Source organism: Canis lupus, chromosome 9, assembly GCF_048164855.1.
Source record: "Canis lupus baileyi chromosome 9, mCanLup2.hap1, whole genome shotgun sequence".
NCBI classification, from domain to species: Eukaryota; Metazoa; Chordata; class Mammalia; order Carnivora; family Canidae; genus Canis; species Canis lupus.
Genome location: NC_132846.1, coordinates 33,736,696 through 33,880,874, shown reverse-complemented (window position 1 = coordinate 33,880,874; position 144,179 = coordinate 33,736,696). Strand labels below are relative to the sequence as shown.

The following is a 144,179-nucleotide window of genomic DNA, read 5'->3' as shown; positions in this document are numbered from 1 at the left end:
ATGATAAACTGACTAAATACCTATCCTTGTGAAACATAACTGGTTGGTGGGATGCCAGACGAGCAAAGAGAGCAAAGAGATGCTCATAAATGAGTGTAGCATTCTCTACATGGGAGTTGACAAGGGACTAGGAAATCCCCAGAGAAAGGACACTTGATCTTGGCTAGGGCTGAGGGGGCTTTTCAGAGAAAGCTTCCTGGAGGAAGTTGACTTTAAGCTGATTCTAAAGTGAAGGAAAAGCAAAGGACACACATGGAAAGTGTGATTGTTCTAGGTTCTACAAGACAGCAAGAGGAAAATTCTGGACTTTACAGGGATAGCCAACATGTATTGAATGCTTACTATTTGCATGGCATTCTTCCAAGCACTGTAACAAAAAACAAAAAACACAGGACAATTTTTAATCTTTGTTATGTCCACAGCTACCAAGAGAAAGAGCATCACTGGTTTGAGTCTAATGGTTTTTCTGGCATACAATCGCTACATAGGCCAGTTCTAAAGCATATTGTATTGTTCAGGACATCGTTAGGCAAATATAAACATTCTCATTTTGGGGCTTTTTCACCCTGCCCAAAACAATCTGCTTTCCATAGCTATCAACTAGCTTGTTGGTTTGTTATCAACTTAACAAGACCAAAACAACAACTATATATATATATATATATATACATATATATATATATATATATATATATTTAAGATTTTATTTATTCATAGAGACAGAGAGGGAGAGAGAGAGAGGCAGAGACACAGGCAGAGGGAGAAGCAGGCATCATACAGAGAGCCTGACGTGGGACTCGATACAGGGTCTCCAGGATCACGCCCTGGGCTGCAGGCGGCGCTAAACCCCTGCGCCACTGGGGCTGCCCAACAACCGATATTTTTACGACAAGACTCGAGAGATTTTTTTAAACAGATTGTACACAAAAACTATATATATATATATATATATATATATATATATATATATATATATATTTGGTATTTGGTTATCATCTACTAGATCAGTATTAAGATCTAGTTTTAGAGATGTATTTCTGATTCTAAGTACCTTAATCTCCATATGCATCCTATTTTGTTTTCCTTTTTAAAAATTTTTCCTAAAGAATTATGAAATTCGACAGAATGCTGTAATATTGAAAGATAACATTTAATTAATGTTAAACTCCTATGTCAATCCTGTGTCTGAAACCACTTCAGAATGCAGTATCTTTTTATAGTAAAATTATAAAAACTGGGAGATCCCTGGGTGGCTCAGCGGTTTAGCACCTGCCTTTGGCCTGGGGCATGATCCTGGAGTTGTGGGATTGAGTCCTGCATCGGGCTCCCTGCATGGAGCCTGCTTCTCCCTCTGCCTCTCTCTCTCTCTCTCTCTCTCTCTCTCTGTGTGTCTCTCATGAATAAATAAATAAATAATCTTAAAAAAGTAATAAAAACTATGGGGCACCTGAGTGGCTCAGTTGGTTAAGCTTCTGACTCTTGATTTTGGCTCGGGTCATGATCCCAGGGTCATGAAATCGAGACCTGCTTCAGGCTCTGAACTGGGCGTGGAGCCTGCTTAAGAGTCTCTCTCTACCTCACCTTCTGCCCCTCCCCACCTTACATACTCTCTCTCTAAAAAAGAAAAGAAAAAAGAAAAGAAAAGAAAAAAAAAGAAAAGAAAAGAAAAGAAAAGAAAAGAAAAGAAAAGAAAACTTGGATGAAATGAATAATTGTTTTTAAAAAGTATACAGAAAAGTACCCTTTCTACACTTGTTCCTCAGTTCCTTTCATTAAAGGCAAACAATGTTAACTGTTGTTTGCTTATCACTCTAGAGACATTTTATGCACATTCAAGCTTACTTGTATGTTTGTGAAATCACTCCCATTTAAAAAATGTGAGAGCCTACTATACATACTGCTCTCCCTTTGTTTCTAACCTAGCAATAGATCTGGCAATAGTGGTTCATGAAAAGCTTCCTCATTTTTTATGTCTTTACTAATAGTTCATGTGCCGCTTTCCTATTGATAAACACATTCTGTAACACAAACTAGAGTAGTCTGTAGGAAAAATTCCTAAAAGTGGAACTGCTGGGTCAAAGTGTATTTGTGACCTTGATTGATAGCCCAGAACAGCACTAATCTAAACGCCCCTGGCTCCTGCGGCAGGGCCTCTACTCTCCGTGGCAATGCCTATCTCTCCCCACCTTCTCACCAACGCAGCACCACGTTATTGGAGATTGGTGCTCATCTGATAGGTGAAAAAGTTGTCTCAGTAGAGTTTTACCTTGCATGTCTCTTCCTCTGAGTGTTGTTGACCAGAGGTGTGACAATTTACATTGATTTTTATCCTTCTTGGTCCCTCTGGTGATGAGAAGTGCAGAGTCAGGAATAGCTAATTGCTCACCATTTGGAGGATTACCGGGGGAATGACATAGGCACACACTCCCATGGTCGTAATGGTCAGGCCTTAAAAAAAGAGAAAAGAGTCAAAAGCAAAACATTGTTCGCTGAACAAAATGCACAAATCAAAGGCAGAGAAAGTAATTTGCAAAAGGTGAGGCCTCAGGTTGTCAAAATTATGTTTCTTTGCCTTGCTACTTAGATTTTTCTAGACTGGGGGAAAGCTCTTCAAAGAGTAGAGATCCCATCGGGATATGCTTGAGAATTAGCTGCCAGGCTGCCACCCTTAGACAAATCTTTGACAAATTCCTGCTTGGAGGATCCTGGGAAAAGACCTCACTTTCCTTTAAAAGGGTCTCAGGATCACTTTAAAGTCGGCAGTAAATCCCAAATGCTCCTAATTAGGCCTCTGTTTCGTTAATTGCTCTGGGAACTCCCTGGGAGAGGGTAGAAAGCCCTGGACCTGCAGTGGCTTGGCTCTAAGTGTGTGCGATGGCCCGTTGAGAGCAGGACCCACGTCTTTGCTCCAAGCGGCCTGGCTCCTTGCACGCTGCCCTGCGCCTCTGAGAGAGACGAGAGGGAGGGAGCCAGCTGGGCCTGGGAACAATACATTTAAGAACAGCGTGTCCAGCTATCTCCCATTTCTCCTGAAATAGGAATCTGGGAAAGGCGGCCTTTTAAGCACAGCCCTGTAAAACATTCTTTTGCAAAGCCTGCGCTAGCTTATTGGGCTTTCCTACAAATGCTGAAAGGGTACAAAGTGCCCAGCCCTTGAAAAAGAGAGTCTGAAAATGAGCTTTACCACCTCCCTTCTCATCCATACAAGCCACCTAATTTCTAACAAAGCCACCGTTCTGTAATTGTGGAAGGAAAACCAAATAGCCATTTGGAAGGCACATTGAGGTTCTAAGGCATTTTCATATATGTTCATACGCATTAGCACGTTTGCCCTACCCTTGCTTGGCAGAGTCAGAATCATGATTATTTTTGTTCTATCCAGGAGGACCCTGAAGCTCCTGGAGATTAGGAGACATGCCTGAGGGACACACAGACACAAAGAGTCTGAAGAAAAATTGAAACCCATTTTATCATGTTCCTCATTAATACTATTCTGAGGTCATAAATTTCACTCATTTAAAATATATTAATTAGTTCATTCAATAAGTATTCATTAATAGATACTATGTGTCAGCACCGGTTACGGTATTAACCATAGAGCATTGGACAAACACACAAGGTTCCTGCTGCCATGGAAGCTGACATTCTAGTGGGTGAGATACACAATAAACAAACAAAAAATATATGTCTGGTGGCGATTTAGCAGGTAATTTTTATTTTTCAAATCCTTTTCCTTGGTCAGCCCCGGTGGCTCAGCGGTTTAGTGCTGCCTTCGGCCCAGGGTGTGATCCTGGAGATCCCGATCGAGTCCCACATCGGGCTTCCTGCATGGAGCCCACTTCTCCCTTTGCCTGTGTCTCTGCCTCTCTCTGTGTGTCTCTCATGAATAAATAAATAAAATTAAAAAAAAATCCTTTTCCTTTTGAGTGTGTAAAGGGGAGATTTTAGAATTACTTTCAGACAATTGGTATAAAGTAGGACTATCCTGAGCGAAAGAGGACATCTGTTCACCTTAGCTAAGAAGAAAAAGAGCTAATCAGGTCACAGAGTGTGGTGACACAAGAGCAAGAACCAAGGGACCTGGATTCTTGATTCGTATCATCTTTGGAGCTCCCGTGTTTGCTTAGTCATCTCAGCTTCTATGGACCAGTTTGCTCCCACCATGAAATGGTCACCAGCAATCTGCCACCTGTATCATTTGGGGGAATTCAAGGAGTTCTATCTGCAAAGTACATTGTCTCTACAGAGAAGTGACATATGGTCTAGAAACCAAGGTCCCGCTCCTGTCTATTCCAGAAAGTAGCACTATGTCCTCAGCATGTTTATCCCTGTGCCGAGTTCCACTCTTCCCATCCCTCACCCTTCTACTCCTCGTTTACTGAACAACTATATGTTGTCTCAACTGGAGTGTGTTTCCCCACATTTCTAGAATGGGAGGAATAACACCTCCCCAACCGGCCTTGTCCGTTTTCGAGGATTGTAAGTCACAGCTCTTACTGCTAAAGAATCCTGTGAGATACTTGATCCAACTTGGGCTTTTTGGGGAGTCAGGAAGAGTTAAAATAGTCTTTATTCAACGTTACAAATGAAGTCAGAGGCCCAGGGTTACACAGTAGGTGAGCAAGAGAAGGCACACGCCTCTGATTGGCAGTGCCGACTTTGGTGGCTATCTCACACAGCTTCCAAAACGGGGTTTCCCTGGAAGGATGCTTTTGCTGACGTCATTTGTTTCACTCCCTTCTCCCAGAGCTTAGGGTTGCTTTGTTTTTCCAAGTTGGAAAAGACTGACGCAGTCATCGATCCTCCAATGTAAAAATCTCTAACATGTGGGAAAGATGTTTTTGTGTTCCCTTGTTACTTCCACCCATTGCTTCTCTCTCTCTTTTTTTTTTTAGTTTCTTTTTTAAAATTTAATTTAATTTTAATTCCAGTATAGTTACCATATAGTATATTAGTTTCAGGCCTAAATACAGTGATCAACACTTCTGTATATTACCCGGTGCTCATGACAAGGGTACTCCTTAATCCCCAACACCTATTTCCAGTTGCTTCTTTTTTAAACCATGAAAGCCACCCAAGTCCCATCTTCTGGCATATCTACCCTCAATTCCAAAGGCACCTGGATTTACCGCAGAATAAACGCAAAAGCAGCAAGGCATTTTCACAGCAGGAAAGGGCAACAGGCAAATGAACGTGTGACAAGGAGGTGAGTCCTCAAGTGTGTACGTGGTCTGCCCTCCGGGTTGAGGGTGGGCTTGCTGACCTGGCCTTCCCCTGAGGTCCTGTTTACCCAACAGGTTGATATTTTTCTCGGTTATTGGGAGGTGATAATGTGTTCCACATATGAAATTCATATCATTTGTGTTTGTCCTCCTTTGCCATTCTAAGGGTTGCGAGGGGCACCATTTTAAAATTAATTTGCTGGGTGTTCCGTCTATCTGTTAGGAACAGGAGGAAGCAAGCCTGGTCCGAGTATTTATCAGACACATGCCGCCCATCTGCCAGAGCTAGGTCGAGGAGGATTTGCTGTTAATCCTTCAGACCCATCTGTAGGGGGTTCAAAATGCTGACCAGGAAGCTAGACAAGATGAGGTTTATTTAATTAGAAAAACGGCTCTGGAGGTTACTGGAAATCACTCTGAAGAAGGAAGGGCTTTTGCTCGCGTCACTCCTGCAGGGGTGGGAACGGGCTGAAAGTGGGGTGAGCACAGAGACTGTTTTGTGCGGGGCTTGGGGGGTAGTATTTGTTCTTAAAGTGGTGTGGCCCTGGGGCCCCTGGGTGGCTCAGTGGTTGAGCGTCTGCCTTTGGCTCAGGTCATGATCCCGGGGTCCTGGGATCGAGTCCCCCATCGGGCTCCCCAGAGGGAGCCTGCTTCTCCCTTTGCCTCTTTCTTTGTGTCTCTCATGAATAAATAAATACAATCTTAAAAAAAAAAATGCGGTGGCCCGGACAGGGGAGAAAGCTTCCTCCGGGTCATGCCTGAGCTGGACCGAGCTTCAGCTTGCACAATTCCACAGGAAGCGCGTGGGCGGGATGCAGGGCCGAGCCCCAGAAGACCAGCATTTGGTTTGCAAGTTAGGATACAGGTGGGAAAGGGCGGAGGAGCTGGATGAGGCCAGGGCAGGGCTAGGCGGGCAGCTGAATTCCTGGCACTTAGGCTAACCTGCTAGAGGTGGAAAGCAGCTTGGGGCAAAAGCTGTTGCCTCCACTTTAGTCTTCAAAATTCACTGGAAGATTCTCGTAACTGGGGTTTATTGCCATTTGAGATCCATTTTTGAGGAAAGGGAAACAACAAAATTGCATTTAAATTTTCCCCGATGGAAAAAATGACATCCGTTCAAAACAAAATAACCAGCAATCGCGCATTTCCTTTTTAGTATGAAAATATTATTCGCATAATTGGTTTCTGCAGGGCTGCCATTTGGGACAACCGGGCAGGGGAAATTGTGTGCCTTCCCCCAGCTTCTGATTGTTATTTCATGGCAATAGAAAACATGACAATTTTCATTGAAGTGGGTCGAGATAAACGGTCCCCTCTCCGCTTAGGGCTTTTTGAAATGGTGTCCCTGTTGCTAGCCAGATTCCTGGACACTGGTCTCCCAGGGATCACATTTTTGAGGCTGAGTTTTTTAGGGTTATCATCCAGGGACCAGAAACCAAAAGCTCACCTGCGGTATGTCCAATGAAAGCAATTGTCAGCTAGAAAGAACAACACATTTATTTTAGGAATTGTCAACCAGAGGAGCATGAAGTTCTGGCCTGTCCTCTGCACACCTTCTGCTTAGCCCTGCACGGCTGCCTGGCGCCGTGGCCCAAGGACATCCATCTTTCCAATTCACCTTCTATCTTAGAATTTCCTGGGAATCCTTTCTCCTTCCACTTTGGAAACTGGCTGATGTGGGGTGCCAGGAATCCTGGGAAGGTTAGGAGGCAAATTGCCTTCAGCTGTCCAGATTCAACAACCCAAAGGTGTCCAAAGCATCCCTGGGAAGAAGGAGAGAGCAGAGCAACACTCACCACAGACGGAGTTTCAGGGAACACTCCTCCCATCCCATATGTAGAACTGTCAGATGCACACCACACCAACACCATTTTAGTATTTTGATGCGGTGGACTAACTGGCCGCTTCAGTGGAAAAGCAATCAAGTTTTGGGGGTCATGTAGAACACACAGCCTCTTAATGGCTTATAGTTCCCATTTCCCCCCATGCAACCAGTTATACTGGGATGTTAGGGGGGAAAAAAGGCAGTAAAACCCAAATGCTCTTCTGGTTATTGAAAATAAAATTTAATTCTACTATAAAAGGACCTAATGTGCCTGGAAAAAACGGGGTCCAGGACTACTGGAGGGGTGGTGGCTTCATTCTCCTGACCCGCTGGCCCAGCCCGCACCCCTCTGGGCTGGGTGGGGCCCTCCTAGGGCAGTGGGGTCAGGCTCTCCCTGATTCTGCCTTGGCAGTGTGGATCCTCTTGGCATTATTTTCCTCAGATATTAACTGGTAAGCTGGGTGGGCACCCCGGGGTCACCAAAGATTGAATTTAAACCAGAAGGGCTCTAAACCTGGGAATTTAGACCATGTTGGGCTTTAGACGGCTTGAGATCCTCTAGAAATATTAACCCTTGTGCATGCATGCTCAGGTATGGCTGTGTTTCTCAAGAGCAGGATCATAGTTTTCATCAGATTCTCCCAGCAATCCTCCAAAATTAAAGCAACAAATTTTAGTGCGAGAGGTGGTGCTCTGCACCATGCCCTTGGGAAAGAACATTTGAGAAACCCAGGTGTGGTCTTCTCCGCAGAGCCAGAGAGAGATCTTATTTTATCTGACTTCTGGGCCCTTATCACTGGGTGCCTGTATTCCCATATTTGCTTCTAAATAAGTTCTTTGTCTTCATATCTTGCCTCCTAAGAACTTTCTTTTACCCAGGTAATGGCTTCATATTTCCTGCCCTTGATTATTTCGGACTTTGCTGTTGATCTGTTGATAATACTCAAACTCTCTATTAACTGATTAGTCATTCTGGAATCAGCTTTTTTTTTTTTAAGATTTATTTATTTATTCATGAGAGACATAGAGAGAGAGAGAGGCAGAGACACAGGCAGAGGGAGAAGCAGGCTCCTCACAGGAAGCCGGATGTGGGACTCGATCCCGGATCCAGGGATCACATTCTGAACCAAAGGCAGATGCACAACCCTGAGCCACCCAGGCGCCCCATGGAATCAGCCATTTGTATTCAAATTTAGATCTTCCACTTACTGACTGTATGCCTTGGGTAAATTAGCCTTCCTAAACCTCATCTGAAAAGCCAAGATGACGATAGTACTTACCTCATAGAATGTATTGTGAGGATTAAGTACAATCATGCTTGTAAAGTACTTAGTTGAATATATTGAGAATATTCTCAGCATTAGAATAATAATTATCAATAAATCCTAAAAAAAAATTCAGGCATTCCACAGATTTTTAATGGCCACTTACGCCAGGCTCTGTGCTAATTGAAATCAACGTGACTGAATAACAGATTGAACACCTTGTTCTACTGGGCTCCTGGTCTTTCCAGTAAAAACCTGTTTCTGTGGCAAGATGCTAGAAAGTCCATCTGCAGCATTTAATTAAGATTTCTTTGCCTCTTTCCTGGCCATTCCTTCCACCAATAATAATAGTATAACACCAGCTACAAAAATGGCCACAGACACAGATGTAGTGTTACTACATGGGGGGACCGTTCTAAGAACTTTCCACATATGGACTGGCTTAATCTTCACAATATCCCTTTGAGATAGAAAGTGTTAATCTCTTCATTTTGCGGATGAGGAAATTGAGAAAGAGAGGGAACATAACGTGTCTAAGTTCACACAGCTGGTACTCAGCTGAGTCGTTTGAATCCAGCAACATGGCTCCAGAGATGGTGACCCAGACGGCAGCATACTTAAGAGTAACTGAGTATGAAGACTGAATAAGCATGTGCCTTTCTCTCCTTTCAGCCCTACCTCCTTTAAAACCTACCTCAAAACTCCTTTCCCCCACAAAGCCCTGCCTAACATTATTTGCAAGTCCTGCTCTGTAATTATTCTTTGTATGCCTCTGATTTATCCCCTCAAGATGTTGTTTGCTAGTGTTCAACTATTTCTCTCCAGCTAGATTCACATTCCTCAAGGGCAAAGATTGTGTCTTTTGCTTACCTGGACATTTTCATGGTGCCTAGTTGAAAAGTGTGCTCTTGGGGAACAATCCAAACATCTGAGGTGGTATATAGTTATTCGGGGACTCTATTATTCATTTCATTCTATTCATTTATTCACTCTATCATTCATTTGATGAGTGTTTATGGAGCATCTATACCAGGTCCAGGCTGGCCCCAGCACTGCAGATACAGCAGTGGGAAAGCATGGTGCTCGAGATACCTGGAACCTGCTAGAGAAGAGAAACACGTAAATGAACTCTAGGCAAGGGCTCCAAAGAAGGAACACAGTTGCAGGGTGGTCTACAAGGGATGCAATTTGACTTGTTCTAGGAGGTCAGGGAAGAAGACTTCCTGGAGGAAGGGATGTTTTAGCTAAGATATGAAAGATGTGTAGTACTTACTCAGGTGAAGGAGCAGTGGGGAATGTTGCCAGCCAAGGCTCTATGGTAGGAGGGAGAAGCTGGGTGTGAGGACCAGGAAGGCCAGAGGGCAACCAGGAGCCTGGTGTGAGTTGAGGCTGCAGTGGTCAGCAGGACCATGCAGGGGCTTATTGACTATGTCAGAGTTTATGTTATGCAAAAAGCAAGAGGAACTATTGAAGGAGAGAGGCTGGCGGCTTGGAGTAGGCTGGCATGGAAGGGGAAAAGTGAATATATTTGGTAGACATTTGGAAATAAGATGCAAAAAGATTTGGTGATTGATCGTTTTATGGAGAACTGGGAGGAGCCTTTTCTTTTTTTAAGGTTTATCCATTTATTTTTAGAAAGAGACAGAGAGCTTGCTAGTGGGGAGAGGGGCCGAGGAAGAGGGAGAGAATCCACAGGCAGATGCCCCAGTGAGCGCAGACCTAGACTCAAAGCTTGATCCTTGGACCCTGAGATCATGACCTGTGCCAAAACCAAGAGTCAGACACCTAACCAAACAACTGGGCCACCCAGGCGCCCAGAGAAGAACCATGTTTTATTGAACAAGGTTCACTTTATGTCCTGGCACCATTCTAAGTACTTTGCATTTAGTTCATGCACACTGTAGCCATATGTAGTAAATGTATTATCCCCCAATTTGTATATGAGAAAACAGGAATAGGCCAGCCAATTGTGGTCCAAGCCCTTCCTGTTGACCACATTCTTGAATGCTCTCCGTGTCTCAACGGCTCCACATAGAAATGAAGACATCATTCGGTGAGAGGAGACAGTAGAAGAGAGTCTGCTGCAGTGGGTGGGCAGGGGAACAGGGGAGGGGGGAATTAGATTGGGACATGTTTGAGTTTGAATACATTGTAAAACTAAATTCATCTGACAGTCATTTACACCTTTCTTGTCTCTTCTTCAATCACCAAATCCTTTTCTCAGATGTTACTTTCTCAAATGAGGTTTACCCTGGACATTCTATTTAAAATTATTTTGTGCCCTCTCTCCTTATACATGTCCTACCTCCTCTTATCCTTTCTATTCCATTCTTAATGTTTATCACCTGCTAATGTATTACATAATACTTGTCAAATATATTGTCATTGTCAGCATGTCCTTGGAGAATGGTCAGCTGTTTCAGGACAGAGATCTTTGCTTTGCTCACTGATGTACCCCAAGAACCTAGGACAGTGTCTGGTGCATGGTAGACGCTAATAAATATTTGTTGAGTGGATAAGTAAAAAATTATTTTCTTCAGCAAGATTGTTTATAGACTCCCAAATTTGTTAGAAGATGAGAGTTCGTGTTTATATGTCAAAATCACAGCGATGATTAGCTGGACTAACTCCATGAGCAAGCTTTACTGATGTTATTTTAGTGGTTAATATTAACTGTTGATTAGATCTATTTTGACCCTTTACGTGTGAGTTTTATGAGGAATGGCTACTGTTTCATGCTAGGTAGTATTTTTGAGCTTGTGAAGATGAAAAATTGTGCTTGTGTTTTCTCTTCTGCTCCCTATTTTTCTTTCTTTACTCACGTTGTGTTGATGTGAACATCTTTACTATCTTCAATATATTCAGCTAAATAGGACATCATAGATCAGTGGTATATTTCTGCCCTCATATCTGATGGACAAAGCAAATGGTTCTCAGTTTTACTACTGTCCTCAAATATTGTCACAGTAGGCACTTATTGGAGACTTTTGTCATGAACTGATAGTGATTCAATAAGCCAGAGAATTTCAGTGGGATAGCAAAATGTTCATTATTCATTCTCCTAAATCCTCCAAATTCTCTCACTGTTTTAAGGAAAGCCAGGAGAAAACATAATATTTAGCACTACATCCTCTCAGCCGCTGCTCCCCTTTCCTAAAGCCATAATTAAACTATGAGCTTTATGACATCACAGTGAGCAGGGTGGGTGGAAGAGTTCTCTTTGGATACATAAAACCATGGTGGAAAGCATTGTCCTGTTACCCAATATACTATATTCATGAAATCACATCATAAATTTCTCCTGGAAATTAGCTCCTAGAAAAGAATGTTTCTTTAGTTAAGTGTGTATGTGTATGTGTGTGTGTGTTGTGTGCATGTCTGTGTGTGTATGTATGTGAATGTGCTTGGATTTGGTGAGGAAGGACACCATGTAACCCAATATACTTTCCTCCTTGCTTTAGTTACCTAGAGACTTGACCAAAATTAATTTTCGGTAACACTAATTAACTCCTCTTTGAGAGTTCCTGGAAGACCCATTTCCCTGCTTTCCCAGATGGTTTCTGTTCTATTTCTATCTTTAATTGTTCCGTTCAGTATGATTTTTCACACTGTAAGTCACCTGAAATCCTCTGTGGAAGATGTAAGATATAATCTGAATTGTGGTCAATTCTTCTGGTCTCAAGGTTCACATTTCTTAGAAGGGAATCTGAGAATCTCTGACAGTAGTAACAGTAAAAGTGGACTTACACTTTCTGCCCTGGAAAGTAAAGTGCTAAACACTTCCAATCCTCCATGACTTAATTTTCTGCATGTAATTTTCTGTTCACAGCAAGTAAGTGCAAAGTTGGGAATCTTTTTTTTTTTTTTAAGATTGATTGATTGATTGATTTGAGAGAGAGAGACTGAGTGGGGGAAGAGCCAGAGGGGGAGAGAGAGAGGGAGACGGAATCTGAAGCAGATTCCTCTCTGAGCCATCATTTACGTATTACAATGTGGGGCTTGAACTCACAACCTTGAGATCAGGACCTGAACCAAAACCAAGAGTGGGACATTTAACTGACTGATCCACCCTGGTGCCCCAAAGTCAGGATGCTAACTGCAAACTGCTAGATTCCGAAGCTTGTGTAGCATAAGATGGAGCAATAGTGTGGAGAGAGCCCCATGTTTTCCCCATTTCACTGAGCCAGGAAAGGGAGAACCCCAAGCTCTGGGCCCACTTGGGCCCTTTAGAACATCTTCCCCATTCCCAGTGCCTCTGCTTCATGGGGCTCAACACTGGGGAAAAGAAACGGTGACATGAGCTCTGAGACATGGGCTCAACAGGAACCCGCTCCTGTGCCCCTACTCTTGGCTCCCCTGCTCCATGCCCCTATGAAAGGAAATAAAAAATAACCTTCCCTTCTCAAGGGTAAAAAGACTTCCCAACACCATTTACCCCATGGTGTAATGGTGGCTCTTAGAGGGTAGGGTTGGGATTTCTTTTTTTTTTTTTAAGATTTTATTTATTTATTCATGATAGTCACACAGAGAGAGACAGAGAGGCAGAGACACAGGCAGAGGGAGAAGCAGGCTCCATGCAGGGAGCCCGATGTGGGATTCGATCCCGGGTCTCCAGAATCACGCCCCGGGCCAAAGGCAGGCGCCAAACCGCTGCGCCACCCAGGGATCCCGGGTTGGGATTTCTCTTTGAGATTCTCCATCTCTGTCTCCAAACACTCTCCTTGTCCTCTGTGAATTAAAAAAAAAATAGATTTCTAGTAGAGCAGACCCTGGTACTGGTCTCCATCCTCCTTCCCCCAACCATCATCTCTCCCTACTTGGTTTGAATTTTCCATTCACTGGATTTTAAATCTCAAGCTCCAATCCTCCCAGTCCCCCTTAATTTTTCTGTTTTTCTTTCTATTTCCCTGAATAGCATGGTATCGTGTCAAGCCTACCATCCCGTACTTCAGCTATTAAGTTGTTGGCTATATTACACAGTGGATTTTGATTCGGATCAGTTAGAGCTAATAGCAATTTTCAGTAAAATATTAACCAAACACACACAAAAGTCGCTCGTGTGGCTCCATCCTCCCCTTCAATAGGATTAATCGAGTTAGCTATTTACTCTTTCCACCACTCCAGTGTTTTCCCACCTTCCACTCCAAACAAGAAAATGACACTAAATTCATTTAATACAAATTTATATTATTGTCTGAGGCATTTTAAGCAATGCTTAATTTAATTTCCTTGTTTGGAGTGTGGTATTGGAGAACAGGACCACAGTGTAATATAAAAATAGGATTCGTACATCCACCAGGCACCCAGCTATATTCTCTAGTGATTCACGAGAGCTCTGTTTACATTCAATTGCAATTCAAATGTGCCAAATCATCTCTCTGTCCTGCCGTAAAAAGAAAAGTCAGCCTCTGAAAGCAGATCATCCTGCCCCAGGCTGAGAGTCCGAGGGCTTGACCTTCAGGATGTGGTACAAGTCCTCTGATTTGATTAGACTTCTGACAGGTCAAATATGTTCAATGTTTATGTTCTCTTGGCCTCATTAGCATTGAGCTATAATTCTAGTCCTTTCTGCTTGGGGAGATGGAAGTAACCTTTATTGAGCATCTATAATGTGCCAGGCATAAAAATACCCCAAGAGTGTCCCATTTTTAATCTCTTCAAAGTCTGGTGGGTGGGTAAATGAGGCAATATCCCCACTTTACTTACACCCAAGAACAACAAGAAGCAGAAAGGATATGTAATTTGTCTAAGGCCCCATGGCCAATAAGCAGTTGCCATGCGTACAACCTTATGCCCCACAGTGCTGGCACTTTGCATTGTCTCACAGGGTCATCCATGTGGGGCAGAGTTTCTTAGCCAGGAGTTAGGAATGGGGAGCTCCATGGGCAGCCCGGGTGACTCAGCGGTTTAATGCCGCCTTCAGATCAGGGCGTGATCCTGGAGACCCCGGATTGAGTTCCATGTCTGGCTCCCTGCGTGGAGCCTGCTTCTCCCTCTGCCTCTCTCTCTCTCTCTCTCTCTCTCTCTGTCTCATGAATAAATAAATAAAATCTTAAAAAAAAAAAAAAAAGAGGAATGGGGAGCTCCAGTCAGGTCACACAATCTGTGAAATGTCATATAAAATTTGTATGTTTGTGCACCATTTTGAAGAGTGACCCATAGCTTTCTTTAATTCTGAGAAGGCTCTATCATTTAAAAAATAAGCACTACTGCCCTGGATTTTTCAGAGGGTCAGTGACCGAGGACTTTGGGGGCACTCAGCATACGTGCTTCTCATTCTGTACTTGGACTTAGCCAGATACTTGAGTAACAAGAATACATCAATAACCACCATTTATTGAGGACCTACTGTGTGCCAGCTTTGCTGAGTGCTCTCATCCATTGGAAGGGTTGGGGCAAGGTAGGTGGGAGGACAGTGGCATCCATCCCTTCTAGAAACCTTCTATCCTACCCTGGTGGTAATAAGAACAGAGTGCCCACAGCTGCTGATTGTAGAAAGTCTCCAAGTAGCTTGGGTTTCTGATATGATGCTCTCCTCTTTGACCCCAGCATTTCTGGCATCCCTGCAGCTCCCCACTCCCCGCACCACCACCACCACCACCACCACCCCTCCACCGCAGGAATGACCCTATCAAGCTTAATGGCTCTGTCTCACAGATCTGGGCAGTGAGAAAAGAAGGGCAGGTGGGAGATCCAACAAGCTGGGATCCCAGCTCCTTTTCTGTCATCAGGTCCAAATAGCTTTGAGCAGAATATGCTTGTAACTATCAATATCCTCATCTCAAAAATGAAATTAACACCTACTTCCAACTCCTCCATCTTAAAGATCAACAAAACACAAAACAAACCTAAAAAAAATGTGGGTGTTACTTAAGATGATCAAACTAATGAGATCCCAATTATTTAATGCAACTCAAATCAGTTTATTTCATTGACATCTTGGAATGCTTGTTTCCAAATATGCTGTGGGGATAAAATAACAAAGACACAACCCTGGGCCTCAAGGAGATTAAGATCTAGTATGTATAGAAAGGCAGGTGTACAAAATAGCTGGTGCAAAAAAAAAATAGCTGGTGCACAAGGTGGAATAGGGTACACATTATGAGAAAGCTAGAAATTACTGGCTGTGGGAGATCAGGAGAGGGAGAAACATCTTGCCTGGGGAATGAGATCAGGGAAGGCTTTGGTAGGAGGTGGCATTTGAAGATATGAAAGGATTTCAACGGGCAGAGGATGTCTTTGAAGCATGAACGTCGGAAAGCTCTGTGAAGGCATGAGAAGTCTGGGGCCTATTTAGACAATCACAAGCGATGAAGGCTGCCTGGCTGGTGAGGCCCCAGTAGGCCAACGGCTAGGCTGGCACAAGGGCCAGACGGATTTACATGTCACTCCTCAAGAGTCTGACTTAAAGTCCTCAAATGAAGTTTGTACTTTGAAACTCCTTAAATCCCCCAAGGATTCTAATTTGTAGCCAAGTCAGGCCACCCCTGGGCTGGATGGTCTTCAGGTCCTTTCAAGCCCCGGAGAAAGTTGTGCCCTTTCTGATAAAAGTGGCTTGGGTTGACAATGTGGGTGACTGGTTGTTAATTGCTGAAAAGCTGATTCGAAGCCATTTGTCCTCAGGCAGTGGGTTCCTGAATCAGCCTGGAGGACTGTTCTAAGAGTGAGGTCCAAAGCCTGAATCCACAACATCAGTGAGTTAAGGGGGTCAGGTGAGGACAGGCGCCTGCTAATCCTGCCGCATCCACTGGGGGCAGCTTCTGCTAAGCTACCAACAACTGCTGCTGAGTGGGGACGTGGGCCTGGGGGTATCAAATCTTGTAACTTTTCTTCTTTTTAAAAAGATTTTGTTTATTTATTTGAGAGAGAGGGAGAGAATACGAATGGGGGGAGGTGCAGAAGGAGAGGCAGAAGCAGACTCCGCACTGGGCAGGGAGCCCAACTCCGGGTTCCATCCCAGGACTCTGGGATCATAACCTGAGCCAAAGGCAGATGTTTACCCAATGGGCCTCCCAGGCTCCCCAATCTTGTGGTTTTTCAAGAGAAGCCAGGAATCTGGCAGAAGATCTCGATTTTATGTTAGTAAAGAAATTATTATGTTAGTAAACAATTCAGATTTTTGACAAAACACAATAGCAAGCCCGATTCGGTCAGCAGGTCTCTGGTTTGATCCCTCTCCTCTGGTTTAGAGCTGCCATCATCAGAAAGAAGTAGCTTTCGATTTTATTAAGTGATTGCTACTTGACAAATAATCCTTAAAGAGACAATCCTTGTGTTTCCATGTATTTTGCTTTTTTTTTCTTTCTGTAATATCTGGCTGAGATGACATAAAAAACTTGCATGTGCCTTTATTAACGGTCAATATTGTCTTACCTATATTCACCCCTTCCCATATTATTTTGAAGCAAATCTCAGATATCATATTATCCATAAACACTTAAACATAACCACAATTATAATGTCTAAAAATTAGTAATGTTTCTTAACAATATACAGTCAATATTCAATTTCCAATCATCTCAAAATGTCATAATTTAAAAGGACAAAAACAATCCAGTTTGTTTGAATCAGAATCCAAATAAAGGCCACACACTGCAGTTGGTTGATATGCTTATGTTTGCTTTTGATATTGTTTTTTGCATGTTGATTTTGCTGAATTGGCTATTATTAATGTGTTGGTAAGGAACCTTCCACTAAAGGATTTGTAAAAATGTAATGAAGGTTTGCAAGGCCAAGTTCTGTGATTATATTAGAAGTTAGTTTGATATAATAAGTCTTATAAACAGCTAAATTCTGTCAAAGAAAAATCCATTTTTAATGCATGATTGAATATTGATAATTAATGAGAACTATGAGGAAGTCATATGCAAAGATTAATTACCAACTGAGCTCTGAGAACATTTTTCTTCCTTTGTAATCTCACCTCCTGAGAGAAATAGTCTATATTGGTCCTAGAGTGAATTGACAGATATGTCCAGAAAGAAAAGCCACAGACTTTAATCTTTATTGGTCATGCTTAATTGGATGTACTATTATTTTTTATTTGCAGAGACAATATTTTTCAGTTAATTCTTTCTGCAGTGTTGGAACAGGAAGGTGGGGATCCTGAGGCCCTTCTCACCCTACTGCATGTACGCGGTTATGAGTACTGGGCTTCTGAATATTTCTCTTTGTTGGAAGTGTTTGAACTCAACTCTCGATGATGGAAACTCTAATTGTCTGAACCAAGGTCATCCTCTACAGGCCAACTCTCTCCATAGCAGTCACTAAACTCTGACAAAAAAGTGATGCCTGGGCTTTCCTCTTCGAAAAGTAACATGAGGGGAACTGACCACGGAAATCCAAGTTCATTAACATGAGGGAAAATATTGTGAGTCCATCAAGTAAAAAGCCAGACGGGCCTGGCTGTCTGCCCCTACTGGTGAGCTCTGCGCTTGTGCATCTACCTAGCCTTCTGTTAAGAGACGCCCGCCGGCTGGTCTGTGACTGGCAGCAGGTCAGATTCACTTTGCAAAGGTGGCTGGTGGCCGGTGGCTAATTACACGTTTGATGAACTTGTTGTTAAGACAATGCCGCATGTGTCCTCCTCCAGCTGCAAACTGCCAGGTTACTGGAGAGTTTCCTGTATGGATACTAATTATGCTTAATTTGGTCCTGAGATTTCCCCATTTGTCTTTCTGTCACAAAGTTTGTGGTTACAAATCGCTCCTGTTGATTGGGAGTGAGGCGAAATTTCTGATGGTTCACACATGTAATAAAGCTATTCATGCAACCAGCAGTGTTCAGCCGTCTTTACAAAACACAGAACATCCATGGTTATTTGCATCCCTGAGAAAAGTTTGCTTTCTCCAGGTATTTGTTTTCACAATGAATTAATCACCTGAAAAAGACAAAGCTTCCAAATGTGACACTGTGTGGCAAGGGCAGTCACATGCTACCTGAGAAGGGACTGCCATGAAGTTCCTGGGTGGGTGTGCATTGACCCCACACAGGCAGGTGGGGGGTGGGTGACCTGGTTCCCACAGGCAGGTGGGGGGGTGGTGCCATCCCATTGTTCTCTCCCATATCATCCTGGCCTGAGAGGCTCTGGAGCAGGGCCTTGCTTAACTCCTGAAAATGGCAGGCAGCCCTTTGCAGAGCCTTCACTAGCCATGGGGTTCCTCTGGGCCAGAAGCTCCACTGCCAGCTGGGTTCCTGTCTCTGGGTGGTGGAAACACAGACAAGAACCGAGGCCCTCGGGGTGTGGTTGAGGGCTTCTTGTCTTTCTTCACATGTGCCTAAAGGTTTTTGGAAGGAGCCTGATTAAGACCCCAACTCTCAAGTATTTTTCTCCTAAGGTAACCCTAATAGAGTATTCCCTCTCCCAAGGAAAGAGCCTGGTGAGTACCGCTGCTGCAGCAGCAGGAAGGCCCTGGTTCCAATTCTGAGGGTGGTGTGTGATGAAGGGGAGGGAGTGGGAGAGAGGAAGGTGGGAAGCATCAGAAGAGGGCAGAGGTGAAGATGCACGCCAGGCTGTGCTGGTGTGGATATGGGTATAGAGGGGAGGAGGAGGGACATGGGACAGATGGGATGGGGTACAGGAGGGGAGGGGGATTTTGAGGTGAAAGGGTCCCTCCAGAGCAGGAGTGTGAGCAGTATTTTTTTTTTTTTAAGAATTTATTTATTCATGAGAGACACACAGAGAGAGGCAGAGACACAGGCAGAGGGAGAAGCAGGCTCCATGCAGAGAGCCCGATGCGGGACTCGATCCTGGGACTCCAGGACCATGACCTGAACTGAAGGCAGACACTTAATCGCTGAGCCACCCAGGCGTCCTACCTGTGAGCTGTATTGAGCAGGTACCACAAGGCCTAATCCCATCTAGGAAAAGAATGATCAGTTAAGGACTGCTCCACATCCAGTGGCCGGAGTTGTCTCAGGCCTCACTAGGTCTCTGAGCGGGGCCTCAGGTTACTGTCTTCATCCATCTTTAAGGAACTGCACGTATCTGGAAATAGACATGGACTGGAGAGCTCCCTTTGATTATTTATTTATTTATTTATTTATTTATTTATTTAGTGAGCTCTATACCCCATGTGGGGCTCAAACTCACAACTCCAAGATCAAGAGTCCTGTGCTCAACAACTGAGCCAGCCAGGCGCCCCTGGAGAGCTCCCTTTGGAAAGAGTCTTGTGCTATCTTCCATCAGCTATCAGCTAACTTCCTAGGTGTTCTGCAAGATATTTTGAGTCAGTTAAGTACTAACTGTTAAATTACTATGAACTGATTTTAACTGGACTTAGGAGATGATCTATTCACCTAGGAGATGGAGGTGACCTTTGCTGCTCTGTTGAAAAAGCCTTCTATGTGACCACAAAAATCAGAAATCAGAGGGCCCTAAGGTTTCCCCAGCTGTCTGTGTTAGCACACTCAGAAAAAGACAGTTTACTTGCTGTCTATAGGTAGTCTGTCTCTCAATGGGTGGTCACAGATCCATACAAAGCAACTAGAGTCATCCATGTTACACAAGACATGAGAAAACCAATCCTGTTAACTAATAACCCAGATAGAGTCAACATCCCTCACCATAAAGATTAGCCAAGCGGCTGCTCACAAGATTGTGGGGAAAAGCTCAAATGGCTTTGTTTTCCCTTAAGAATGGCAAAAGCCAGGTGACATTAAGGTCTGTAATTGTGTCCCTGTCAGGTCCTTATCCAATTCCACTAAAGTTAAGTATAAATCATAACTATATATAACATCAAGCAAGGTCAACGCACAATGGCTCCATGGGAGCTTATTTTGGTGAGGACTGCCATATATATCGAAATTGGCATCAGATCAGCAAAGATCAAGTTTGCTTTCTTTAAAAAGTACAATACAAAGTTGCTGTCATGCTTTCCATTGGGCTTCTCTTTTTCTTTATAAGCAGCAGTGGAGACGATTATTTCTAGTGGGCAGGGTGGGGTATGGTGCAAGGGTGACTGGATGTCCCAGCAAGGCCTTTTCTGTTTATATCTGTTGTTTCCTCATCTGCTAAATGGGAAGAGAAAAATCTACTTTATAGGGCAGAGAATGCATCGATAGCCTGAATGTGGCATTGTGTTTTGATTCCAGGATTTTCTGCCACTTACTAGTTACTTGAATGCAGACAGTAGCCCAAAGTCTCCATGAGTTTGGTTTCCTCATCCATGTGAGAGTCAATTCTTGCCTCAAAGATATGTTGCACAGATTAAATGATAATGAGCATATTAAGAAAGCCGTTAGCGCGCTGTGGCCCTCAAACCACAGCCACCAGAAGAACTCTGCCAGTGATAGAGCCAGGCAAAGTGCTCTGGCCCTGTTCCCAGAAGGGAGGCCTTGTGGAGACATTCAGATGTGTCCTTCCCATTGAGAAACCTCCGGGGAGCGCCTGGGTCGCTCAGTAGGTTAAGCATCTGCTTTCAGCTGGGGTCATGATCTCAGCATCCTGGGATTGAGTCCCACATCCAGCTCCCTAATCAGTGGAGTCTGCTTCTCCCTCTGCCCCTCCCTTTCCCTCTGCTCATGCTCTCTCTCTCTCTCCCTGTCTCTCACACACACTCTCTCTCTCAAATAAATAAATAAATCTTAAAAAAGAGAGAGAGAAAGAGAAGCCTCTGGGACGCCCCTCCTCCTAGTCCCAAGTGAGGCAGAAGAGAGATGAAGCTCAATGCCCGTACAATTGGATGCTCCTCAAAAACATATTATTGCTCTACCTCCACCTCTCCAGCCCTGTTCCTCATGAAAAGTCCAGTTTCCAGGTTGTTTCAGGTTCTCCTGAGTGTCGGAGGCAAGGCTGCACACTGCAGACCCTCTCGGCAAACTGACCAGTTTACTGTTTTTCCTGGAAAGCCTGTCCTGGTGCAGAGCAGATTCAAAGTCTAAGAAGCGAGGGTAGGGGTACGAGTGGACGCGGGGGGAGGTGGAGGCGGTGGGGTTGGCAGGATGATGGGCAGACGGGGCACTAGTTCCTGGATCCAGGGTCCCCCCCCCCCCCCCCCGACTCAGCTGCAGCTCCCCGGGAGTGCCCTCCCACAGGCTGCCACCTTCAAGAGCGCACCCATATGTTCCCTGTCGCCTGGCTTCTCCACCAACATTCGCCGCAGGCAGAAATCTGGCATCGATGTCTCAAGCCAAGAAGAAGCTTTCATTTTTCCCTTTTGATGGATCTTGAATCATAGTCATTCAGTCCATTTGACCCAGGAAAAGTTACCACAAAGTAGAGCTCTGCTCCCCTCCAATCTTCTGGGGGTTCTAGCACCAAGAACAACTTCTCCAAGATGACCTCAAACGACCCTTCTGGGATTGAGCCTTCAGGAGTTTTGCCCACAGCCTATCCCGAGCACGCTGTTACTCTCTTATTGATGGCAAACATCATAACCTTCCTCTTGGCATCATTTCCTTTTATTTATTCTGTGCCCAGAACTTCCCTGGGCTCTCATGAGAATCTTACAAGCAGAGAGAAACAACTTCTGTATAGTGTAGAGAGCATGAAAAAGGACTGGGGAGGATGAGGAATGTTTGAAGTGCTTAAATCTCATGCCAAATAGCTAAGAAATTAACATTTTTGCTGGGAAAATTAAAGAAATTTGGAATCAAGTAGAAATTTTTTTTTCAGTGCAGAAATGTACATTTTGCATTTTAGTGTTTGATCAAAGGAAAGTCCACTGACACTGACAAATGAGAGCGCTTGAAAATGCAGTGTAGGCTACTTCCATTAGAGTGAAACTTACTGATAATAAAGGGCAAATTGTAGTAGAGCCTTTAATTTTAGGTTAAATTTTAATTGATCTTACTGTCTACTCATTGATTCACCCATCTGATATTATCAAGTGTCTACTATGTGCCAAGTTCTCATTGAGAAAATATTATATGGTTCTTTTCTGATGTACTCCTTGGTGTTCTTGTTATTTCACATTATGAGAGCATCTTATAAAATGCAGTTCTTATCATGGAAATTCATTCTCTTGACACTTAGAACTTTCCTACATAGGAAGTTAAGACATCAGAGAGAACCCACAATGCTGGAAGCTAGTTTGCATCGCTGATATCAGAATTGGAACTCTCTACCTTGACTCTCTTGGCACCGTAGTGGAGGACAGGTAGGGTGAAAAGTTTTCTTGTGTAGCCATCATAGACTAGGCACTTTCCAAAAATAATCTCATTTAAGTTTAATTCTCATTAACCTACAGGTAGATGAGATTTCCATTTTGTAGTTCAAAAAGCCGAAGCTAGGATGGCTGATGAAATTTGTACAATTAACTAGTAGGTGTTGGCATCGCTAACGGTCACTGCCTCCCAGCACATCACCTGTTTCATGAATACGTATTTATTGAGCGCCTACTGGATCCTAGGCACAGTTCCAGGCACTAAGCATAAATTGCTGTCCTCATGGGGTTTCCCAGCCCGTCGTGGTCAAGGCAGTAAACAGACGTGATGAGACGCTAGGCGGTGGTAGGGAGATGAGGAAAAAAGGAAGAGGTGAGGGGATGCGGAACCAAAGGCCAGGGTGGCCCTGCAGAGCGCAGTGTCTCCAATTTCTTTCTCAGATGAGAAAAGGGGAATGAGCACGAGTGCGCATCTGCCCTGCCTGGAAGGCTGCAGTGAGGGCAATGAGGAGCGAGGAGAAACAGGAGCCCAAGGAAAATCTGCAAAGAGGCGTTGTTCCCTGGGCTTCCGTCCATTCCTGTCTGTGTACCTCCGTCAACTCCGCAGTGACCTGGTGGCAACCGCCTTTCTCATCTGTGCCGGTGAGCTTTGTTAGAACCTCTGCTTCCTGGGCAAGTCGGCTCTCAAGGTGATACCTATCACCCTGTCCCTCCCAGCCCTTGGATGTCATCATTTCCTAGTGACCTTGCCTAGTCTCCTTGATAATGTACACATCCTGTGTTTCAATCCTCCAGGGCCCATGAAGGGATGAGATAGCGAATTTCTTTCTATACAAAGTTAGCTTATTTTGCATTTGTAATTACATTTTGATAAGCTGCAAATATGCCTAATGTTGACGTGCCCCCAGGACATCTTTTTATCTTCACCTTCGCCTCCTTGGTGATCTCATCCAGTTTCAAGGCTTTAAAAACATCTATAAATAGATGACTCTTGAATTGACAGTCCATACTGTCTGCCTATCTGACTTTCCACCCCACTGGGAAGTCCAATAAACATCTCAAAATGAAGACTGTAAGCCCAAGCCCTTCTTTCCATCTACGCCCTCTCCATGCAGTAAATGGCCACTTCATTGTCCCAGCTGCTCAGGACAACACATTGAGTTCATCCCTTACTCTTCCTTTATCCTCACATCCTGGAAGGGTTGGTTCACCTTCCAAGAAATCCAGAATTCAAACTTTCCTCAGCTACTGCTCTGGTCTAAGCCACCATCATATCTTGCTTTGGCTGTTCCAAACGGCTTCTAATGCTTTCTCCTTTTGGTCTACACTAAACTCAGCAGCTGGAGTGATCTCGCTAAAAAAGCAAATCCCATCATCTGGCTCCTTGGTTTACACCCTCCGGTGAGTGGCTCCCACTTTACTCAGAGGAGTCAAGCCGGAAACTGATCACTTCTGCTTCCCTGGATAAAATGAAAACAAAAAAACCAGCCCTGCCTGCTCTAGGCCCTTCCCTCACATTCTCCTTCCATCTCCTGTGGGAGGGCCTGGGCTACTAATGTTTACAGGGCTGCACCCTGGCTGCAGAGTCATGCTCACCTGCTAATCACTTGGTCATTTCAAACTCGGTCAAGGTTAGAATTGTCTTCCCCAGATCCCAGCACTCTCCTCATTAGCCCTGAAAGATAAGACCTTCTAGTTGGCTTTATCTAAGGAGAGATTGTCCTCTTTGTCCCCACCCCCCAACCCCTGGAATTGCTTTTCTGTTGCCACACAGCAGCTCAGGGCCCACACCTACAGGAAATGCCTGTTTGTTTCAAGTAACATTTAACTCAGCAGCTTTCTTCTTGGGCCTTCAACTACTTTCTTCCTTTCTCTCTCTCTCTTTTTCTCCCCTTTAAGAAAACTAAGTCCATTTTAATTTTACGGGCTTGACAGAACTAGGACAATAGGACAATGTTTCCTCGGATCAAATTTTTTTTGTGAGAATTTTTTTGGCAGAATCAGTGTTTGCAAGAAGCAGATAAAACTTGACTGTTGGAGAACCTCGCTGTAGCAAGCAGCTGCCTGCCAGCAAATCTCCAGTTAACAACAGAGCTGGAGTCATTGTTAGCCAGGTAGGAGAGATGGGGGCGGGTGGGGGTGGGGGGGAGAGAAAGCCCTAGAGCTTCCTTGTTAGGCTCTAAATGAATTGGTTGTTTAGCAATTACCGTAAGACAGCAGATCTGGGTACATGAGCTCTCTAAAGATAACATCTCAACTTGGTTTGCCTTCCTTACACAACACGGGTGCATATGCATCAAGGAAGCCCCACAGCCCCGAGATATTTTATTCACCTCACACTCAGAGGAGTTCACTGACTGGAATTCAATAGAAACTGTTCTCTGTGTGAAAGTAATTTCAGAAAGTAATCTAGTTTATGGAAATGAAAGGCATCAAAACACAAAAAAACACTGTTTCTCTACAAGTGCTTTGCCTCAAATATTTGACATGGAAATTTGTATAATCCCTCTGGGGGCACGTGGGTTTCACCAGTGTTAACATCTTTTGAAATGAATTTCACAAATGTTTATTTGCCGTGCCAGGCTGACAAATAATTTAGAATATCGAGGCATCTTACCGGAATCAAACTTGTTATGGATCTTGGATGATTGTGGAGGTTAAAAGGTGTGATTTTGAATTGGGTATTGGGGTGACGTCACTTTCAAATACTGCCCTGGGGAGCCGAGGTGTCGCTTAGCTGTTCTGGGTCCCTAAATCTCCTTGCCACGTAATGCACCTCAATAATGACAATAGATCATCCACTGCCACGTTCTGCTTTCTTCTTCATACAGGAAACAAGCCTTTGGCACCCGTCTTGGAGGGACAGGGGAGGGCACATGCTGAAGCAATGCGCAGGCTCGGATCTGATGTGGGCACCTCATGAGGTGGGGCAGGCTGCTCCTCACTGGTCCCTAAGAAAAGAGTAGGCACAGCATGAGCCCTTCGAAGACCGGCTTTAGGTTCCAGTAGACTCAGGGAAGAGCAGGAGAGAGGGAAGCTCACGTTGTCCATTGTCTGAACCTGGAATGCCCTCTTGTTCCTTTGGGGGAGCACGGGTGGTGTCATTTTAGAGGCTCTCCTGTGGTCCCAGGAGAACTCTTTCCTCTCATGAAGGAAGACCCTTGTAACGAGAGTCCTCTGTGGAGCCGTGGTCCCCAGTCAGACAGAGTTAGCACCATCCTCCCGACTCATCTGGTAGTTCAAATGCTCTGTTCATGGGTCGGCTGAGGGGCTGCATCTGCATGAGGGGTGGGGAGCAGAGCCAGATGCAGACCAAGACTTCCTGCTCTTTGGTCCAGCATCCACCTGGCCTCACAGTCGATCCTCTTGGCCTCGATGATCACTAGACCCAGGCCAGAGCAGGGCCTGGGGGAGGGAAGGGTCTGCAGCCTCTGCAGAATGGTGGAGACACTCCATTAAATGGGACAGTGGGGCTTCTGGTTTTACAAAACCTCCACCTCCTCTCTTCTGAGCGCATCCTGGCACCCACTCTGCTGTGAGACACCATCGCGGGAGGCCTCAGCACCACCTCAAACTCTGTGGCTTTCACCCAAGCCTGCTCCTCTTTCTGAATTTCCATCTGTTTCTGATTCCAGTCATCAAATCTAGAAACCTCAGCAAGGCCATTGACTCCTATCTCCCCCTCGGCTCCTCCTCCATCGGCCTGCGTACTGAGTTCTATTGGCACAGCCTCTCATAGAGCCTTCTATCTATTAGTATTATGCAACAGGGCACACTGGATAGGACAGTTCTTCATTTGCATTGCAGGACATTTCTGACCCTGCCCACTGAATGCTAGTGACGCTCAACAGTCACTGTGACACAGACAGCTTAAGACGTTCCCAAATGTCCCGCGGGCTCAATGTCTCCTGGTTGAGAAACAAGGGAACTTTTCTTCTGTCACTACCTCGGACTCTGACAATCTGCTCTTCATCTGAGATGTTGGATTTTGAAATATCTAATTGGCCTTTTCACTCCAAATCTCTCCCTTCTCCAAGCCATTTTGCACAAAGCTGTTAAGTAATGTTTCTAAAGCACAGTTCCTTTTTTTTTTTTTTTTTAAGATTTCATTTATTCTAAAGCACAGTCCTGATCACATTGCTCCCTGTTCAAATCACTCAGTGGCTGTCTACTGCCTATGAATAAAATCTAACTCTTTAGTCTTGAATTCAAGACTCTGTACAAACTGGCCTTAAGATCCCTTACTCTCTACTGCTTCCTTTTCAAGACCCTTATGTTCTCATGTTCTCAAAGGAATGGTGAGTGACTAAATGAATATTTGACCAGAGTGCTGGTGTCTTTTTGCAAACACGAGCCAACAGTGGATGATTTACGGGTTGTCCTGTTAACTAATGCTACCTCATAGCCACTAAAAACTTAGTGGCCTAAAATATCAGCCAATTTCATTTTTATTATAAATTCTTGGATCAAGAATTTGGGCAGGGTTCTGCTGGTGGTTTGTTCCAGTGGTATCACCTGGGATACTTGGTGGGATCAGCTGGGCTGGTGCCTGGTCTGGTCTGAAGAATCCAAGACAGGGACACCTGGGTGGCTCAGCGGTTGGGTGGCTGCCTTCTGTTCAGGACGTGATTCCAGGGTCCTGGGATTGAGTCCTGCATTGGGCTCCCTGAAGGGAGCCTGCTTCTCCCTCTACCTATGTCTCTGCCTCTCTCTCTCTCTCTGTCTGTCTCTCTCTCTGTATGTCTCTCATAATAAATAAATAAATCTTAAAGAAAAAAAAAAAAGAATCCAGGACAGCATCACTTGCCCATCCTGGTACCTCAGTGCAGACATTGGGCAGGCTGAGGTTCCCTCTCCTGCATGCAGTCCCACTCCACAGAGGGGTGTGATTTCTTCCATAATGAGTCAAAGCTCTAGAGGAAGAAAGCAGAAACGATAGGCTGGAAACTTAAAGGCTGGGCTGAGACCTGGGATAGCAATCACCAAGCCTGCCCAGATTTGACGCGTGGGGCGCTGGGAGGACTGGGGGAGCAGACATACCTTCTGATAGGAGGAGTCTCAAGGATTTGCAGCTGGCTGTAATCCTCCACAACAGGGCAGATTAAACAATGGGTAGCACAGCACAGATGTCCATCTGTGGCTTCCACTTGCACAATTCTATGAATTTCTTTCAGACATTGCTGGTAGCCTAGCCCTGCAGTGGATCAAATCTTCACTTCTGCCCCTATTTTACCCCGTCCTCTACCTAGTTTCCCTCAGTCTGGCCTACTCCCAGCTTCTGCTTTGAAAAACCTTTAATCAATGAGGCAACATGGCCACACTCAGGACCACCGCTGCACATTAGGGTCTAGAGGAGCTCTGTCCAACAGAAATGTCAAGTGAGCCCTTGAAGAACTGCACATTTCTTAGCACCTACATTGAAAAGTAAAAGGAGGGGCCCTGGGTGGCTCAGTTGGTTAAGTATCTGACTCTTAATCAAAGCTCAGGTCTTGATCTCTCAGGGTCATGAGTTCAAGCCCCAAGTTGGGTACCATGTTGGGCATGGAGCCTACTCAATACAAAAAAAAGAAAAAAGAAAAAGAGGGGTGCTTGGCTGGCTCGGTTGGTAGAGCATGTGACTCTTGATCTTGAGGTGGTAAGTTCAAGCCCCAAGCTGGGTGTAGAGATTACATAAAAATAAAACAACAACAACAAAAAAAAGTAAAATGGAACAGGTGAAATTAATAATACATTTTTTTGCCCCAATGTATGAAGAAATGATTATTTCAACATGTAATTGTGACATAATAAAACTGAGATATTTTACATTCTTTTTTGCATATGGAATCTTCAAAATCCAGTGTGTATTTTACATATACAGTCTATCCTGATTCAGTCCAGTTCAATCCAGCCACCTTGCAAGTGCTCAACAGTCACACATGGCTATCCACAGTGGATAGCACTGGTCTAAAGCCCTGCCACTCTTATTTGTTCCCTCCTCACACTACCACCAAAAAGTTAACAACAACAACAACAACAAAAACTACTCTAGAATAAACTAGAATAAACACTCAGGCATCCTTGAAGGAGACAAGCCACCCAAGGATGTCCAGGTGAAGGAAAATTCTCCATGGTTACTTAGGCAGGAGTGGGATAGATTGAGGCCTGTTGGTACATTTTTCTCCAATTTCACACACCCATCCGCTTCTCAGTGGTTGTCTTTCCATGTCGGATCCCCAATCTATCTTAAGGAAAGCACTCTACATAAAAATTCAGATTTGCTAAGGAGCCAAGTGGCTATTCAATTTAAATAAGAGTCTGCTTTACCAAAGGATTCACTTTAGAATTGCTTAAGCTAGAGCATTTCTCTTGTGTATTCCAAATACGTCCATTTAATTTTAAAAGATTTAATCACATTTCACCGACATCTATTGAATGAAATAAATTATCCCTACACATGAAGGCTTCCTGACACTTGATTTTGGGGATGAGCATGAACAGAGAGGAAATACTCTAGAATGTTAGGGCTGCAAGAAAACTTTGAGCTCACAGACTCTAGTCCACAGATGGTGAATGCAAGCACCTGAGCCAACACTTCTCATGGGAGACAGCATGACACCCTCATGACACTCCAGTGTGGCCCCAGGCATCTTGTCTCCATCTCTCTCTAGGCCCCTGCTACCAACAAACCTACAGCAGCAGTGAAGTAAGATCTGCTCTGTTCTTATAGCACATAGGAGAGCTGTGGGATTACCTGCTGGGCCTCTACCAGTATTCTGAAATTCACCTGGGCTCCCATTCAGGGTTGATGGGTCTAGAGGGGCCACCTGACCTAATCTAGGCTGGAAAGCCCCTTCCCAAGAGTTCACACTTAGGAGACCGGAAGAGCAAGTCAGTGAGTCTCTGGTGGCTGAAGCTATGAGACAGAAAACTGAGGAACTGTCTGGGCTCTGCTTTTTCACCAGGGTAGGTCACGGCCTCTCATTTGTTCAACTCTCCCTTGGCTTCCATGATACCACAGTAACTTTCCACTAAATTATCTTTCTGAGGAATGAGTGTGACTTGGCTTCTCTCATTTGTAAGCCTAGAGTCATAACTGATGTATAGAGCTAACTTTATGGGTCTGCGACCTGGGCCTTTGCACAGGGCCCCATCCTTAGAAAGGCACTGTGCTGGGTTTAATGCTCTGCTGTCGCCATCTTGAAATTTTTTTTTTTTTTTAAGATTTTATTTATTTATTCATGAGAGAGAGAGAGAGAGGCAGAGACACAGGCAGAGGGAGAAGCAGGCTCCCCATGGGGAGCTTAATGGGGGACTCAATCCCAGGACCCCAGGATCACCATCAGAGTCAAAGGCAGATGCTCAACCACTGAGCCACCCAGGTACCCCACCATTTTGAAATTCTTACTTTTTAAATAAAGGGCCCTGCATTTTTATCTTGTATTGAGACCCATAAATTATGTAGTTGGTCCTATGAACATACTTTCATTTCATAAAACGAGGTAATTAAGACTGAGATGAAGTCAGTAAGTCATCCAAAGTCACAGAGCTGGGTACAGAACCCATGTGCAGTCCAGTGGAGTCCAGGTTGGGACTGAGAAACTGACATAAACAAGTAGAAAGGGGGAGAGGAAAAGAATTTTGTTTCTGTTGCTTTTTCCATGAAGCTCCCTAACCCCAAACCTTAATGACTATTGTTTTGCTTCTCAATTTTCCCATAAATAAGCAGAGAAAGGGTAAGTATGAGAAAGCTGGCTGGTGTCACAGACCGATTGTTCTGTTCGGAGAGAAGGAAACATTTACCATGTTGCCAAAGCCGACCTCATTTCCCAATTTCCCAAAGACCCAATTTCCCCAGCTGCTTTGTTGACATAGCAACAGTGAACTCTGAAAGGGTTGTTATAATATTAATATGTATTTCATGGTGGGCTGGCCCTGTGTTCTTTCCTAACCTTGTGATCCAGGGCTGAAAAGAGGCGCTTTTGGCATTTGGCCACTGAAAATAAGAAACCTAAAGCCCAATTCTCTGAGTGGGATAAGAAGTAAGTAAGGAGCAAGCGCCTCCGTCAGCACATTCAGACAACTAGTGGAAAGGTGGGGTACCCCAACCCCCCAGGCTTCTCAGCCTTCCCTAGGGTGAAGGGGCTGACTATGTAGATATTTTAAGTTAAAGCTGCACCTTGGGATACGTTTCCATCCTCCTACTACTCAGGGTGTTAAATGTAGCACCTGTGAGCCATTGTGTAGAAAATCAATTATACCTTGGGCCCAGTGATAAGAATTCATCCCCCCCTGAGCTCAATTTTCAAAAGGCTTCAAAAGGCCTCCCACCTCTTTCCTTTTTTCCAATGCAAATGAGCAACACTCAGGAAATTTGCATGCCAAATTCCAACAAGGGTTTCAAGCGAGTAAATGGTCATATTTATTAGTAATAGCGGTAGTAGATGAGTAAGAGGTATTTAATAAATGTATGTTCAATGCATAGCATTTTTGTAGCACTTAACAGTTTTCAAAGCTCCCCCACCCCCTGCCCGCCCTCTACATCATCTATTTGATTCTTAAACAAGCAAACAAACCAACCTAAAAGCTCTGCGATGAGTATAGAGGAAGATTATTATCCTCATTTCCCCATGAAGAAAATAAGGCCTGAGAAAGATTTTATCTTGGCTAATGTCACATAGCTGATTCATAATGGTCAGAGTTATGATTAGAAGTTGAGGGTGATTCCGGCTGGCATTGCATCACCACTGTACCATTGTACCACATGGTCTTTTAGAAGCGACAGAGGGACAAAACAGAAGTTGTATCAAGTAATTCCAGGAAAGTGCAATCAATAATAGCTAAAGAGTATTAAAGACTTACTATGAATCTGTCATGGACATCAACTCATTTAATTCTTTTAATTAAACTTTTTAGTTTGAGATAATTGTAGATGCGCATGTAATTGTGGAAAAAGAGGGAGAGCCTGTGTATCCTTTACCCACTTTCTCCCAGTGGTAATATCTTACAAAACTATAGAAAAATATCAGGGATCCCTGGGTGGCGCAGCGGTTTGGCGCCTGCCTTTGGCCCAGGGCGCGATCCTGGAGACCCGGGATCGAATCCCACGTCGGGCTCCCGGTGCATGGAGCCTGCTTCTCCCTCTGCCTATGTCTCTGTCTCTCTCTCTCTCTGTGTGACTATCATGAATAAATAAATAAAATCTTAAAAAAAAAAGAAAAAGAAAAATATCAGAACTAGGATATGGACATTGATACAGTGAAGATACACAATATTTCCATCACCACTCGGCCCCTCGTGCTGTCCTTTTATAGACACATTTACTTCCCCCTCGCCCTCTCCTCTCCTTAACCCCTAGCAACCACTAGTCTGTTTTCCATTTCTATAAATTTGTCATTTATATAAATGGAATTATGTAGCACAAAATCTTTTGTGTTTTTTTTTTCTTCCACTCGGCATAATTTTCTGGAGATTGTCCAGATTGTTTCATGTGTCAATAGTACACTTTAGTGCTGAGTACTATTCCATGGTACGGATGTGCCACCATGTGTTTAACCATTCACTTGGTGAAAGAGATCTGGGTCGTTTCCAGCTTTGGGCTATTACAAATGAAGCTTCTATAAGCATTCGGGTACAAGTTTGTGTGTGAACATAGGTCTTCATTTCTCTGGGATGAATGCCCAGGAGTAATTATTGGGTTGTATGATAGTTGCATGTTCAGTTTCTTAAGCAATTGCCAGAATGTTTTATATTCCCATGAAGAACGTATGAGTGATCCAGTTTTTCCACATCCTCACCAGCGTTTGGTATTGTCACTATTTTTTATTGTTCTGGTAGGTGTGTACTGATATTTTATTGTAGTTTTATTTTACATATCCCTAATAATGGTTGGCAGAATTTCAGGTGCTTATTATCATATCTACATATTTTTGGATGAACTATCTCCTCAAGTCTTTTGTTCATTTTCCATTGAATTTTTTTTTTTTTTTTTTTTTTTACTGTGGAGTTTTAGATATTGTAGGTACTAGTCTTTTTTTTTTTTTAAGTTTATTTATTTTTAAAATAATCTTTATACCCAATGTGGGGCTTGAACTAATGACTCCAAGATCAAGAGTCACATACTCTACGGACTAAGCCAACCAGACACCCCAATACTAGTCTTGATTGGATACACAACTTGCAATATTTTCTCCTGTAACTTGTTCTTTCATTGTCTTAACAGGGTTTTGTGCAAACTTTAAAATTTTGATGAAATCCAATTTATCAATTTTTCCTTTTATGGATCATGCTTTTGGTATCAAGTCTAAGAACTTCTGGACTACCCTTAGATCCTAAAGATATTTTTCTTGGGTTTGCTTCTGAAAGTTTTATAGCTTTCCATTTAGGGCCAAGATCCACTTTAAGTTAATTTTTGTATGGGATGTGAAACAAAAGAAGGGCCTTCCCTGCACCCCATACCCAAAGGATGTCCAATTTCTTCAGCACCAGCAAATTTGAAAAGAGTACTTTCCTCCTTTTAGTTTTTCTTGTGTCTTTGTCAAAATTCAGCTGGGCATATTTGTGGGACTGTGTTGCTGGGTTCTCTGTTCCTCCTTGTTTTCCCTCTTGCACTAGGTATTATTGTTATTTCCACTTCACAGATGAATAAACTGAGGTGCAGACTGGAAGCAAGGCTTCTATCATCCAATATTTGCTACTGCAAGGGGTGATCAATGAACACTAGCAAACACTTCTGCTTATAAAGAGAGAAAACTATATTAAAAATGGGCTCAGGTTGCATTGGAAGTTTTTCTACAATGAATCAAATCAGAAAAAAGTGTCCATGCTTCCTTTGGAGACCTCACCCAGCTTATCAGAAAAGAACCAAGACACAAAATAACTAATCTTAGACACAATAAACTGACTGCAAACTGAATTTATCATTCTATTAGGCTCAATAAACATCACTTTGTTTTCCCTAACAAGCTAATGAGACCCATTATTTGTTCAATAAGGTAACCATCAAGTGAAGAAAAAAAAAAAAACATGTCAGCAGGGGGCCCTTACCTGTTGACAGACTGCTGTGATGTGAAACCTGGCACTGTGTTGTGATTACTTGAGAGACTATAAAAATCCAGATTATGGAGCCACATACTATAGCTATTCAAGCAGAGTCTCCAAACTGGAGCTGCTTCTATTTATATTTATTTATTTACATGTTCCCCCCTGTTTGTTTTAAAATCTTCTTCAAGAATTTTAATGCCGCTGATCACTGGATGGGTGAGAGGGCTAAAAGAAGTTTTAAAAAATGTGGCAGACGCTGCCTTTTGGAGAAGAGGAGTCCAGTTCCATTTTGGGAAATTTAGGAGACATGATGAACCCTTTACAGTGTCCTTGGTTTGGTTTTGTAGGAAAAAAAGAACTTCTGAATGTTGCCTGCCTGCTTCTTTCTTATATCCAGGCCTGGGTGTGATTGTAGAGATTTAATGGATTTTTAATTTAACAGAGATTGCTCTGCAGAGTCGAAAAAGCATATTTTATGGACTCTCAAATATTCAGTTATGAAATGCAAATGAAGTCTGATGTAAAGAAATCTGTATCTCCCAATTGAAATTATTTAGGCAGAAGGGACTTTTCAAGGTAGAGGGTGGTGGTGTGTTTAGGTAAGATTCTAACACAGGTACCTGGAATTGTCATTCTTTTCTCTGATGATCAAATTGAAGATTGGGTAATCAAATGTGTGGTCAAACCAGAACGACCTGCTCTTTGATTTCTGCATCATTTTTAAGACTCTCAAAGGTTTATAGTTGTTGTCTCCTTAGTATTCGAACTACCTGGAATAGATATATGGTTCAGTCCCTAACATCCATCCCATTCTAGATCAGCCTAATCTTGCTACACTGCTCGCCTCTCTTCGATCCCCTCACAAACTGGGCAGGATAATAGAGATAGACTTTCCAGCACCTTCCCTAAGTGGTTCTATAGGCCTTCCCTAGGGCATGAGAAGATCACACTTGTCGGCTTGTGGTTGGATGGGCTGTATATCTAATGCGCCGTGAAGGAAAGTGACAAGTATCAGCCCAGGGTTCAGCATTAGATTGTTGCACAAGACCTTCCACCACCCTCTTCCTCTGCCACAGTGATTGTGGAAGAATGTTTGGAGAAGCAGGCACCACAGGATTTCTGAGCCAACCCATGGAGATCACCCTTCTGGAAAGTCTCTGGACTCATGAAGCAAAAAGTAAATGTTTGCTCTGTGAAACCAGTGAGATATGAGGGTCTGTCCTCCTCCCTCCCTCCCTCCTTCCCTCCCTCCCTCCCTCCCTCTCTCCCTCCCTCCCTCCCTTCTCTCTCTCTCTCTTTCTTTTTTCTTTTCTTTTCTTTCTTTCTTTCTTTCTTTCTTTCTTTCTTTCTTTCTTTCTTTCTTCTTTCCTTCTTTTTCTTCTCTCTCCCCCTCCCTCCCTCTCTTTCTCCCTCCCCCCCCTCCTTCTTTCTTCTCTTTCTTTTTTCTTTTCTTCTTCTTCTTTCTTTCTGAGAAAGGCAGACTGCTCCATGCAGCGCCTTGTTTGGATGTATCTGCAATCTTAGAAGCTTGACTGACCTCACCTTCTACAACTGGACCTTAGAGCTTGTTTGGAAGTTCTAGCAGGGGAGTTACTGAAATACCTTTGAAGAACAATCCTCCTCTATCAGATAAGGTTGCCCTCTTCCACTGAGTGGGCAGCTTTGGGAAGGACACATATGGAGCCCTAAGGGAGAAAGGGGATAGCCAGATCAGCCAAATCAACCTTGGCCATCAATGGGGTGAGAGATGTCACAGCCAGGTCACCCTCACATCCTGGGGATTATGTCTTACTAGAGTACAATTCAGCTCAAGCTATGACCCTCTTCTAGATATGAGATATGAGATAAAGTCAGATGGGAGAGCTTTGGGAAATGTTTCCTTTCTCCTAAAAGAAACCACTGGATGAGGTTGTCTCTTTTTTTCCTCTGGATCACGGGCTCTGGGTGTGAAGCCCAGGACTGACTGCTACAACCTTCTCACTCCCTGAGATGAGGTCAACACTTACCACGGTGGAGTAAAGAGGACTTGGTCCTTGATGACATCTTTGAGCTGCTGACTCAACCAGCCCAGGAACTTAACATACCTCCATTATGTAAGGTAATAGATTTCTTATTTCAAATAGGCTTGATTTGGAATTTCTGTTACTTGCAATCAAAAGCATCCTATCTGATAAACCATGGCTGTTAGCAAGGCAAGATTAAATTTACTTCAATCTGCCACAACTACTCCTCTTGTAGCAGACATTGCTAAGAGCTTCCTTTCTTGTTTAGACGGGAACTAAATTTAAAAATAAGATCATGTACAAACTTGCTGTTGTTTCAAATGCTTTATAGTAAGTAAGCTTTAAGACACTTAAATGAGCGAGAGAATCTGACTTCCAGCTGTGGGACAAAGGTGCTGAGCCTTCCTGGCTACAGAGGGGTGTGTGGTCACCCCAGCTACATTCTCCCATAGAGGTCTGCCTCCCCACAAATGCCTGCTGAGCTCAGCATCTCTCTAGGGGTTGTTTACAGGTTGCAGAGGAAAAATCATCATGGTTGCTCAGAAGCTTCAGACCTGAACAGAGCTTGCTGGCACCCTGAGACACCTTTCAAGACATGTTTCTGTTCTTTGTGCCAGCTTCCTAGGATGACTTGGTCTTTTGTTACAGGAATTCAGATAAAATATGGGGGCCATATGTCTTGTCACCCCAGTTCTGGGTGATCCTAAAAATTCATAGAAGAACTGAAATTCTTGATATGACTCCCTTATCCCCTAGATGAATGTCTGAAGGAAAGGCTATGCAGATCCAAATTATACCTAAAGAATCGCCTGGGAAGGCAGATAAAAGATCAAGTTGGGACTGGCTACTCAGCTACAAAGCAAGAGGCTCAAGAATGATGATGATGAGGGAGGGGAACAAGTGATGACAAAAGTGTTCTTTGTGTATGTGAGTGTTTCTTCCCCTGAAAATGTACCTTAACTCTGTTAGACTATTTTCATATTATATTACGTCTATCTTTTGGGGGATGCAAATGTGGTTAGGTAGGGTGAATTGTCAACTACATGAAGTAATACAGGGCAACCATGGTTCCCTTGCACTCACACATCCATTCATTCTTCCATCTGTCAAGAATATGTTTATTAAGTATCTACTTCATGCCAGACATGGTGCTGGGCACATGGAGACAGAGGAAGCACTGTCCCTGAATTCAGTCTATTGGAGGGACATACAAATAAGCAGGCCGTGACAATCTAATGTGACAAACGCCAGAAGAGATTATGCCTTGGTAACTCTGGGAGCACAAGGAAGAGCCCAGCCCCCAACATATATCCCACAGCACAGAAATTCTACCTATGGAGGTGTATTGTTTTAGATTAAGAGAGTCTTTGTTAGAAGGCCTCTGTTAGAAAGGATGTTTTGCCTTAGGTTCTCCCCAAAAGGAGTGTCTGAGATAAGGGCCGAGGTGCAGGTAGTTTATTTTGAGAAGCAAACTTGAGGATCTAGAGGGAGAATCAGAACAAAACAAGGAGGAAGGGAAAGGCAGTCCAGGGGGTGTATTTGGGAGCTGGCTACCACTGTGGGCAGGTGGCTCAGTCCCCTAGGGGGAACATCTGAAGAATCGTGAGAAAGACATGGGAAAGGAAGGTTTTACCCATGGCCTCTTGTCTCTGTTGGTCAAAGTCCGCTCTGGGTAGTGCTGACTCTGGTACACCTCCAGGTGTGTGCATGTGTGTGTATGTGTGCCTGTGAGGACAAGAACGTGCGTATGCATGGCTGGGCTGGTTCCCACAGGCAGCAAGGTGAAAGAAACCTGGGGGCAGAACTCAGAGGAAAGGAAGCATAGGTGAGGAAAGGGGCCACCAGGCTGCCACGGGACACAGGTAATGCCCCCGTCACAGCTGGAGCAAACAGGTGGCCTGAGTCCATGTGAGCAAAAGCACCAAACCTGTCTGGCATAAAGGAAACGTTATCTCTGGGGGAAGAAGTCCCTATTACATCCGGCTAGCACTGATGGCTGAATGAATGCATGCATTCAATTCTAATCAAGCTTTTATTAAGCTTTCTACTAGGGTGCCAGGATGCTCATTTAGGGTCCTCCTAAGAAAACACAAAGGACAAAGGACACGTAAAACTTGATAAGCCAATGGGAGGAGAACAGTTTGGGGGCAGTGAGTGATGATGGAGAGAGGAGACCCATGAGGCCGATTCAGGTCACCAACTGCCTGAGAAGAGCATGGCAAGAAGCCTGGGGTCCCCCGTGGAAAGTGGGAGAAGGCACCCAAAGTGAATCACTCCAACCTCACTCAGGAGGACTGCCTCTAGGAAGAGTTTGGATGAAGATGCTTAATGACAGGAGGGCTTTAAGGACTTCAAGGAGAGGTAGGCTGACAAGTTTTTGAGAGGTCTGAGAAGGCTGCGTCCTTAGCCTAAAGTAGGCTAACACCATGCTGCAAAACCAGGCCATTACACATGCCTGAAACATAAGACATGTTTCCCCAAAAGGTGAGGCCAGTTTCTATAAAGATTGGTCACGATGAATAGCCTTCTCATTGCTTCACCAAACTTGGGTTTCATTGGAGTTGAGTTACTCCACTGCTGCTTTGAACACACATAGCTGGGAGCTGACACACCGCCTCTGTAGCCATAACTCTGCATTATAATAGAATAACTGTCAGAACCACTAGGCATCAGTTCTGACTCCCCTTCCTTATTGGTGTTAGAAAATATCTTAGATGTGTTTCAAAATAAATGCCCTAGTATTTTGCCTCGGAAGGCTAAACATAGCCTGGAATTCCTCAAGCACCCTGGGCCCCCGCACATCCCACTTGGTTTGTTTTGTTGAATGTGCAAACCTATAGTTCCAATGATGCATATGCATGGCTATAATTCCCAAACCAGGAGAGCATAAAAGAGAGAAAATTATCCACAAAGAAGGAATCAGAGTTTCAAATCTCCCAAGCCATAGACATATTTATTAATTAGAGCTACTGTTTATCAAATACTTACTCTGGGCCAGGCCCACACAACTTGCACTCATCCCATCCCATTTGGCTCTCCCAAGACAGCATGAAGTAGGGTTAGTTTTACTTTTTCCTTTTTTTTAAAGAATATATTTATTTATTTTGAGACAGAGCATGAAGGGGAGGAGGTACAGAGGGAGAGAATCTCAAGCAGACTCCCCACTGAGTGAGAAGCTCACCTCAGGGCTCCATCCCACAACCCATGAATAAGATCATGACCTGAGCAAAAACCAAGAGTCTGATGCTTAGCTGACTGAGCTGCCCAGGCACCTCAATTTACCTATTTTACAATTAAGGAAACTAAATAAAGTAACTCGCCCCAAATTGTACAGTTTGAAGAGAAAGAGCCAGGACTCACACTTGGGTCTGATTCTGAAGTTCAGACTTCAGACATTGAGTTGGGAAAAAAGTGATTTTTATGGGCAGCCCCAGTGGCTCAGCGGTTTAGCGCCGCCTTCAATCCAGGGCATGATCCTGGAGTCCCGGGATCGAGTCCCACATCAGGCTCCCTGCATGGAGCCTGCTTCTCCCTCTGCCTGTGTCTCTGCCTCTCTCTCTCTCTCTCTGTGTGTGTCTCTCATGAATAAATAAAATCTTTAAAAAAATAAATAAAAAGTGATTTTTATAAATAAGAATAAAAATATAATCCATGAAAACTCTCTCTCTCTAAAGGGACAGAGTTGGTATTTCTGTATTCTTTTTTTTTTTTTAAGATTTCATTTATCTGAGAAAGAAAAGAAAGACAGAGAGCACTCAAGCAAGGGGAGGGGCAGAGAGAGAAGCAGACTTCCCGCTGAGCAGGGAGCCCCACGCAGACTCTGGCAGGATCCTAGGACCCTGAAATTAGGACCTAAGCTGAAGGCAGACACTTAACCAACTGAGCCACCCAGACACTCCAAGTTGGGACATTTCTAATAATTTGTCAAAACTGCTCCAGGTTTGGGACACCTGGGTGTCTTAGTGGTTGAGTGTCTGCCTTTGGCTCAGGGCGTGATCCTGAGGCCCTGGGATCGAGTCCCACATCAGGTTCCCCTCGAGGAGCCTGCTTCTTGCTCTACCTATGTCTCTGCTTCTATTTATCTCTCATGAAAAAATAAATGAAATCTTAAAAACAAAACAAAACAAAAAAACAAACCTGCTCCATGTTCTTGGCTTCATGAGCAGAGATGTAACCCTTTCTCCTCGATTATTCTTCTACAAAACCAGCCAACCAGCCACCACTCCCCTACCCCCCAGCCCCCCAAGCTATAGTCAATTAGTTCTACACACTCCGGCTAATTACACTGTTATTCAGGCCCTTTTGGAGCCAGAGAGAGTGGTGGGGCCAGCTGATCATAAAATCTCTTTTTCCGTGAGGAATATTCCTCTCTGGGGCTGAAGACTATTCTTGGCTACCCAGAGCTGAGGACATAGTAATGTCCCTGAGCTGGGAAACTTTTCTTTCCTTTTTGACTTTAAGGGATGTTTGATTGCATCCCATGGTGCTGAAAGAAGAACGCACTGGGTAGATCCGTTGTCAATTTTGACTCTCCTTGCCGGTTCGGCTGTGGGATGATTGATTTGCCTCTCTTTATTACAGAGACTTCCTCTTTCACACACATGGATGCCTACTGAACCCTTTGGAGGCCACTTGTCAAGTAAAATGAGGCACTTGAAAACAACTGAGTGAACAACCTTCTTTTTCAAATTTTAATCGATTCTTTCATTTTGCCCTTGCCCTTGGTGGGTGACTTAGCATTTTAAATGCACACCTTTTCTTCATTGTACCCTCTTACCTGTTCTTGGTATCTTTCACCTCCTTCTCACAAGGCGGGATCAATAACCTGTTTTTCTCTGCCATTTGGATGTTACTTTGGGCAAACAGTAGGGTTTTTTTTTTTTTGGTTGTTGTTGTTTTAAATAACATCAGGAGCTCTGCTGTCCACACAAATCAACAACGAGAAACAAGAAGTGGATTACTACTGAAATCCTTTTTGTTCTAAATTGTAATCAACTATATTGGATGCGAGGTTTGTCCATTTTAAAAATTTAATAATGGGTTTTGGTCCTCTTGGTTCTATAAAAAGGGCATTTATAAATATTAATATGGAATACCAGGGAAAGAACAATACATAACAATAATGAGAATCACAAAATCCCATCACATTTGACACTGTCATATCACCAGCTTAAGGATTAGCAGGTTAACCTTAGAGTTAAAAATATTGCTTCATGATTAAAAAAAAAAATCTCAGCATTAAAAGAGCTCCTTGTTGCATTATATATTCCTTTTGCCTTCCTTATTTTTCTTCAGGTTATGGGATCACTGCTTCGATTAACATTTTTGGGGAGAGTGGGCTTAGGGGAAGGTGGTGGGTTGAGTTATCTGTGTTCTTTCTTGCCCACGTTGTGCTCAGCTTGGCTTTTGTATAATTCTAACCCCTGACACTGCTTGAGTCAAAGGCCTGGCGACTAATACCCCCAGTTTAGCGGTTTGGGTGTTCTTTTTTTTTTTTTTTTCTATCCACCCGAAGCACCATTTTAAATGATAAAGTTACCCAAGGTGTCAGTTTTCACCAGTATTTCTAAATACATCTAGTAAAAATGCAGCAATTTCATAGCAAATCCAAGCTATTGAGATCTAATCACGGCTTAAGCTGTGGCTTTATTCAAATCTGGATCACCAATATGGCTTAAGATGTAAATGAAGTGCAGAGAGAAATAAAGCAAGAAAATCTGCGATGGCCTTTCTCTCTGCTGTTTGATGCCCAGCCCTTATCTGTCAATTAATGCCGCTCAACTTGGCGGCAGCCTCGGCGGCACAGCCCCAGCCCCAGCCCCAGCCCCGGCCCCGGCCACCGCCGCCCTCCTCCAGCCCCAGCCAAACAAAACACACTTTCAGTAGCCTTAATAGGAAACGGGAAGAAGGTCAAAATAGACGGGCTTTGCCAAATAAATCCCGAAGATCCATTCTAATTTCCACCCGTGGATCTTTTAAGTCGTCCTGGATGCTCTTTATGATACGCTGATCCACACTTGGTTTCATTAAAACTTTGTGACTTGGTATTTTTCAACCTGATCGCGTCCCTAAACTAGTTCTCAGGGTGCTCGCTAAGCCGCTGTGCATAAACCGACTTTGCCGTCACGGTGGCTTCTAGTATCCCCTAACTGCAGGCCGCGGCCCTTCTGGAAATGAACCGGCTCTGCACGCATCCCGTCTGAGCTCGGGAATCACTGCTTTGGCTCTTCCCGGATGGCTTAGGAGCAAGAGGTGCTGGCCCTGCAGCCCCCACCCTGGCTCTCCTGAAACCCAATGCTAGATTATCTACCGCCCCGTATTTGTTCTGGAAGCCATCTACACAGAACACGGCTTTTATCTGCTAAGGTTTCCAACTGGGATTAACAGATGCTAAAACATTTGGGGAGGAGGGAGAGAAGGAGGGGCCCACGGAAGAGAAAAGAACGGGAGGAAGGTCTCTTCGGACAATGGCCTGTCCGGCGAGGGCCCAGGAGATTCAGACTCGGCTTAGGGAGCCAGGGGCTCCTCCGAGGGGCGCACCGCGAACCTGGCTTCACTGACATGAATTTTAAAACGGTGAAGGGAAAAAAAAAAAAAAAACCAACACCCCCACTGGGGGCTCCCGGCTACCCTGAACATTACCTCAGAGCGGCTGGGTGTCCCTCCTGATTAACGCCACCTCGGCTTCCCTCTGCACCCTGACGTCTGACAGAAGCCTTTATTTCTTTATCAGTTGCCCGTGGCCAATCTACGTCACCGCAGCCAACAGAACTATTGGCAAAGGGCTTCAAAAGAGGTGGAGATCGTTTTTTGCCGGTGAGAAAGGGATCCGACATAAAATAAATAAATCAGCAAGGCAGGGTAACAGACTGCCAGCTCCAGGTGAGTGTGAAGTCCCGTGTTCAGGTAACACGGCGAACCCCCAAAGTTCCAGCCAGCACGACGGGAGGATGGCCCCGCTCAGCCCCCACCTACTGGGATGACGGGGGACAGAGCAGTCCTCCCTTGAGCTGGCCTTGCCTCCTTCCGTCAGCTTTGTCTCAGGCTGTGAAAGGTGTGGGCCAACATCCGACAGCAGGCCTGCACTTACATTCATAAATGGTCAGGCGTTGCAATCAAATCAACCCGGATCCGAAACCTGGCTCTTGGGGCTCCTAGCTTCTCTGGGCCTCAACTGCTTCATCTGGAGCTGAAGACCGGAACAGTGCCCTCTACTAGAGTAAGTTCAATGAGATATTTTGTGGGAAGCACCTCGACTGGTGGCTGGCACATCTTGACGCCCCCTGACACTTTATGTCATGAAGGGTCTTAGTGTCCTGGTGTGACTCTGCGAGTACTGAGAGTACTGAGAGCTGGCCTGGGCGTGACTGTCCACGAGGCCTACTGAAGAAGACGCCCCCCCCCCCCCCCCCAGGCATAAACCTCCACTTTGCTACTGTTGTGAAAGGCTCTCACCATAACCACTCTGCCCCAGGTGTGCCCCCTTCCCTTGGGAGCCCAGGATATTTAATTCCATACCCTGCCCATGCCCTACCCCATCACAGGATGTGGGAGAAGGACAGGAGAGCCACGGGCAGGCTTGAGGACCCAGGAATACTGGGACAAAGTGAACAGGCCTCTAGAGGAACTCTGAGAACCCAGCACGCTGTGCTCTGCCTCCCTTCTGCTCTTCGCTCGGCCCAGGGCATCTTCCAAGATGCCACAGTTGCTCTGCTTATAGGACCCCAGCCCGCCAACAGTTGCAGATGATGCTCAGTTCTGCTCTCTTTGTTGAGCAGCTCTAAGCTCTGGGAAGCTGGTTCAGAAAAGTGATGAGAGATGGATGGGTGTAAGGGCCAGAGGGGTGGAGGAGGAATCAGCCACACGGTGTGTTTCCTATAATCCATAAGAATCCAGTTTGGAGGTGTGTCTTCAGGTTTCCAGAAAAGGGCACTGATTACCTTTACTGATGGATGAGAAAATGAGTTGCCTCCTTGTTGGTGGCATCAAAAAGTTTCTGAAGACCTGAGGTGCTGGTAGAGGCCTCCTTCGAAGAAGAGTAGGTGGAAAGAGCATTGGGCAGAGGAGTCAGGGACCCCTGTCCTTGCTCTGCCACAGAATCATGGACTTCAGCTCTTTGAAACCCTAGCATCCACATCTTGAAAATGAGGGTTTATCTCTGAAGGGTAAGATTACACGAAGAGCTTTCACTCCTCACTTTGAACACCTTTACTTGTTAAAAAATATATATATATTTTTAATAGCATACTTGGATTACTTTTACAATATAAACTTTTTTTTGAAGTATTTTATTTTATTTTTTTTTAGTATTCTCTACACCCAACTTGAGGCTTGAACTCATGACCCTGAGATCAAGAGTCACATGCTCTTCCAACTGAGCCAGCCAGGGGCCCCTACAATATAAACTTTCCATTGAAAATGAAACTAAAGTAAAAGGCTAGGACTAGGGATGCCTGGGTGGCTCAGCGGTTGAGCATCTACCTTTAGCTCAGGGCATGATCCTGGAGTCCGGGGATCAAGTCCTGTATCGGGCTCCCAGTAGGGAGCCTGCTTCTCCTTCTACCTATATCTCTGCTTCTCTCTCTCTCATGAATGAATAAATTAAATCTTTTAAAAAAATTAAATAAATAAAAGGCTGGGACTAAAGGTTTTAAGAGATCCAGATTAAATGGTATGTGTGGACTGCAGAGGTGACCAGGTAAAGATACAGTTTGGGATAGCTGAGGAAGCCATCTCTGAGCTCTTGTCAAGCCCGGACAAGGTAGGACCTGGAATATTAACACCAAGGTAATCAGATGAAAAATGGGTCTATAAAACCCAGGTCCTACTGAGACCTACTTCTTGCAAGCTGGACAATCGTTTGACCAACTCAGCCCCTCCCTTCAGTCTGTTGGTCCTTTTAAACATTCCCTGGTGCCATGAAATGGGATTTTAGAGAGAAGGGGACTAATAGGGCTGCAGCTGTCCTGCAGTCTCTCTTGGTTTGGAGAATGGCCCCTATTGCTGAGGCTGGGTTTACAGGATGATCATTTGAGGTGAAGGTTTGTTTGTGCTTTGCGAAGAATGACCCTGCTTTCCTGCAGCTTTGGTCTATGCTGAGAAGCCGAGGGCCTAACACTGTGTGATGAGCCTTTTCTGGTCCAAGGTAATCCTCCTGGGTACCCCTGCCTTTCTCCCCACTTCATGCCCATGCTCTTCATTGCCATGCTCCTGGGATCGAGTCCCACATTGGGCTCCCCACAGGGAGCCTGCTTTTCCCTCTGCTTATTTCTCTGCCTCCCTTTGTGTGTCTCTCGCGAATAAATAAATAAAATCTTTAAGAAATAAATAAATAAAAGGTCAGCTAATGGTTTAGACCAGTCATTCTGCCTATCAAACCTGGCTGCATAACAGAAGCACCTGGGTAGTGAGTTAATAACACAGATTCCTCTGAATCCTATCCCAGGAGGTTCTGGTTCAGTAGGTCCGAGTGGGACCCAGACATCTGCAGTTATTATGAAGTGCTCCAAGTATGTCTGACGCCACCAGGCCAGTATGGTGGTACCCATGTGCCATCACCAGATGCTTTCTTCAGGGCTTCCCGGGGGCGGTGGTCCGGGCCTGAAAACACAGTCACCCACGGACAAACCATCTGGGCAGGTGAACTGAAGACTAATCCCACCCGCCAGCAGCACACCACACTCAGGGGGGTATTGGTGATGGAAAGCACATGGGCCACGGATGTTTTGACTCTCCTGAATACCTCTCCTCTACCCCTTCACAGCACATCACCCCCCTTCTCTTTCCCTCCGCCCAATGGCAAGTTAACGCACAGATGGAACAAACCTCTGAAAACAAGCTCTGCATGAAGTGCCCTTGGCTTTGGAGAATTCAGTCCAATTTGCCACCAGTATCTAGGCTGGCTTTTGATTATGTTGATGATGAAGACTGTAAACAAAACAGCCTTTCTCTACTAATTAATTCCCTTCGAAGAACTCTAAAGATCTTTAATTACACAGTTTGAAAAGCAGCGGTTACCCGATCGGGCTGATGGGCCTCAGCACTCCTCTCCCTGCCCACCTGAACGAAATATTTTCTTGTTTTCTCTGCTTCACACACCTAGGATGGGCTGGCAGTAAATCCTGTCAACTAAACGCCTGACAAAAGTGCTCTGATGTCAAGTATAAAGAATGCCACCTACAGCTTAATGTCTGAAAAAAAAAATCCCAAGGGCTGCAAACAATGAAGGTTTTTGTCTTCTTAATGCCCAGTATGCAATCGAGTGGAAATGCTACTTCCATCCGTAATTTACAAATGAAATTAAAGTTGTTGAAAGACACAACGGTAAACCAGAAGCCTTTGTTTCTTTGCGGAACAGGAAAAATTTAAACCACTAAATGTTTTAGCAGATTTACTAAATTTCCAATTAAATCATGAAATCTATTATTGCAGAGCTCTGAGAGGGCAGTGTGTCTTCGCGCGCGCTCTCTCTCTCTCTCTCTCTCCCCAACACTCACATATGATATCAGCAAACTAAACTATGTCCCCCATAAATAGGCTCATTCTGTTGAGCGGGGGAACTAGGGAGCAGAGAGAGGCACACAAGCTCGAAGGGGAGTGAGGCCGGTTCAACCATGATCTGGGGGCACGGCCCAGGCCAGCTTTTAGGAAAAAACCCAGCAGTTTGCCCAAGTGAGGGTTTCAAGGCCCCCAGCTGGTGGAGGCAGCCCCGCCAGAGCGGGAAAGCAGGGGAAGAAAGCACCAGGAGTTCATTTGTGGGGAGGGAGTCAGATCTGCAATACAAGAGCACCCTCTGCCAGTTGGCACGGAGGGCTGGCTGGAGAGGCCTGTGGCCCAGAGGTGGGGAAAGGGCACAGGACCCTGAGCCTACAAAGCCAGCGGGGCTGGGGGCCAGGCAGGAGAGAGATTCTATCTTCCAAACTAGACCGAACAACTCACCTCTGGAACAATAGCTAGTGCAGGCAGGGTGGATGCTGATTTTCCAAGGGCTCTTCACGTTAATCCGCCCCACCAAATCCAGCCACTAGGAGCCTGAATGGTCCTCCAGACACCCATTCAGTAGAAAATGACGGGTGATTTTTGCCCTTGTCTCCGGAGATCTCTGGTGAGCACTGCTGCTCCGGCTGACATGTGTTTGTAAAGATAAAGCACCAGGCTACTTTGGGGGCCCTCCCAGGCTATTACAAAGAGCAAGTGGTGCCAACTCGGGCTCTGCATGGCTTTTTAGAATTGAGCTGTTAATTTTTTTTTTATACACACCTCTCTCTGAAAAGGATTTGAAGCAACTTACAATAAAGGCAAACACAATAAGGTCATTCAACTAAAATTAGAAAAGCAAAGCCATAGAAAGGAGAAAGAAGCAAGCAGTGACTGTCAGGTGTAATAGAGTTACTATGATTTAGCTGCAGATTAGGTCTGAGTTTCCTGGCAGCCAGGGCAAAAAAGGATACCCAGTTAGCCCATACAACCTACTAGTAGGAAGCAGAACAATTCTCCAAAAGAAGTGTCCTTTTTTTTTTTTTTTCCAGGCATTAAGTTGATCTAAGGAGATTTTGTACAGCAACTCTAAAAGCATCATATGGTGTGTTTTGACAATTTTTTATATAGCAAATATAGAGGCAATTCTTTTTTTTTTTTAAGATTTATTTATTTATTTATTCATGATAGACATAGAGAGGGAGAGAGAGGCAGAGACACAGGCAGAGGGAGAAGCAGGCTGGCTCCATGCCGGGAGCCCGATGTGGGACTCGTCCTGGGACTCCAGGATTGCACCCTGGGCCAAAGGCAGGTGCTAAACTGCTGAGCCACCCAGGGATCACCATGTAGAGGCAAGTCTGATATAGCTATTTCTTGCTATAATCTTTGGCAATTGTCAAGAGCATACATCAATAATAACTCAATAATGGTAAATTTTAATGGTGGGGAACAAAATGGAATCGGGAGTAGCTAGACAAGTATTATTCAAATTTTGGCTCCTGGGGCACCTGGGTGACTCAGCGGTTTGGTGCCTGCCTTCGGCCCAGGGCGCAATCCTGGAGACCCAGGATCGAGTTCTGCGTCGGGCTCCCTGCGTGGAGCCTGCTTCTCCCTCTGCCTATGTCTCTGCCTCTCTCTGTGTCTCTCATGAATAAATAAATGAAATCTTTAAAAAAATTTTTTTGGCTCCTGAGTATTTCATTCACTCATCAATTCATCAGATATTTCTTTTTTTTTTTTTAATTTTTTTTTTTAATTTATTTATGATAGTCACAGAGAGAGAGAGAGAGAGAGAGAAGCAGAGACACAGGCAGAGGGAGAAGCAGGCTCCATGCACCGGAGCCTGATGTGGGATTCGATCCCGGGTCTCCAGGATCGCGCCCTGGGCCAAAGGCAGGCGCCAAACCGCTGCGCCACCCAGGGATCCCTCATCAGATATTTCTTACGTCAGGTTCGGATGTGGGGGATAGAGCAGAAAATAAGCAGGCAAAATCTTATTCTCAGATACTAAGAAAAAAAACTTCGTATCCTCAGAGGGATGGGTGGATACATGGCAAGCTTCCTTTAGCTTACTTGCTGATAGGGGCAGTTTTAACAGATGGATGTACCTAACAGATGTAACTCTCAGAAATCCCACCTCAAACTGCCTTAAACAATGAAGAGATGTGGTTCTCTTGTTTCAGCGGCTCAATGACGCTCTCTCTATGCTATATCATCTTCAATGTTGACTCCATCTTCAAGCTGATAGCAATATGGCTATTGAAGTATTGAGAATCACAAAGGTAGGACAGCCTTCAGAGCAAATCAAGAGGCTATTTCTTCTTGTGGCTTTCACTTAGGATGGAGGAAATGTTTTCCAGCCTCTGTACCCACCCCATTCAGCAGACTCTTTTGTCTCAGTGGCCAGAATTGGTGCACATGCTCATTCTCAGTCCAGTTCTGGTGACATGGGTGAGGTCACCCTTAGACCAATTCAGCCACTGCTGGAGTTCAGGATAGAGTAGCCTTCCCCTGTAGTATTTGGGCAGGTAGGAAAGGAAGGCATTTGAGCGAAATTGGTATTGTGTTAGGCAGGAAAAGAGGCAGAGAATAAATGGATGTTGAAGTAGGCAGCTAATACTGCCATTTTGATCTTTTAATGTCACCTCCCTTGATATATCAAGGCTTTTGGAAGGTCTGCTTGGCTTTCTCCAGAAAAGAAGATCCTTACTATTTGCTGTATTTTTCAAGCAGGACTAACCATTTCCCATACCTCCTTCTACTTCCTCAGGTCTTTATTCTTCTAGTACACATTAAAAAAAAAAATTCTCTTAAGCAGCCTTCCTAGCTCCAATTTTATTCAAACTGAATCTGTCTTCCACATTGTTAGTAGAACAATCTTCTTTTTTAAAGAGTTTTTAAAATATTTTATTTATTTATAGACACAGGCAGAGTGAGAAGCAGGCTCCCCACAGGGAGCCCGATGCTGGACTTGATCCCCGGTCCCCAGGATCATGACCTGAGCCAAAGGCAGACACTCAACCACTGAGCCACCCAGGTGCCCCAGTAGAACAATCTTCTTAAACATAAATGTACAATACCACTCCCCTCCTTAGCAACTTCTTTCACTTCCTATCATGTACAATATAATGTAAACTATCTTTGCGTTAGCACACAAAAATGAAATATTTAGGTATACAGTTAACAAATGTGTACGGGATCTATAAGAAAGGAACTGAAACAACTCCAATAAAAGAAATCAAATAAGATCTAAATCAATGGAGAGATATTCCATGCTCATGGATAGGAAGACTCAATATGATTAAGATGTCAGTTCTTCCCAACTTGATCTATAGACTTAATGCAATCCCAATCAAAATCCCAGCAAGTTATTTTGTGAATATTAACAAATTGATTATAAAGTTTATATGAAAAGCAAAAGACCCAGAAGAACCAATGCAATATTGATGAAGAATGAAGTTGGAGGACTAAACTTACCATAAAGCTATAGTAAATTGAGATGGTATGGTGTCAGCAAAAGATGAGGTAAATAGATCAATGGAACAAAATGGACCCACAGAAATAGACTCATACAAATATTGTCAATTGATCTTTGACGAAGGAGCAGAAGCAGTTCACTGGAGAAAGGACAGTCTTTTCGATAAGTGATGCTGGAACAAATGGATATCCACATGCAAAAAAAATGGATCTAGGGCAGATTTTATTTATTTATTTATAAATAAATATTAAAAAAATAAATCTAGACACAGCTTTACACCATTCACAAAAGTTAACTCAAAATAGATCATTGTCCTAAGTTTATTTTATTATTATTATTTTTAGATTTTATTTATTTATTCCTGAGAGACACACAGAGAGAGAGGCAGAGACACAGGCAGAGGGAGAAGTAGGCTCCATGCAGGGAGCCTGATGCGAGACTCAATCCCAAGACTCTAGGATCACGCCCTGAGCCAAAGACAAGCACTCAACCGCTGAGCCACCCGGGCACCCCCATTGTCCTAAGTTTATTTATTTTTTAAAGATTTATTTATTTATTTATTTATTTATTTATTTATTTATTTATTTATTTATGATAGAGAGAGAGAGAGAGGCAGAGACACAGCAGGAGGGAGAAGCAGGCTCCATGCTGGGAGCCCGACACGGGACTCTATCCCGGGACTCTAGGATGGCGCCCTGGGCCAAAGGCAGGCGCTAAACCGCTGAGCCACCCAGGGATCCCCCATTGTCCTAAGTTTAAATGGGAAACTATTAAACTTTTAGAAGATAACATAGGAGAAAATCTAGGTGACCTTGGGTTGGGTGATGACTTTTTAGATATAATACCAAAAGTATGAATATGAAATAAAAAGATAAGTTAAATTTTATTGAAATTAAAAACATCTGCTCTGCAAAGGACATTGTTAAGAGAATGAGAAGGCAACGTACAGACTGGGAGAAATTTGCAAAACACATCCATGGTAAAGGACTTTACCCAAACTATACAAAGAGCTCTTAAAAACTCAACAATAAAAAAACATACAAGTCGACTAAAAACAGGCAAAAGTTCTGAATAGACACTTCGCCAAAGAAGATATACAGATGGCAAATAAGCATATGAAAAGATGATCATATGCATATGCATATGCAAAGTAAAGTGAGCTACCACTATAAATCTATTAGAGTGGCTAACCACTGACAGCAGGAAATGCTGGCAAGGATGCGGAGCAACATAAACTCTCATTCATTAGTGATGTGAGTGCAAAATGGTACCGCCACTTTGGAAGACAGTTTGGCAGTTTCTTACCAAGCTAAACAAAGTCTTGCCACATGATTCAGCAATTGTGCACCTTGGTATTTTACCCACATGTACAGTTCCATGTGAGTAGCGTGCCCATTCTACAGGGTAGTAAGTGAGGCTCAGGGAAATTCAAGAATTTAGGTAAGGTGGCTAGAAGATGGCAGAGTTGCTATTCAAACTAAGGACTTTAGAAGAACAGAATTCCTAGTATTTGCTGGTGGCTTCATCACAGACAGCCCAGACAGTAGCCTGGTAGGGAGTTCATTTCTGACCGGGGGCTGGTCTGCCGGAAAAGCCGAGCTAAATCTAGTAAGGTCTGTCCAAAAAAGAGAAGGATTGAAAAGATTCTCCAACCACATGAATAAATGGAGACACTGGATCCAGTCTCCTTAAAACCTCCGTGTGGCAGAGGAGGCCATTGTTAGGTTTCACGCTACTGCATCCTCTCTGCCTAGTATCGTGTCTGGCCCACAACAGATGCACTTTAAATATCTGCTGGCTAAATGAAAATAAACAATATTTTATTTTCTAATATTATTAAGTGCTTACCTTTTTTAAGACACTTCCACCTGCATTGCATCTGATGTGCACATTAGCCATAAGGATGGTGTCAAACAGAATTCACAACTCTCATGCTGTGATGAAGGATCCAGGGCTCCTCCTGCCCAGGGCAGGGCACATCCCCTGTGTTTCAGAGCTGCCCTCGAAGAAGCAAAGGCTCAGTGAGTATAACAGGTCAAGAGAAGGCACCCGATATTGTATTACATAATTTAATGTTCATGCAATCCTGGGGTGGGGGTAGATATCAATATTGCCATTTTAGAGGTGAGAAAACTGAGGCGGGTTGGAGGTCATCACTTGCCTAAGGTCACAAACTTAATAGGTGCCAGAGTCTGGGTTCAAACCCAATTCTATTGGACTCTGAAACTCATGAATTTTCTTTATTTGACGTCAAGATACCTCCCAGTTTTCTAAGTTAGGAAAATTTGAAAGGGTTCTATAAAATAAGTACATTATTTTTGGAATGGAAACTGTCTTTCTGCTATTTATTTATTTACTTACTCTCTGCTATTTAAATAGCAGTGAGGCAGTGGTTAATGCTCTTGGCTGGGTGGAGAGTAGGTTCAGCTGAGGCTTGCTGATCTGACCCAGCAGTCAGCAAAAGGAGGGGCCAATTCACTGCCTACCTAGCCTCTGTGCTACTCAGCTTACACTTGTGGATTTGGATCCATTTCTGGAAGCCACCTTTCAAGCAGAACGTTGACCTTTAACCCCATGGCCCCAGAAGTGCCCACGATGGGTGGTATGACCCTGTGGTCTTTTTTCTGGTCTTTTTTTGGTAAGGTGGAGGGAGGTGTGTATTTGAAGAGATTAGTTGTCTTTTTTTTTTTTTTTTTAAGATTTTATTTATTTATTTGACAGAGAGAGAGAGAGAGAGCACAAGCAGGGGGAGCGGCAGGCAGAGGGAGAGGGAAAAGCAGGCTCCCCACGCAGCAGAGAGCTCCACACAGGTTTCGATTCTAGGACCCTGGGATCATGACCTGGGCTGAAGGCAGACATCCAACCAGCTGAGCCATCCAGGTTCCCTGAGAGGAGTTGTGTCTTACCTGGAGAAGACTGAGGGAGGCTTTGTGCTTGATAAAATATGGAAAGTACTATCAGAAGCCCAGTAGTGGATTCACCCAGTGTGCTCCAGGAAGCAAAACTGTGACCAAGGTACAAGAATGCAAACTTCAGGCCACAGAGAAGGGTGCCTTCAAATTAGGGAGAAAGTGAGGATCAGTTCTAAGTTACTGGGGCCTCAGAGGCTACACCGCTCCCTGGTGGGCAGGGGCAGGCGTGAAGAGGGCCTGCGGCAGCTGGGGTGTCATATTCGGTCCCCAGAATGTGACCGGCTGGGTTTGGGGCCTCGGCTACCTGGCTCAGGACTTTGGGCTTTATCTTGCAGGCAGGGTTTGGAAAGAGGAGCGACATCATGGCAGCGCCATGTGCGGAAGCTGAACCTGGTGTCTCGCGGGACCACTTGGAGGCCGTGGGGCTGGTTGGGAGGTACGCGACTGCACCAGGGCTGCCGGGATGGGATGGTGGCAATAAACATGGTGATGCTAGCCCCCCCCCCCCAGGCTCCATCATTGTCTCCATTCTTCACCTGCTCCCCTCCTTCACAGCCTTGCCTTTGAGGGCTTAGTGTCTCTCCCCCCACCTCTTGACCTTGAGCTTGGCCAAGTGACTTGCTCTAACCCCGGGATGTCAGCAAAGGCTAGAACCTGCTTGTGCGGCTGGGCTCTCTCTGCTGGCTTCTGCCATTGCCATGAGAGCACCGTGCTCCCCCGGGCCCAGAAAAATGAGAGGTGCTCTGCACAGCCTGGATCGGAAGCCAGCAGTCTCCCACCTGATCAGCCGAACCCCAGTCTCATTGCAGATGCGTGAACGAGAAACAAGCCCTTACGGTTCCAAGCTGCTGCCCGTTTTTCTGCGACTCCTGCTCCGCGACTCGTGCTCCCCGGGAGGACTAGTCTCTGCCTCTCCCTGTTCTCTCTGCTGGCTCAGGCGCCTCAGTCTCAGCTGAATCCACAAGTTTCTCTTCACTTGCTCCTCTGCGGCACTCAAGCTGCCTCTGCCATCTCCTGTCGTTACACCAAAACCTCCCTGTTGACCCCTAGCCCTCCTGCAGGAATCGGCCCCCTTGCCTCCCGAGAGGCCCCCGTTCTTGGGCTGCTTCCCCTCCACCACACTTGACCATGGGCCCTTCCTCCCTGCCGTGCTCTCTCCCCTTGGTCATTTGATGCCACATGGGCTGCTGCTTCCTGGTCTCCTTCCAGGGCACCACTTTCTCCGCCCTTCTTTCAGGACCCTCTGGGCTCTGTCCTACTCTCCGCCCCACCTGCGGGAGATCACATGTGCCCCAGAGGCTTTTCACACCATCCAGGTGTCCACGGCCTCCAGGGCTCATCCTTAGCCCAGAACTCACTCCCAACAGCCAGACTCATTAATCCAGATTCCTCACGCAATCTCATTCCTTCATTCAACAAACATTTTCTTGAGGACTCCTAGCTGCCAGACACGATTGTCTGTACTGGATATGTAGTAATGAACAAAACAGACAGAAAGCCCTGATTTCATGGAGCATCTATTTTACCAGAGTAGAGGAAGCCAGGCAATAAATAGACAAAATAAATAGTATGCTAGAGCCACTGGAAAGTGGTGAGCAGAGGGCGATGTCATCTGCCCATGTTTTTAAAGGCTCATACTTGGGTGGCTCAGTCGGTTAGGCATCTGTCTTTGGCTCAGGTCATGATCCTGGGGTCCTGGGATCGAGCCCCACGTTGGGGCTCAGTGGGGAGTCTGCTTCTCCTTCTGCCCTTGCCCCCAACTCATGCTCTCTCTCTCTCTCTCAAATAAATAAAATCTTAAAAAAATATATATATATATATAAAGGCTCATGCTGGTTGCTGTATTACAAACAGATGGGGGCAGGGTGGAGGTGGAGTGGGGCAGACAGAAACAGGGATACCAGTTGGTTGGCTTCTATTTTTGAGTGGGCTAGCACCTCAGACTCAAAAGTCTGAAACTGAACTCATTATCTTTCCCCAAACTTGCTCTTCCAGTGTTCTGCAACCCAATGAAGGGTGCCCAAATCCCTGACTCTAGCCAAAACCTGGAATCCCTATCCCCTCCCCTCCCATCTAGCCAGTAATGAATCCTGTCCATTCTAGTGTCTGAATAGACACTCATCCATCCTTTCATTCATTTTTTCACCCATTCACCAAATATTACTAAACACTTACCAAGTTTCAGACCAGGATTAGAGAGGTAAACAGAAACAATCCCTGCCCTCTTGCTGCTTAAAGTTTAGGGTGGGAAAGAGCCGATAAAAACAAAAATGAGCCAATAAATACGTGATTTCCTCTCACGATTAGGGCTATAAAGAAAATGAACTAGTTTCAACAAAGAAAAAACACGAGAGAAATCTATAATAAAGTGGCCAGGGAGGACCTCCTGAGGAAGACACAGGGCTGAGAAGGGATGGGTCAGGGAAGAATGGGGTCTTCATTTCCTAGGGCTGCCATAGCAAATTACAAACTGGGTGGCTGAAAACGACAAAATTTTATTCTTATAGTTCTAGAGGCCAGAAGTCAGTAATCAAGGTGTCAGCAGGGCCATGCTCCCCCTGAAGGCTCCAGGAAAGGGTTTTCCCTCGCCTCTTCCCAGCTGCTGTGGTTGCTGGCACTCCTTGGCTCCTGGGCTGGTAGAGGCACCACTCTAATGTCTGCCTCCATCTTCACATGGCCTTCTCTGCTCTGTGTATGTATATTTGTCTGTTCTCTCCTCTTCTTCTAAGGACACCTGTCATTGGATTTACAGCCCACCTTAATCCAGGATGACTTCATCTTAATTACAGGCCCTCAGGCAGCAAAGGGCTTGGAACATTTGGAGCTAGTGAGGCTGAAATGTGAAAGGACCCAGAGGAGGGAGCTTGGAGAGAAAGGCAGAGCTGGATCATGGAAGGAGGGCAGAGAGAGAAAGAGAGACAGAGACAGAGAGGGTATGAGACACCAGTGATGCAGAAGAGACACTAAGGAGCAGAGTCCTGGAGAAGGCGGCCAGCACAGGATTTCAGGTTATCATGGGGTTGGCATGTGATGAGAGGTGGTGTCATGCCCGTAAAAGGGGAAAATGGGCACAGAAGCAAGGTGGATCTGATGGTGATGGAGAGAGAAATCCTTTCTAATGCCTTCTGTTTTCTCAACTACATATTAGACAGTTAAGAGGTGGGGAAAGGGGGCTGGAGTTGAGAGGAGAGAAGCTCGTTGTACTGGGGGTGCGAGACCAAGCTTACGGGGGTTGCTGGAGGGCTTGTGGCTCCCCAGGACACGCACGTTCCGTTCATGCCCACTGCCCCCCAGCTCAGGCCATGCCCGAACCTCTACCCGATGGCAATCACCTCCCGTGGACTTCTCTTCTGCCCGCCCTGCCTCTGCTCCGGGGCTATTACCTCCACCGCTGTCACCGTGATCCCTCTACATTCACAAGGCATCCCACCCCAGTTTGCAACTTCCAGTAGGGTCCCTTTGCCCTCAAGATACAATCCAAACTCTTTAATGAGGCTCCTAAGATCCCTTCTGAGCCGATCCATGACACTGCTTCATGTTCCTTCCTGCCTCTTCCACTTCCAGTTCTGCATCTCACCAGCCAGAATTCTTTTACATTCCGGACAGCGCCATTCTCTGTCTCTCTCCCCTCCAAGGCTTTGCACTTGCTCTGCTCTTCCAGCAATACTCTGGGCAACTCTCCTGCTGCTCCAGCTGCCTCCCCTCCTCCGCTGGCTAACTCTCCTCCCCCAGGCCTCTCCCCCACCTCTTCCCAGGCCCCTCCCTGGCACAGCCTCCCACTCTGAGTCTGGGTAAGTGTGCCCCATAATTCTCTATGCTGCCTTTACTACAGCAAGTCACCACATTGTAATGTAATTGCTTCTTTGCTTACCTGTGGCCCTCTAAAACTATAAACCCCCTGATGTACCATTACCTTTGGTTTTCAAATTACTTGACATATAATGAATGCTCAAAAAACCCCACAATCTGTTAAATGAGTAAAACAGTTCATGCCTATGCTGAAGGCCTTAAGTAACTCGGAGCTTTAGAGGGGGTGATCCCGCTTGCCCTCCAGGCACAATGCGACTGCACTTTATTCTGGTGACATCAGGCAACCGCACTCTGCGTGGCTGTCCAGACACTGCTGTCTGCTCTTGCTCTCGTTCTTGGATGGACTTGTGAGTGTCCATCTGAAATCACATTAAGCTTTGTGAGGTTCGCCCAGGATAATCTCTGCCGTGTCTTGCTGCATCCTTTGCCTCCTGTCTCTTCTGCGATCCTTGGTCTCTTTTATTCAGTTGTAGGTGTTGCTTTTCTTTTGAAGGGGCCTTCCAGCTTCTGAAAGCCTTGGGATGGTGTATGTATTGGAGTTTCTTGGTCATTTGATTTTGAGTTCCCAGAAATTCTTTTTTTAAGCTCTTCTTTTCCTGTAGCATCATCCTAGTTCTGATACTTGAGGGGTACTTCCTTAAGTACCTTCCAGCAATGTCCCAAGGATGGACTTCCACTCACTGCCCATGATGTCCTAACTTGGCTTCTCAAGTGACGATGGATGGGGAAGGAGCTCTGGTTTCTGTTTTGTGTTTCTTTCCTATAGGCAGGCCCTCTGATCTTTTTGGAAGCATGTTGATTCCATTGCTCACGCATGCAGACCCAATTCCTACGGACGGCCATGACCACTTTATATCTCTAATCCATTCCATAAACGATGCAATTGTTCCCTTTCTCACTTCTAGTCTTCACAGCGGGAAAGTACCCACCAGCCTCCATGTCATTAGTGGGTAAAATCAGCTGCTTCTTGCCCTTCTGCTCCATGTTCTCATCATGTACTGATTACCATCACAGAAAGAGACACAACACATTGATCTTTGCTAATTCCTCTATTGCTAGAACAGAGAAAATAAAATAATTCCCACCCCCCTCTGCCCTTTTTGTGCCGACCTCAGTACCTATAAATTCCTCTTGGAACAATCCTGCATTACTGGTTTGTCCATTTCTGAGTGCACATTTATTTTTTAGTTAAAAAAACCTATTTGTTCTTGTGTACAGTTTATTAATAAGCTTCTTAAAAAAAGCATGTCTTCTCTGTAATTGTTTGGAGTGTAGCAAATATAGTGTGTTAATGTTCCATATTTACTCCAACTCTACCTTCTCAAACGCTTTCTGTACTGTGGAGGCTGGGAAATAAAAACTGCATTTCCCAGATGCCCTTGCAGGTGGAGTTTCAGATGTGAGCATGGCTCAGCCTTTTAGATGCACTCCATGGGATTTGTAAGGCAAGAGCAAGACATAGCCCTCATTTCTGCTCATTTTGCTGGCAAGCCCAGTCAGGCACATTACGTTTCCCTGTATCTAATCACTAGCTTTTCGAATGTTGAGAGCAGCGGTGGGCCAGCCATTTGCTGACATGGATTCTAGTGGGCACTGGGGTGGATCCCGTTATAGCAGGTACAGGGACCTCCCGACCATGGTTGCTTCCTGAGGTTGACAGTGATGTTGAGGTTCTGGAGTTGAAGGCAGGAGTAGTAGCTTCCAATTTTGACAGAGAACTTCCTGGTTGTGGAAGACTATAGCTTTGATGGTGCTCAGGTTCTGCAGAGCAGTGCTGAGGTCATTCTGGAAAGTTAATGAGCCTGACTCTTCAGAACTCCCTGCAATCCTGAGAACCATTTAGTACCTGTAACAGTCCCTCTCTTGCTTCCCTAGCTGGCATGCATTCTGTCCTTTGCAACAGGAGCCCGACTCATATGCCATGGGGGTACTTATTCTCAATATTAAATATAGTTTCTGATTAGAAAGATCTCAAAGGTCATCTAATTGGCAGCTGCAGCTATATAGAAGCCAAGGCTTTTGCCATTTTGGGTGTGTATATGATATTCTGTGACAGCACCACCACTAGAATTTTGAGGCATGAGTGGGAGGCAGAGCTCTGGAGACCCTAACTTTCACATTCCTTCAGTGTCATCATCTATTCCCACAACACATACACATGGGAGGAGTCCATTTGTAAGGAAACCTTGCACTCTAAATGACACACCGAAGTTTCCAAGGAGACATGATGGATCACAAGGTCTGCAGGAGAGCACATGCCCAGGAGAAAGGGCCATTATTCCTATATGAAAAGGAGAGAGTAGTTCCCACAGCAGGGGGAGAGGCTGACAAGAACAGGTCTAGGAATGGGCAAGTCTCTCCTTATCTGTAGGTGTGGGTTCCATTTCGCTACAATTTTAAGATCAGTCAACACTTGTTCAAGGCATAAACTTTGCAGCTGGAAAGGACACACAGCGAATCTCCCGTTACCCCTGAGCCCTCACTCCTGGTTCCCCCCACCCACCCACCCAGAGGCCAGCTCTGTGGTGAGTTTCTTCCCCAGCCTATTTCCCCACGGGGTGCCCCTGCGCTGGGGGTGTGTGCAAAGCTCCAAAATGGTGGGGAGGAGCTCTAGAGGGAGAAGAGTCTGTGGCGGGGCCTGGGGTGCCGGGCCCACCAGCTGATGCCAGATCACACATGTGGGCAGGACCCCTGCATTTGCCCATTCTTGGCCACCCCTAGGGAGGTGGCTGATGTGCCCGCAGGAGGCAGGCCTACGCCTTTCCCGTTAGCACCATGGCCTGTTGGGTTCCCTTCTGCTATGCCCCATCCCCACAGCTGTCCCTTTCGCTGCAGGTTACTGCACTTCTGGTGTTTGTTTGTATATGCCATGTCATTCATTGTCCTTTCAGGTCGCAAGGTGCATCTGACGCATAAAACCGTTTGTGTTTTAAACTAAGTGGAACTGCCAAACACCCTTTGCCTCCATCGTGGAAAGCTGCCCTATTAGGAGTTTACACAAGAAAAATCTGTGCCAGTTATAGCAGGTATTGAGAAGGAGAGAGAAGAAGAGAGAAGAAACCTGAATAATCCTTTGAAAATGCAGAGTGTGACACAAGATTCTCTTCCTTCTTAGCGATTCTGTGCCTCGCTCCTGATAATTTTAGGGTCTGCTATGTCTCTTGCTATGAGAATTAGCATCAGCAGCTTTCAAAATGACTTACCAGTTAACCCCTCCAGAAATCTTAAGACATTATTCTTTTCTTCTCCAAATTTCCCATCCCTAAGCCTTCTAATTCTCCTTCAAATTTCCATCTGTAAAGTTAATACAATCCAATAAGAAAATAATGTGCTCTTGAGACGTTGACATGCTCAGAGCCATTTTATCCTGCCCTAAAGCCTGGAAAGTTTGAATTTTCCTTAGGATAAAAAAGTAAGAAATAATAGAATAATTCACTGTACTGTAACAATTAAATCCAGCAATTTAACATTGCGCATTGGTAAATATAATGCTCGCAACAACCAAAAGTCTCCCATGTATTGACAGACAAAAACAGAGTTATAAATCTAAACCTCCTATTCTGAACCACATTCCTAAATGTAAATAAGCATCCAAGCATGTTGCTACATATCTTTACAGAAGCAATTACAAACAAGCCTTATCAGTCGCTAAGTCACCAACGCACACAACGCTTATCTGCTATGCCCTCTGCTGGATAGAGTACACAAGGCAAGTCGCATTATTTCCAATTAATTTTTGGCATCATCACACTGCATCTGCTTTAGGAATGCAAGGCGTGAAATTTATAGTAGCAGGTTTAATATTCCATCCAGCCAAAATTATTTCGCTACAAGGACTTACCTTTGGTGGAATATTTGGGGTTGGATTTCTTTTTTAATACATCGATTGCTTCTCCCCTTCTTGCAACCCACTGTCCAAACTCTCAAGCTGTCACCAAACTCAGTACGTGGCAGGAATAATTTCATGCTGAGTAAAATGTGTTTAATTTCACATCCTGTAAGAATAATTACTTAGCATAATGCCACTTAAAATGTATTTCTATCTGCAAATGCTAATGAAGCTACAAAAACCTGAATCATCTTCGGAAAGAATTAGGGTATTAAGGGGGCTTCTCTTTCACTCCCTCTTCTCCTGTAGTGACTGCCTGAAGAGAGAAACCGGGACCACAGGAATAATCCGAGACTAGATCCTGCTGTCTTTAAACTGGGTGAGTCCAGTGGCTTGCAGGGAATTTAATCCCACAGACCTCTGCTGAGCCTCCCTAAGATGCTGGAAACCGAGCCAAAGGCTCCCTGGAGATGCCCAGTCCTCACCCAGGTGCCAATGGACAGCTGCTAGGGGGGAGCTCAGGGCCAGAGCCAACGAGGGCCACCTACCCTAATGGCAGGGCTGGTGGCATGCCTGTGGCCTCTGTCCTTAAAGAACTTGTCTCTTGATCATTGGTGAGCCCAAGTAGTAAAGACCACTGTTCTAAATGCTGTTCATCTTGAAGCTTAAAACAGGCAACACAGAATGATGAGGAGAAAGTGGGACTAGGAGCACTTTGCCTTTAAAGAAGTTAAAAAATAAAAAAAACACGTTTTTATTTTGAAATAATTTTAGAATCACAGAAAAGTTGCAAAGATAGTTCAGGAAGCTCTTGAATACCCTTCACCAAACTTTACCTAATTTAAGGTCTTACATAATCACAGTACAAGGAACCAAACCAAGAAACTGTTAGTGCAATACTGTTAACTATGCTACAAACTTCAATTCGAATTTCACCAATATTTCCACTAATATTGTTCTTCTGTTCTAGGACCCGAGCCAGATCCCATATTGCATTTAGCTGTCATGTCTCTTTAGTGTCCTTTAATCTGGAATATTCTGTCTTTCCTTGCCTTTCATGACTTTGACACTTTTGAAGAGTGTTGGTGAAGTGTCCCACCATTTGGGTTTGTGTGAGGTTTTGTCACAAGGTTATATATTTTGAGCAAGAACACTACAGAGGCGCTGATTGCTTCTCACTGCTCTGTAGACGTGGGACCTGTTCCTTTCCTGCAGTGAGGCTAACTGAGGGCACATGTGGAAGGTCCGAATGAATCAGTACACCTCTAGAAACTTAGTGGTGGGTCTCAGGAGAGGTAGGCACCCAGCCTAGGAACACTTGACAGGCTTCTCTGACCTCTCTCCTCCTTTCTCTGTTACTAAGGGTGGCAATGGAAGTGAGAACATTTCTTTGCTATATGTGGACAGCACTAGTCTTAGTTTAGTTTAGTTTTTTTTTTTTTTAAGTCCTCTTTACACCCTACATGGAGCTCAAACTCACAATCTGAAGATCAGGAGTCCACATGCTCTACTGACTAGTGTTCCTTTAATCCGGTGCCATTGAAATTTGCAGGACAAGGGATAGCCAGGGAAGGCAGAGTATTGTGGCCAGTGGTGGGGTAAAGGGGTTTAGGAAGAGGAGGACCACATGGCAGTGGGTCCAGTGCAGCCCTCTGTGGACTCAGCAGGGCTCTAGATAACCTGAGAATGAGATGCAGACCTCTCCATGGGTGGGAACTTGTTCATTTGTATGGAGGGGGTGGCAGTAAACAGTTTCCAATCAGCATTTGTAACAGTGAAAAAACAGGTCTGATATTCTCAGTGGGGTTAAAGAATAGTAGTGGTGGAGAAAAAAGGATCCTTGGGCAGATTTTTAAGATTTGCATTTTGGCTTTCTTCTCCCTGCAAATGGAAGCTCCATAGGGGCCAGGTCCTTGTCTGGTTCCCCCCTCCCTCAGAAAACCTAGTACCCAGGCCTGGCACTTTGTAGGAACTCAAAAAATGTGTTTTGGTAAAAAAAAAAAAAAAAAGTGAATGGATGCAGTACTCATCTGCAAAACATATTGATGGGCACTCCACTCATCGCCTCTGGGAACTCTATGACTCTGTCCCAAGCCTAGTTTTAAAAGCCCAGCAGCGGTCTTGAGTTCAGGACTCCAAGCTTTCTGCCCCATGTCAGTCCTCTAAGTGCTCTAAGAAGGTGTGTTGGGAGAAGACTATTCTTTGAGAGGTCTCTGGGACCAACAGAATCCACATTGGTTTTGGGGAAGGTAGAATCAGATCCATATCAAATGTGTAGATGGCAAAATCTAAGTTTTGGGAGAGAAGGCAAATGGTAGTAATGTTGAAGCTTCCTTCCATGGACCATGCTTTGGGGAAGCCAACAGGAAGAGGGAAGGACCATCATGATCCTGGAGTCACATGGAATAGGTTGTATTTGCATGTGTGCCCATGTGCATGCACACCTTCACAGGCTTAGATGTGTTGCTTATTAATGGTACTGATTTCAACTCTTCATCTGCTCAGTGCTTCTTGGTTATTCTCTTACAACTGCCAGTTTTCCATATAAATTAAATTAACACATTTATAGTTATCATTGTAATTTACTTAATTTTTAAAGATTTTATTTATTTATTTATTTATTTATTTATTTATTTATTTATTTATTTAAAGATTTTATTTATTTATTCATGAGAGACACAGAGAAAAAGAGGCAGAGACAGAGGCAGAGGGAGAAGCAGGCTCCATGCAGGGAGCCCGACGCGGGACTCGATCCTGGGTCTCCAGGATCACGCCCTGGGCTGAAGGCACATGCTTAACCGCTGAACCACCCAGGCTTCCCAAGATTTTATTTATTTATTCATGAGAGACACAGAGACAGAGAGAGGCAGAGACACAGGCAGAGGGAGAAGCAGGCTCCATGCAGGGAGCCTGACATGGGACTTGATCCCGGACTCTAGGATCACGCCCTGGGCTGAAGGTGGCGCTAAACCACTGAGCCACCAGGGCTGCCCTATCATTGTAATTTAAATTGAACTATTTAAGTTTTCCAGACACATATTTAGTGAGGACTTTTTAAAAATATACAAGAGAGAAGCAAAGCAGCATGAGGCTCTTTAGACTTGTTTTACTCTGGTGTAATAAATGGATGAGAGCTGGTTTTACTGGGGTGTTAATGACAACAGCTGGCACTGAGTAGTTGGACTGTGCCAGGTACTCTTCGAAGCACTTTATACATAGCAAGCCACTTCATCCTTCATTCACCAGACCTATCATCAGGTGAATCAGGTGAATCTCTTAGATCCCCATTCTACAAAAAAGGAAATTAAGGCACAGAGACACTTGCTCCAAGTCATCCAGCTAGTAAATGGCAGAGCTGGGAGTCTAGCTCTGGACACGATACCATATAGTGCCTCTAGTGCAATTTGCAAAAGGCCTGTGCTTTCTGGAACAATGTGTAACCTAGGAGAGTGAATGAAAGAGTCGGGAAGGACTAAGCTTCTGCTCTTTGCTCTTTTAGGGACAAAATGAGCACACCAGGCACACATCCTTGCACGTTCCTCTTCATCCAATCAGAACTAGGGCTGCCCTTCCCTTAGTGGGAGGCCATCGCAAGTTCCTGGGAGAAATGACACATTGTGATGGATGCTTTTGGGCGCAAGACAAAAGTTTTTGCTAAGGTATTTATTTAATCCTGTAACAATCCTGCACTGTAATAAAAAAGGAACATAGAATCTCCATCTTACCAACATTTCATGAAACTGGTTTAAAATAAAGTTCTAGTTTTGATTCTTGTGTAGCTTCCTACAATTGCTTTGTTCACACATTACCTTGTTATTAGCTCATAGAATTCAACAGCTTCTGGTTCTGTAGATCAACTACCTGTTCACACTGGCAATGGAAAAGGAGAAAAGTACTGTCACATAAATGCTGAGCCTGTGACATGGGTCACCTTTATCACATGCCAAGAGTGCATGCAGCATGGTTTGTGTGGTCTTTGTCTCATGGGTCATACCAAATGTATTTGCCTCCCAAAGACAAAAGGCCAAACTACTTCCTTTTTTTTTTTTTTTAAGATTTAATTTATTTATTCATGAGAGACACACAGAGAGGCAGAGAGAGAAGCAGGCTCCATGCAAAGAGCCTGATGTGGGACTTGATCCCTGGACTCCAGGATCACACCCTGGGCTGACGGCAGGCGCTAAACCGCTGAGCCACTCAGAGATGTCCTGCCAAACTACTTCCAACTCTGACAGTAACTGCAGGAAATTTAGGTGATTTCAGATTGCTGCAGTCATTCAATGGATACTAAATAGAATTAATTGTTTTATAACCAACAATAATATTCATATTACTGTTATTATATATTTTTTACAAATCATATATATGACTCAAGAGCCAATTTGGAAGAAATCACTTTTACCTAAACACTGAATCGGTAATGTTCACAATTAGGAAACCAGACATTTAGGTCTCCAAAGAAGAGTGTGCCTTTCTAGACACTTAAAAAAAATATAATAGAGTGGCTGAACCAAATAGAACAATCATGAACACTAGCTCTAGTTCATGAACAATCATGAACACTGGCCTTAGTTTCTGGGAAGAAAAGTCAAATTTTCAACTCAATGAGCATTCCAGTGGACCTGGGATATATTTCCTTCGGCAAAACACAGAAATACTATTGTTTTGAACCCTGCTTAGGAGGGGTAAGGAATATATAAGTTAGTGCAACATTTTTCAAATGGAGCTTTCACTAGCTAATTCAGCTGGAATATAATCTATTATGCTAACAAATTCCAAGATTTCAAAGTGAAATCTTTTTTAAAAGATTTTACCCATTACTTTGAGAGACAGTGAGCACACATTGGGGGGGGGGTGGCGGACGGTGGCTGAAGGAGGAGCAGACTCCCCACTGAGCAGAGAGCTGGGACTCCATCCCAGGACCTGGAGATCATGACTTGAGCCAAAGGCAGCCACTTAACTGACTGAGCTATCCGGGCTCCCCAAAGTGAGTTTTTCTTACTACACTTAAAGCATTTTAATTTGGATATGTTCCTAAATCCAGAATGGGTAGGGAAATCTCTGTCAAAGGCCAGGAATACAGGCTTTGTCTAAAAGGGAAGGGAAAAAAAGAAATTATATCTCAGGGGTCATGAGAAAGGGAAGAAAGCAGCTCATTTTATGGCTTTTAAACGATATCCTACAACATAGTTCTCAATTTTATATACCATTTACTTCTAGGAAGGTTTATCATAATTTGAATATGGTCACATTACTTGGGGGCTTTAATGTGACACACAGTGGACAGTGGAATGTAGCTGGTTTTATTTAACTGTAATGGAAATCACACTTATTGAGCCAAATAACTCAATAACTATTGAGCCAAAAAGCTCATGCTCTAGTCCCAGCTCTGCAATTGACTAGCTGGGTGACACAGATCAAGTCACTTACTTAGTGTAGGACTGTTTCCTCATTCACTAAACTAGATTAGTTGTGCTAGTTATACTAGATGATCCCTTACTAATTTTTTGGCTTTCATGTTCAATAAAGTGAGATGAATTCTCCTCAGCCAGTGGCTTTCCAATTTATACTTTTTTATGACCCACATTAAGAAATATATTTTATATTATGACCTAGTTCACATACATGTATATATTCATATGCAAGTGCTTTATACATGTACACACAATACATAGCATGATGTATGTGTTATACACGCAACCACACACACATATATATAAGGAACAAAACTGAAAGTTGCATGAAAGAATACTAACCCTTGTTACATCGGATGCATCATGATATTTTTATTCTATTCCATTAAGAGAAAAATGGTCAATTTCCACTCGATTTACTCCATGACCCTGGTGACAAACACCATAACCAGGCACAAGCCTGTACTCTGAAGAATGGTCTCAAGGGGAACACAGGTGATCACACAGGTTAGTGGTTAGAATTCTAATTACTGAGGGGCCTGGGTGGCTCAGTTGGTTAAGCGTCTACCTTGAGCTCAGGTCATAATTCCAGGGTTCTGGGATCAAGTCCCGCATGGGGCTCCCTGCTCAGTGGGGAGTTTGCTTCTCCCTCGCCCTCTATGCTTACTCTCTCTCTAGTAAATAAAAAAATCTAAAGAAAAAGAATTCTGGGGATCCCTGGGTGGCTCAGCAGTTTGGCGCCTGCCTTTGGCCCAGGGCGCGGTCCTAGAGTCCTGGGATCGAGTCCCGCGTCAGGCTCCCGACATGGAGCCTGCTTCTCCCTCGGCCTGTGTCTCTGCCTCTCTCTCTCTCTCTCTGTCTCTCATGCATAAATAAATAAATCTTTAAAAAATAACTGAAAGGAAAATATAAAAACTGTAGATACCAGTCCACATATTGAAGGAATGCATTCTAATCTTAGTGAACAAATTATGACACACTAAATAAAAACAACCGCTAAATACAAGTGCTCCCCAGGTGACCTTTCCTGTTGTAATTGCTGCATAGTTGAACTTAAGGTTGACATTCTTTTAGAAACAAAACTTTTTGAAACTTCTTGCCTGTTAGGCTGGCTTTTAACTCTTTAGTCACAGGAACCCTGGTGTTTTAACAAATGAATCATCTTGAATTTATAAATAATCCCTTTTAAAGTTTCTGTAGCTTTTGCTAGAGTTTTTTTTTTTTTTTTTTAAAGATGTTATTTGAGAGAGTATGAATGGGAGGAGGGTCAGAGGGACAAGCAGACTCCCTGCTGAGCGGGGGCTCAATCCCAGGACCCCAAGATCATGACCTGAGCTGAAGGCAGACCACTTAACCGACTGACGCACCCAGGTGCCCCTGCTGCAGTATTTTAAAAGAGCCCTTGTTTTTTGTGTATTAAATTTTGAAAGCACTGAAAGCACTATAATTATCTAATGTTTTCCTTCCTCTTCTGGAACGCATCTTGAGGGGAGATGTTGTAAGAAGATTCTAGTCCTTGCGTCTTTTACCCTGTCATCAAATCCTAGATGGCCCTCTGGATTAGTTTTTGAGTTCACATCTTGGCATGCTGGGATGTCATTGGGATTTCCTGAGCCTTTAACAATACTCAAGGATCTAGGGTACCAGGTGACACATGTAGGTCCCATCACGATGAGAAAATGGTCTCACTTCCCAAGAGTGTTCCCTTTTGGGTCTAATGGCTCACACTTTCCTCTATATGCAACAAGGGAAATACCCTTCACAGGTACTTCCAATGGTTCAACCATCTAGGGAATAGTTCATTGAGATGAGAGAAATCTCAAAATATCTTCTTTAAAAGGTTATATTAGAAAATAACCTCTTTTTAGGCAACACTTCTAAACAGAAGATGATTATGTGTGCATATTTTAAAAAAACAAGACATAATGTCCACTTATTCGTTTATAATCTATAATATATTAACTTACCAATATAAGGATTATACTCCATCTATTGTACTTCTTTCCCCCAATACTACTTATGTAGATTTACAGCAAATTATAAACAATTGAAATTACGAAAGCGTTAAATCTTAGCTTTGGATTTCTATTTATCTTTTATTAGAATGTCATTTAACATCATCCTCCCTTAATGGCAACTAGGTATAAGACAAGACGACTGGGTGGCTGGAGAAGCTGGTCACCAGGATAGAAACCTGAGCCAGTTATTTGCCTTAATGTTCGATCCATATCTTGAAAGTTCCTCAATCTTAGCAATTCAACTTTTCTAAAATCACCATAATACCTATGTCACTAACCCCAGTCACATTGTTAACTCCAACCAATAATTCGTGGGATCTGAGGCAAAGATCTAGATAACTGCATTTATAGGTCAATAATTGCAGGCTTCATGTTTATAGTTTTGGAACCTCTACCCATTTCTCCCTCCCACTTTTTTCTTTTTGCAATATGACATGAGCTAACCTTTCCTGCACATATGATTTCCACCAGATATGCATTACAGTGTTGAAGAGCAATCAGAATTTTTTCCAGAAAAATTCTTTTCTCAAGATATTTTCCTATTAGTTTGCTTTCCTATATCCAGGTAAGCACATTGTGCTATTTCTGAGGCTTTTTTTTTACACCATTCTATGCTGATCCAAATCAAACAAACCTTTAGAGGGTACTGACAATGATGTCTTCATTGAATATGATCGCTGCTAAATCTGTAGCTCCCTGTTTGCTCTGTAATGCTGTGCCAAGATCTTGGCCTTTAGATGTTCCCAGAATCCCTGGAAACATTACTTATTTGTTTGTGAGTATAAGCTCTAGAATGATTTTGTATTCACAACAAAATATGAGAATGAATAAAGCAGTGTGGCTTTTCCTAGGCTGGAATTTTTTTTCTTCACCTAACCATAGGACTTGGAGCCACTTAGAAGAACAGTAATACTCTACATTGGTGCATTTATAAAATATACTAGCATTAAAACAAAGTAAAAGGATCTGCTGTAACAGAATCCATTTTTTTTCAACCTTTGATATTAAATTTTTTTTTCCTATTAAAAGTATTAACATTTCTAAATTCCGAGGGATACTGGTGGGAACTGATTAAGGATTCACATTGTTTAGCTTTTAAAATACACATTTAAAAAACTAGTCTTCGGGGCACCTGGCTCAGTGGTAGAGCATCTGCTTTTGGCTCAGGTTGTGATTCTGGGGTCCTGGGATCGAGTCTCGCATCAGGCTCCCCACATGGAGCCTGCTTCTTCCCCTGCCTATGTCTCTGCCTCTCTGTGTCTCTCATAAATGGATAAATAAAACCTTAAAAACACACACACACACACACACACACACACAACAAAAACTAGTCTTTATACCTAACCTGATGACGTAAGGAAATCAGCAGGGTATCAAAAAAAATCACCCTAACACTCCAAATGGGCTTTTAGATATCATAAAGGCTAAGTAAACACCATGGTTCCACCATCAGAAAATACTAGGAATATGGACAGAGATAACATATCACAATTTCTATTAGAAGATCTCAAGAAAGTCTACTAGTAATTGATCCCCTTCCCTTTAGGCTTTATTTTGAATAACAGGACAAAAGCATTCTTTTAAATGGGAACTTTTGAGAAACCCAAAAGAGGAAAGTCAACGGTAAGAACAGGGCATAGCTTCCATCAGTGGCCATGGGGCTGGGGTGGGGGGTTGTTAGAGGGCACAGAGCTGCAGTCCCCTGCCCTGCTCACCCTCTGGTGTGCACCAGACTCGGTGCTGGGCAGGAGGGCACCGCCGCGTGTGGAGAGGCAGGCAGTTTTGCTGGCTCCCACTTGCTTCTCAGGCCAAAGTCCAGGCAGAAGTTGGCCTTGTGGGGTTCCTGTCGTCCTGCCAACCCGCGGCACTCCGGGGACATTGCTGGGAGAATCCTGGCCAAATCCTGCATGAGAAGTCACCTCCCTCACATGCTCTTCCATGTCAGGGGGTTAGACTAAAGGAGACCCCTTCTGTCAGGTTTTATGGTGTCTGTGCCCTAGCCAAGGACAAGAGAAAGAAAAAGAAAGCAACTTGTTTAACCTCACACAAGAGAAAGGAAAGAATCCTTCAGTATAAAAGATCTGGGAACAAAGCCCACTGTGCCCAAGTTTCAGGTCAGTTTGTTGTTTTTTTTCACATACTGATGGTTTTTAGCAATTCAAATAATTATGACCCCATGTACTCTGGGCCACTATATATATATATATATATATATATATATATATATATATATATATATATTCATTGCTTTCTCAAAGAGTGGTCCACTGCTGCACAAATACTGTACATAAGAATCTATGCACCATTTGACAAGTCAATACACGAGGTATATTCATACTTACCTAGGGAGCCCCACCACCTAGACACAAATTTAATAGGCAAGTAGTCTCAAAGAGAGGCCTCCATTTGCCATTCTTAAGGCCATAAATAGGAAATATTGCTTTTCATGAGGTTCTTCTGACACCTCGTGAATACAGATGCCCAAATGCATATTCACGGCCACATGTCTACAGATGCTCCATCACTTCACATATATGTGCCATCTCTCTCCTGAACTGATAAACACAACACGTGTCCAGAGAATGTTCATTTGAATTTTATTTGTCCTTTTCTTCTTTGAGAAAAGTGGAAATCCTAATCTCACACGATTTCTTTCAAATGGATACACTTAGACAATTTCTCAACGCTTCCTTCAATTTTTACACCACACTGAACCCAACCGGTTTTTGTTTTAAGGTAAACCAGGTTTTGGGTTCTTCCCTGTGGAGAAGTTACTTTCAAGTCAGTGAAAGTTCTTGGCCCATGATTAAAAGTCTTTGCCAATTAGTACTCAACGACTCCAATTCATTTTTTTCTGGTTCAAGATGAGTAGGAGCCTAATAAGGCTGTGATAAAAGGGCAAAAGGCACCGAGAGCCAAAAGCGGATTAATGAGCTCCTCCATTTATTTGTCTTCCTAACAGCTGAACTGTTACAACTATTGACACTCTTCAAAAGGTTCCGCTCTGAACCCTGTCCAGGCGCTGCAGGCTCCAATGGACATCTTCAAATCCAGAGAATGGAGAGGCAAGAGCTTCCCCTGTGTGATGCCAAAACCAACAAAGCCCCACGGATCAGGTAATGAAACTTCAGCTTCTCCCCCTTTGAGATTTATTTACTGGCAGCTGACAAGGGGCAAATTCAGCTCGGATTGTGCAGTCAAGGCCCTGTCAAGCTTTGAGAGGCACCCTTGTCTTGAAGCACCTTCATGACTGGCATTTCACTCAAAAGCCCTCGGCACTGGTCCTTCACAGCTTATGACATCACAAAGGACACTCCAGACAGATGCCTACATGGCATCCTGCAGCATTTTAAAAGAGAATTAGTGGTTTTAATTATGGTCGTCGTATGAAAGGGAACCATGCAAGCTCCACGGGAGACCTTTGATCAGACCCTTTTGCTAGTACAATGCCGCGGAACTTTGACTATTCCTGGTAAGAGGCCTTTTCTCGCTGAATGACTCACCAGTGATCTTTGAATGCAGACAAGCTTCTAGCCCTCCCTCTTCATTAGTGAGCATTTCTATACAGGGGCCTATATAGCGCTTGGAGTCTCGGAGCTCTACAATTGGGGGGAAGAGAATCCCTACGGATTCTGGCCTCTACTTAGGAAGTGCTGAAGGACTCGGAGTGACTTTATTCATTAAAACAGGTTGCTATTAATTAACTGTCATAATAAAATAAAGAACTATTATTTGCATTTCTTACTCTGTTCTCTTTAGTAATATGTATAAAAGATGCTTGTCAAAGAAATGAATTTATTGAACCACTTCCCCATCCCCCCCCATCCCCGCCTTTTTTTTTTTTTCCTTTTTTCTTTTTTTTTTTGCATTTTGGCAGCAGGAGCCTACTAATTATTGGACCCGGATTTATGAGCCCAAACAGAAGTAAAACATAAATATAAAATTAAGTGAGGAAATACAAAATCCTTTTTATTTGCCACTTTATGCAACTGAAAGAGAGCAAACAACAAATTAGCTTTATTTTTTAATGATTTCAGAGAATTATCAAAGACAATAAAACTCCAACTTTTTAAAAAATATTCACTGGGTTGGTGTTTGGCTTGCATTGTGAAATTATGTAACAACCATAGCCACTTAAAAGAAAAAAAAAGTATTTTAACTTGAAGCAGAGCAAGATTCACTCTTAAAAAAATCGCTTTTGGGAGACAGAAAATGTGTCTTTGGTCTGGTATTAATATTTTAAGAATTTAATCTTCAAAACTTATCCCAGTAAGCAGGGGCCCTTAAAAGATTTGCAATCGATGTTGAAAGTACTTGAAAATCGTCCATTCTCTTCTAGCATCTAACCAAGCAAAGTCATTAAGTGAAAGACTGAGGAAGTAGGAATGTTTTCTGGAAGATTCTCACTGAAATGCTAATTTGGTGATGTGGGATAAACAGAATTTGCATACCCACCACATCACAATAACTAAAACATCCCACTAAATAGTATTGCTTAGTGATGGGAGAGGACTTAGTCTTTCTTTCTTTCTTTTTTTTTTGCAATTTTTTTTCTTGGAGGAAAAACTTCTGGACTTCGGAATTTTGGAAGCTAAATGATGAGCAGGTTTTTCACATTCTGCTGCCTCAGACATTTTTCATATTTCTCAGACTTTGCAGTTCTTTTCTTAAGTGCTTTAGAGCAATTAAAATATCAGGCAGCTGGGGATCATTTGGTGCTTTCTGGGTGTAGAGACGGAAGTGTCTGATGGTTTCAGATATCAAGACTTCAGGGTCTGTGCCTTTTTCCTGGAGGCGTAACATCCGCTCACAGGCGATGGCATAGTTCTTGTGCCAATTCACTGGGTGTTCCTTTTGTAAATAGACAATCTCCTTATAAAGCTGAAAAACAGCAAAGATGTTGGTATTCCATCGTTATTCCTTGACTTTTTTTTTCCCCCAAAAAAACAGAAAACACAGAGGAATTAATCACACAAGAAGAAAAATCCAAGCAGACTATAGTAAAAATCGAATCGTTGCCAGGCCATGCAGAAAATGCAAGAACGTTACTGTAATTATTACAGTGGCAGGAGGCAAATGGGCTTCATCTAAAACTGCTTCTGGGGTTTTTCGGATGTTGCAGAGGGAACCTAAGACACAGTGTGTCAGGACAAAATGCTCTTCCTCCAGAACGATGTTCTGGGAAAGGGATTTAGTTCTAATTCATGGAAAGCTATTTACTCAACAGGCAAAAAGGTTGAAACTCTAAATTTAGCTGTTGGGGGGAAAAATAAATTTCTTTAGAAAACTGCATGGAAAGAGAACTTGAAGGAATTTAAATTTTGAACCTCATTTTGACAAAAATTTCTCTTTACTTTAAAAACAACAGTAATAACAATAGCAACAATAAAACAGCTCAAACGAATCCATCATCGAATAGGCTGAGCATAAGAGAATTTAAGAGCCATCCCTATAGCAAGATATTAAAAATCTTTGGAGCATCCTGTAATCACAATTTTGACAGTTAAAAATTTTCCCACAGAGATCAGGAATTTTGTTTTGCAACATCAGAGGTAGTATTAACTGGAGAGAGTTTGAGTCTTTGATACTGAGTTTTCCAGGGAGAAACAGCAAAATTTAACAAATAAAGTCGACCCAAATCTGCACAATGGAACACTAGACTTGCTTACTGGGTAATTTCACAGCCTTCTTGGGGTCTGGTAAATTGGTGTCGGATCTGTGGGAACTTGAGGTCAGCAACAGACTCGGTGAACACACAGAACAAGCAATGATGCCTTCTCCAGGACCAAGGGCTTTTGCAGTTAGAACTGTATTCATCACATCATTAGGTTGAAAGGGACCCAATATATTAACTATTGCCCCAACTTCTACTCCAAGGCAGATAAATGCATACCCACCTAACCTACTTTTAAATAGCATCCACAGGAAAAATCCCAGAATTCACGTTTGATGTGTCATCTCGCTAGTTAATAACCTTCTGCCTTCCAGCTGACTTTTAAAGCCGTTTTCCCCTTCACTTTCACTCCATCACAAAGGAAACAGTCCCCTTGCACTTGCATGTACATCAAAGCTATGAAGCTAGCCTCTCGCTCTTCCATTCTTTTGGTCAAATACCCAGTGTTTCTCTACCTTTCCTCGTGGGTCTTTTTACTCTAATTGTTCCTCCTCTTCCTGAGCCTCCTTCCGATCCTCCGATGAGGGACACGTGTGAAGTGTACGGCTTGCTGCCTGCCACAGAGCGGGCGCTCAGGAACTGTTCAGGTTCTTAACTTTCCCCAGTTCTCAAAATCCTACCAAGTTTCTGGAGTTTGAAACAGGCCAGCCCTTCAGTGAGCATTCCCCATCAGCTCAAGAGAATGACAGGCTCAGTCGTGACCTCCCTGTTGTGTCGTCTTTAGCTATTGGAACCAGCATACTACCTGTTTGCAGAACACTTTGTTGTTGACACATCATCGACTTATTCTGGGTGGCCTATTAAGCCACGAGTGCTGTATCTTAAGAAGCCAGTCATTTCACTTCACCTGTAATTCTATTTCCTCCTCTATGTGTTACTATCTTAGCAGACTCTATTCTATTTACCAGGGACACCAATCTAACAAATGTATTCCTAAATAGGGATAATCCCTGCTCCCCCTCTACACCTGAACTTAATGTCCCCTCAACTTCAAGTTCTGTTTAAGTTACTGACTGGAATACTTAAATAATAACAAAAATGTCTTACACCTAACAAGAATGTTCTTGAAAAACCAGTACGGGGGGGGGGGGGGAGGCAGGGGTGGAATTGCCTTGCAAGCAAGGTCACACATCTGGAGACATCTGCAAAGAAGAGACCTATAGACTTGTGTCCACTCAAAAGAGTAAAGTTTAGAGGCCTAGAGGGATAGTAAATCTGTGAATTAGTTTCAGTAGTGGCCTAGCAACTGACCAGGGAACAGGTCACTGATGAGAATATGACATAATAGTAAATCTCCTATTTCTCCCAACTAAATACTGCTTGTGTTTGACACCATCACAGAGTACTAGAGATGAACAGGATATGCCATGACAAGGACATGAGAGATCACTGCTAATGCTTAAAGCCCACTTTTATATTTAGAAGAAATCGAGGCATGGAAAGGTGAACTGACTTATAGTTGACAATTAATGGTGGAGCAGGCCTAGAAACTGGACTTCCCGAATGCCAGACAGAACTCCAGCTTGCTGGCTCCCATAATTGATCCCTGGCCATCCTCAAGTGGGTACCTGGGAGGGTTCTGCCTTTGTTCCTGTGGCCTGTCCTCCCACACCCATACTCTCACTACTCTGGCCCCATCATGTGTCTGGCTAACTCCCTCTGATCTTTCAAGATGACACTCCAGGGCACCTGAGTGGCTCAGTCAGTCAAGCATCTGCCTTTAGCTCAGGTCATGATCCTGGAATCCCCAAATCAAGTCCCACATCTGGCTCTCTGCTCAGGAGGGAGTCTGCTTCTCCCTCTGCCCCTCACCCCACTCAGGCTCTCTCTCTCTCTCTCTTCTCCTCTCAAATAAATAAAATCTTTTTTTTTTTTTTTTTTAAGATGACACTCCAGTGACTTCTCCAAAGCCTCCCTCCCCTCCTCACCACCCCCTCTCTGGAAGGGTGTACACATGCACAGCCTGCTGCCCCCATGGCACCTCTGCAAATCTTACAAAACTGAATGTAAAGGAGGACTCTTATTTCCTGTCTCTTTCTGCAGGCTGCTACTACCTCTGGTAGCAGGGGGACAATGTTTGGTCATCGCCACAATATTTGGTACAGACTGGATTCTCAATAAATGCTCTGTGAGTAAATGAATAAATGAATAAACGATGGATCCATGATCCCAAAATTTAGGAGTAAAATGAGTCATACTGACTGGATGCCATGTGATCTGGACATAGCGTTGAACCAGCGCCTGGGCTGAGCAGACCCACCACAACCTGGGATGGCCAACACCTCAGGTGCTCACACACATGGCTCTGGGGCTCTGGTCTCATTGGCCTTGGCCAGGACATCCTCCGATGTCCTCATCCTCTGACAGCCTCCGTTTCCCAGACGGCATCTGAAGAGCCCAGGGCTATAGATTACAGAAGAGAAGGGGCTCATGAAAGCAGGATACCAGCAAGCCTCTGCTCTGTCCTTTTGTTTTCCATTAGAGAGGCCCACCTACCTGTGCAAGAGCCTCTCTGTGGCTGGGCCCTCTGAAGGCTGCTTTGGCCTCCTGGGGCCACAGTCACAAGTCAGAGCCACTCTCTAAGACCCTTCCCCTTCCTCATGAAATCCCAATCAGCCATAAACCTATCGTTTCAAGTGCAGCCAGGGTCAGGACTTTTGCACAGAGGGCAACCTGTCAGAACTTGTTTGGTGGTGACATTTTCTGTTCCAATTGTTCTTATTTGTTTCTTGTTGCTGTTGTAACAAATCACCACCAAATATAGTGGCTTCAAGCAATATACATTTATTAACTTATGCTTCTGGAGGTAAAAATACATAAAATCAAGGTTTTTCATAAAACCAACAGGGTCATGTTCTTTCTGTAGGCTCTAGAATCTGTTCCTTTGCCCTTGGCTGCTTCCAGAGGCGGCCTGCACTCCTCAACTTGTGGCCCCATCCCCCACCTTCCAGGCCAGCCACACAGAGCCTTCGAATCTTGTTCTCTGACTTCTGCTTACGTTATCACCTCTCCTTCTCTGACTCTGACCCTCCTGCCTCCTTTTTAGAAGGGCCATGCGATTACACTGGGTCCACCTGGATAATCCAGGATAATCTCCCCATCATAAGATTTTTAACTTAATCACACGTGCAAAGTCCCCTTTGTCATGTAAGGCCTTCTGTTCACAGGTTCCAGAGATGAAGACTTGGACATCTATGAGGAGGGGTATCACTTGCCAACCACACCATTTACTTTAGAGATTATTTGTGATACACGAGTAGTTTTCCATTTATATCACTTCCTAAAGCCAAATAAAACTAGAAACAAAAAAGTAGAAACTCTACTGTGATACACACACTCCATTCCAATCACCACCACCTTTTCACCAAACATATTCATATATATGTGTGTATATATATATATGTATATATATATAAAAGTGTACCATACGTTATATGCGTAAGTGTAGAGTTGAGCCTTCACAGCTGAAGGGACGCTCACACTTTCTGCCAGGTTAAAGATGAAGAATGGTGTTTTCATCCTGGGAGAAGGGGAGGTGGGAACGTTCATTAAAATCATGTTGTCAAATTTCACATTTAAAGCTACATCTGTCAGACTCTTCCACTGATAAAGAACATACAAAAAAAAAATCCCTTTATTGTATACTTTTCCTCTCTCATCTTCATAGAAGCGTACTCTGAACCAGCAGCACCTCCTTTCCCCACTGCCAACATGCTGCATTCACACTGCTTGCCAAAGCTTTTAGGAAAAAGCTTAAACTCATCATCACTATCACACATCAGTTCTCCTCCGGATGTATATCACTGTCACTCAAGAGCAGCCGGGAAGGGACAGACTTGCTGGGTTTGTCAGCACACCCCTGAAGGTACCCATCGCAACTGCTCGGGCCAGGTGTGACTAGTTCTTCAAAGGTAGTTAGACTCTTTGACCACATGAACTCGTCCAAATTGTATTCCGCACACCAATTAAATCAATACCTGCCTGAATAATGACCTGCTTTCTTCTTTTATGTGATTTCTTCCCCAGCCTCCCTACATTCAATCACACGGAAGAACTGTGCGAACAGACGGTGCATCTTTGATCAGTTCTTCAAAGCAAGCATTTGTCCCTATAACTAGGGAGATAACTTGAATATGCTGTTTTCTGACTTTTCAAAAACACTGATGTAATAACCATAGTATGGCTATTTTTGTAATTGCTATTTTGGAGCTCTATTTCTTGACATTTTTTTTTAAAACCTCTTTAAACTTATGTAAATCCTTTCTATCATAACTCGATCCTCAGTGCAAAGCACAGTCTCTGGCTCAAATTGGGCACCATTTCTCTGTGGAAAGAAATGCTTCATATATACTTGGTATCCTCTTCTGTAGGCCACTTAAGACTTTTATATTATATTTAGGCCAAAGTCTGTTAGTGTTATATATTTTGAATATTTTATTTGTTTTTTAAAAGATTTCTTTATTTGAGAGAGAGAGCATGGTGGGGAGGGACAGAGGAAGAGGGAAAGAGTCTCAAGCAGACTCCCTGCTGAGGGCAGAGCCCCATGTAGACCTTGATCCCATGATCCTGATATCACTACCCCAGCTGAAACCAAGAGTTGGGTGCCTAATGGACGGCATCACCAAGGCACCCTAGGTATTCTGAAGATTTTAAAATAATGACAGGAACCAAAAGCATCCATTGCATCACCACAAAGTGCTCCGTACAGGGACAATAGGAGAGTATAGCAATTAGCACATTAATCCTCAAGTTTCTTCTAACAAGTGGGTCTGCTCCATTACACTGGAAGCTCCTTGAGGGTAGGAACTGGGTTACATGCATACATAGCTTCTAAACCTAGCATGGTGTCTGGCCTTTGGGAAGTATTCAGTAAGTGCTTACATAATTAGCTAGCACATTAAACATGGATTCGAGGCATTATCAACTTCTCTTCAATCAATTATACTCACTTTGGTTTAGATGAGGCCAGAGAGCACAGGAGCATAGCAGTATTCCTGAGTCAGCTGGATGTGAGTTCCAGACTCCATCACTTGTCGCTATTTGGCTTTGGACAAGTAACCTCTCTACTTCCAGTTTGTCCTTTTGTAAAATGGGGATCGATCATAGCAACTTCTTTACAGGTTTTTATGAAGGTCAAATGAGATTATTGAATGTACAGTGACCAGCACAATGCCTCAAACAAAATGACTGCTCATGAATGTTATTTTAGGGGTGTGTCTAGGTGGCTCAGTCGGTTAAGTATCTGCCTTTAGCTCAAGTCATGATCCTGGGGTCCTGGGATCGAGCCTGGCATCACTGGGCTCCCTGCTCAGTGGGGAGTCTGCTTCTCCCTCTGCCCCTCAGCCTGCCTATGTTTTCTTTCTCTTGCTCTCTCTCTCAAATAAATAAAATCTTTTAAAAGATGTTATTTTATTATTACCACTGACCCCAAAACAAACTGCAAACACAAAAGTGTGGGCTAGTCACCTTGCTTGCCACATCTCTTCATTGGCCACAGACTCCCAAGAAGACGCATCAAACCTGTAATTACAAGAAAACAGTGACATTTTTCTGCTGCTACATTTATTGCTACAGACATGTAATCTTTGTTTTATAATCCTACGAGGCAGATAAAATAGGTTGGATATTGAAGTACTGATAGGAACCAAAATAATAAACTTATTCTCCTAGAAAAGTCTGATCGTTAGGAATTTGAGATTTTCATAAATGTGTTTTTAATCTGCATAATGAGCCCCAGTGCCCCATGGGAGCAGATGAAGGATTAGTGGGAAGAGGCTGGAGGCATCTGAAGAGCCAGCTGTTCCTAAGAAGTGCTAGATGGGCAATGGGGCAGGGGCGAAGCCTGGGTCACTCTACAACCACAGCTAAGAGCCAAACAGCTGAGAAGCAAGGCGATAAGCCTGAGAGAGGGGACTCCTGGCTTTGCTAACAGCATTGCTCAAGCCAGGATGCTGCTCACAGAACATGGGCTAAACCATCTGCTGAATTTTTCTTTTAATTAAACTTCCTTATTATGTGTCTATTTTGATGGAGTGGATATGAGTGGTGTTGGGTACTTGTCCTTTGGTCAATTGTTTGCAGAAAAAGTTATATTCTTTCTTTTCATTTTCTTCTTCTTCTTCTTCTTCTTCTTTTTTTTTTTTTTTTTGTGAGTTTTATGCCCAACATGGGGCCTGAACTCACAACCCCAGGATCAAGGGTTGCATGCTCCAATGACTGAACCAGCTAGGTGCCACAGAAAAGATTATTTTCCAACTTTTCCTCATGCTGTTCATGGAATGCTTTGATACAGACCTACTCATTCATCTCTGTCTGGTTGGTGCAATGTGGTCTGTTTCCTCATATAGACCCAAAATTCCTCGTAGCATTTTTTTTTAATATCATCTTGCCTGTTTTTGAATTAATATGCAATAGTGATCTAATCTTTAAATAATTCATAATTTTAAAAAATGGCAAGGGAGGCACGTTTCTATAGATGGTGACTTGATTTCCAACGGGAGTGAGTCAGCTCTGTAGAGATGCTTATAGTAAGACTGATCATGCCCCAAACAACCTAACCAGGCTAATGACAACTGTGAAGAACGTTACCCAAGGGCCAGTCTTCCCCAGAGAGGAATGACCTGCCATTCCCGAAAAAAACAAACAGGGTAAGTTCATGCATGTGCAAGCTATCCCAAAACACAGAGTACCTATTGCAGCTCTACTGCAGTTAATGCATCTCTTCCACTTTTAGGACAATATAGTGTTATAAGAGCTGGAAGTGGAAGGTGCCATGCCCCAAACTGTTGGGGAGCCCACTCCACCACAGCCCTTCCTGCCTTCCCATCACCCTACTGTTCTTCAAACACGAGAACCAGAAATACGTGCTCTCTATTATGATTCACGTGGGCAGCAAATAACAGTATTAATAACTAATAAAAAAAATCAAAAATATGCACGGGCATCTCAAAATTTAGTTAAATTTTTTAAGCACACAAAACTGCTGTGCTCTGATGAAAAACACAGCCGCTGTCCATACCTTCCATATTCTTCGGTCCAGTTATAAATATTTCTTGTAAGTTTAATCCACTCCTCAGGGTTGAATACAATCTCTGAAGGAACTAATTTGTCACAAGAGCCCCAGGGCCACAGTGAATAGTTCTTTTTCCACGTTGGATCACCTTCATGAATTCCTATGCAAACAAATGTTTTTTTCCTATTGAAAACAGGAAAAAAAATGTTTAACTCAAAGTTCTAAATGTTAATAAATATAATACACGAGGGGCTATTTTTGACTCCTTAAACCATTGTTACCAATAAACCATTTAAAACCTTTTGGTTTATTTAAATCTTTCCCAAATGGACTGTTTAGAATTTACATTAGTGTAAAAAAGCTTGCCGGGAGGAGCTGGGGAGAAGTTAACAAACATAAATGATAAAACCGATCTGTTCATAACACTAAGAAATCACTTGGGGGGTAGCCCCAGTGGTGCAGCGGTTTAGCGCCGCCTGCAGCCCGGGGTGTGATCCTGGAGACCTGGGATCTAATCCCACATCGGGCTCCCTGCATGGAGCCCACTTCTCCCTCTGCCTGTGTCTCTGCCTCTCTCTCTTTGTGTGCCTCTATGAGTAAATAAATAAAATCTTTTTTAAAAAAAAAAAGAAAGAAAAAGAAATCACTTGGGGACAGGCATTGTTAGAGTGAAAGTTTCTGTGGTCCTGTCTCATATGTAAATATATACACTATCTGACACTTTTTTTTTCATTTTACAGGTGGAAATATAAGTCTTCATTTGTTTTCCTACTTAGAAGTAACGTTTCCTTCCTCAATTCCCATTGCACTTTATTTTTTTGTCTCTTTTATTATTATTGTGTTGTACTTATTGTTTGCATTCACATAGCTCCCCGAGTAGCCCAGAAACATCCTGAGGATAGGCTCTCTATCTCGGAGTTAACTCTGAATCACACATAGCACAATGCTTAGCTAATTCACAATATTTGCTGAATAAAATTAGTAGGTTGAATAAACTATTAGGAGCTTCGATACCTGCAAGAATTAGTAATATAAATGTTTTAAATAAGCTTGATTCACACTCACTGTAATTGAATAGTTCTATTCTAATTTGCGGTGTATGCCTGAGTAGCTATTATTAATTGTGGGGGGGGGGGAAGCATATTAGAAAAAATTACTTGAAAGTATAAAATGTCATGAACTTTGAAACAAGATACCTCTGACTTAGATTTTAGATTTTTTAAAAAAGATTTTATTTACTTATTCATGAAAGACACACACAGAGAGGTAGAGACATAGGGGAGCCTGATGTGGGACTCAATCCCTGGACCCCAGAAGGGGTCCTTAGCCGAAGGCAGATGCTCAACCACTGAGCCACCTAAGTGCCCCAGATTTTAGATTTTTTCCCACCATTTATGACCTCTATGATTAGGAAGAAATTACATAACTACCTGTCCCCTCATCTGGGAAATGGGTATAACCCTTTCAGAGCTGTTTAAGATTAAATGAGGTATCTAATACAAAGTATAGTCTTAGAACATAGTAAGAGTTCTGGTTCCCGGGGAGATGGAGCAAGCACACTCTATTCTGTCTCTCCCACTGCATACTAGACTTCCTGGACAGAATGCATAGAATTTGAGGACTCTGGAAATGGTAAATGGAGTAAAAGAAGAATGGGGAAAGACACCAGAATTCTGAGTTCTACCAAACCTGTAGTGAGCTTACCATTTCTCCCCTTCTGGTATTGTCTATCCTGGACTCAAGGGAAGCCTAAAACCTGGAAGTACATACCAAATGAGGACAAGAAGAGCCCAAAGAAAAGCCCTTTCCTTCTAGCCCAAGGAGGAAAGGGAACTCATAAACTCTGCAGAGAGCAGGGGAAATCCCCTGGCTTTTCCCCATTCTCTGGGAAGATCCCCAGGCACCAGGCAGTACTATGCCAGCAACGGGGCAGCAGCATGATGGCAGTGGCAGCAGAGCAGGTTCCTACAATTCTGAGGGAAAGGAACATTTCTCTCAAATCAGAGGAGCTGTGGTTGCAAGAGCTGGAAGCAAATCCTCACTGCTCTTTACCTCTCTGTGTCCTCTGGAAGCCTGGTTCTAGACATAGCCACAGTCATAGGAAGTATGTGGCAGAAGAGGGAAATTAAAGCCCTAGTTTTCTGGCCAGAGAACTGGAAAGAAGGCTCCCAGGAGGGGGAAGGGCCAAAGTGATGACAGAAAGGAAGGAGGTCAAGAGAGCAATCCCATAAAGTTGTGTATGAACTCCTGGCTTATCTCTGAGCTCAGCATGCATGGATCTGACCCTTAATAGAGTTTGAGAAATGAGCTACTAGGCAGATGGCCACCCTGGTCCCAGACTCGGCAATGGGCAGCAACAGGGATTGATTCAGACAGCACTGCAAATGCTTTGAAAACATAACCAACACTGGAAATATATATAGTCCTCAAAAGGCAGGTCAGAACTTGGAGCTTGAGATTTACCTGGCTGGCGGCCTGCTAAACAAACAAATAAACAAAATCAACATTCTCCTTAGGATTTAAATAAGGCCCAAATATTCAAAATGTCCAGGATACAATCCAAAATTATTTGGCATATGAAGAACGAGGGAAATCTCAACTCACAGTGGAAAATACAATCAATAGATGTTAATTCCAAGATGACACAGATGTTAGAATTGTCAAACACTTGAAATTATGTATTATAAGCATATATCAAGATGTAAAGGCAAGTACTCTTGAAATGAATGGGAAAAAATAGAGAATCTCAACAAAGAAATAAAAGTTATAAAAAGGAACCAAATGGAAATTATAGTCCTGAAAAATACAATGATGGAAATTAAAAATTCACAGATGGGCTTAATATAAGGAGAGAGAGAGAGAGAGAGAGAGAGAATGAGAATGAACCAGCAGGTAGTGAACTTGAGGACAGATCAAGAGAAATGATACACTTTAAACCAAGAGCAAAAAGACTGAAAAAAAGTATAGTCTCAGGTACCTGTGGGACAGCACCAAAAGGTCTAATGTTCATGTCATCAGAATTCCAGATGAAGAAGAGAAAAAATGTAAAGCAGAAAAAGTAAAGAAATAATGTCTGAAAAGCTTTCAAATTTTGTGAAAGACACAATCTTACAGATTTAAGAAGCTCAGTGAACCCCAAATGATTAAACTCAAAGAAATCCATGCCCAGATACACAATAATCAAATTGCTAAAAGCTGAAGACAAATAATCTGGAAAGCAGCCAGAGAAAAACAATACATTCCACATAGAGAACAATGATTTGAACAACTGTGGGTTTCTCAAATAGAAATCATGTAGGTTAAAAAGATGCAAGATAACATTTTTGAAGTGCTGGCAGGGGACAAAAACCCAGAACTTCCCAACTAGATATATCCTTCAAAAACAAAGAAGGAATAAAGTTATTTTCAGATAAAGGAAAACTAAGAGTACTAAGACTGCTAACAGTCTTGCCCTAAAAGAAACACTATAGGAATATCTTCAGATGGAAGAGAAATAATACGAAAGGGCAACTGGACTATCAGGATCAAAAGAAAGACGCCAGATCTGGTAAATATCTGGATAAATATCATAGGCTATTTTTTCTCTTAAACTGAAAAATATATGTATGACAATTGAAAATAAAAATTATCACGTGTCTGATATTATATGACAACACAATCAAGGTTAAAGGGACTTACATGGCAGTGAATTTTCTATATTCCATTTGAAGTAATAAAATATTAATCTTGAGTAGACTATGAAGAAGTATGTGTACCATGATTCTCAAGGTCAACCGCTAAAAAAAATTTGCCAAAGCATATAGTAAAAATCTCAAATAATTTAAAATGGAGTACTAAAAAAAAAATCAAATTTTCCAAAATAAGGCAGGAAAGGGGAAGCAGTGGATTAAAAAGCAGAGGGAGGGGGATCCCTGGGTGGCGCAGCGGTTTGGCGCCTGCCTTTGGCCCAGGGCGTGATCCTGGAGACCCGGGATCGAATCCCACATCGGGCTCCCGGTGCATGGAGCCTGCTTCTCCCTCTGCCTGTGTCTCTGCCTCTCTCTCTCTCACACTGTGCCTATCATAAATAAATAAAAAAAAATTAAAAAACAAAACAAAACAAAACAAAAAAACAGAGGGAAAAAACAGAGCAAATAATAAAATAGTAGACATACATCTAAATATGCCAATATTTACGTTAAATGTGAATGGTCTAAATACACCAATGAAACGGTAGACTTTGTCAGAATGGATAATAAAGCAAAACTTAAATATATGCTGTCTATAAGAAAACCACTTTGAATATGATACAGGTGGTTAAAAACAAAAGAATAAAAAAAGATATGCTATGAAAACACTAATCAAATTAAAACCAATACAAAATTGAGAATAATTTTTTTTATAAATCCAGAGAAAGATGCAAATATCATTCAAGGACATTTTCAGCAAATATGAGGACAATCTGACATATATATGCCAGAAAGAAACAACAAAAAACTCCTAAGAACCTTGTCTTAGTACCCTGTCCTTTATGAAAAGTAACTCAAAGTAGATCATTGATCTGAAATGTAAAACATAAAACTATTAAACTCTAAGAAGAAAACATGAGAAAATCTTTATGACCTAGCATTAGGCAAAGAGCTCTTGGATATGACACCAAAAAGAATGATCCGGAAAAAAAGGAAAAAAAAAAAAAAAAAAAAAGGAAGTATGATCCATAAAGAAAGAAATGATAATTGGATTTTATCAAAATAAAAAACTTTTATCTGCAAAAGACATTTCAAAGAGAATAAAAAGTCAAGCTACAAACTTTATGAATCACAGATTTGACAAAGGATTTGTACCTAGAATACATAAATAACTCTTAAAACCCAATTGTTAAGAAAACAAACAATCCAATAATCCCATCCATATTCACACACAAACCTGTACATGAATGTTTATAGCAGCTCTATCTCCAAACTGAAAACAACCCAAATGCCCTTCAATAGGTGAATGGATAAATAAACTGTGGTATATCTATACAATGGAATACTACTTAGCAATGACAAGGAAGAGACTATCAGTATGCACAACTTGGATGGTTGTCAAAACCATTATGCTAAATGCAATATGCCAGTGTCAAAAGGTTACATATTTTATGTGTCCATTACACGGCATTCTGGAAAAGGTAAAACTATAGCAATGGAGAACAGAACAGTGGGTTTTGGGGTGGAGGTGAGTTAGGGCCTTGGGAATAGTATGACTACAAGGGAGTTTGGGGTCATGGGTCTGTTCTGTATCCTAATTGTTGTGGGGGTTATGCAAATGTATGTATGTGTTAAAATTCATAGAACTATATGTCAAAAAAGACAAATTTTACTGCATGTTAAAATAGTTGTGTTAATATTAGTTTCCTTCCTTTTAAAAAGTATCCATTTAGAGAGTTTTCATAGGATGCTGATGGTTCAATGCTTTGGGAAAAAAATCTCTGTCAAAAGCCTTTCAATTGTTCATGTCCTTTGACTTAGTAATTTCACTTCTGAGAATCTATCCTAAGAATTCAAACTTCCATTTCCTCCAAAGAAAAACTATACACAAAAAATCATCTGATGTACTCTATAACTTTATGATAGTTAAAAATTAAGGTATATTAAATATCTACTAATATTTCCATTCCTCTATTATTAAAATATAGTACATGTACCTACTAAAAATATTTACAGTTTGTAAAAACATTAAAAATGGTTTTATGACATTTAGTGAGAAAACAGGCTTTTTCTGTAATATGCTTTCAAATTTGTAAAAAATGTATTTTTTATCTATTTGTATTTGAATGATAGAACCATATTTTTCTAGTTTAAAAAAATAATTTCTTACTCTATAATGAACAATGGTACTTTTTAAACTAAAAATTTTATTTTAAAAACTGATACCAATAAGCAATATTAATCTTGAGGCCTTGGGTAATCCAAAATATTAACAAAAATTGATGGCCAAAAAAGTTCATCACCATGCTGTATTATAATAGCCAAAGTCTAGAAACAACAAAAATGTCCAAAAATGAGTATTTGTTAAGTCATCATGCATCCATATGAGAATATTAAATAGTTAAGAAATGATGGTAATAAAGGTATTTTTCTGAGTACAGGTGGAAATCCTCATGACATATTAGGCAAAAAGAAACTGAACAGGAAACTAAACATGATCCCACCTAATATAGTATGAGTGTGAGAATGTATATGTGTTTGCATAAGTAAATGACTGATGTTAAAACTGAATGGAATTCCAAAAAGTTTACCAACAGGTTAAGACTATGACATCTGTCTTAAAAGACAGATGATACTGCTCTTCTTTACACTTACTTGTCTGTAGTTTTTAGAATTTCCAAGGAGCATACAGCATTTCCATAATGAGGACATGCCTCATCCATGTCTGTGGGATAACATCCTTGACAATCTGGGCCCCACCCTCCCTGCACACTCATCCCTTCTTCACCAAACCCTCTAAGCCCTGTGCGCCACACTTTGCTAGAACTTAGCGGGCCTTTTCCAACACTTCATAAAAGCACTTCACACAAACACTTCCCTTGAATCTGCTTTCTCCCACCCACTTGGCAAATTCCTACCTAGTCTTTAAGTCTTTAACATTTTGTCCATGCCAACATTACCATGTTTACCAGATGACAATGTAATTTATCTGCTTCATATGTTAGGCACCACCTGAAACCCTCCCTGAAAGACTGCAACAGGAGGGGCCATGTCAAGCGTCTACAGCAGACAGTTGTTGGGGTATCTTGGCCGTTTGATATATGTTAAATGTGGAATGATTGCTCCCAGGCAGAATTAGTTGCTTCTTCATCCATGCTCCCAGTTAAAATCATCCATTCAGGAAACACATATTGAACTGGGTATTACACTTGACAAAGCTTGGCTAGCATAGAGCTTACCTCATTACATTATAGTCACTTATACACATATCTATGTATATATGCAACTAGATTGTGTGGTCTATTTGAATTTGGAACTGAGTCTCACTTTACTGCCAAGGCCTAACATGAGATGGAACATAGTAGATTCAATAAATGTGGGGTTGAATTAAATAAAATTCACCAAAAAAATGCCTACTTATGGATGTTAATGGATCTTGACATTTTATTCCAAAATAGAATGATTAAATGTTACTCTCACAGCACACTAATGCTCATTACTTATTACTTCATGAGCCACAGTAAACTCAGGCTCTGAACACCAAAAGTCCCATGTTATCATATTCTTAGTAAGGGATAATTTAACTTTGGAATTCAGAAAGAATTTCTCAAGTCCCCTCTGTAAGAGAATAGAAGTTATGAAATAAGTTTTCTTCTTCATATTCTGGACAATCCCAAGCATTTCATGGATAGGAAAAATGTTCAACACTCTACCACTGAGGGAGTTATTCATTCTTGACCTTAACTATGAATAATTTTATGTTCTTAAGTATAGAATTCACAATTCTCATATGTTATCTCAGCCAGCATAACTGTAGGTGTTTTCCATATTTACAAAAATGCCTTATCCTTTATAAAAAAAATCCTTAAGCTATTTTTATATAGTGATTATTCCTGGAAAACGTTTGCTTTACACTTAAAAGGAGGCCACGGTGTTGATCAGGGGAAGCTATAATTGTTTGCGATCTACCTGCAATGATTTCAAGTAGACAGGCACATCTCTAATTTCTCTGAATTGTACTAAGATCTTATTTGCTATTCTTGTTAATCTGTCTTTATTTTTCCTTTACCCAGAACAATAACATTTATTTCTGCCTGGCCTCATTTATGCACAGATATTCAATTTAATTACAAAGATAATCTCACTAGTGACAATGAAAGAGGTGTAGAAAATTGGGTCTTTTGGATAAGGCACAGCTGCTACATAAACAATTTTAGAAAAGCTTAAGATTTTAGAAAAGCTATTATATGAAAAGAATGCTTACTGTTTATTTATTTCAAGAAAATGATAAAGATTAAACGTGACCATTCCACTAGGTAATATTCCTTCCACAGGATTCCATCGGTTTCCAGGAAAGTTGACACCAGGTAAATGCTTTGCCATCTTGGGTAAATACCACTCATAAGTCATCATCTATCAGAAAAATAACACATGATGTCATATTTTTGATATACTTCTTCAAAAAGAAACAAGTTTATCAAGTACAACAAAAAAGTTCTAAAATGTGGATATACTCATGAAATATTAGCATCACTGAAAAATACAAATGTGCACAAGTGACGCATATGGCACTGACTATTCCTCAAATGACTTAAACCTTGGATTTCATTTCTTAAGCTGTAACTATTATTGGTAACATAAGCACCTTGTTTTATCTCACCTCCATGTAGACGGACTACCCAGAATGACCCTCCCCCATTCTCACAGCTAGAGAATGTGTACCCAACTTTCAGACCGAGCTTAAGTATCACTTCCTCTCTGACGCCCTCCCAAGGTTCCACAGTAGAATGATATACTCCTATAGCACTTGGTACCTACCTCTGTCCCAGCTCAGACCCTACTCCTCACTAGCCTGTGAGCTTCTAGAGGGAAGGGACTGTATGTTTTCAGCTTTGTGCCTCTGCATCTAGCACAGTGCCTGGCTGTTCTCAAATTATGTTTGCTGCAGTTGAAATGTCTATGGTGGCCAAACTAGGAGACCTGCACAAGATACAGAGACGTGTCATTATTCTTTTGTTCATCCATTTACTCAAGAAACAAGTATAGCTCAACTCCAAGAAAGAAGATAAAATCCCTGCCCTTGAGAAGCTCAATGTATGAGAATTTAAACCTCAAAGAGAAAAACCCTTTGGCTAATTTATCTGAGTTTACTAGTATGTCCAAATTAACTACATATCCCCACATGTCCTTTTGATTAAAACAAATCATTAATATTGGGAAAAATCACTTGTTCTTAATTCTATACTTTATTTATACTTAACTATACTTTTATATGCACAGATTTACTTTTTCTTTTAAGGAAAAGATTCTCCTATTTACACTTTCAAAGTTTTGTTATCGTTTAGACATCACCTTTTGAGCAATTATGCTTATTATGTCCTACTTGCTTCCTAAAAGTAATTTAACTAGGAAATGACAAATTAATTTTAATCTAGGGTACATTATAAATACTCAAAACATACTTACTGAATTAAATTTTATGACACAACAGTTTCAATTCTTAGGGATATTAACGTTAATTCAATACCTTCTATATGCGATGACCTCAATATTTCTCATATAATTCTCACAGTAACCTTATTGTATGAAAATAATTACATTAGATATTGCTGATTGCCCACTCAGCAGCTAATATCCTCTTCTTCCTCACTAACACAATCCTGACTTTGATCAGGTGGTCCAGGGCAGCTACATGCTTGGGTCTAGTTTTTCTCCACGTTTAAGTAGTTTAAGAATGGGCATATGACCCAATACTGGTTAGGGGGACCCAAAAGGAGGTCTGACAGGGGTTTCTGGGGTTCATGTTACTCTCAATAGAGAGAGAGAGAGAGAAGGGTGGGGAGAGAGAGAGAGAAAGAGAGAGAGAGAAGAGAAGAGGAAGGGAGGGGGAAAGGAGTGGAGAGGGCAGAGGAGAGGAGAGAAGGGGAGAGGCATTTTCTTCATTGTGCTGTTTGGAACCAGGCAATCATCAGTTCAAGATGGATGTGGAAAAGTGGCCCTAGAACACTGACATCACTGAACTGCTTATATTATCCATCCTAAAACCTCCTATCTTCAGACTACTTCTTATGTGAGATTAAAAACGCCATAGTTTAAGCTACTCTTAGGTATTTTGTTTCCTGCATTCAAAAGTATCCTAACTTATATGATGATCATTTCCATTTTATAGATCAGGAAACAGAAGCTCAGAGAGGAAAAATCATTAGCCCCATATCACACATCCTGGAAGTGACAGAATGAGGACTTGAATTTAGGTCTAATTAACTTTGAAATCCATGCTTCTCACTACAGTTGCTGCCATCCTAAACAGTATTTAAAATCATGATGGGATACCACATTAACAACTAACAGCCTAGCTTTTGTCAGAAACTAGACTGAAGATCAAATTAATCAATTTGTGTAGATGATATAAATGCAAACTGCTTATAATAATATGTGTAATTTGCAAATTTCCCTATATTTGCAAATCTGTTTTAGTTTTCTCCAAAGATTCTAATTATTCATTCATTCAACAAAATTTATTAAGTATTATGCCTAAAAATTTGCTCAATCAAACTAATCATAGTATTAAGATTAGTATCAAGATTAGGAATTTCTCTTTCCCTGATGACTGCTCTAAAAACACTAGAGATAGATTTGTTCTTTTTAAGGTATTTACCATTTAAATAATAAATCTTTTTTTAAAATTTTTATTTATTCATGATAGTCATACAGAGAGAGAGAGAGAGGCAGAGACATAGGCAGAGGGAGAAGCAGGCTCCATGCACCGGGAGCCCGACGTGGGATTCGATCCCGGGTCTCCAGGATTGTGCCCTGGGCCAAAGGCAGGTGCTAAACTGCTGCGCCACCCAGGGATCCCTAAATAATAAATCTTATAGTTAAAATACATTTCTTCAGTTCCAGTGGACTATTTTAAATAGACCTGGAAATTTTCACAAGTCCCCTCCAAACATAATTTTGTTGTAAGACCAACAAAGTTTACACACAAATTCTACAGCAGAATCGTGGTTAATAATTTCGATTTTGAGTGAAATGTTTACTTACCTGCAGCATGACTTATTTTATATTCAATCTAATGTATTTTAATCCCCAGACCAGTGGGCAGTGTTAATTTGAATGGCTGGGTTGGTTGAATTTCAAAGAACTATTTAAAAATAAATTTGCAATACAGTACTTTCATGGTTTGTCATATGAACTACAGACCTAGATTATTATTTGATTCTAACATGAAAAACATCAATTCTTAAAACATTCAGTTTAGATGAGAAGGAAGCAATTCATATGACCTACTTATACCATTAGTTAAAATAAACAAAAAAACATGATATATATTCTAAGAGTGTGAAAACTGTATCTATCTACTGTTAAAAAAATATTTGTTTTAAAGTGATTACTATGTTTTAAGTTTTTTTTTTAATTTTTATTTATTTATGATACTCACACACAGAGAGAGAGAGAGAGAGAGAGAGAGGCAGAGACACAGGCAGAGGGAGAAGCAGGTTCTATGCACCGGGAGCCCAATGTGGGATTCGATCCCGGGTCTCCAGGATCGCGCCCTGGGCCAAAGGCGGGCGCTAAACTGCTGCGCCACCCAGGGATCCCTGTTTTAAGTATATTTTTTATATACTTACTTCTTGATCCACTAGTGAAATATCTGGCCTCAGTCCCTCGCAATAATGCATGTAACGGAGAGAATTCCCTGGCAAATCTCCTCTGAGTAAGATAATTGCATCACGAGGCATAGAAGCTAGAAGGTTCTTTGCAAATTTATCAATCACATAGTTGGTCCTTTGGTCACAAATGCTAAATAAAAAGATAAGGAAATATTAAAATAGCAACATAGTCCTACAGTTTTAAAGAGAATGTGTTTATTTTCTGCTCCATTCTTTGTATGCAGTGTTTCAAAGTATTCTAATTTATGTCTTCTAAGAGGATGTGGATATTTGAAAAAAGAATGCTATCATCTGCAAGAAAAAGAGGAGGAACTAATTGTGCCGCTGAATAAAAATCCGTGTACTGTTTTACTTTTGGAATTTATGACCATTTATATAAAAAGGGAATTGGTTAGTGCTCAAGAGTAAGTTATTTTTCTTCCTGAAAGGATATCCAATTTCACTAAAAGAAGTAAGGCTTCTGATTTCACGCGAAATTCAAGGTAATTTCATGTCAATTCCATTTCAAATAAAGAAATTTTCAGAAATGCAAAAGGAAATCTGCCAATTTTTAGCTTAACTTTGTATGATACATTGGTCTGACTCTCTTGCATGCAAGCTTGATCCCTTCTGCCACTTCCCTAAACCGTAGGCTCCCTGTGGTCTTCTCTTCCTTCTAGGCGGAGAAATCATAGGGAATGAGACCAACAAGAAGGAAGGGAAAGTTGTTTACTTCTCTCCAGGCATTTTTTGCCTATTGCCAACAACAGCAGTACAACTCCTTTCAATCATAGAGTGGACTTTCTAACTTCAAAGAAAACTGGCATGAATTCTGAGAGCTTCCCATGAAAAAAGAAAAAAACTATGAGAGAGTAAAAGCACCAAAAAATGGAACAAGCAATGTCCTCCTGTTATTATCAGGTCTGTTACATGTAATGGTTCTGAGAAACACAGCCTAAAATTTAATCATTGGGCTAGCATCACAAAGCAAATGAACACAACTAGGAATAAAATATTAACCCTTGCCTTTGTAATTGATGCAATTGTTTCCTACTGTGATTCTCTACTTTGCAGGGTGATGCCTCACATTTTGCCACCTAGCAAAGTTGCTATTGCTCTGGGACAAATAAAACAAAACAAAATAAAACAGCCCAGCCTGTACAAGCATCCCTGGTGTTAAAACTGGAATACCCTAAAGATCCAAGTCAGGAGAAGATTGGGATAAAAGAAACTTGGGAAACACGGTGGGGCTTTGAAAGCCCTTGTTGAGCTAGCTATGGAGTTGTATCTAGGACTTGCATCCCCTTTCTACCGGACCTCCTGATGACGCAGGCTTCTTAGCACTGGCTCTACCCTGCTATTATAAAGAACATCAATTTTTAAACTTAAGTTGAAAGGGACATTCAAACGCCTGGGTGGCTCAGCAGGTTAAGTGTATGAGACTTGGTTTAGGCTCAAGTCATGATCTCTGGGTCGTGAGATCAAACCCTGCATTGGCCTTGCCACTGAGCACAGAGTGTGCCTGGGATTCTTTCTCTTCCTTTCCCTCGGCCCTTCCGCCCACTCATGCTCTCTCTTTCTCTCTCTCTCTCAAATAAATCTTTTTTAAAAGGGGGAAATTGGACCTTTTAAAATATCAATCAAATCTCATTATAATGAAATTCCAGTGGACTCTTCCACTGCTGTAATGTTTATTCAATATTGCTGGAAATCAGTGAACTATCATCTAAAGCTATCATCTAAAGCTTTATGCCAGACTGAGATTTTTATTGGCATGGTTATTAAAAATATTTTGAAAAATACATATAGTGCTACTAATGATGCATAAGGGTTAAGAAACTTTTAGAACTTTGATTATTTCAAAATAGTTAATATTTACTACTATGGAGTGAACTAGATAAGGGCCAGGTGTTAGTTACTCAAAAGATGAAATCTGGGATGCCTGCCTGGGTGGCTCAGTGGGTGAGTGTCTGCCTTTGGATCAGGGTGTGATCCCGGGGTCTTGGAATCGACTCCCACATCAGGCTCCCTGCAGGGAATCTGCTTCTCCCTCTGCCTATGTCTCTGCCTCTCTCTGTGTCTCTCATGAATAAAGAAATAAATACAATCTAAAAAAAAAGGTTGAAATCCTCGAAGTATGAAAGGGAAATATTTTAGGACATACAAAAAGACCCAAATGTCTTTACTTCCATCTAAGTGATATTTAGATCATGGACTTCTATATAACCTCCAGATCCTACAAAATATCTCTGGGATTCCTTATAGGAAAATACACAAATAGTTTATATGTCCCACCCAAGCCCTTGTTGGCAATGCTCTTTAACCACACATCATGCATGCTGAGATCCTGTTCAAAAGTTTAAGAAGCACTGTATTCTGACTAAGCTTTCTTACTCTGAAAACCAGTGGAGGTTAAAGGTCAAATAAATTCCCAAGAATCTAAATATCTAAGTATCTCTTGTTTGAGTGCAACTTTTCATAAAAATAAGCATGTGTTACCTGAAATTGGAATATATTTGGTAAATTATAAAAAGAGTTGCTGAAAGCCATTCCAACCACTGAAGCCCACTGGTGTTCAGCACTCGCTTACTCTCAGAAACAAGCGCAGCCAAGCCGAGGCCAGCAAGGACAGCCACCACCGCATTGCTCTGCATCCAGAATCTTTCCACCTGCGACAGAGACATGCAAACAGGACATCCTGCTGACCGGTTTATGTAATCAGTCAGGTACTTGTTCATTTAAAAAATACACTGTGTACACCCACTGCTTATGCCTGCTGTCACTTGGGTCTTGTTCACTGGCTTCCCCAATCCAACTCCACATCACTTTATTTTTCGGTTTTCAAATATGTCTCCTTTCCAGTTTGACACATGAATCTCCCTTTGTGGATCCACACATTCTTTTCAGTTCTGGAACGTGCACCTTGAACTTCTGCCATTTCAATGAGGGAGGAGGTGGAGAAATGCTTTTGCTTTACTCCTGAGGTCTCCTCCCATGTGGGGAGGCCCCTCCCAGTAGAACACCCCTCACTCTTTCCTGTAAGACTCTAGGCCCTGAGCTGAAGGGGAGTCTGAGAGCTGGGAGTGGGCCTGTGTGGCCCTCCTCTTTCCTCTTTCTGGAAAGTGACCTGCTGGTAGGAGGCATGTGTCCAGGGGCAGACCACATTCCTGTGGCGACAGGGGGCGGGGGTGGGGGTCGGGGGGGCCTGCCCTGTGCAGCCCTGCCTGTGGCGAGGGGGGTAAGTCCATCCATTCTGGGAGGCAGTATGAGGAAGACCCACCTGCCCACAGATATAAACTACATTCCCCAATCTCAGCGTTCTCAGTATAAAGGTGATTCACCTGCTGTAGTTGTCCTGGTTTATCCTGTTTCTCAACTAATTCAGAACTCAGAAGATCAAGTAGGGTATTATTTACTAGGCCTCTTAAACACCCACACAGAAAAGAGTTGTTTTTAGCCAGTGAAAAGGAGCTGTCTTCATTTATAGTTTCTACTACAAAGGAAGAAATATTCTAATTTCAGAAATGGCAGCCAGAGGAAAACAGGCCTGAGACCACTGAGGTAAAAACTATAGGAATATGTGGGTTATGAATCCCCAGCTACAACCTTTATTTCTTTGCTATTTTTAAAAAAATTCCAGGAGGTCTGCAATAGTACTTATACCTGGAATCACACACATAAAATAACTAACTTAAAACTACCTTATGTTTATTTTTCTACCTGACTATTGTGTTAACTAAATGTTGCATTTTTTCCCCCCAAAAAGAAGCCTCAGTCTTTACTGGTTCAAGAATTTAACTTTTTATCTATTATAATGTATACACAATTTTAACTATTTCTGAGATAAGTTGCTCTTCTACAAGATTCACAAGGACAACTCTGTACACTCTTCACCAACTTTCTGATCAAAGGATATATCTAAGTAAAACTTACCACACCCATGAAAAGTGGCTTTGAAATATCTAAATTCGCCCTCCAAGCAAAGAACAGTGAATAAATGCAAAACATTCCAGTAAAAAGCCATACTAAAGATGGAGTCTGTCTGTCCCTGTAAAAAAATCAAAATGTCCAAAATTATTTATGTGCATGAATATTAATAATAATACTGCTTAGTTTTAAACTACAGGAAAGAAGTTAGACCTATAAAACTTTCCATTTTTTTTTTTTAAAGATTTTACTTATTTATTCATGAGAGACACAGAGAGAGAGAGAGAGGCAGAGACACAGACAGAGGGAGAAGCAGGCTCCATGTGAGGAGCCCGATCTGGGGCTTGATCCTGGGTCTCCAGGATCAGGCCCGGGGCTGAAGGCGGCGCTAACCGCTGAGCCACTGGGGCTGTCTCAAAACTTTCCATTTTTAATTACAGACAAATAAAGGTCCCAGGTTAAAAAAAATTGAGCTGGAATAAATAACCAAAACATAAGAATCACCTATACACCACACTACACCGCAGACAACTTCACTTGGAACTGTGTAGCAAAGACAGGAAGTTAAAATTCAAAGAAATACAAATCATCGATCTTGTTAAAGATTAATTTCATGTCTCAAAATAATATTTTAAAATGGTATATTAGTATAATCTTCAAGAAAAATTGATTTGATAATATATATCAAGAGCCTTAAAAGTAATCATACTCATTGACTCAGTTATTTAACATGGAGGCATAAATCTTTAAGCAAAACCAGAAATGTGGATAAAGATAAGTCCATAAAAATGTTTTAATATTACTTAAAATAGTAGAAGAAGTAGAAGCAATCTGAAGATTCTCAAATAGAAAAACATTTAGGTTAATTCTCCTAAGTCAGAGAATGGAATTTTATACAGACATTTAAATAACTTCAAGTCTTTTTATATAGGCAAAGGCTCACAATATAATGTTAAGTGTCAAGGAAACAGAACTATAAATGTGTGTACATATATAAATTTACATAAAACAGGCTAGAAAGAAAATGAACAAAAAATTAATGGAGGTTAAGAGTGCCGTATTTTTTAGATTTTCTTTTATCATCAGAGGTTATTTTCTTCTTCGGAAGAATTCAAATAATTGTTTACTTCTTTTGCAATGCAACAATAAGTAGCTACAGGCAGAATAAGAGATCCAATCAAAAGTTTAAGACATTAAATGACTTGCTTACTTAGATTGTAATATATAACTCTTCCAAAATCATTAATTTATAATCAGAAAAGAAAAACTAGCAAGAAAGCAAAACACATTTGCTATAACAGAAGTGGTTAGGGTCATTTATTTGGAATATAAAATAATACTGGCAATGTTCTTTAATCACATATTAAAATATGACTCGAATTAATGAATATGGGAAAAATAACAGAAAAATAAATTATATTACTCACTTTCTTGCTAAACATATATTTGCCCAAATCGCAAGGGCTTGAATGTTGAATGAGAGCTGGGTCCTCATACTTGTTACTTGAGAACTGTAAAAGACAGAATCTAACTTATCATGGGTAGAAAACAAACTTAAGATAGTTCCAAATAAAACATTCTTTGTATAATACATCTGACTGTGCAGTGAATAGTTTTAAGGGCTAGAGGCAGATTTTAAAGTTATTTTGTCTTTTTTTTAAATGTAAGAGAAAAAGTATAAGAGTTAAATGGTTCTAAGATGTTTTCCAATTGTAATATTTGATTACCAATTTACATTATTTGGGATAGGATTAGAGCACATAATTCTGTATTTATAATACTGGTATGCTGTATTGATAATATATACCAATTTGGATCCCCCAGTTGGTTTTGTAGGAAGTTGTCTCAAATCGGCTTTTGAACTCTGTCAGCAGTGTAGGCATGGCCTCCTTTGATTTAGCGATTGAAAAACAAAATGTGGGGTGCCTGCGTAGCTTAGCCGCTTAAGCACCCAACTCTTGATTTCAGCTCAGGTCATGATCTCAGGGTTGTGGCATTAAGTCTACTTGGGATTCTCTCTTTCCCTCTGCCCCTCCATCCCACATCTCACTCTCAAAAACAAAAAAGAAAGACAGAAAACAAAATTAATGCAAATAATTTTCTGGAGAGCTAATCATAAAAAAAAAAAGACAAGAAAGGTGATCTCCAACTCTTCTTCTAACTTAAAAGGCTTCCTTGTTTTCTAGGTGTGCCTGGGTGGCTCAGTTTAGTATCCAAACTCTTGATTTTGGTTCAGGTCATGATTTCAGGGTTCTGAGATCAAGCCTCACCTCGGACTCCACACTGGGCATGAAGCTGGCTTAAGATTCTCTCTTCCTCTGTCATCTCTCCAGCTCCCCCACCCCCGCCCCACCTCTCTCTTTCTAAAAAAAAAAAAAAAAAAAAAAAAAAAGACTTCCTTGTTTTCTATATTATTTGGTTCAAAAATGTTTAAGCAATCTGAGAAATGTATTTTCTCCCTATAATTAAACTAAATTCTTCTATTAACTAATAAGCATTTCCCAAGTGTTATTTGAGTTCTGAAATAGCTCTAGCAGTCTCCAATTTTATAAAAGAAATGACTCTATACACCATTTCAAAGAACTTTCTTTTCCCTACTGGCAATTTTACTGGAGAAAATGTGATGCCATAATTATGGAAACCACACAATGTGTATTTTACTAATGGAGACTCATCTACTATGAGAAGATATTCTTACTCATTTTCAAATACACTTGAAAAATTGATTCCAGCATGAGGCCCATTTCAAACCATTCTTCAAAAGGAATGAAGTCAGTCTCAAAATTAATTCTTGGAGATCTGTTGCTTAAATGTAAGCTCTAAAACATGGTCACTGCCTAGGGTTAGATTCAATAATTTCCTTGTACAGGATTGCAATTTAGAGATATGCATGGGGAAAGAATTTAATTTGCTTGACTGGAAAAGGATAGATGATTAGGTCCCATCATTTTGAAGGATTTTCTAGTAAGTTAATTATGAGTTGCTTTTCTCAACACTCCTGTCCACCTGAAACAATTAAAGACTAGAAATTCTCTCACTCAATCAGAGAGTGCTAGGATTATGCCTTCATTCTACATTATGATTTGGTTTGAACAAGTAATGTGGGTGTGAGTGGTCATCACCTTTGTCTTCTTTTTTCTAGGCATATCACCTAACGGCTATTATTTCAATATAAAGGAGGCTTTTATGTTCCCCAATAGATGATGCAACTAAAAAGTTAGATGTATAGTGCAGCATTACTCTTGAGAGTTCTCTGGAGTTCTTGTGGGATTTCTTAAGGTAAAATATACTAGCAATCTCAAATGTGATAATAGCCCTGTAAGGTATGTAGGAAGAGCAGGCAGTGAGTCATCTGGCATGGAGCAAAGGAGAATAAAGTAAAAGCCCACAGACATCGGTAAAGCTTCCTTTATTACTGAACTTCTTGCTGCCTTTTCCCCAACCAAAAAGAAAAAGAAGCCACAAAAATTTCAGGCAGACATTAAAAAAATACTTAAAATCAGTTGTGAGAACCAACAAAAGGCTACATGAGAATAACTGGTGGCACGAAAATGTTTTCAAGATACAGTATAAAATGAAACCCAGCAGGCTAATAAAACAGTATGTACACTATGATCCCATTTTTTAGAGACAAAAATATAAAGAATATTGAATGGATACAGACAAAAATGTTAATGGGTTAACAATATTGGTTCTTTCTATATGTTAGCTTTTAATTTTCTTATTTTTAATTTTAATTCTTATTTTTGCTTACCTATATTTTCTAAACTTCCTATAATGATTATGTATTGCATTTTGGGAGCAGGGGAAAGGGACATTTCTTTTTTTTTAAAAAATATTTTATTTATTTATTCATGAGAGACACACACAGAGAGACAGAGAGAGAGAGAGAGAGGCAGAGACACAGGCAGAGGGAGAAGCAGGCTCCATGCAGGGAGCCCGATGTGGGACTCCATCCTGGGGTCTCCAGGATCACGCCCTGGGCTGAAGGTGGCGCTAAACCGCTGAGCCACTGGGGCTGCCGGGACATTTCTTTATAAATTTTTTAAAAAGATTTTATTTATTTATTTGAGAGAGAGAGAATGAGCTTAACCAAGTGAGCTACCCAGGTGTCCTGGAATGGGACATTTAAAAAGAAAAGAAGGAAGGATGGAAAGAAACAAACAAGCTAGCAAATAAACAAAAGAGAAATTGGGAGAACTTATGAACTGCCTCAGACATAGAGTTGAAATATTCTACCCATATCTTAAAAATAGGGAGAATCCCAAAAGTCCTGGAAATCCCAAAGTAATAATTAGTTAGGAGAGATCACTTTAGGTTATAGAAGACTATTCCATAATTTTATAGAAAAATATTATAAAGATAGTACAGGATTGGTATGGGTATTTTTCAAGTTGTCTTAATCTATGTCGGTTTTAGAGCAAATATTAACCCATTTTTCTTTTTCTTTTTTTCTAGATTTTTTTATTTATTCATGGGAGACACTGAGAGAGAGAGAGAGGCAGAGACACAGGCAGAGGGAGAAGCAGGCTCCATGCAGGGAGCCTGATGTGGGATTCAATCCAGGGTCTCCAGGATCACACCCTGGAAGAAGGCGGCACTAAACGGCTGAGCCACCTGGGCTGCCCTTAACCCATTTTTCAAAGAAACCTTAGTAGGTAATACAGATGAAATGTATTTAACCAGCTGTAAAAAAGGTTGGATATTAGAAATATTTAAGTCAAAAACAGAGCTTAAGAACAGCTGAAAGACAAAGTCTTAAGAGACATTAAATGAAGCTTTAAATATTTAGGAACATAGCTCAATCCTAAAAAGAAAATAATCAAATGCTAAGTACAATGTTAGAAAACGTCTCTGAAAAAGATGAAACCAGAACAAAGAATAAATGATATATAAAGCAACACTGCATTGGGTAATTTCATATCCAAATGAAAGTGGAACCATTTTAGTTTTATAGATTCTATATAGTCTACTAATAATTATTGTATTTATTAGTCACTTTAAGCTTTATCTTACTGAAGGAAATGCTAGAATGTTTGACAGTACACCAAACAACTGATAACCATACTGGCAAAAGCTACTTCTCAGATAGCTACTGCTTCACAAAGGGACAAGTCCCGAAATCCCAAAAATCACTTATAGAACTAATACAGTATTCACAAAAACCAGCTTCAGGAGTGCCTGGGTGGCTTAGCTGGTTAAGTGTCTGCCTTTGCCTCAGGTCATGATCCAGGGTCCTGGGATTGAGCACCCCATCGGGCTCCTGTTCAGCAGGGAGTCTGCTGCTCCCTCTCCCTCTCCCCACTTCAAAATAAGTAAAATCTTAAAAAAAACAAAAACAAAAACAAAAAACAAGAAACATGGGCAGCCTGGGTGGCTCAGCGGTTTAGTGCTACCTTCAGTCCAGGGCGTGATCCTGGAGACCTGGGATTGGGTCCCGCATCGGGCTCCCTGTGTGGAGCCTGCTTCTCCCTCTGCCTCTCTCTCTCTCATTAGTAAGTAAATAAATAATCTTAAAAAAAAAAAAAAACAGCTTCAAATATTTCATACTCACAGCAAAATTTTAGACATACTGGATCCTATTTCAGATTTGGCCTAAACATAAAAGAGAAAAGTTTATTTGTGTAAGCCTTAAACTGCAGCTTTGTTAGGCTATTGTATTTTAACTCTCTTGATTTAAAATACACATGTTTTAAATAGACAATGCAACATCTCTCTTCATTCAGTCTTTACCTCAGAGCCTTACTGAGTTTTTGAAGAGAAGTCAGTGGGTAGTAAACACAGACATCCTTTAGGAAGAACTGTAGAAATGACGATTGGCTAAAAATCAGTTAAACTATTTCCAGCAAGAATGATTAACACATTAATGAATTAAAAGACTTTACACTTTTGTTACAGAGTCTCTTTAAGGCACTTTGATTAGAGCTCATTATCACATGTTAGCCTATAATTTCACAATTATGTGTGAATTATACAAATTTCAAATCTGGAATGGCCCTCAAGCAATATTGTAATAGAATAACCAATATAAGTAAGCCAGAGTATAAAATTCAAGTATCAAACTCTCTATGTCAAGAAGTAATTAATAATTATCCTTTCATTAAGCTATTTTATTATGAAATATCCCTACATACAAACAACACTTACAATGTATATTTAAGGAATAAAGAGTTTTTAAAAATCTATAGAGCCACCATTCATTTAAGAAACAGAACTACACGAATACCATGAAGTATCTCACAAAGCATTCATAGGACTCACTTTTCTCACCCCCTAGTGATAACTATTACCTTGAACTTTGTGTTAATTATTCCCTTACTTTCTAAAAATATATGGTTCTACTCCTTTTGTATGAATCCTTGAGCAATAGGTTGTTTAGTTTTTTCATGGTTTACAGTTTTGTCTCAATGGTGTCATATAATATGTAGTCTTAAGAAATTTGCTTTCTTGCTTAAGACAGAAAAAGCACAAACCGTGAAAGAAAAATCTGATACAACTGTCTCTATTAAAATAAAAAGACGTGTTTGTCCTTTTACTTTTCAGGTAAATCTTTACTGTAACCACATTCAGTGTTTTTCCCTTTTATGTTCAGGGAAAGCAAGGCCTTTTGAACTTAAAAAAAAAAAAAACCAACACTTTTAGTGAAATTATATCTTATAAAGTATTTACACATCAGTATTACATCAAATACTGCTGTGTACACTATCTGTCAAATACGAAAGAAGAAAATGTTTTGGTCAAGGTAAATTAAAAATTTTGAGGGTTTTTTTTTTTCTTTAATCTTTTCCAAATATTTTACATCATAGACCAAGGGACCAAAGTCATAGCCAATGCTAAGAAGAATGAAATGTTTCAAGGGCTGGCAGCAGAGTCTTTTTAATGTTTGTTATCTTGAAAAACATACTCAGAGATACAACATTATGTCATGAGGTTAAGTGATTCCAAGTTTTTCCTAATGTATGTTAAAGGCCACATTCCAAGGAGCAAGTTTGTTATATAAAAAACTGAAATGAAAATGCTGTTGTACTGTCATTGATAAACATTGTTGTTTTTTTTTTTTTTTTCAGTCAAGACCCAGGCAGAACACTAAAGTTACACCACTTACTTCCCTAAAAGGGCTTTAAATATAAATTTACCAGACTGAATGTTCCATATTCTTCCCTGAGAAAATGTGTCAAAAATCCTAGCAATGTTGTCTGGTCTCCCCAGGTCCAACGGGCTTGATTGAGGTAGGATGAGACAGGAAGGTAGACGTAGGGCAGCAAACCAACACAGAAGTACAGACTTAACTTCAACAAAGAGCCCAGGGAGAGTTCCTGCATCAAAGCATATTGTGTTGTAGAACAATGTTTATTTTTCATCAATTCATCCTGGAACTTCAAGAACACATCGAGGAACACATCAAAATGTTTACACAGAGCTGATCTCTCAATTTATATTAAGTCACCACAGAATACTATGTTAAACCTTCTGAGTACTGTGGATTACTAGAAAATTGCATCTGCCTGAACTCCTTTGCATGGCAGGTGAAATCTGAATGAAGCAAATAATACAGGGAAGACTCCAAAGTATCGTATTTATATTTAAAACCATGTCATGACATGCAGCATTACACAGCTGAGATAACCCACTGGAAATGACTATTTGGCTGACTTTGAATATACCCAAAACATTGTTCCAATACGATTCCCTTCATCACTATCACCAGGAGCAGACTTCAACTATATTCTCTATTACGATTACACACTGACAATATGATTCTTTTGACAAGGGTTTTGGGTATTTCATGGAAATATTTGGCACAAATGAAGTTAGCCTTTTTTTTTTTTTTTAAGATTTTATTTATTTATTCATGAGAAAGAGAGAGAGAAAGATGCAGAGACACAGGCAAAGGGAGAAGCAGGCTCCATGCAGGGAGCCTGATATGGGACTTGATCCTGGAACTCCAGGATCATGCCCTGGGCCTGAAGGCAGGCACTAAACCACTGAGCCACCCAGGCATCCCTGAAGTTAGCTTTTGAATAACCTTCCAGCTCATCCAAATGTTCCTTTTCCTCAACTTACATATAAGATGGAGTACTGATGGAAATTTGTTGTACCTAACGATGTTGCCTCATATGAGACTATATTTCTTATCTGCACATTTCTTTTTTAAAAAATATTTATTTACTTATTTGGGTGAGGAGGGGCACAGGGAGAGGGACAGAGGGAATCTCAAGCAGACTCCCTGCTGAGCACGGCGCCTAATGCAGGGCTTGATCCCAAACCCTGACATCATGACTTGAGCCAAAATCAAGAGTTCGACGCTTAACTGACTGAGCCACCCGGTGCCCCCTCATCTACACATTTCTAAAATAAAGGACAATATTGACAAAGTCTTATAAAAATTACATCTAAAAGAATTCTTGTATACTAGAAGATTTAAATAGTGGTTGCTTTAGTAATTAGGAAAGGGTCTCTTATAAATACCATAATTGGAATATGTCAACTTTTCTTTTACAAAAAAGGAAAATTCATATGTGACCATGAATACAAGAACCAAGGTTCACAATCCCCAGAAGAATAAGCAGTTGACTTATATTAGCATTTTCAAGTAAACACTCTTAATTGAAAATGAAGTATTCTTATTATAGTACTGATTTCATTTGATATTTCTATAGTAATGAGATGCATAAAAATAATAGCATAAAAAGAGTATAAGAAATAACTAATTGAGCAACATGCCTTTGTTATTCTTAAAAGTCATTTTAAATAAAGCAAATGTTTATATTTTGACAGTTTCTGCATGTTATAAAGTTCCATTTAGAGTGGCATGATGGAATAGAGAATTTTTCTTTTGTGTAGGAAATAAACAAGGAGACAATTACATGAGAGCTTTTTCAGACACTGCAGGAGAGTGGCACTGAGTCCTGGCTGTACATACATTAGAATCACCTGCAGAGCTATTTGAAAATATCAATGTTTGGGCCTTACCCCAGACCAATTAAATCAGAATTATTTTGGGGTGAGATCAGCATAAATATGCATACATATACAAAAATGTATGTATACATCTGTACATACATTGACAGACTTTTTAAAAGCAAAGCATCTCAGATAATGTGAGTAGCCAGGATTGCAACCAACTGACTCAGGACTTCTTACTCTGCCTTAAATCATCTGACCAGTAAGATCCCACTACCCTATCACTTCATTGGTACACCTTATTTTCTAGCCTCTGCTATTGAACTAGTGAAAATGCAATGTCCTTTGAAGAGTCATACTTCCCAAAATGTCATCGTTCATCAGTAGCTGACCTAAGGACAGAATAAACAGGCCCTTGGACTACGTTCCTACCTTGTCAACTTTGAGTCTTGCATGTTTTATACAAAGCATATGGTTCCTCTTTCAATTAACTAACCCAAAATATTTACTTTTTAAGTTTGTGTCAATGTACCTCTCTGTTATCTGAATGCACCTTCTCTGACATCAGATGCCCATCTAGGAATAGGGCCATCAAGATGGCAACATAGATCATTCGTGATTCCAGTCTTCCCCACAGGAAGACCAGCTAGCTACTATCTACAGACAAAACATCATTGAGAAGAATCCCAGAATCCAGGGGTGAGGCTAAAGCACACCCTGGACCATACAGACTAAGAAGAACCACATCAGAAATAAAAAGGAGTCTTCTGACTGCATCACCCCTCCCTCACGTTAGCACAGCATTGCACTAACAGAGCACCCCTAGGGCTACAGTTTTTCCAGGGGGAAAAGAGAGTCCAAGGTGGACATCCAGCTCCCCCAGCACTGCAGGACACTTTCCAGGAGGCTCATTTGGGTCTTCACCTCATGACGACCATGGAGGGAGGAAGGGGTCTGTTGGGCTCAACCCCTGAGGATCACACAGACAGGAAAGGGGCAGCAGGGCTTTCAGTAGCCAGTACTCAGATCTGACAGAATGTATTCCTACTTGCAGCAGTGCCCAAAGCAGAGATCCAAGCCAGCTGTTTTGCCCATTTGTAGAGCTGAGCTGGTAGTTAATTCCACCCTAAAATAATTCTGATTTAATTGATCTGGGGCATACTTTTACATGATAAAGTCCACATGTGACAAGTCCATACCTAACATCATACTCAATGGTAAAAGACTGAAAGTTTTTCCTCTAAGATCAGGAATAAGACAAGGGTGCGCACTCTAACCAATTCCTGCTCAACATAGTGCTAGAGTCAGGGTATTCAGGCAAGAAAAAAAAGAAAAAAGGCATCCAAATCAGAAAAAAAAAGAAGTAAAACTGTCTCTATTTGCTGATGACATGATCTTAACATGGAGAAAATCCTAAAGACTCTACCAAAAAACTGTTAGACTCATAAATGAATTCTGTAGAGTTGCAGGATACAAAATTAATGTACAAAATTAGTTGTGTGTTTTTATACACTAACAATAAAGTATCTGAAAGAGAAAGAAAATTATCTCATTTATAATAGCATCAAAAACAATAAAATACCTAGCAATAATTTAAAAATGCCTAGCAATAAACTTAACCAAGGAGGTGAAAAATCTGTACACTGAAAACTACAATACATTGATGAAACTGAAGAAGACACAAATGCATAGAAAGATACCCCTTGTTCAGTTTGGAAGAATTAATATTTTTTAAGTCCCTATTACACAAAACCATCTATAGATTCAATGAAACCCCTATCAAGATTCCAATGGCAGTTTTTAACAGAAACAGAAAAACAAATCCTAAAATTTGTATGGAACAAAAAAAGACCCCAAATAGCAAAACAATCTTGCCAAAGAGGAATGAAGCTAGAGGCATCCGCTTCCTAAATTCAAACTACATCATGAAACTATAGTAATCGGGAGGCAGTTCAAGATGGCAGGGTAGGAAGATTCTGAACTCACCTCCTCCCACAGACACAACAAAGCTACAAAGACCTAAAAACTATCTGAACAAGCACCTCCATGTCAAAGAATAAGAAGGCTATATGAAAATGGGTAGGAGAGGCAGAGACATGGTCTCACCGAAAACCCCACCCCAGGGATGCAACCCACAGCCAGAAGAGATCTCAGAAATATAGGACTTTTCCCTGAGGAGCAAGGGGGTTGTGCCCCACATAAGGCACCCCAACCTTTGGGTCCTGCACCAGGGAGATGACCCCCCCCCCCCCAAATATCTGGTTTGAAAGCCAATGGGTCAAATATTCAGGAAAATTATAGGGCTGTAAGGGACAAAGGCTCTGCTCTTAAGGACTCACTTGCCCCAGAAACTGGTACAGAAGCAGCAGTCTGGAAAGTGCTAGACCAAAAGTAAAGGAGATTCATTTGCTAATGTTCAAATGTCTGCTGCAAGGACAGAAGTCTGGTATAATTCTGTCTGGGGACAAAGACACGGGAGGGCGCCATTTCTGGCATCCTTCCTCTATCCTGCTAATGCCAGTGAATGCACCCACTCCTGCATGCCACTCCATCAAGGCTCTGTCAAAGCCAGCTGGGCAAATGCCCAGCCCTCACATACCACTCCACCGATGGTGCAACCTAAGTCAGCTGGTGTGTAGAGCCCACACAGGGCATGCCCCATAGGTGCCTGGATCTGGTGGCCAAGGGGGATTGCATTTTGGTGTCCTATGGGTCTGAAATAAGTGGAAGGACAGTGCTTAGCAGGCTGCCAGCCCCAAGGGAATGCATTGACAACAGACTAAAACAACCACTGGTCTTCTTCTGAAAAAACTTCAGCCTGAGGGGTGGGTTTCACATTTACCATACATCTAAAGACTTTCAGGGAACATAGGCTGAAGGATAACATCTTTGAATTCTCACCTTGCCTCACTACAGCTTGCTGGCACCTCCCAGAAAGCGGCTCATATACTCGTCTGGAACCCTGAATTTGCAACAGTCCCTAAGGGAAGACCTCCAGATCAGTTGTTCTGGAGGCCAGGAGGGTCTGTGACTGTAGTCTCACAGGACTGTATAAATGTGCATACCTTAAAGATGCTGAGTGAGGAGCTAGTGTCCAATCAGCCTGAAACTAGGTGCTGACTAAGATCCCTCCCTCTGGAATACTCCCAGGTCTTGACACAACAACTGGAACCTGCCAAGAAAAACTTAGGCTGCTTAGACAGTTATAAAGGTTTGAGAGACAACCAAGAGCAAGTTAAACAATGATGTTCATCTCCTACACAAGGCAACTCCTGCAAGACCGGGAGACAGCTATTTTGCCAATACACAGAAACAACCACAGAGAATCAAGTAAAATGAAGAGATAGGGGAATATATTTCAAGTGAAAAACAAGAAAAAGCCCTGGGGAAAAAATCTTAATGAGACAGAGTAAAGTAATTTGCCTGACAAATAGTTAAAAGTAATGGTCCAAAAGATGCTCACCACACTTAGGAGAAGAATGGATAAATACAGCAAAAAGTCCAGCAAAGACAGAAAACATAAGACAGTACCAAACAGAAGTCACAGAGCTGAAGAATACAATAACTGTACTGAAAAAATACAGTACAGGAGTTCAACAGCAGAGTAGGTGAAACAGAGAGAATCAATGAGCTAAATCACAGAGCAATGGCACTCACCCAAACCAAGCAGCAAAAAGAAAAAGAATTTAAAAACTGAAGATAGCTTAAGAGATTTATAGGATAATTTCAAGCAGAATAACATGTGTATTATAGAGGTCCCAGAAAGAGAAGAGAGAAAGGGGCAGAAGCTTATTTGAAGAAATAATTGCCAAAAACTTGCTTTACATGGGAAAGGAAACAGACAACTCGATCCAAGAAGCCCAGAATTCCAAAGAAGATGAACCCAAAGAGACCCACACCAAGACACACAATTAAAATGTCAAAAGGTAAGAATAAAGAGAGAACTTGAAAGCACCAAGAGAAAAAACAACTCATTGCCTATAAAAACATCCTAAGGACATCAGCAGACTTCTCAGCAGAAGCTTTGGAGGTCAGATGAGAAGGGCATGATATAGTCAAAGTGCTAAAAGGAAAAAAACTCCTAAACAAGAATACTCCACCTGGCAAAGTTATCACTCAGAGAGATAAAGAGCTTTCCAGATAAAAGCTAAAGGAGTTCACTGACACTCAACTAGCCTTATTAAGAAATGTTAAAGGAATTTAAGCTAAAAGGAAAGGGTATTAATTAGTAATAAGAAAAAATATTTTAAAAATATCACTGGTAAAGTAAATATATAGTAGTGGTTTAATCACTTATAAAGCTAGTATGAGGTTACAAGATAAAAGTAGAAAAATTACTACAAATACAGTAATTAGTTAAGGGATATACAAAATAAAAAGATGTAAAATATGACATCAATAAATCACAGGGCAGGGGGAATAAAAGTATATCTTTATTTTTTTTAAAGATTTTATTTATTCATGAGAGACACACAAAGAGAGGCAGAGACATAGACAGAGGGAGAAGCAGGCTCCCTGCAGAGAGCCTGATGTGGGACTCGATCCCAGGACCCCAGGATCACAACCTGAGCCAAAGGCAGATGCTCAAACACTGAGCCACCCAGGCACCGCAAAGTATAGTTTTAGAATGCATTCAAACTTAACTTGTTATCAACTTAAAACAGCTTGTTTAATATATATATATATATACACACATATAAATATACATATGTACACATATATATACATATATATATGTGTATATATATGTACATACATACATACAGGCTGTTATATATGAGCCTCGTGGTAACCACAAAGCAAAATCCATGGTAGACAGACAAAAGATACTGAGAAAGGAATCTAAGTGTAACACTACAGAAAGTCATGAAACCACATGGTAAGAAACCAAGAAAAGAAGAAAGGAACAGAGAGAAATTATAAAAGAGATGAAAAACAATTAATAAAATAGCAATAAGTACATACCAACAATTTCTTTAAATCTAAATGGACTGAATTCTCTGATCAAAAGACAGAGAGTGGCTGAATGGATAAAAAAATAAGACCCATCTATCTGCTGCCTGCAAGAGGTTCACTTCAGATATATGAACACACATGGATTGAAAATGAAGGGATGGAAAAAGATATTTCAAGCAAATGGAAACCAGAAGAAAGCAGGGATAATTATACTGCTGACATCAGACAAAATAAATTTAAAACAAAGACTGTAATAACAGATAAAGATGGGCATTACATAATAATTAAAAGGTCAATCCAGCAAAAGATATAACATTTGTCAATATTTATGTACCCCATGGAGAAATACCTAAATACATAAAGCTAATACTAACAGACCTAAATGGAGAAATGACAGCACTAAAATAATAGTAGGAGGACTTTAATACCTCATTTATATCACTGGATCGACAATCCAGAAAGAAAATAATAAGGAAACATTGAGCTTAAACAACACATTAGATGTAATAATGAATATATACAGAACATTCCATCCCAAAGCAGCAGAATATACTTTCTTCTCAAATGCACGTGGAATATTCTCCAGGAGATATTATATGTTATACCACAAAACATGTCTTAGTAATTTAAGACTGAAATCATATCAAGCATCTTTTCTGAACACAATATCAAACTAGAAATCAATTACAGGAAGAAAACTGGAAAAATCATGAATATATGAAAATGAACATACTACTGAACAACCAATGAGTCAATGAAGACATCAAAAAAAGAAATTAAAAAATACCTTGAGACAAATGAAATGGAAATGAAATGCACCAAAAAAAGAAAACAAAAGAAATATAGCACACTAAAATCTATGAGATACAACAAAAGCAGTTCTAAGAGGCAAGTTCATAGAAATAAAGAGAAATAAAGTAGTTAAGAAGAAAAATCTCAAATTAACAATCTAACTTTACACCTAATGGAATGAGAAAAACATGAACAAAGCCCCAGATTAGAAAAAAAAAAAAAAAGGCAATTATAAAGATCAGAGTGAAAAGAAGTGGAGACTAAAAAGACAAAAGAAAAGACCAATGAAACGAAGAGCTGGTTCTTTGAAAAGATTAACAAAACTGACAAGCCTTTAGCTAGACTAAGGAAAAAAGAGAGGCCTCAAATAAATAAAATGAGAAATTAAAGAGAAGTTACAATTGATACCAAAGAAATCCAAAGGATCATAAAAGACATCTATGAACAATTATACACCAAGGAATTGAACAACCTAGAAGAAATGTATAAATTCCTAAAAACATACAATCTTCTAAGACTGAATCATGAAGAAACAGAAAATCTGAAAAGATTGATTACTACTAAGGAGATGGAGTCAGTAATTTAAAAACTCCCAACAAAAGTCCTAGACCAGACAGCTTCACTGGTGAATTCTACCAACCATTCAAAGAAGATTTAATATCTTTACTCTTTATTCTCTTCCAAAGCACTAAAGAGTAGAGAATACTTCCAGACATTTTATGAAGCTAGCATTACCCTGATATCAAAACCAGAGGACCCCCAAAATATAAAAAAAAGATAAAAAATTGTGAGTCATATCAAATATCCCTGATGAACATAAATGCAAAAATCCTCAAAAAATATTAAACTGAATTTGACAATACATTAAAAGGATTAAAAAAAAAAAAAGGATCATACTACATGATCAAGGGGGACTTTTTTTAGGGAGGCAAGGATGGTTCAACATCTGCAAATCAATCAGTATGATACACCACACTACCAAAATAAAAGATAAAAATCATATGATCCTCTCAATAGATAAAGAGCATTTACAAAATTCTTTTGTGATAAAAATTCCCAACAAAGTAGGTATATGGCCACTGAAAGGCCATATGATAAGCCCACAGCTAACATCATACTCAACAGTGAGAAGCAAAAGCTTTTTCTCTAAGATCAGGAATAAGACAAGGATGCCCACTCTCACCACTCTTATTCAACATAGTATTGGAAGTCCTAGCCAGAGCAATTAAGCAGGAAAAAATATAAAGAGCATGCAATTAGGAAGAAGTGTAATTGTCACTACATGTAAATGACATGATTTTATATAATGAAAACCCTAAAGACCACCAAAAAACTGTCAGAACTACTAACTGAATTCAATAAAGTTGCAGGATACAAAATCAATACAAAAAAATCTGTTGCCTTTTTCATACATGAACAATGAACTAGCAGAGAGAAACTAAATTTATTCTGTTTATAATTGCATCAAAAAGAATAAAATACCTACAAATAAATTTAACCAAGGAGGTGACAGACCTGTACACTGAAAATTATAAGACACTGATTAAAGAATTTGAAGAAGATACTCATAAATGGAAAGAAACTCCACATTCATGGATTGGAAGAATTAATATTGTTAAAACATCCAAAACAAGCTATAGATTCAAGGCAATTTCTAACAAAATTCCACTGTTATTTTCACAAGTAGAACAAATAATACATTTATATGAAGCCACAAAAGATCCCAAATAGCCAAAGCAATCTTGAAAAAGAACAACAGGGGCACCTGGGTGGTTCAGTGGTTGAGTGAGTGTCTGCCTTCAGCTCGGGTCATGATCATGGGGTCCTGGGATCAAACCCCGCATCAGGTTCCCCGCATGGAGTCTGCTTCTCCCTCTGCCTATGTTTCCGCCTCTCTCTCTGTGTCTCTCATGAATAAATAATTAAAATTCATGAGAGACACACAAAGAGGCAGAGACACAGGCAGAGGGAGAAGCAGGCTCCATGCAGGGAGCCCGAGGTGGGACTCGATCCTGGGATTCCAGGATCATGCCCTGGGCTGAAGGCAGGCACCAAACTGCTGAGCCACCCAGGGATCCAAAATAAATAAAACCTTAAAAAAAAAAAAAAGAAAAAGAAAAGGAACAACAAAGCTGCAAGCATCATGCTCCTGATTTCAAACTATACTACAAAACTATAGTGCTCAAAACAGTGTGGTATTGGCATAAATACACACATAAATCAGTGGAACAGAATAGAGCTCAGAAATAAACCCATGTGTATACGGTTAATTAATTTATGACAAAGAGGCAAAAATATTCAAAGGGAAAAGGTCAGTCTCTTCAATAAATGGTATTAGGAAAACTGAGAGTCATATGCAAAAGGATGAAACTGGATCACTATCTTACACCACATACAAAAATGAACTCAAAATGGATTGAAGACTTGATTGTAAAATCTGAAACCATAAAACTTCTAAAAGAAAACATGGAAGACATATATCCATATGTACATACTATGGGGTATTATTCGGCCACAAAAGGAAGGAAATCCTGCCATTTGCAAATAACATGGATAGAACTTGAGGGTATTATGCTAGATAAAATAAGTCAGACAAATACCGTATGACCTTACTTATAGCGGGATCTAAAAATAACCGAACTCACAGAAACAGAGTGTAGATTGGTGATCCCTAGAGGTAGGGAGTAGGGAATGAGGGAAATGGGTGAAGGTGGTCAAAGTGTACAAATTTCCAGTTATAATATGAATAAGTTCTGGGGATGTAAAATACAGTGTGGGGACTATAGTACTGTACTGTAGTTGTGAAAGATGGTAAGAGAGTAGATCTTTAAAGTTCTCCACACACACAACTGTAACTGTGTGAGGTGATAGATGTGTTAACTAACCTCATTGTGGCAATCATTTTAAAATATATCCATGTATCAAATCATCATGTTGTAGGCCTTAATCTTATGTTTATGTTATATGTCAACTGTATCTCAATAAGCTGGGGGAAAAAAAAGAGAAATAAATGAAGACTGGAAAAAAAAAGAAAAAAAGACTGGATTTTAAAAAAAAGCATGGCTAAGGTAACTGATAGCAGGATGTTAATGCATCCCCATTGATGCATCCATCAATCCATAGGAAAAATATTTGGGCCTCCTCAGGTTTGTAATCTATAGAAAAGTCTTCACTGAATTGTATTTTTTATGTTACATCTCCATTTTTAAAAATCAAGGGTTTATATTATAAAAGACCAGATAAACTACTTTCAGTATATTCTCTAAAACCACTGTCAGAAACAGCCTGTATGCTGTTTAATATCCCTCATATAAGGTTGTACATGATTGACTTAACAGAATTCAGTTCCAAGAGAAAATTGACCTTTGCTGTCACTTGTTATTTCCATTTTTTTAAATCACACAATAAGAATGTTATAACCTCCATGTTATCCTTTTTGCTTTGTTGTCAGAAGCTAAAAACAACATATATCCAAGTATGGTAAATACAATTACCGTTTTGGTATAATTTCCCTATTTCTGTATAAAAATTTTACGAAAGATATGTTTCCTAATATAATTCTGACTATAGCAACAAATAATGAAATGATAAATAAATGCAGCTGAGGTATAATTAACAAACAAATAAACAACAAATTAAGTAAAATGACTCCAGTACTGGCTCTGTATTTATTGTTTTAACTTCCAGGAGGAAGACTGACAGAAGAGTAAAGGGCTTCTATCTTTCCAAAACCTCAGCTCCACACCTTTTTATGTCCATCTCACAATGCCTTACATGCTATAGTAATTTCTCATAATGCTTTATACTGTTATTTAAATTAATGATCATTTTTCCTTTGAGAAAAAGGGAAAACTAAAATAAATTATTTTTAAATTCTAGAGAAATACATTCTGAGAAAACAAGATTGTTATTTACTGGAGATTTTTACTTGGTTCACAACAGCAGTGATGATGTCTGTTTTGTCAGAAGCTGAATCTCTAACACCTAGAGCATCTGGCACAGAGCAAATATTCAACAAACAACTAGATGAATGAATAATCTATTATTAACAAACTATCCTTCGTCTTAGGACATATATTAAAACAATCAAGGAAATTTTTTATTTCATTTTAACTCCTTTTAGCCTATTGTTATGATGCTGTTCAAAATCAGTAAGGAAATTATGAAACAAGCCAGATGTCACTGCAATCAATATTGCATAATTTCTGTAAATCCTATTTTTTTTCAGTCAATGTTGTTAGAACCTAAGGTCACTTATACTTTATATAAAACTAAAAAAAAAAAAAAAAAAAAAAAAAGAAGCCCCATGTTTTCTGATGCCAAAAATGTTATATCAGGCCTTAAGAAAATATTACAAATTTTCATTAAAAGCACCCAAAAACCTACCTTCTCTTTTAAAAGTCGAAAGAGAATCCATGGTATTATGCACAAAACGTAGAGTACTATTGTATGCTGATTACATAAGCTAAGGCCACAGCAGAAAGCACCAATTTTAGCTATCTGAAAAAAACAAAAAAAACAAAAAAACCTAAGTTAAATATTTACCTAAAACTCTTAAGTAAACACAATAGTAAAAAGTTATTCTTTATATGAAAACCAAGCATTTGTACCATAGGTCAGGCTAAATTCAACCTCTTAAACACACAATCTTGCTTCCACAGACACTAATATTTAGCACTATTATTATTTTTTTATAATATTGTCCACTCTCACCACATCATTGCAGTTTTGGCCTTAAATGACTGCGTTCAACCTAAGTTTTAGAAAGTCTGTGTGATGACTAGATAAGTCTCACTAGTAATAGAATATTGTATAATTCTTAATAAAATGTGTAACTAAATAAATAAATAAATCTTTAAAAAATTAAATAAAATAAAATGTGTAACTAAAACTCAGGCATCTTTTCCATTTTACTTTTTTCTATTAAATTAATAAAATTGAACACTTTATTTAGAAACCAGGTTATGGGTGCTGTTTTTGCTCTTTTTGAACATGTGTAATTTTCATAATCAGAAAAAAGTTTAGAGAAAAAACTCTAATAGCACAGCTCTGTTTATGGAAACCACTGATAAACCATGGTGCTCTTCTCTTTAACAACAAGAGGCTGCCTACACTAAGATGGTTTGGTACTTCCCAATGATTAGACTGTAATCTCTTAGAAGACAGGGTTCCTTCACATTTCAAAGGATCTTGATATTAGTGTTTACCTTATAATTCATTGTAACTTCTTCTGAACTACTTCATTTATCCATTTGACACCAAAAAAAAGTACAAATTTGGTCTTTTTTTGCAATTAGAGAGTAAGTCAATGTACCATAATGGTATATAATTTAAGGTGGTCAATCTAGAGCTTGGCATCTTACAATCACACACACACACACGTGCCTGTGCAAACAAGCCTATCTTGCCCATAGGACTCAGAGGGCATTTCAATCCTCTCATTCTCCAGAAAACTTTTGAACTCTGGTAGAGAAAAAAAAAAAAGCCCCATGTTTTATAGAGGCTATCATGGTTCACAGTAAAAGAACTCAGAATATTTTCTCTCTCAACATGCCTAGCTTGCCTTGACAGTAATCAGAACAGATAAACAGCATCAAAACTTAAAAAGAAATACAGCATCTGTCTAAAAATTAAAACAAAAAGTGATTTCACTTTAATCAAAATCAAAATAAGTTACCTTTGATCTTTCTTTTGCAGTTGCTGCCTCCTCAAAATGTACAGTAAGAGCCATAAGCAGCCCCACAAACAGATTGTTTAAGCTAAAAACCTCTGCTGCAATGGACCACTGCCATGTTAGACGAGAAAATGAAAACACCCCCGCAGCAAGGATTCCTCCAGCATATGAGCCAGAAAGCCTGCAAATACAGATAACATGAAATCTTCTTTCCCAACAAAAAGAACCGACTTTCTTTTCCTTTTTATAAACTGTAGCAGCAGAAATTATGACAGTCACCCAGCACTATCCCAACATATTATATGGTTAATACATTACTTGGTATAATAATTTCTTCCAACAGATTTTAATTAGGAAGTCCATATATTAACTTATTAACAAACAAATGAACAAACCTGCTTGATCTCCTATGGATTGAATGAGGTTAAGTTCTCAGATGGAACCTCTAGGATTCAAGCCAGTTCAGAAAGCCTGAAGAGATAGTAGCTGGAGAGATAACAAACCTGTGTCACTTTTCTTGCTCTATCCACAAATTAGAATGATGGTCTGGTTAAGACCAGAATTAATGAAATGGCAAAACAGCTATTCAGGAACATTCATTCTCACTTCTTGTGGAGTGTTTGGGCCCTGGCACTTCCACATGACCACATTAAAGTTTATCTCCCAACTTATGGCAAAGATGTCATCACAATATTTGGTGATTTAAAGATCTTGAAAGCCAAGTTCTTAGTTTCTAGAGATGTCTTCTTTACACAAGGTTGAAGTTGAAAAGTGATGTATTTCTTTAAAGGGGGAGATGGGAATGTGAATTCCAATAACACAAAAAGAATCAAACGTCACACTTGGAAACAAACATCTCAATGCCAATGCTAACGAGAGTCAGACATTTCAAATCAATCAGGAATCTAGATCTCAATTCCAAGATTTGATTTGAGACAGTAATGTGGTGGATAGAGCAAAACAACTTCCTATTTCACCATAAATCTAAAATAATAAAAAAGCTATTACCAAATATTTCTAACAAGTCTTGTGATTCAGCAAACATTACCATGTCTAATAGTCAATAATAATATATGGCCCTAAATCATCACTTTTATACTCTATTGTTTTGGATAAAAAGTTGTGGAGTCATTCTATGGCTTTTAATCAAGCATCATAGAAAAATAAAAATTAAAGTTTTGTTATCACCAAACTTGGTTTTGAGTTCCTTTTTGCAATATATTTTTCTTTCCCTTATAAAAATCATCAGTTTCCTATTTCTTTCAGCTTGCCATTCTCCCAGTGACCCTGATTCATCACATTGAAGGCATTTCTTCCCTCTAAATTACTTTCTGGATTATTTTCAACTTGTATTCCTACTACCTTAGACTCAGTTAAGCTTCCCAAGTAGTCTTCTGCTTTCCAATCTATTCTGCAATATAACATCACATTAAATTTCCTAAAACATACTCTTTATGATTAGCTAGCCCCCCAATTTAAGGACTCTTCATGTCTCTAGGAAATATTCTAAATGAGTCAGGCTGGAATGAAGCTCCCAATAAGTATTACCTAGCCACTAATCACCAACATTATCTCCACCAATCAGTTAGGCTCTTCAAAATTTCTTAATAAGACATGCCTATTCCCAGCACCATACCTTTGCTCATGCTGTACCCATGAAGTGAATGTCTTGTCAGATTTCTTCTATTTATTCAAACTCTACTCTTTTTTCAAAATTCCCAGGTTGCTAGCTCATCTTGGAACCTTATAGCACGTAGGTGCCTATAATAATTATTCTGACGTTGTTTCTGAAATGTGAATTTGAGTTAAACTTCATTTATATTGGAAATCTTTAGCCCTAAGCACAGAAAGGAAACTTAGTGAATGAGAGAATGAATTAATCTTAAAGAACGAATAACATTTTAAAAGGAATCTCTATGTTTCATATGTCAGTATTACTTTGGAAAGTCAGCATCTTTAAGATACAAGAGTCCTTCCTCTATGTAAAACATAAATTAGCTTCCTTGGAAAAATGGCTGACTCCGGGTCAAGGGTATCTCAAGTACAAAATGAATCTAAGTATCTTGTGCCAGAAAGTAAGGAAGGGTTCAAAAGAGGACATGACAAAAGGACATGGAGCCAGCTTAAAGGGGTCAAATCAAGGATAATATGAACATCAGTAATTATAATAGTAGATTGTAACCCAATGAAAAAATAATCTATGAATCTATAGTGATATAAATAAATGGGGGAAGAGAAAGTCAACAACTAATAGCTGTAAAAGAAATGATGGAATTTAGCAGCCATTATCATCATAATAATGGATTATCAAAATTATTGGGTAAAAGTTTTACAGAAATACATATATAGTCAAAACACATCCCCCTCTAAATAGATTAACTGCAGAGGAAAAGTGGTAGCTTTACAGAAGAAAACCTGGCAGACACAATCTTAACTACAGGATCAAAGTTAAAGCCCAATAATGGGACAAACTTCATATACTTCCCAACCTATTCCAGTGAAAAGAATAGAGCATTGTTTCTATGGTATTCTTGCAACACATATTACCTGAACCTACAAACTCAAATTGAAGAACATTCTACAAAATAACTGGCTAATATAGATTAAAAAAAAAAAAGCCAAGGTCTTGAAAGACAAAAACAGAGCAAAAGACCATGAATCCATACGAAACAGACTAAAAGGATATAACAATAGAATAAAGGCTTGGAAGAGTCCCACTCTCTTGGAAGAGTCCCACTAATCTCTTAAATAGGAGTCCCACTCCTATTTAACAGAAGAAAATTCGAGATTCTTTTCATTGGAATAGATTGGGAAGTATATGAAGTTTGTCCCATTATTGGGCTTGTAGTAGATTGTAACCCAATGAAAAAATAATCTATGAATCTATAGTGATATAAATAAATGGGGGAAGAGAAAGTCAACAACTAATAGCTGTAAAAGAAATGATGGAAAATTATTTTCTTCTGTTAAATAGGATATTATCAGAACATTTGACAAAATCTTAATCACCTCCATAGATAACAATGTTGTATCAACAATAATTTCCTGACTTTGAGAACTGCACTGTTGGATATGTAAGAAAATGTGCGTGTTTTTAAGAAACATACTTTCAAGGATTTTAGGGTAAAGGATACTATCTATGCAGTTTACTCTTAAATGGTTAAAAACAAAACAATACACACATATTTGTGGCTAATGATATTGGGCCTTTCTTCAAGTTTTATTATTAGCTATTTCATGTCTTCGTTGGAGAAGTTCATTCAGATCCACTGCTCATTTAAAATTTAGGTTGTCCTTCATGTTATTGCAGAGTTCTTCTCAACTTTTAATACACTTCTTCCCTGCTGAACACAGCCAGAGTCCATTGCTCGCACCCAAGAGCCCTGACAGAAACACACTGCCTTCCCTCTTTGTTATTCCTATTAAGTTTCCAAGGCAAACTGTGAGCAAATTCTGAAAATAAATGCTGAAGAGGTCATAGCTTTGTGAAAAATAGAAGAGAGGGCAATGTGTCTAAGAACAGAAAGTTATATGTGCATCCAAATATAGGGTACGTAGAATAGAAAACATTTGGAGGCCTCATCATTTGACTATTTGATTTGGGGTGTTCATAGTACTCTGTATAAGCTAAGCTTGTATGAATTTCATTGATTTCAGCAGCCTCTTCTGAACTGTGACTGTCCACTAAAACACATGTATTTTAACTTACTGCCTTTACAAAGTTTGCTTTATGTTAAGATTTAGAATCAGTCAACAGGGCAGCCTGGGTGGCTCAGCAGTTTAGTGCTGCCTTCAGCCCAGGGCGTGATCCTGGAGACCCAGGATTGAGTTCCGCGTCAGGCTCTCTGCATGGAGCCTGCTTCTCCCTCTGCCTGTGTCTCTGCCTCTCTCTCTCTCTGTGTCTCTCACGAATAAATAAATAAAATCTTAAAAAAAAATCAGTCAACAGTTACTGTGTAACATGTACCAAGACTAAGGAAGTGAAAATTCAGAACATCTGTTGTGAAAAACGTCAAGTTGAGAAAGGGTACATACAAGGATTTGAAGGTAGCAACAAAAGCCCAGCTGAAGCTGAAGTCACTGTGGATATGAAGTCGCAGGACCTTCAGCATGGCTATCGAAAGGTCTGAGGCAGCTGGCCCGAAATGGCTGGAGAGAGCCAGGGTTAGCGGCTTTGCCTCGCAAGTAGGACCGGACAAGAGGGAAGGTAGTTTGTAATAAGCCGTGAGGCCTAGATTGGACAGGGAAGGTACCAAAGCAGCAGGGGGCTGATGAAGGCAATAAAAAAGGATGAACAAAGGGTTCTAGGTCTCAGTCAGATGGAAGACAAGTGTAGAGGCATCAAAGAAATGAGTGAACTGAAAGCTAAAGTTATGCCAGGTAGTGAAAAGTGGGTCGGGGAAGGGGATGTGGAAGGGTTAAAGGATGGAACAGTGAAACAAGACTGGACTTTGTTGCTGAGGGGAGCCTGGGATGGGAAAGAATTTAATATAAAGCTGTTTTCAAAATCATAAGATTTTCATTAAAACTAAATATTTGTCCTAAAAGACAAGCAATACAGTATACATTACTAAGTTTGCAAGTTGAGTGCTATATAGGAAGACAGGGGTGCGGCATGGCCAGGACACCATATGCCTGTTAACAAGGAGATGTGATGGCCCACATCAGCACCCTGCAAACCGGGTCTGTGATCTGCTGACAGGCAAAGGACGATGTCAGCAGTGATAAGCATGAGACTTTTCTTTTTTCTTTCCTTCTTTTTTAAAAAGATTTTATTTATTTGAGAGAGAGAGCAGAAACAGAGGGAGAGGGAGAGGTAGACTCCCTGCTGAGCAAGGAGCCTGATGCGGAGCTCAATCCCAAGACCCTGAGATCACAACCCGAGCCAAAGTCAGCCGCTTAACTGATAGAGCCACCCAGGTGCCCCAAGCCATGAGGACTTTCTGAAGACTCTTTTTATTCACTGACTGTAGGTAGGTAGGTAGTCTCATTATATTGTGTAAGGCATATTCCACTATCTGAGCTTGCTTCATTTCACCCTAATGAGACAGAGATAAATGACTAAAGAGAAGCTGAAGTCAAAGATGACTTCATGAACAGTTCAGGATCATAGTGAAGGTCAGTATTAGCTTCCTGCTGTCCGCATCTGTAGCCTCTATTTTCTGTTCTCTCCCTAACATTCTATAGAAATAGCACACAATTACCATCTAACTGCCAAATACAACAGGCTCTCAGGACCGCCCTGCTGGATTGATCCCCCACCCCCACCCCAACTCTACTGAGTTGACCAGGGCTCTACATCCCTCAGATGTTCCCTGTGTGGTTCTGGATCTTCTTTCAGTGTTTTCTCTGAACGGTTCCTCTTCTTCCATCATCTCCTTTAAAGCTGGTGTTTCCAAGATTTCATTCTCAGGCAATTCTTCTCACTCTTACATACTCCTCCTGGGTGGCCTTATCTGCTATCTTGATGTCAGCTGCCAACCACAAACCGAAGTAACCAAATCTGTCCCTAGTGCTACCTCCCCCTTACTCTCAAACTGACAGATGTCCAATTGACTGCTGTACACCTCACCACAAAGCCATTCCAAATCTAGATGACCCACAGAACCCTAATATCAACACGTGTGAAATTAATTTCTCATCCACTTCCCTAAATGATTCCTGTTCCCATATTCTTAGTAACTGCCATCAACTACCTAGTTACATAAGTTAAGAAACCTAAGAGTCATTGTCAAAGCTCCTGTCCTTCTCTCCCCCCCAAACCACATACTGCCAATTTTACTTTATAACCATTTTGAAAACTCATCCTTCTCTCCACCCATACCACCACTGCCCTACTTTAGCTCACACCAATTCAATAGCCTCCTATGTGGTCTGCCTCCAGCTTTAGGCCCACCATTGCCACCAGAGTGAAGGATCTAAAACATATTTGATCTTCTATTTTTTCTGCTTCCAACCCTATAAGGCATTCTCTTTCATTATAAAACATATTACAGGGTTGCCTGGGTGTCTCAGGTTAAACCTCCAACTCTTTACTAAATCTCTAACTCTTTGTTTCAGCTCAGGTCATGATCTAGTGATTGTGAGGCTGACCCTCGCATGGGGCTCTGTGCTTCAGATTCTAATCTCTCCCTCCCCGTCTCACACATAGACACTCTCAATCTCAAATAACTAAAATCTTTTTTTAAAAAAAGTGTATTGCAACCTCTTCACTACAACAGACAAGACCTTTTATGATCTGGCCTCAGCCTACCCGCAGCTTCATTTTTTGACATAACCCAACTCATAGTTTATGTTCTAGCAACACTAAATGAGTTGTAAGTTCTTGTTTTTACAAGCTATTTCTCCAACTCTGCATTTTTTCTGCAGATGAGGAATGCCGTTTTGCCTTTGCTAGGCTGACTCCCACTGATTGTTTCCAAGTCAGTATAGGCATACCTTTCCAAGAAGTTTTTCCCAAAGTATTTTCATTAAAACCAGGGTGTTTGCCCCTTCTCTAGACCTTATTAAATGAATTAAATGGGTACTGAAAAGACAGGTTTTTCTATATTTCTTAAAATTTGCAATTCCAAGAAATAGAAATTTTAAACTGCAACCTACTCAAAATATAGTAAAGAAATCAGATTTGGGGAACTTAAAATCCTCTAAATAAATTACAAATCCAATGAATTATTTATTTATAAATGAATTTGTATGTAAATTATAAATATAAAACAAATTATAAAATAAATTATTACTTATAGTGAAATTTTTTTGGACTACTGATACCACTATACAGTATCCATTTCAGCATATTTGTGCATTCTAAAAATTTAGTCAACCTCACTTCACAATGTGTTTCTACAGTAGAAAAACCTTTTGAGTTTTTGAAAACTAAATGTTTTCCACCTATGTATTTCAGACATACTTTATCTCTAGTTTCTAATGCTCTTCAAATAACAATGGTTTCTAATTATCTCGACCTAAGTCCAAACATTTCCAAATAATGCTTTATTATAAAGTTACTTATGCCATTATTTAGAATTTATTCTTTATTTTTTTAAATGCAAAAAAATCGAAAGAAAAGACAGTTTGGTAGTGGGATAAATTTTAAGAACCATGTCCTTTTTTGTTGCTGTGCTTTACTATTATAAAAGTGCTGTCTTAGTAACACATGAAATTGAGGGAAAAATTAAAGGATTCATTTTGATTTTGTTATACTAATTTTTATTATATTAATTTTTGTTACATTGATTTTTTAAAAATAAAATGATATCCATATGGACATATCTTACAGAAACTAAGGAATAATCATTTTTCCACCCCATACCTTTTTTTTTTTTAAGGTTTGAACAAAAGAAAGAGAGGGCATGCAAGTGCAGGGGGTGGGGCAGAAGTAGAGGGAGAATCTTAAGCAGACTCCTAGCTGGGCACAAAGCCCAAGGCAGATCATGATCTGAGCTGAAACCAAGAGTTGGAAGCTTAACCTGAGCTACCCAGGTGCCCTTCCACCCCATACTTTATTTATTTATTTGAGAGAGAGAGAAACAATGAGCGGGGGGGGGGGGGGAGGGCAGAGGGAGAAGCAGACTCCCCACTGAAAGACTTGTTCCCAAGATCCTGGAATCATGACCTGAGCTGAAGGCAGACACTTAACAAATTGAGCCACCTGGGCACCCTCACCCTGTACTTTAATTCAAGTGTTTATAATCTTTTGGCAAGAGTATAGAAATCATAATTTATTTAAAAAATTTTTATATTACTTTATTCCTTGTCTATAAAAAAATTTCAAAGGAAACGACAAAATATGGGTTTACAGTTACTCATATTGCCTTTAGTATACTGATGTGTAAGGTAAGTCCCTTAATTTTCTCATGTTTTTCTGAAATTTCAAACAAAATACTCAAAACTTTTCATCTTATGTCTTACTGAGCAAAATATCAATGAACCCTCTTATATCAATAAACCACTGCAAGTCTAAGAGAGAGGACATTAAATGTGCAGATTTACCTAAGTAATGCTGTAAATATCACATTGATGAATATGTCTGAAGGCTTATCTAATTTTTAAACTTGTTAAGCAAACAAGATGACTGAACAAACCCTTTTATTATCTGTTTATGAGTATCTTTAAAAAAGTATTTTTTGTATGAATCCACAGAATACCTAGAGTCTCCAATGAATCCATATTCTTTCTGACTGTTGGTGTCTCCATTATTTTATGAGACTGGCCAAATATGATCCTTTTCAATGGAGGGTGTCCCAGAGTGAATGATAGACAGGTTAGTTGTAATCTCATTTGGGTAATAATTCTAACCAGAATACATACTCCACAAAAAAATTTTTTTCCTGAAAAGGCAATAACATATATTTATAATTTCGAAGGGTGGGAGGGAGGCAGATTTAAATTATGTAAGTAGAAGGAAATACTATTCATGTACCTCACTGAATGCAATACTGTTAATTGATAGTCCAGATTTCTGGCTAAGTAATCTTTCTTTTAAAAAATATGGAAGGAATGTCCAATCTGACATTCCTTAAACATAGGTTTTAAATGAAACTGTTGTTCTGAGCCCACAAAATGAGCTGTTTGGAATCATCCATAAAGTCAGATGTAGAGATAGACTATAAATATAAGTAGCTCCAAAATAGGCAAAAACAATTATCATCTACCCACAGACTCAGTCTGATGATTTTTCTTTTCCAAATGAAAATGAACATCACTGTTTTCACCTGGTAATCCAAGAGTCCTACTTTTCATTTTCATTTTATTCTTTTGAATAAACATGCTTATTATTTTTTACAAAGCAACTAAGGAGTTGGCGAATTTAATTATCTACACTAAATGTGCTACAGTGGCATCTTAAAATGAGCTCACTAAATTAAAAGATACACATTTTTCTACTGACACTGATGAAACTACTTCATCAAAAAAGAAAGAGAACTTCAAATGAGGTTGCAAATAAAATAAGTCTTTTCACCAGAACTCAAGAATATCTTGCAAAATAGTCTAAACTATTTTCCATTTTAATTTAAGGACAATTTATGATGAATCAGATTCAATATGAGAAAAAATGTTTTCTATTCTCCATTTGGTTCTCACAAAGCCTCATAGGAAATCAAAAAAGACATTTCTTTGACTGGAATACATATGTTTAGAATCTAACTTGACTTAGAAAGGCAACATCCTATGAGGTTATATGAAGAAATGATCACATACTTAAAACACCATTATTGTGATCATTTTAATAACATAACCGCTATATAGTAAAAGATAGTCACATGTCAGTAGTAACAATCCAAATCAAGATTTTACACTGGGAAGAGGTATGCTGAATTTAAGGGCTCATATTAATAGAGTAAAGCAATGATACAGATGATTCATAACATTCAATAATCTAAAAGTCACTGAAGTCTGTTTCATGTGAATAAACATTTTTATGTTACCTATGACATATATTCACCAGTATATTTCCAGTAAATAAATCTTCCCAGAGAAGTTCCACCCGGATAACACAAATAACAAAAATTCTCCACTAGGTAAGGAATATGGGGTAAGGATTACAATCACCCGAACGAATGTGAAGCTCAGAATTCTATGGGTAATATATAATTGCCTTATTTTTGGTCCACAAAAATCCATGAAAGCTAGGTAAGATTCCTAAGAAAGGTACTGATTGTACAGGAGTTTTCTCACTGATGGAACACTTTTCATCTGTTGACACAATGGATAAATCAGGAGGTTACAATTTACACCACTGACACAGGTTTGCTATTGATGATAAGGTATATTTTCCTTTCCACGACGTGGTATTTGATTTTCATGTGTAGTCACATGTTTGTCTAACCCTCAATCAAAAGGCAAATAACAGAAACCTGAAATTCTTTCAGAACACACATTTGCTGTGCCTCATAAAATTCATGAACGTATTTGTCTTCAGTGCTACTTGCATGCAAAGGACCCAACATGGAGGGTACGCCACCCTCCTTCTATGCTGCAAACTCCTGCTCAATGGAAGTAGGATCGAGTAGGTAGGCCACAATGCAGCATCTAAGACTGACTGTTAAATAAATTACTATTAGTGTCATTCATAATGACGACTAAAAAACTGTAATGGATTACAGAAAAGAAGTGAGGTAAAGCAGGACACAATGAAATAGCAAATCTACCACCCGCATCCTCCCAAGTTCTAATCTTTTTGTGTCTTGTTCATGAAAATGTGTAACTGTTACCTTCTGGCTCCATCACATAAGCAACACCGATATGTTTATCTCTTCTGTGTACCTGGAAAAAGGTTAAACTGGGAAGCTAGCTACTGCTGAATCTCTCTTTCCCTAGCAGTTCACTCAACCCAGTGGCAGCAAACACACATTGAGCATCTAATATGTTCCAGATACTCTGTGGGCAAATTATAGTCAGTGGCCATTTAGAAAACAGTAGAACCTAAATTTTTCTGCTCATTTTAAAGCTGGACCGAATTAACATAAACCAATCATTTAGGGCATGGTATATTAAAGCAACACTTGGAAGCTGCCACCACTGCACCTAAAAAAATGTAAGACACGTCCATCTTTAATAAACTTGCAAGTAATCCTTTTTTCCACATTTTATAAAAACTCCCTTTCACTCCAGATAAAATCCTACCTAGGATTGTTGTATTTCATGCGATTTAATCAAAAGGAAAACTGAGTCTAGCCTGAATTTTCAACTGCATAAATACCAACTACCAGTACACAAAAAGAAAAAGTATAAAGTATTATTCCCAATCTTAAGCCACTAAATAACATTGGGAAAAAAACTGTAGGTCTTCAAAAAAAACAACCGAAATGGAGGAAGATTATGAATAGCTTCTGTAAATAGGATATCATCCCACAAGTCCCATTAGAATTCAGATTTATGCATTAACTGATAAATAAGAAAGTTATTCAAGGTTTAGAACAATTCCTTTTGTTATATCTCATCAACTTATATCTAATTACCTAAAAGAAAAGACGCTGAACTGGGCTTTCTAGGAATCATCATCATATAAGTTCTCATGGTGTGCCAAATAACTGCATAACGGGAAACAAGATCTTCTGAAAGCAAAGCCTGGCTTAAAATTACTCCCAAATTACAAATTTTCATCATATTTTGTTTGAAATGTTTAAAAACACAGAAGACCTCAAATTAGCTTGTTACTCAAGCTACATAGTGTATTTTGTATTCAGTAGCAAACCTGAATGGTTAAAAAGTCTATTCCAGCATCTTGTTCTCAAAGGCCCTGGTCGTGGCGTGTCATCTCACTAAGTCCCTTTTAACTCAAAACTTAGAAGTTGCTGCATACTTTTTAAGACATTAAGATAACTAAATGTATATGAGGTAAGTTTAAAAGACCCAAATAACTAAAATCAGCAGAATGAGGGTATGAAACTATTTTCACCAGCATCACTACTCAATTCGATAAACAACAGAGATTTAATATTAAGTAGTCTTATGCAAAGTTATGAAACATATCTTAATACTTCAATTCCTTTAAACTGCTTTGTTTTTATGGCTTTGAAAAGTAGGAAATCTATATGAGTTACGATCTAGAATTTTACTCGTAATTTTAAGAAATATATGCATTTATTATACCATAATGACTGATGACTAGTTCCAGTGGCAAAATCTCGGCAGGAAACAGATTTAGCAATCTGAATGTTTTATAAGTTTTTGTAATTGAGGAAACTTCTCATAATCTGACATTTGTTAAAACCACTTATTAGAAATTATGCAGCACAGTAGCTGTGGAAATATGAGCTAGCTTCACAATTATAAAGTCAGCCTATGTAGCCCTTTCCTATTGTATATAGTGGCATAAACCCCACAGCGGCCTATCAGCTAACTGGCAGGCAGGGGGCTGCTCTATTCAAAGTGAGAGATACAAGCTGCAGGGCAAAAACCTGGCAGCTCCCATCTGACCCCACAATCCCCTACTGGTGACAGCTCCAAGCTCCATGGCAAATTAGGCCTTCTCATATTACAATTGGAGAAGACAGATTCCATTAGCAGTATCTGAAATTGAGTGGAGAGCTGCACTGTTATCAGACTTGACTCATAAGCACTGCTATTAATCAGAGCTATGATAGCATTTATATATTTCAAGCTATCTGCTGCCGCTGTGATATTCTGCTACAAAGGGTTGATGGGACTTAGGAAAGTGAACAATAGAGCTTTCTGGGAAAAGCAGAGTAAATCAAGAAAGTCTATGACTTCCGCACATTCTGAAGGGATTGTGGTTTACATAAATTTTCTCCCAATTGGAGATTGAGCTCTTCCTCATCTTACACATGGGATTTAGTTGTCACTCAATGGTAACAGCTGTGAAAAGGTGAAGCGGCCCACCGCTCAGAATATTGCCTTCGCTTTTAAAGCAATTAACCCATGAACAGGAGGATACCTGGTGATATCAAAGGGATTAGGCCAGGCAGTGCATTATTAACATTTCCTTGAACTAATTCTAACTCTGACTAGCTGTCAGAAAAGACTCTACAGTCTTAAAAAAGAGTTTTTGCCCTGCTTTTTTCCCCTTCAAAATGAAGTGCTGCTATTTGAGCCTAATATGTCCCTCTACTTAGAAGAAAATGCAAATGAACCAAGCTCTTAATATGCTTAACCAGTCTGAGTCAATGCAATTTTAATACAAGTATGAGAGAAATATATGATCAATTAACCAGGGATCAAGACAGATATTCTCCTGAATGGAAATTAATGCTCCAGTACTTTCCATTCTTCTTCAACTACAAAAACTTGGTGACTATTTGTTACTTATGCATAGTTACCTCTGAAATTAGGAAGAGCTTCATATTATTCTCTTTGGCAATAATCTAAAATACTCTTTGAGCTGGAAAATCCAAATGTCCCTTAAGCAGGAGATTCTACATTCTCTAAGGTATGCCATTTTAATTTTCTATTCTTTATTGAATGGAATCTGAGCTGAAGCTGTAAGAATCGCAGACACAGTGCTCAGAATCAAATATTCCTCTTCCAAAAGTTTAATCAAATTAATTTTTAGCAGCAGCGTAATATTTAGAAGTATATAACTTACAAAAAAATAAAATAGCCTGTAAGTAAAATACTGGCACAAAATAATCTGCCAGAAGATATTTAAACATCATTGAAATTGGTTGTAGGTTCTTTGTAGAAAGCAGGCATAGTTTCGATATGGCTTTATTTATCATTAATATTCATGTTCTTGGTAACCCGGTTGACATTAAGAGATCCAATGTTTTACTGTACAATGTTAACAATGTTAGAAAGTTTTTTATGCAAGTTTTGAAAAAGAGTACCTTCTAGAAAAAAAGTATTTGAAAAACTGTTTATTCAGTGGTTAGTCACTTTGTTTTAATTTCTTTTTTTTATTATTTTTGTTTTGTTTTGTTTGTTTTAATTTCTTTAAAACAAACACTGAATTTTGATTAAAAAAACTAAAATAGTCCTACTTTCGATTCACAAGAGTCCTCAACAAACACTGCTGAATGAATTCTTCTATACTTCCATTTAGCCCACAATAGTGTGGAAAGGACATGCTGACTCTTCCACCTATTGAGAAAATATTTCCTGTGCTGTTCCTACCAAAATAAATGATACAAGATCAGACCATAAGCAATTTAAATCTTCCCCAGGATAAAGAATTTTTATACAATCCTATCAACACACTCCATTCTCTTTCAGTGATACCAGAACATAAGGTAAGTATGCTGACATTTTGCGACAGTGATTTCAGTGCGCCTTCCTTATTAAAGTATATAGGACCTAGTTTGAGGCTGCTTAGAAAATAAGTTTGAAATTCAAGTACTAAGCAATGTTAAGTCATGTTCATATTAGTGACTTACATGAGCTATAACTTTTTAAATTTTGTATTAATAGAATTTGAGAATTTCAAATGTGACACTTTAGATATCATACCATCAAACTTAAAAATCATTTACTTCAATGGCCTTGAAAGAGAAAATCCCAGTTCCTACAAATCACTGTGTTATATAGTCTTAAAAACACATTAAAAGCACAGATGTACACATTAATAAAATGAATACTATTTCATATAAATGAAACATATTTCGATTAAACTCCCTTCACATAATGAATGCTGAAAAATACTCCTGAAGGGGACAATACATAAATACATACAGAAACAACTGCCACATCTTACTATATTAATTCAATAAAGTATAGTGATGCATACAGCTTTCTACGTGCTGTTTTACTCATATGCTTTCTACATCAGGGCAAAACGAATATACATGAGTTCTTGTCAACCATTAGGAAAGACTGACAAAAAAATGCAGTGTTAATGACATCTTACAGCTCTTAAAAGCAAGAGAAAGATGCAAGGAAAGCAAAAATTACATAGTAATTGGAAACAACGAATAAATTGTTCTTTCAATCTAAGTCATGTTTACTGAAAAAAAATGGAGCTTTTTACATCAACACATTTAAACAGAAATTTGCTTTTAAAATACAATCTTTGTTTAAAAGGTACAGAAGGTCTTTATGTCCACCCCAAGAGCTAAATATAGTGAATGCTATGTGAACAATTACCTGAAAAAAACCTAAACCTGTTAAAAGAATTAATTTACTGCACACCAGTCAGCACTAATCCTTCATGTACAGTAATGTTCTCTTAAGTGATGGGAGGAAAGAAAGAATAAAACTGTTTCCTGGATCAAAACCCTTCAATATTCAACAACAAAATGGAACGATGATTTGGCCTGTAAATGAATAAAGTAGTAAAATGTCGCCTAAACAAATTCTGATAAAGGAGTCAACCTGCAAAGGAATACATTTACTATACGCTGGACGGGAAGAAAGCTGTCACTGTAATGGCTGTACAAAAACTGTGTCCTGCTGTTGGGTTTATATTCACAGAAGAAAGGTTTTAAAGGTTAAGTTCAGGTCATACAACAAATGAAATTGTAACAAGCCAGCTGACATTGTATAATGTCTTCTTCCACTCAATCAATAGGCTACTGTTAGTCCTATTACCATAGAGATGGCTTGCTCTTTCCTGAAGGGTGTCTATTGTTTGACAAAACAGATTTGCCACTTGAACTACGTTGTTCCCAAAGGACTTGTACCTTGTCAATTATTTGTGTTCAAAATAATGAAGTATTTTCATATTAAAATGTATGTAAGAGATAATATTGTTAGATCCCTTTTCGGAAAGAAACTTTCCCAAGTACACTATATTAAAGCATTATTAAGATCTCTCAAATATCCAGGTTTAGTCATATTTAGAGTTTTTGATTTAAAGGCATATGTTAGCAGATATACAAACTTATCATTAAGATTGTATTTTAAAAAAAGGTCACAGGTTAAGTGTGCTAATCTAAAACCTATTATAATCAAGCATGATAATAAAAGCTATTTTAGAATGTAGACAACTCAAAGGAAAATTATTGTCCAAAGCTATTTGGATTCTGTAAAGAGAAAGATTTTTATGTATGATTTTTACAGTAGTTTTTGTGTGGAATGGTATCATCCATTAATATACTGAAAAGCATGGAAAAGTTTTAGAAAACAAATCACTTTATTTGCATAATAGCTTTTTATAGCGACATAGCATTTAAATATATGTTATGGAAATGATCATCTAAAATACAGATAAAAAATTAAAGTAAATAAAATACAGATGAATTATCAAATAAATACAAGTATTAATTTTCTTTAAATGCCTTTGTCTGAAATGCCTTGTGAAAATTATTAATTCATACATTCAATACAAGGCAAGTAGTTCTATATTTCAACCTAAAGATTTTAAAGATCAGTTTTTCTCTCAATAGAATAACAACAGATTCTTTTTTTTTTTTTTTTTTTTTTAGATTCTTAATTATAAAAGACTCGGGAGAAAGAGAAGATTATTTTAATCATTTAGAAAAAGAAAGTATTCATGATACTAATCAATCCAAGCAGAGATGCTATTTTCAACAGTTCATACTGAAAGACTATCACTGAAAGAAAACCTGTAAAACTGAAACAAAAAATGAATTAAATAATATAGATACAAATGTAGTAAATGATCAACAAATGATCAACATTTGAATCTGAAAGCCTACCACAAACTTAAAAGCTTTAGAATTATAATTCTGTTAGCTTTTATCTTTCTATAAATAGAAAGGTATTTTATTCTATAAACAATTAAAAAGGAAGTTTAGAAAGAGTTTAGTCACAGGGCAAAATATTATGACTAACACAAATAAATACATTAGTCTCCAAAAGTGGCATTTGAAGTTGTCTCTTCTAGTTATACTATATTTACACACAAAAAATGTGTTTACAATAAAAACTGCAGTAGTTTTTGAAAGAAGTCTTTTAATTTGGTTCTTCCTTTGCAGGAAGTATAACTTGAATTTTTTTACTATAATCTTCTTAGGCATAGGTTAGGCTGGTTAAGAATGAAGAAGACAGGAGCAACACAGACAAATAAATTTACCAACATCCTAAACTAATGACCCATTTTTTTTAAAAGCAAGGTAGCCTTCCAAAGTAAGAAAACCTTCCATCAATGAAGTAGGGTCTAATTTGCCTATCTTCCCTACAGATTTAATGGAACAAAATGAAGCCTTACTAAAACCATATCCCAAACTGATTTCCTTAGTTAACGGCCTCATTTCAAAAAGTCTACAACATGTGCATATTTAGAATACAACATAATTAGGTATTAGCTCTGGACCTGATAGGCAGCTGCTCATCAGCAACACTGTGAGTAATTAAATGATATTTACCATTTACCAAAAGATGAACTTCATATTGTTGAATTAAACTGGTCCATCTGCATCTTAATAAAATGACAAACCTTATTAGTTCTGCCTAACCAGAGAATTGTGATAATGAACTGGTGACACCTTTACTCCATGGTAGGAAGCACAACGAACTGTGTAATCATCTGAGGGGTCAAATGCATATGAAATTACTAGAAATTAAGAAAGTGAAATCACAGGAGTGATTAGGAAAGCCATTCATGCAACAAAAGTTTTGGGTTTTTTGGTTGTTGGTTTGGTTGTTTTGTGTGTGTGTGTATGTGTGTGTGTGTCTGTGTATGTACTTAGGCCATCACAAAGCTCCATCTCCAATTAGCCAAAATTAATTTTAACTCATCAACTACTTTACCTGAAAACGGTGAAAAAAAGTAATGATGCAGCTACTGCTCCAAAGAAGCCACACAGAAGATTGACGCGGTAGGCAACTGAACCAAAAGGAAAGAGTATAATTGCTAGTTTAGCCACCAGAGTGAACAAAGGATAGCCAGGAGGATGGGCAACCTATGGAAAAATCAGCAAGTCAGAAGGTTTTCACCTACAAGACAGTCACAATGGCTTTAATTGAAAAGTAGCCCTTTTCTCAGGCAAGTTTAAGAGGCGATGACTACACGTTTGAATAGTGGTTTTCTATTGTAATCCTTTTGTGCCAATACAAATAAATATTTTCTTTAGCGGATTTGGCAGCGTCTATCACATGGTGTGTCACCTAGAGAAAGGGTGACATATTTCATTGTCAGTTCTTAAGCAGTTTGTTCTCTGGGTTCACAGTACATTAGGGTCATTTAAAAGGCTATTGAAAAAAAGCAGGTTCTGAAATTTTGTATTGGTGAGAAAGTTGAAAGACCACACTGCTATCGGATTACCACCATGCTGACAGTCCTAAGGTCTTGCCTAAAGGGATCATGCACCATAATAAAGTTTATTAAATAATAAACTTATTAAAACTGTTAACCCGATTTATTTTATTCTCCATAGCTTATACAAAATTTGGGGTGATAATAAGCCAGCTACTGTATATATAGGAAAGGCTTTGCTTTATAATTTAGTTTAATTGGATTTAAAACTTAAAGTAAATTGTCACGTACTGTACTTATAAGTTACTAAAAACTGGGGTTTGAAAATAAATTAATCTACTTTACTCCATGCTTAATTAAACTTTCTTAATTCCTAAAACTGTTAATGAGAGCATTGATTAAACAATAAAACTAATACTTACCCCAAGCTCATGTGCGGCTGTGATCAGTTCCCCTGTGAAAAAATAATGTAAAACCAATAATTACTATTAGAAAATGACACTCCTCCAAAGTTTTCAAAATCCAAATGCTTGCACTGGGGTTTTGCATTAATTTGACTGGATAAAACTGTAAATCTGTAGAGATTTAACAGCATGAAACAGTCTAAGGATATTTTCTCCCTAAGGTCTTAATGAACAAATGATCTTTGATAGTTTTTAATAACTGGTCAGTGGAAATATAGGTGAATTCTGGTTTTTAAAAAGGGCTCATTTTTCTGCCTAAGTTGTACACACTTGCAAATATATAAAAACCCTTAGAGAGTATTAGTGTAACACGCTGTATTATCCCTCCAGAAGTTAGTATAAAAATGTCTACAAAGACACAACTTCATGATAATGTAAAATGTGCAGACATCTGAGGCTTGGACACTCCATTGAATGTACCATCCTGCCCTACACTGGCATTTGAATGCCTTCTCTACATTCATTAGTTGGATATCTTTAAATGATCACCGAATACTTATTAGCTCCAGGTTATTTTGGTAAGCTCTGACTACCATAATACATTTCTTCAAACCACTAAATCATTATATTTACTTACATAGCCCTTTGTAATTCCTCACCATCAGTGATTATTTCTAAAATTATGATGCAGGAATTCAATGCTTATTTGTTAATATTTTAAGTATCCAGAGCACTCTCCGGGGACTATTTCTGACTCATTCCTATGTACTGTACTATATAGTACAATGTAAGAAATCGATGATGGCTTATGAAAGTTACTAGTATCTATTAGGAAATGTATTAATGTCCATTTTCTATCCTTCGATGGGTATCAATGCTCCTTTAATTTCTACTGTCTCAGTCACGATGTAGATCTTTACCCTCTGGCCTGGATGACAGCAAGAGCTTTGACCAGTTTTCTACTTCAATTCATCTTCATACTGAAATCACCTCTTGCCACTCCACTGCCCCAGAACAGGTCGGATTGTATTGTTAATCCATAATTTCTCAATGGCTGCTCTCTGCTCGGATTCCTCAGCACAACATGCTAGCCCTCTAATGGCTTCAAGGTCCCTTTACAAGGCATACATCAATGAAACCTATGCTCACACCAGTCAAATCTGATTACCCACTGTTCCTCTGGAATGGTTCTTTTGCACCTCTTATCACTCATTTTCTCACCCAGTATTCTCTCCTAAATCCTTCCAAGGCCTAGTTCAATTGCCACCTTCTCAGTGACACATTTCCTTTGACATACCCCTCCCCAACCTACCCCATTAGAATTAATCACCTCTTCCTCCTCCATAGAACCTGCTCTAAGCTCTCTACTTAGCACTTCTTTAGATGGCCTCTTATTCTGGTCATTTTCATTTCTGTCTCTTCTACTAAGTCGCAAATATTCCCCTACTCATTTCAGGGGTTGGTCAAGACACCACCACTGGATCTCCCTCCTCTGGTCACACAAAGAAACTAATCAAGTCCTGCACACACAGGTTGACTAAGACAAATCATATTGTCATCCTTGCTACTCAGACACCCCTATCTTAGGGTAAATGACTCCTTGCATCATGGAAGCCCCGTAAGGGCTCCCAAGACAGACACTGCTCACCTAACTCAATCACTTAAGGATACCTTTAAAGTTTTCTGGAGATATTCAAAGGCGCTTTGGAACCCAAAGACACTTGCTGTATCCTAGAGACTTTAAAAAAAAAAAATTGTGGTCTAAAAATACTTAAAGCTCACTTCCCGTTGTAACTATAAGGACATCTTATAGTTTTACTCCAGAATGGATTAGCTGCAGTCCCAAACGGTTTCAATTAGCTTTTTGATATTTCCATATGGTATGATGAAATATAGTTAAATTCAAAATTTAAAAGCCATTAATTACTCTCCTCCATGTAAAATGTATTTAGAATTGCATTTAAGATTAAGAAAAATGGCCTTTCTCTAATTTCTTACTATTAAAAAGTCACAATGTTATTCTTTATTAGAGTTCTGTTGGTATAAAAATCGGGAATGTGACAAACTTCCAATACCTACTCTTATCAAATGTTAAACTAAAATATAAATAGAAAAAATGGCTACTATTCAAAGTCTACAAATGTATCCTTGAAATAAAGCTAAAGGGAAACATTACTTTTAAAACTGAATATGAGAAAGAGAAAGAATGTGACTAGGAAGGGGAAAAGAGCCTCCTGGATGATTATTCCCAGCCCTTTACCCTAGGGTTTCCTGAATTTAAGTCCTACTACAACCTGCACCAGAATTACCTGAATGTTTTAAAATGAAGATTCCTTGACCTAACCTACCTATATTAAGACCCTCTGGCATTGGTGCTCAAGTTCCCCAAGCAATTTTGAAGTATATTCAAGTTTGAGAATTACAACCTGAGATGCAAAAGGGTGGCAAGCTCAGAGTTGTGAGATGTTTAACCTTTACAAAAACCCAGCTCCTTCTGTATTGTATTTTTTTATATTACACGATTATATTCTCATATATAAAGTCTGTTAAAGACGGTATCCTTAAAATACATAAACACCTAAATAAGCTACTTTATTTTTCCCAAGAATAACAAATAGATGTGTAGGTGAGATGCCCACACTCTCCTTCAACAAATCATGAGTATTCCCGCCCATAAATCAAGTACGTGTATCAAACAGTGCAAAAAACAATTTTGGCAGGGCTACACAATGTGATAGATTTATGGAGTATAATTCAAGAAGAAAAATACATACTTTATATTGGTTTTGAGATGTGTTCTGTTTATTGATAAAAAAATATATTTCATAAACACAACATTCAAGGAGGACAATACTTTCAACATATAAACAAGATTATCAAAGACAGGATTATACAAATTTTTCTGGAAATACTTGGAAAAGTTTATTTATCATTCCCAACAATGAACACCAAAATATTAGAAGCCACCAGCATTTAGCATCAAACTAAACCAATCAGAACACCTACAAAGTGTAGTAACTCAATGTGGATAACTTTATTCTACTGGGAAAAAAATAAGAGGCAGTATTAATAAAAACAGCAATTAGAGATTTTAAGTAGATTCTAAATATCACTATATATGTGATGATGGATTTAACAAAGAACTTAGAGCAGAGGTTAAGCCAGTATTTTCTAAAGTCCATCTACTTGAGTTTCTTTCCTTGACTGCCCCTACTTTCTGTGTGATTCTGGACACCGCGTAGCCTTACTTTTGTCAGCCACGAAAGGGAGATACTGATAGTACCCGCCTCACAGGGATAGTAAGTGGATTAAATAAAGCAACAATCCAGGTAAAGCACTTGCAACAGTGCCTGGCACAGAGTAAGTGCTCAGTGAGTGTTATTTTTATTCATCCTACTGGAAAACTTCAGGCTCGGGGAACGATGGTAATTGTCAACGTTTTTTCTTTTTCTGTTTTAAAGGTACAGAACTCCTCAATCTTTGAGTCATGTTCTCCACTATCAAAACTCCCACAAACGCTGGTTATTTCTATTATGTAACGTAAGCCTTGGGAAAAATGGTTAACTCTATTCCCGACTATACTAATGCAACACTGCTTCTACTTGTTCAAGAGGACCTGAAAGAAAGAATAAAAGCAAGGATTGTAAAAGGAGCATCAAGGATCCTCAATGTGGCGGGTAGCCTGCCCCCAGCGATCCCCAACTCCTGGTGTTCCGTCTAATCCTCTCACCCTGGGGCTGGTGGGCTGTGTTTACATACTCATTGCCACAGGGCAGTGGTGTATCCATCGCTTCCAAGACTAGGTGTATGTAAAGACAGAATGTCAGGCGAAGGTGGAAGGTGCCGTTTCTTCCTCTTCCCAAGAGTCAGCTTCCCCGAGAGACCCACGTGGCAAAGAACTGGACTGAGGTTCTTAAGAAGCAAATCCTCACCCAGGGTGAGCCCTGAGAAGCCCGCAGCCCCCTGCCCACGCCAGGACAACACCCCTGTCCTGACCAGCTAGCCTGCACCTGGGCTCCTGATGCACACGGGACGTGAGACCACTAACATCTGTTGCTTTAAGCCGCTAGACTTGGGGTCATCCTGTTACGAAGCAAGAGATAAGCAGCACGTCATTTTCTTTCTTTCTTTCTTTTTTTTTTTTTTTCAACCTACAGTTTCACTACCTGAAGTTAGAGCACTACTGGCATCACTGGACGATCATTTAACTGGGCAGCAAGACAAAAACCGAAAACCAACCGGGCTCTTGATCCTCATCCCGAGTATGTCAACCATCCCCGTTAACAAATACAGAACGACTGCTTGTGTGATGTTAACTGGGCTGTGCTTTTCTCTTTAATGGAAGCAGTTTGCTCGAAGCCGCGGCTGGCTTCCACTCTGTTCAGTGCTCTCTCCTAAACACCCTGCGTGGCCGGCTCCTTCTCAACATTCAGGTTCCCACTAGAATACCCCGCTGGGAGGCCTTCCTCCCCGCCCCCCCCCCCCCCAGCCACCCCACATTTCCCTCCCGCACTGTTTAGTCCGGGGTCTGGGGACCGTCTCTACACGCACTACAACACTCTCCACGACACCTGATCGCCGCCACTGTTACCCCTTTAGTCTGGAACACAACAAGGACTCAGTAAGTGACATATCGGGGAGGGGGGGGGGCTAAAAAGAAACGGAAAGAGGAAAATTCGGGTCCCGAAAAAAAAAAAAAAAAAAAAAAAAGGCCTGCCCGAGTAGGGGAGGGTCGCTAAGTCCCAGCAGGTGGAACCCAACACAGCCCCTTCTCCAAAGCCGGAGAACTCCAAGACCCGCGCTACAGGAACGGGAAACAGAGAGGTCGATCCTGCAAACGCAGGAACCTCGCGCTGAGCCCGGGCTGGCGGGCAGGGGGCGGGGGCGGGGGCGGGGGCGCGAGCTGAGCGGCCGGCCAGGCCGGCGGGAGGGCGGCCCTGAGATACTTTACCCGAGTCTCCCCCCGGCACCGAGGGGGGCAGCGTGAGGGTGAACACGGCGGCCACGGCGGCGAACACGGCCAAGCCGCCGCGCAGGCCCCCGGAGCGCCGCGGCCCCACCCGGGCAGCTCGCCCCCCCGCCGGGCCCCTGCCGTCGCCATGGAGACCCATGGGCCCCTGGGGCCCGGGGAAGGAGGCCGCGGCAGGCCCCAGGACTCCGGCGGCCCGGAGCTTCCCGGGCGAGAGGCGAGCGCAGCCCGCGCGGCGGCTTCCGGGTCGGGCCTCGCGGCCCCCGCCCCGCCCCCGCCCCGCCCCCGCCCCCACTCCGGGCCGCACCATCCTCCGCCGGGCGCGGGGAGAGGACCCGGCCCGCCTGCCACGAGGCGGCCGGGGGTTCTGCAGCAGCGCGCCACGCCGTGGGACCCGCGGGGTTATAAAGGCCTCACAGTCGCCCGCCACGAGCCAGGCCCTTCTTTTACGAAAGCAAGCCGGGGCGCGCGGCCGCCGTCTCTACGCCCTCCCCCCGTCCCCCGCCAACACTGACTTGGTCGGGTCTGACGGAGAGAGCGGCGCCGCCACCCCGGGTCGCTAGGGCCGCCTCTGCCCCCGCCGGTGTGGGGTGGAACTACACCCGAGGGCCGCGCCGGCGAGCCCGAGCCTGCGCTGTGCAAGAGCGCGCAGTGCGGCGCATCCATCGCACGCGTGGTCCCTCCGACTTAATTGCAAGCCCGTGTGCGAATTATGAAGTCGCTCGGTTATTAGAGATTAAAATCCGCTACTTGGTCTCTCTCTCTCTCTCTCTCTCTCTTTTTTTTCCGTATACCTCGAGGAAAACTCAACTGATGAGTTGAGAAACTTGAGTTTCGCCAGTAATTCATAGGCTGCTAAAGTTGTCTCCTGCTTTAAGGAAGACGGGATATTGGGGTGGAGCCGTGACCACAGCCTGGACGACGAAACGGACCCGCCGTGCGCTGGCCCCCGGTTAGCAGCAGTGCGGAAAAGAGCGGGGACGATTGTGCAGCCGCGGAGCACAGCTCATAGGGAGATTTTTTTTTTTTTTTTTAGGCTGACATTTTACATTATTAGAGTAATTATTCCGGAGTGGGAGGGAAGGAGGGCATCCTCTGGAATGCATCTCAAAATACACCAAAGCTTAGGGACAACCTAGAACGTGTCACAAAGTGATCTGGCAGGAACACCGTGTCTCCACTGTAGGGTGAGATACCTACACCTACCTACATAGGTTGGTGGTTGCTACCTTAGTCTTTCCCAGGTACTTACATATGTAACTTTCTCAGCCACGTTGGGGGTTCCTGGAGGGCAGGGGCTGTGTGGGAGGCAGCTTTTAAAATAGCTCCCAATGATCCCCAGACTGCGGTGTTCATTCCTTTTTGTAATCCTTTCCCTGGTGTGGGGGCCAGAGCTCTCAGTAGCATGAGGCATGAGTGATGGATGTCACTTTGCAGATGAGGTTATAAAAGCCTGACTTCCATCGAGCCAATACAGGCTGCTTTCTATTTCTTTTCCGAAGGAGCATGCTAAGGATTAATACCATTTCCATCGTTTGCTCATGAGCTTTATAGAAAGATACTTTTTTTTTTTTTTTTAATCGTGGCAAATTACTTTCAGAAGGGCATAATTCCTTGCCCATGTACGGGCAGTAGAGATCAGTGTTGGAAGTAGGAATTCGAGAGTTCTCATGCAGGGATGAGAAGGATGAATAAGTCACAAGAGGCATAGTGTATTGAGGACAAGGTTAAGGTCAAGTATTAGCCCATATCTTCATTTCTGGAACAGCAGGAGAGGAGGAGAGAACAGGGCAGAGGGGCATGTGTCCCAAGAAGCTAAAGAAGAAATGGTGACAGTGAAGTATATGTGGTCGGGTTGTCACAGAGGGGTGAAGGATGGATGAAGAGGGACAGATCTAGGTTTTGTGGGGCTTGAGTTTATACAATTTGGAGAATCCTTTAAGCAAAAAGTACAAAACTGCAGATATAAAATTAGGTACAGGCATTGGAAGGACAGGCAGTGAAACAGCTTCGTTAGCCTCACAGTTAATCTCTGGGGGTGAAGTAGGGCCAGTTCCCTGTCTGTGCCCGACTCTGCCTCTGTGGATGTAGGCTGACGCTTCCACCTGGAGCACTGGCTGCTCCAGGCTTCTCTGATAGCATGCTGCTTTGCTCTCCTCCTACCACTGGCCTCCCTGCCCTGGCTCTGCTCTGTCAGATCTCCAAATATGGGAGGGTGCCAGGGCTTACTTGTAGACTTATTTTTTTTTTCTCTTTCTGTCTTCTTTCCCAAAATAGTTTTACTGAAATTTTAAGTAGGAACTGTAGTCTAATAGGTCCCAAAACTACACACTGCCATCTTTTCCTTTATGCTTCTGCTTTAAAAAAATAATAACTGCACTGTGATTTCCCTATTTATATATCTAAACAACATTTCCAACCTGGCAGACTTTGTCTGTCTTATTTGCACTGTATACCATGCCTAAAATGGTGACTGGCACAAAATAATACTTAACAAATATTCGTGTAGTGGATGGATACATGCACAACGATAGATCACTGGTGCCTCTGTTAGGGTTTGCATTTTAGCTGCTGTTAACAGAGACTCTGCTACAGTGTCTTAAACATGCAAGCATTTATTTTCTTATGTAGAGGTTTATCCAAAATTATGAAAGAAGTCAGTCCAACATTCATTTGGCAACTCTCTCGTGTCATTAAGGAAAAAACTGAGCTCCTTCTGTCTCTCTGCTCCATCCTACTCAACTTATGTCCTCATGGTCACCTCTTGACCCATGATGGATGCCAATGCTCCAGACATTTCATCTGTATTAGAGGAAGCAATGGGAATGTCCCATCCTTTTAAAGAGTGTTATGGAGGGCAGCCTGGGTGGCTCAGTGGTTTAGCGCCTGCCTTCGCCCCAGGACGTGATCCTGGAGTCCCAGGATTGAGTCCCACGTCGGCTCCCTGCTCCCTGCATGGAGCCTGCTTCTCTCTCTGCCTGTGTCCCTGCCTCTCTCTCTCTCTCTCTCTCTCTCTCTCTCTGTCTCTCATGAATAAATAAATAAAATCTTTTAAAAAATAGTGTTCTGGAAATGCCATTCTACAATTAGGCTACATTTCATTGGTCACAGTTGAAGAACAGGCCATTCTTAGGGGCAAAGGCAGTTGAGAAACATACAATTGCAGCTAGATGGCTATTGGTTCTATTACCAAGGAAGAAGAGGAGAATGGATATCAGTAAGCAGCTAGCAGGGGCTGCTATAGTTAAATTTGGTGAGCTGGAAGTATTTGAAACTTGAAAGTTCAAGGAGTGAGTTTCAGTAGAGTAGCAGATATGGAAACCAGGCAGTAGTGGGTAGGAAATGAGGAAATTGAAGAAGAGAAAATAGGATACATTTGTAAGAAGTGTGGCAGTGAAGGGAAAGAGAGAAGTAGTATGGGAATTAATAGGGACTGAAGTGTCAAATGAGTTTTTTTGTAATCCAAGAAAGTGTTTGGAGAGACATAGTGATGAAGTATACAGGAGGCTGGTGGGGGTGGAACCAAGGACGAAAGAAGAGGAAGGATGAAGATAGAAAATAATAGAGTTTATAAGGGAACATATGACAGCTGAACTTGATTCTTGGGGAGACTAGTGAAATATATTAGGAACATGTACCTGTTATACATGCTCTGGTTCATTCCACAATGGGTTAGAGACAGCTACTGTAATACATACTATAAACTAGAAAATTTGTGTACCACTTAGGGTTCAATCAGAGAAACAAAAGCAGTAGGAAATATATGGGTGTTATGAATTTTATTGCAAGAAAGTGTCTCTTGTGATCATAGAGGCTGGCTAGGCAAGTATGAAATCCCTAAAACAGGCCATCAGGAAGGACAGGCTGGAAGTCTTGGGCATGGGGTGAAGCCGCTGTCCACAGGTGGAATTTCTTCTTCCTCAGGGAATCTTCCACTCTGCTCTTAAGGCTTTTCAACTAGTTGAATCATATCTACCCAGATAATTTAGGATAATCTCCCTATTTTAAAGTCAACTGGTCACAGACTCTAATCACAACTACAAAATACCTTCACAAAAACACCTAAATGAGTGTTTGATTGAAAAAATGGAAGAATGTAGCCAAGCGAAGTTAACTCATCCAAAGAACATCACAGTATATATGATGCAAATTCAAGGTCAGGGAACATGTGAATTAGAAATAGAGTATCAGATTGAAGGAAAGAAATACATGAATGTGTGGACCAAATAAATAAAAGCAAAACAAAAGGGAAATAAGATCATTTGTGTGGCCTCTTAAGTCCCCAGGGAAAGTAAAGTCTTCCTGGCCCTACCACTAGCACCTAGCCTCTAGGGACACCTAAGGGAATGGCTCCTCAATACAGCTGGGCAGACATGGGCCTTCCAGCTCCCCACTAGGCCTCCATTGTACTTCCCTAGCTGGGCAGGGAGTGGGGAGGTATATGTGTGGGGGTAGGAGCATCTTATTACTGTGACCTCTTCCCCAGTGACCTCTGCTGACATCAGAGTGAGGAGGAGGCAGAGCAGAGAAGTGGCCTCCTTTTTTTGGGGTGCTGGAAAAAATCCCAACTCTCCTTTAGGCTCCATCTAATACTACCATATCAGGGAGAGAAAGGGGCAGCTTATTATTGCTGGGTGGGGGGTGGAAGTCTAGGCTTCCCATGTGTATTCCACTGACACCATGGAGAAGAAGGGTCCCATTACTATTTAGCCAGGATGAAAGTTCTGACTCCTTCCTCAGCCTTCTCCAACATCACCCTGGTGAGAATTTGGGGATACCTGGAGAGGATGGAAGTTTAGGTCCCTACTCAGCCTCTGCTAGGATGGGTAAAAGCTGGGGCCATAGTTTTTTCTTTGGTTTTTAGCTATAGTAGAGATGTTACTTTCTTAATGTATCTGTCCTGATACTTTCCCTGTCCTTTGACCAGAGAGAACATGCTTTCGTTGGGGCTTTTTGGTCTGTGCCCATTGATGTCTCTGGTTTGTCAGCGTCTCTAGCAACCAATCTAGGATCCATGAGGCAAAAAGAAAACCCAGGGAACTTACCAGCATGTTGTTCTTCAACTTCTGAGGCTCCTATCTGGTCTGCCTCTTTCTCTCCACTTTCCAGTCTTCTTATCATTGTCTTGCATGTAATGTTTAGTTTTACTTAGCAAGAGGAATAGGGAAAAGTGTGAAAACTTCGTCTTTTGGGAAGCAAGAGTCACTCTCCTTTGTTTATTCTTTCTGAACATTTACAGCAGCTTCATAGACGTTAATGCACTGAAGTCTGCCTTAAAAATTGTCATTTAAAAGTCATTATTACTACTAAACCTCACTTACAATAAAGCCAAACATGTCACTCTGTCGCGGGCCCCTTCGTCTGGCCCAAGGCCGCGACTCCAGAGCGGGCTCGGGGTGGCCCCCCTGCGGCTGCCAGGCCCGGGGTCTGGGTGTCGGATGTGTGCGGGGCAGCGGCGGCCTGAGCTCTCCGCGCAGGAGATGGAGTACACATCAAGGTTGTAGAAGAAAACATCATCTCGCTGAGGAAGGCTTTAGGAAATACTGTTATCCATCTACACTTTGATCAAAATAAAAATCTTAAAAAAAATAAAATAAAAAATAAATAAATAAATAAA

At 41.0% G+C, this 144,179-nt stretch overlaps 1 protein-coding gene and 2 long non-coding RNA genes across 4 annotated transcripts in view; 1 reads left to right on the top strand and 2 right to left on the bottom strand.

The window, feature by feature from the left end:
- LOC140639403 (uncharacterized) overlaps window positions 1–319 on the bottom strand; it is a 4,913-nt gene extending 4,594 nt beyond the window's left edge. The window contains exon 1 of the long non-coding RNA XR_012036137.1: window positions 1–319. This exon is cut by the window's left edge and continues 1,788 nt beyond it. This is a non-coding gene — a long non-coding RNA (uncharacterized lncRNA).
- A 65,386-nt stretch (window positions 320–65,705) lies between these two features.
- TMEM260 (transmembrane protein 260) lies at window positions 65,706–138,727 on the bottom strand. Of its 2 annotated transcripts, none has more exons than XM_072838693.1 (16): window positions 138,545–138,727; window positions 133,612–133,643; window positions 132,745–132,896; window positions 115,642–115,819; window positions 114,351–114,464; window positions 102,449–102,628; window positions 100,867–100,907; window positions 96,740–96,823; window positions 95,319–95,433; window positions 93,885–94,054; window positions 91,365–91,536; window positions 87,998–88,146; window positions 80,072–80,248; window positions 78,520–78,573; window positions 76,483–76,573; window positions 65,706–69,375 (listed from the first exon to the last, which is right to left on the bottom strand). In XM_072838693.1, exons 1-16 carry the CDS (start codon window positions 138,702–138,704, stop codon window positions 69,334–69,336), a joined length of 1,911 nt encoding a protein of 636 aa, XP_072694794.1. In that variant the 5' UTR covers window positions 138,705–138,727; the 3' UTR covers window positions 65,706–69,333. The 2 variants fall into 2 exon arrangements, with proteins under 2 accessions (XP_072694794.1, XP_072694793.1); XM_072838692.1 differs by lacking the exon at window positions 65,706–69,375 and adding an exon at window positions 71,323–72,260 and having other exon boundaries at window positions 138,545–138,719.
- On the top strand, window positions 69,922–71,079 carry LOC140640008 (uncharacterized). Its single transcript, XR_012036655.1, has 2 exons — window positions 69,922–70,851; window positions 70,948–71,079. It is a non-coding gene; the product is annotated as an uncharacterized lncRNA (long non-coding RNA).
- Window positions 138,728–144,179: the final 5,452 nt, after the last annotated feature.

What these genes read in the sequence shown, in the direction of transcription:
- TMEM260 (XM_072838692.1), bottom strand. Translation starts at nt 138,704, where the DNA reads ATGGGTCTCCATGGCGACGGCAGGGGCCCGGCGGGGGGGCGAGCTGCC. An exon ending in GGTGCCGGGGGGAGACTCGG is followed by an intron (nt 133,644 to 138,544) that starts GTAAAGTATCTC and finishes ATTTTTTCACAG; the next exon opens with GGGAACTGATCACAGCCGCA. An exon ending in TTTCTTGAAATAAATAAACA is followed by an intron (nt 80,249 to 87,997) that starts GTAAGCATTCTT and finishes TGTTTTCAATAG; the next exon opens with GAAAAAAACATTTGTTTGCA.